This window comes from Homo sapiens, chromosome 14 (genome assembly GCF_000001405.40).
Source record: "Homo sapiens chromosome 14, GRCh38.p14 Primary Assembly".
Classification (NCBI taxonomy): domain Eukaryota; kingdom Metazoa; phylum Chordata; class Mammalia; order Primates; family Hominidae; genus Homo; species Homo sapiens.
In genome coordinates this window covers 55,928,592-56,072,770 of record NC_000014.9, presented here as the reverse complement: position 1 = coordinate 56,072,770, position 144,179 = coordinate 55,928,592, and the positions used below count along the sequence as shown (strand labels likewise).

At 40.4% G+C, this 144,179-nt stretch overlaps 2 long non-coding RNA genes across 10 annotated transcripts, besides 2 other annotated features; both read right to left on the bottom strand.

Moving 5' to 3' along the window:
• Positions 1 to 25,232: 25,232 nt before the first annotated feature.
• Positions 25,233 to 68,083, bottom strand: LOC105370512 (uncharacterized). 4 transcript variants are annotated; one of them, XR_007064183.1, is made up of 4 exons: positions 66,854 to 68,083; positions 50,139 to 50,271; positions 28,481 to 28,598; positions 25,233 to 27,007 (listed from the first exon to the last, which is right to left on the bottom strand). It is a non-coding gene; the product is annotated as an uncharacterized LOC105370512 (long non-coding RNA). The 4 variants fall into 4 exon arrangements; XR_943899.3 differs by lacking the exon at positions 50,139 to 50,271 and having other exon boundaries at positions 26,436 to 27,007; XR_001750776.2 differs by lacking the exons at positions 50,139 to 50,271; positions 66,854 to 68,083 and adding an exon at positions 39,412 to 39,603 and having other exon boundaries at positions 26,436 to 27,007.
• Positions 79,815 to 80,316: an enhancer, noted in NCBI's record as "NANOG hESC enhancer chr14:56459173-56459674 (GRCh37/hg19 assembly coordinates)". NCBI's record gives its function as "activates a minimal SCP1, AML or CMV promoter by ChIP-STARR-seq in naive H9 embryonic stem cells {active_cell/tissue: H9 hESC(naive)}" and the evidence as "EXISTENCE:reporter gene assay evidence [ECO:0000049][PMID:30033119]".
• On the bottom strand, positions 109,801 to 129,325 carry LOC102723670 (uncharacterized). 6 transcript variants are annotated; one of them, XR_007064181.1, is made up of 4 exons: positions 128,959 to 129,325; positions 114,605 to 114,809; positions 110,684 to 110,790; positions 109,801 to 109,946 (listed from the first exon to the last, which is right to left on the bottom strand). It is a non-coding gene; the product is annotated as an uncharacterized LOC102723670 (long non-coding RNA). The 6 variants fall into 6 exon arrangements; XR_001750775.2 differs by lacking the exon at positions 128,959 to 129,325 and adding an exon at positions 115,481 to 117,487; XR_001750772.2 differs by lacking the exon at positions 128,959 to 129,325 and having other exon boundaries at positions 114,605 to 117,529.
• Positions 114,290 to 114,878: an enhancer, noted in NCBI's record as "OCT4-NANOG hESC enhancer chr14:56424611-56425199 (GRCh37/hg19 assembly coordinates)". NCBI's record gives its function as "activates a minimal SCP1, AML or CMV promoter by ChIP-STARR-seq in naive H9 embryonic stem cells {active_cell/tissue: H9 hESC(naive)}" and the evidence as "EXISTENCE:reporter gene assay evidence [ECO:0000049][PMID:30033119]".
• Positions 129,326 to 144,179: the final 14,854 nt, after the last annotated feature.

The following is a 144,179-nucleotide window of genomic DNA, read 5'->3' as shown; positions in this document are numbered from 1 at the left end:
CAGCTGTGTCCATTCACTGGACATGTGAGGCCTCCCTCAGTTCACAGAACATCTCCTTTTCCGGCCCCCTAAGGCCAAGAGGTTGAACTTGACACTTGACGTTCCCACTAACCCTACCTCCTTCTTTAGTTCTGCCATCTTGTAGCTGCTCTTGTGGGGCAACACAACCTAAATTGCTATGTGACTTTCAACTCTTAAAAAAGTGTAAAAGTCTACTTCCTAAGTCAAAGCCCTGTATATTTACTTCTGGAAATCCATCCTACTAAAATCTCACTCCTGCAATGGTTGTTGATTGAAGCATTATTTATGATTTTAAAAATTGAAAACAACACAAAAGTCTATCAAGAGGCAACTGCTTAGTTAGACCTGGTTCATCCATACTTATGAAGTACTTCAAAGTGCTTGAAAAGTATACATCACTACAGACAGATACTCCTGCCACATTGTAAAGTGAAAAAGAAATTGTAGAATAATATGCATAGTAGGACTACTTTTTATTTATTTATTTATTTATTTATTTTACTTTAAGTTTTAGGGTACATGTGCACAACGTGCAGGTTTGTTACATATGTATCTATGTGCCATATTGGTGTGCTGCACCCATTAACTCGTCAAGGACTACTTTTTAAACAAAAGTGTGTGTGAGGTCCTCAACAGGTTTGTAAATGTCTAGATAAGGATCTAAAAGATGATCCCTGCACTTGAAAATGCTTATTTTGGAAGCTGAGAGTGGAATAAATAGGATGGGTAAGGGAGGAGGAGGATGAGAATTTCAAAGAGAAATTGTTGCTCTTTACTGTAATATCTCCATATTGTTTGAAAGTACAAAATTACTTTTGTGATTTAAAATATAATTGGAAGAAAGATCATATTGCTCTCATATATAATGGTAATCATCTGGGAATTGTTTTGTAAATTTTAATTTGTCAAATAAACTCATGCAATATCAGAAAAAGTTCTGTATCAGTTAGAACTGTGAATAACAGAGACCCGAAATAACAGTGTCTTAGACAAACAGGGACTATATTTCTTTGGAGATAGACAATCCAAGGCTACTTTGACAGCTGTTTCCCTGATGGCTCCTTTGAGCTCAGTTTCCAACTCCTCTATCTTGAGTGTGTGGCCTCAGCCTCATGGTACAAGATGGGCCTAGAGCTATCGATGTCTCACTCCTGTTCTCAGAAGCAGAAGAAGGACAGGCCAGGCGCAGTGGCTCATGCCTGTAGTCTCAGCACTTCGGCGAGGCTGAGCTGCGTGGATCACTTGAGGCCAGGAGTTCGAGACCAGCCTGGCCAACATGTTGAAACCCTGTCTCTACTGAAAATACAAAAAAATTAGCCGGGCGTGGTGGCACGTACCTGTACTCCCAGCTACTCAGAGGTTGAGGCGGGAGAATCACTTGACCCTGGGAGGCGGAGGTTGCAGTGAGCCGAGATCACGCCACTGCACTCCAGCCTGGGTGAGAGAGTGAGACCCTGTCTCAAAGAAGAAAAAGAAAGAAAGAAAAACGCACACACACACACACAAAAACAGAAGGACAAAGAAGGGACTCATTTAGGGCCAGAGCCAGCTCCATCGTCTGCATAATTTTTTTCTAAATCGCCAGTTTCATATTCTATGAAAGCACAGCACATAGAGGAAATCTTGAGCTGCTTTTCCTGCTGACTCTAGACCATAGCAGTGGTATCTGAAGCCTTCTTCTCAGGGTCTTTTCTTTTTCTTCCTTCACTCCACCTGCCTTCTTCTCCTTCCACATCCCCTTTCCATATTCTCCCCTCTCCATACACCACATTTCAGTTCGCCAAGCAGGCACCAGTCAGAGCTGAAGAGTTTACTACTTCCTAGGTTGCTTTGGGACTTGCTAGATCCTTACAATAGAATGGCAGGGACCACAATGAAGGCAATTTCCTTCTGGGCAGCATTTGGAGAATTAGCTCTCAGGGTGTGAGACAGAAACATACAAAGTAGAAAAGACACAGCCATTCAGCCAACTATGGGTTCTGCTTCTGGCTGCAGAAACAGCTAATTCTGGGTGTGTGTGTTGGGGGGGTGGTGTGTGTGTATTACAGAGGGTGCATGTGTACTGTTTATGTGAAATTTTAGCTACTTGATCTCTCAACATCTCTCTCCCACCCAAACCCCTAAAATGTTTCACTAATACCCCTCTTATGACATTTATCTTCCTCTTTTGTTATAGTTATTTGTACATCTATTTTCTCTCTCCTACTAGACCATGAACTTTTTGAGGGCAGAGACTTGTATATATTTTGGCCTCTAGAAAGGTGCCTGGCACAAGGCCAGAGATCAGTGTCTATTGTAGGAACGAATGCACCAAAGGCTATTGAAATCTCAAGTGATGTATGGGTCGCGAACCTCCCAGAAAAGGTAGGTTATGGCTGCACAAAGATATTGTGAGGTCTTTTTGAACACAAAAAAAGGGAGAGGATTTAAATAGGTGGAAAATGTGAAGAATGAGTTTGTATTCTGACACATGTCTATCTCTCTTCTGGAGTCTCCCCTCGTTGCCTAGTTGACACTTTTTTCTCCCTCACCGCATCTCCTGTCACATTGACAGTCTGTCCCAGGGCAATGCCGCTCACTTTCAGATTGGATCAGCTGCCCATTGTGACTCACCTCCATATTTTCAACTCCCTAAAAGCATAGACCTTGCCTAACACTTTCTATCCCTCTAACGTAGTGCTGGATACATAGTAGATATCCAACAAATATTTTTTCCTTTAACTGATGACTAAATCATCTCTGAATATGTTACATGTGAAATGGTTAAAAAAGATAAATAGGGACACATAGTGGAACACAGACTCTGAAGTTGTCTTTCTTTTCTTGTTTTATTTTCCCATAGCATTTCTCACCTCTAACATGCTATATAATGTAACTTCTTATATTTAGAGACTGTCCCTCTTCCCAGTGGCAATTGGAATCTCATACATTGCTGGGAGGTATGTAAATTGTTACAACCACTTTGGAAAATTGTTTGGCAGTGTGTACCAAGGTTACCAAAGATTACCATTACTAACAATTCTACTTTGAAATATCTGTCTGTCATCTATCTGTCTATCTATCTATCTATCTATCTGAGAAATGAGTGCATAAGTCCACCAAAGACAGGTATAAAAATGTTCATATCAGGTTGAGCGCAGTGGCTCATGCCTGTGATCCCAGCACTTTGGGAGGCTGAGTCAAGCAGATCACTTGAGGTCAGGAGATCGAGACCAGCCTTGCCAACATGGTGAAACCCCATCTCTACTAAAAATACAATAATTAGCCTGGCCTGGTGGCATGTGCCTGTAGTCCTAGCTACCCGGGAGGTTGAGGCAGGAGAATTGCTTGAACCCAGGAGACAGAGGTTGCAGTGAGCCAAGATGGTGCCATTGCACTCCAGCCTGGGTAACAGAGAGAGACTCTGTCTCAAAAAAAAAAAAAGTTCATATCAGCTTTATTTATAAAATCTTAAAATGGAAACAAACCAATTATCTGTCAGCAGTAGAATGAATAATAATTATATATGCATTCAATAAAATGTTATATGAAAATAAAGAAGAACAAACTAGTGATACTGCAATAACATGGGTGATCCTTACAGAAATTTTTCCTTAATAAAAGAAGCCAAACACAAAAAGAGCAACCCCAAAGAGCGTATACTATGTAATTTCATCTATATGCATTCAAGATGAGCAAAACTAGTCTATGGTCATGGAAGTAAGGACAGTGTTTACCTCTGAGCAGGGGTAGTATTGACTGGGTAGAAACATGAAAAAAACCTCCTGGCATTTTGGAAATATTTCTATTTCCTTATCTGGGCAGTGGTTACATTGGTATATACATATACAAAAACTCATCAAGCTGACACAATATTTGTGCACTTGTCTGTATATATACTGTACCACAGTTTGTTTACGTTAGAGAAAGAAAAAAAACATAAGCTCCCCAGGGCAGGGGTTCGTGAGTTCTACTCATCATAATATCCTCACCACCTGCAGAACCTGAACCTAGAGTAGGTGTTCAATAGCTGTTTCTTGAATGAGTGAAGCCACCAACTCTGGGTTTGCATCCTATTTTATTCATATTTCTTTCTATCCATGTTTTGTTTGCAGCTCTTCGTTAAGCAGGAGTATGTGACAACAGGCCCAGAGAAGTTATGTACCTTCGCCATGAGAACCCAGCTAGTTAGAGCAGGGAGATTCTGTTTGCCTCCAAAGTCTGTGCTTTTTTCTCTTTTTCAAAAAAGCCAGGCAAATTTAGGAGTGGGTGTTGTATACCAGCTTTAGTGAAACAACCACTGATAACCCACTACCATCAGACCAGCCCTGAGCTATTCCACTATTTCAATGCTCCAGCCTCAGCTTCAAGAAGAGACAGATGGGAAATATGAGGACAGAGGTGTGAACAGGGAAGAGTAAAGACTTATTCTTGGCCTAAGAGCCATATGGATAATAGAGGAGGCAGCCAGTGAAAGGAAAGGGTCAGGTTCTAGACTCGGAGGAGCTGCTGTTAGATGTAGGCTGTCCTCTGAGAGTTCTCTGATTCCAGGACCAGCAAGTGGTTATAATCACTGTGGCCACACAGAGAGGGAATCTTTGCCTAGAGCTTAGTAATCCAGGATTCCTTAGAAGTCAAACAAACCAGTTATTCTGATGTAGGCCAGCCTAGCCCACACTTCACTTTTGGCCAAGTGGGACTGTAGTACAGATGATGAAGATGCAGACAGGTTCCCGAGGAAGTGTGAAGCATTCAGACACCTGTTTACTGGGCTCTTCATCCTCTTCTCTTTGCCTAATCACTATTTTTTTCTAACACAACTTAAATAAAATGAAGAGATCCTCTACAGTTTGCAAGACCCAGGAAGGACTGTTGGGATCTTTGGGTCTTGCAACAAATCCAGATGAGAAAAGAAGGGAGTATGTGTGAATGATGGGAGAGGGATTTATTAGAGATTATAGCAGAGCCTCTTCACCATTTCAGTCTCTGACCCTGAACAAAATTCTTAAGGGAAGGCCTGGGTTAAAAGGGCCACAGGCTCTGATTATTTGTGTTTCCTGCTTCAGAATCTAGAAGCTGCAGTTGGGAAAGAATACAAGTTGGAAGGCATTCTCCTTGATGGATCATTTCCCTCATTCCCTGCATTCAATTCTTCATCAATTCCCATCAATCACATGCTTTAAAATATTTCAAATCCCCAGTTCTCTCCATCCCCACTTTCACCACCTGATCTTAACCCCCATCTCACCTAGATTATTGCAACATTTTCCTAACTGATCTCTCTCTCCTGCCACCCTTGCCTTCTCATTCCACCCCAAATCCACACAGCAGACAATATGGCAGCTGCTCTTGTCTTACCTAGAATAAAATCTGACTTTGTTACCTAGATCTGTAGGCCCCAGCTGATGTGAGCCTGCTTGAGAATTTCCAACTTCATCTCATTCTCTCTGCACCACCCTTGCTTCTTAAGTTCCAAATATTCAGGTGTTTAATTTTTTTAATAACTTTATTGAGTTATAATTCACCTATCATACAATTCACCCATTTAAAATATATAATTCAATGGTTTCCAGTATATTCACAGAGTTGGGCAACCATCACCACAATCAATTTTAGAACATCTTATCTCCGCCCAAAAATCCCGTACCCTTTAGCAATCACTCCCTATTCCCCCAGTTTCCCCAGTCCAAGTCAACCACTTATCTACTGTCTTTATAGATTTGTCTGTCTTATTTTTAGCTCTTGAACACACAAAGCTCTTTCCTGCATTAGGTCCCTTGCATATCCTCTCTCTTCTGCATCATAGGCTTGCCAGTCCACTCCTCAGGCTCCCCATTCCCTTCTCTCACACATCACTTGGCTGGTTCTTCACCTTTCATGCCTAGATTGAAAAGTAACCTATGCGAGGTTTATCTGAGTACCCTCAGACCAGATTCCTGATGCTTTCCTTTATCATAGCTCCTTGCTTGTTCTCTTCTTGGTAGCCTCACAGTTGGTAACCATTGGTTTACCAGCTCCTATTGCTTGACTTCCTCCAGTTGACTTTAAGCATAATAAGGGGAGTGGCTGCATCTATCTTGTTCTCCATTGTATCTCTAATGCCTACTGCAGGGCCTGGTGCTTAGAAGACCATCAGTAAATATTTGATGAATAAATATATATTCATTCGTGAATGAATGAATATACCAGATAACTGAACTCGCATTGCTTGGAAGTAAGACCCCTTTGCCTGTTTCAAGCAGCAGATATTGCAGTGCAACAGCATTTTACCACCTAAGTTTTCTATTGATGTGAAACAGTTGACCTGAAGCCTGCCTTTCTTTCTTTCTCGTTCTTTCTTTCTTTTTCTTTTTCTTTCTTTCTCTTTCTTGTTCCCCTTTCTTTCTTTTCTCTTCCTTTCTATTTCAAAACAAGGAGAGTTGACTCAGAAGTCTGATCAGAATGATCAATTGCAAAACATGGTAGCAGAATACTTCTGAGTGAGTGATTGGATGATGTTGGGCAGTTTTGGTTTTCCTTCTCTTAAGATTATCACATTGATTGATGCTTGTTTTAAACATTAACATTGTGACAATCACTGTCACAGCAACTCTGTCCGCTAGGTCTCCCTGTTGTTATAAAGGATCCATTAGTGTTTCCTCAGCTGGTTCCATCACCGTGAACACTGTTCAAGGTCCAGTAGTCAGCTCTGGGCAAAACCAGATTGTAAACCAACTGAAGGAAAGGGTTATATTCCATGTCCACCTGTAATAAATTGCTATTCTACCCCCAACCACACACACATCCGAGAAGCTTGCAAGTAGTAGCTACTTGTAGAATGTCTATTGAATTAGTGGCATTAAGTAGTATCTCCCATTTTTCTTTGCTGCTTTCATCCTGTCCTCCCCCCGCCCTCACCTTGTTACTGCTTTCTCAATCCTGAACTTTCAGGCTGCTCAGATGTCTGAATCACAGAGGAAGTCAATCTGATTGAATCATTCACACTATGCTGCTTTATGAACCTAAGTAGGGTGTGTTGGAGCAGTTTATAATGGTTCATGAGAGCCATTTGTATGTCTCTCGTTCAACTCTGCATTCAGTGACATCAGGTTGCTAGCTTGAAATTAGCCATGGTGGGAGCATTTACACCACAGAAATTGACAAATACTATACATCAGAGCCTTTCGTTTTGAAAGCAGTTGTTAAATATTTACACCACTGACATCATATATTAACATTATTTCCTGTCTGTCCTCCTCACCCCCTTTTCTTTTGTTTTAAATTTATCTTATCCTAAGTTCCAGGATACATGTGCAGGGTGTACAGGTTTGTTGCATAGGTAAACATGTGCCATGGTGATTTGCTGCACCTATCAACCCATCACCTAGGTATTAAGCCTCGCATGCTCTCCTTCCCCCTGCCCCGCTGACAGGCCCCAATGTGCATTGTTCCTCTCTCTGTGTCCACGTGTTCTCATTGTTCGGCTCCCACTCATAAGTGAGAACATGTGGTGTTTGGTTTTCTGTTCCTGTGTTTGCTGAGGATAATGGCTTCCAGCTCCATTCATGTCCCTGCAAAGGACATAATCTCATTCCTTCCTATGACTGCATAGTATTCCATAGTATATATGTACCACGTTTTCTTTATTCAGTCTATCATTGGTGGGTATTTGGGTTGATTTCATGTTTCTGCTATTGTGAATAGTGCTCTAATGAACATATGTGTGCCTGTATCTTTATAATAGAATGATTTCTATTCCTTTGCTCACCCTCTTTTCTAAGAGAATTCTGAACCAGGCTTAATTTAAAGAATGACTCACCTGTGGCACATACCTGTAATCCCAGCTACTCAGGAGGCTGAGGCAGGAGAATCACTTGAACCTGGGAGGCGGAGGTTGCAGTGAGCCGAGATTGCGCCATTGCACTCCAGCCTGGGCAACAAAAGTGAAACTCCGTCTCAAAAGAAAAAAAAAAAAAGACTCAGCAACTCAGCAAGAAAGACTTTGAGGCCGTATATTTATAAAGCAAATACTTTTTTCCCACTCTCTTGTTCAGGCTGTTTCACAGCTTTCACTGTTAAGTGCTTTCAAACCTTAGCTCTGTTCTTAACAATGTACTTCATAGTTTGCCACAAGAGGCTGAAATCAGATTAGAACATCTTAGGGATTTTAGCTAACTTGTTTATGTCAGTTTAGAGAGAAGGAAAAGACTACCTAAGGCACACATCTTCCAATCCACAAATGGTACCAGATAAGTGTTTAAATTGTTCATATATATATATATATATATATATATATATATATATATTCACTCAACCTTCTGCACTTCTGTCTTTTGAGATGAAAATCACCCTAAAATTCCTTGGGAAATTGCCTGTCTCCTAGCTCAGTGACTCCATATTGCAAATTCAGAGAATTTTAGGTTTACCAGAAAAATAAGAGACCATCAGATGCAGTTTCCTCAACCAGGCTGATGTTAGCATCACCTGGGGAGCTTCAAAAAATTATGTGTCTAGGCCCCACTCTAGACAAATTCAATCAGAATCATCTGGATTGGGACAGGGCATTACTATTTTTAGCAGCTCTCCAGGTGATTTTAAGGGAGAATCATTGATCCAATTACCCCTCAATTTTCAGATGAGAATCCCAAGACCCAGTTCTAAAAGCTTTGCTCAAAGTCCCAGGGTGGCTGAATGGAGGCAGCACTAGTCTAAGACTCAGATTTTTTTTTTTTTTTTTTACTCCTAGACCACAATCTTTTAAAATCATGCCCCAAATCTCTGGATGTTCCCATTCCTGTTTGATAAGCCCCCAAACATCAGTCCTAGAAGCAAAAAAAGTTTTCCTATGGCAGAAATTTTATCAGGCCTGATTTCATTCATAAGTCTAATTGATCTTTGATCTTGAGCAAATGATTTTCTTACTTTTTTTAGTATTTCAGAATGTCTAAAATTACAAGGGGGATCTTTGTGATAAGATATGGTAATATAAACTATGCAAAGACATGGACTAGTGTCTAATCTTTACTATGTCAACTGTAAGGCCTGATCGAGGCCACATGCCCATGTATCCATTTATACCTACTTGATGTGTTAAGTGCCTTGACTAGATGTTTGAAAGCATCTGTTCACACTACAAAGTCATATATCTCAATTTCAAACCCTGGCTCCACCATTGACCAGCCTGAGGCCTTGAGTAAGTTATTTAACCATTCTGTGCTTTGATTTTCTCACTTGGAAAAGAGTTCTACGCCATAAGGTTGCTATGTGCATTTATGAGGTAATGAATATATATAGGGCACTTAGCACGTTGCCTGATCCAGAACCACTCAACCACTATTAGTTATTATTATTTTGCTATAGTAACCTATGTCTACCTCTTTGCTTGAATCCTGCTGAGAGAGGAGAAATGTGAATGACGAGGGAGCAGGAAGTGACAACCTTTGAGCATCTTGAACTGAAATCTCTGCCTTGGCTTCAAGGGTCACTGTGAGCTAAGAGGAAACTGCGCTACACCCCTGAGGGCAACACACAGGAGGAGGCCTGGAGCAGGGCACTCTGGCCTGGTCCTATTCTTTTTCCCTCCATGAATGGCATTGATTCTTGAGGGCAGCGGCCCCTATTCTTGCTCATCCCTCTAACTGGGCACTGGACTCTGGGCCTGAGCTACTGAACCCAAGGAGTGCTGATACAATGCCAGCTCTCAGCATCCAATCACCACCTACTGCTCCCCATCTGGTTCGCAGCTCAAGTTTGCTTTTCACCCAGCATGTCAGTTCAGCAAGCATCTCCCTTCCAGCCCAATAGGAGATGTTATCAGAAGTCCATTCATAACACTGACATGGCTTCTGCTCCTCACATCAGTTTTTAATGAAAACCCCTATGAGATTAAAGCAGAGCAGAGAAAGGAACAGAGAATGATGAATGTCCTAAAGTGAAATGAGATACATTTCAGAGATGGTTGGGCTGCAGTTGCACTTTTAGACAAACATTTTATGAAAGACATTGGCAAAGTGTCAAAAACTACTGTGGTTTGAATATGTCCCCCAAAGTTCATGTGTTAAAAACTTAATCCCCAATGCAACAGTGTTGGGAAGTAGAGCCTAATAAGAAGTAATTAGTTTATGAGGGCTCTGCCCTTGTGAATGGATTAATGTCATGATCATGGGAGTGGGTTTGTCGCCCCCTCTTGCTCTTGCAATCCTGCACTCTCTTGCTCTTCTGCCTTCCACCATGGGACGATGCTGCACAAAGACCCCGCCAGATGTGGATCCCTCAACTGTGGACTTCCAGCCTCCAGAAATACAAGAAATAAGTTTCTTTTCTTTATAAATTACAAAGACTGTGGTATTCTGTTATAGCGACACAAATGGACTAAGACAAAGCCTTCTGTCCGAGTTTCAAATATAGGCACAGGATATTTTCTCCTGTCATTATCTGAAGCAGGAATGCATTCCTGCTTAGGGCCTCATGTGGTTCAGTCTCCACCTTCAACTAGAGCATCTTTCTAGAAGCTGGCTTTAAGGTTGTAGAATGCAGAATTTGATACAAAGAAGTGGGCACAGAGATCAAAATGTGCTTGGTTAGACATGGCTTTCCAAATTTCATTAGATGAATACCTGAACGTACAAAATACTTTTGCATACAACTATTCACTTTTCAAAAGGATTCACTAGCCACCCAGGCAAAGCAGAATCCACGTGTATGTGTGTATATATAAATATTTTCTTTTCTTATTTTCCCTATCAGTTGGCCCTGTAATAGCCCTTTCATTTCTCCTTAATAGATGGTCCCCTATTCTCACTTCAATTCACAATAATTTGTCCCAGTTTGAATTTCCTAAGAACTGATAACCTAAGTAATACAGGAGACTGTCAAACATCTCAAAATAAGCATTCCCCATCAGCTCAAAATAATCAGTTTACCTCTCCTAATAAAATGTTTCAACTGGTGAGGAAGTATATTCCCTCATCTATCATTGAGAATTGACTACACCGGGCATGGTAGCTCATGCCTGTAATCCCAGCACTTTGTGAGGCTGAGGTAGTTGGATCACAAGGTCAAGAGATCAAGACCATCCTGGCCAACATAGTGAAACTCCGTCTCTACTAAAAATACAAAAATTAGCTGGGCGTGGTGGCATGCACCTGTAGTCCCAGCTACTCAGGAGGCTGAGGCAGGAGAATCGCTTGAACCTGGGAGGCAGAGGTTGCAGTGAGCCAAGATCACGCCATTGCACTCCAGCCTGGTGACACAGTGAGACTCCGTCTCAAAAAAAAAAAAAAAAAAAAAAAAAGAATTTACTACTGAATTTTTCTTAAAGGCAAATTTTAATATTATTTAATTTACCAAAAAATTATTTGCACATAACATTTCAAGACCATGAAATTCAGAGTGGAAGCCTCTAAGGTATTATCTAGCCCCAAATCTTCAATTTATAGATGAAGAAATCAAGATCGACAAGAAGACAATTCTTCCAAGGTCACACAGCACCATTAGGAACAAGGTTAGAATTTGAACTCAGAAACTCTGACTCACGAGCCATTCATTAAGGAAATAGTTATTAAGCAATTGTTATATGTCAAGCACTGTGTAAGATACTAGAACATATAAACAATTCAAAAAGAAATACTGCTGCCCTTGTATGTAGTGGAAAAGGAGATCTATATGTGCAAACTTGAATGTTATGAAAAGAAGACACCACGGGATTTGACCCGACCTGGAGGTCAGGGATGGCTTCCCTGAGGAAATGGCATCTGAGCTGAGATCTTAGAGGGATGAGTAGGAATTAATGAGATGAAGGATGGCCTGGGGGAGCAGGAAAAAATTCTAGTTAGAAGGGACCCTGTGTGCAAAGATTCTGAGTGTGTTCCAGTATGTATCACTACGTCTTGACTACTGAATCAAATAAAATACAGCTGGGTTTTTTCCAGCCTTCTTGTTTGTGTCTTTCCTTTGATTTAAGAAGGTGTGGGGTATGAATGTAATGTCCAATCTCCAATCCCTGTTTGCGAAAAGAAAAACACTACCTGTGTTTAGGAGAAAGGTAAAACTGGATCTGGAGTGACATGTTTGGTATAATTTTTAAAGCTGCAAAAATAAAAGAATTGATTGGAACTCATTCTGAACTCACTGAAACATTTGTGGTTTTTGTGGTCTTTTAAAATATTATTCCAGAAGTGAAAAAATTACTCTCACCCAAAATCTCTTGATTTTCACCTAACTCCCATTAAATTCAATCCTTCATTTATAATTTCTCACTTTCTTTGTCTGAAATACAAGGAAAAGAATGGAACTTTGGAAGTATAGAGATCACAATGTCCAATGGAAAATAAAAACTTTAGAATTAGGGATACTTTGATATCTTGCTTTCATCTTAAAAGCAAGGAAATGTGAACCACATAGGATGAATTCTGCATATGAGAGGAGGTGGGGAAGATGCATGAAGAAGGGATACCAGGAAAGCAATGATCTAGGATCCATTCTTCTAGATGCAAGCTGCTACCAACTGACTTGAACCCTTCTCTTGTCTGGTCTTTTCATCTTCTCTTAACAACTTAGCCTGCTGCACTTTCTTAACTGAGTATTAGAAGCTGTGGTGAGACATAGGATGCAAATGAGCAAGGTTGCACATCAACTCAGTAGATACATGGCTATGAGGTTCCAGTCCTAATTTCAAATGGGGAGGATGAAGGGTATCTGAGCCATGACAGATAGAGAATACCTCCTCTTCTGGGAAGGGGAAAGCATGGGCAGTGAATAACCACATAGATGTACTATCTAGTGTGTATCTGGGCTTGCGTGTTTGCATTATAAATACACGCTTGTGTCTTTCAACATGCTGAATCTCAGTGGGAATTGAGATTCTTGTGGGTGCTAAAGTTACAGTTTTAAAAGAAATGAAGCATTCTAGATTCTTTTGAGTCCGAGTCTTCCAAATGCATGTTAAAATAACTATTGAAAGGGTTTAGAATGCAGACTACAAGGCTACATAGGAACACTGATTTAGGAAATCCTGAACCCACAAAAATGTGAGAGCACCAGTGACACTATATAGAAGAGCCACTCAAGACAATGATACACAATTAGTTTTTGCAGATGATCCCAAAGATTGGGACCAGCTGAAGGAGTTATCTTCACCATGGCCGCTAATTCCAAAAACAATTAAGCCCTTTGTCCCCATTAATACAGCTTCACAATCTTTCTACAGTTTCCTCTTCTCTCAGTTCTTACATCTGTGGGCAGAAACAGTCTCTCTTCATCAACTTCAGGACAGAAGCCTGGAGTTAGCTCTTTCCATTCCCCATCGCTAATCATGTATATGCAATCCATCACCAAGTCTGCCTCTTCCTTCATTATTCTCTCAGGTTAGTTCTTTCCAGTTTCTTTTTCTTTGTCACCATCCTAGTCCAAGCCCTCACCACCTCAGCTGGAATACTGCAATAATAGTCTAGCTAGTCCATGATTAACCAGCTCCTCTTCCTGTGTTGAGACAGCTCTCCACTGTGTGAATCTTGATAGGAGATAGAGCCCGCTTCCTGCTGCAGAAGCCCAGAAGGGCAGCTCATCCGTCTCCCAGCTTCTTGCAGCTGGAGCTCAGTTGCCTAATCAGAAGCATCCATCCTCGATATGAAGTCTGGGGCTAGTGACGCACAGGGCAGAAACAGTTGAGAAATCTTAGGTGGCAGCAGCATTGGCAGCAACAGCAGTGGATGCCTTTAGTGTCACACAGGAGGTCCTAGCACACCAGGTCAGCCTCAGTGCCCAGTGGTCAGCCACTGTGCTATGGGTGTCCTCACCAGACCAATTCCATGGAAGTGATTTCAACCATGGCTCTGGCTATACAGCCCCCTTCACTCCTGCTCATTTCCTAAACCTGGTTTTCTAATCTTCCAGCATGTCTGTGAGTGATGTGATAATCCATTTGAAAAATTCCTTTTATGCTCAAGACAGCAAGAATTAGTTTCTGTTCTGAGAACCTTCAATGATATTCTCATTTCTATATCCAGCCCCCTCCCCCAAGCTATCACCCATGCCGCTGCAAAACTCATTTAAAAACTTCACTTTTATCATATCATTTCTCTGCCTAAGAAGGTACAATGAATTCTACATGAAGTCAAGCTCCTTATCTTGATATTCAACATCCTGAATAATCCAACCTCTCTCCATCTAACAGAAACTGCCATTTTCTCTGCTGTCTGTCAAGACAGTAGCTTTCAAATTTTTTATGAGATCCACATAAATACCAAATTTAAGAACCAATAAACACACAAAACTGAAGCAAGCTCTTCGTGAAAAACATACTTACTCTTACCATATGCAATCAATTCTGATATTCTCTATTCCATTCTGTCCCACTTTAAAAAAATGTTGATACTCATCAAATTGATCTGTTAAACACAGGTTTAGCCTATATTGCGGTTTGCAGGCCACCCATACTCTGTTCCCAGTTCCATGCAGGAAGTACATAAAGAGAGTAAGTCAAAACCATCAGTTAATCCCACTTTTCCTATTAGGGTTTCTCACACAAACCTTGCAGAAAAAAAAAATTGTCATCCTGACAAAGTAGGCCTATGAAAAATATTCACGACTACTGAATAATATTTGAATATATAGTTAAATCAATTACAAAAACAATTCTTTCCAAACTGTTCTTTGATTTTGCTCTATTACTATGAAAGAAAATTTTTGATTCCACATTTTGAAAAGCAGTTTTTGCCCAGAGTTGGTCTCTTGGAAGGGTTCTGGCTACACTGGTTTGACCTAGGACGTTTCTCTGCAGAAACTCTAACCACACACCTGTGTAACAAATCATCGCTGACACTTACCAGATGAGTGAGGTAGTCTTAGATTATAAAAACGATTAGTAAAAAGGCAAGTCTGCACAGGTGGGACTGGAGATTTTAATAACCTGTTAAAATTGCACACGTCTCTTTATTAAAGTCCAAAGGTTGATTTGAGAGATGGAATTGGGGCAGGGGATGGGGGTTGGGGTCTAGAAACGGTGGTAGGTGGAGACTGACAAAAGACTAAGCAACTCACAACTGCTGGTGGTACATCTGAGTTCCTGCTCTGGGGACTACGGGGACATTGTCTCACCAGCTGCTGCCTGTTCACAGCTAACGACTCCCTTCCCAGAGGTTTCTGATGTCAATGCATTTAGTCCTTTTGTTTGATGGCCTGTAGCCTTTGTGCTCTGCAGCCATTATAACAATCTGTTTACCTTTGTGAATACCTAATGGACAGTAGATGTGCTCCCCTGGGGTTAGAACTGTACACTGAGGTAAGATTTTTCTTTCCGTTGACTCTGCAATGATTTATCTTCCAATATATCATTGTATTCACCAATCTTTGTGGGCTGGAGCTGGAATGCTAGCTATATGGAATCAGATACACAGAGCAGATTCTCTCCCTGGCAACCCGCTTCCCCTCCCCAGCTTAGGAAGAGCATAAATAATGACCCTCTCCCTCTTGCTCCTATTGGATTTCAGCTGAAATCCCTTAGACTTTTGGCTATGTCCAATACCTTTGGAGTTCTCTTCAGCTCTCTGCTTCACAGCTTCCTTTGTCTACATTAAAAGAAGCACAAAGAGTGATCAAGATAAGCCCAAACCAGACATTCCTGGGTAAACAGAAAAATGCATCCTGTAACTTGCATGCTGATTATCTCATTCCTGCCCCTCTCCCTCCCCATCCCATTTTCTCGTTACTTTTCAGAGCTTCAAGCTTTTGCTGCAGTGAAAAGCTGCTGGTACTGGGGAGACAAGTATTTTCTTATTTTTTCTCTGTATAACCTACAGGGACATCTTTGCCTTTGTCTGTACTACTATTTGGGGGTGGCGATAAAGTAAGGGAGGTTGACTAATGGATCATGGAAAAGAATCCTAGAAATTGGAAGCTGTCAATAACAAACATTCCTAATGCTGCCCCTCTCCCCATACAGGGCAGGCAGTGTAGAATGGGGGTTAAGAACCTGTAGTCAGACGACTCGGATTAAATCCTGCTCAGCCTCTAGCTTCCTATCTGACCTTGACGCATTCCCAGTTTCCCCCTTCGAACTCCAGTTATTATTATTTTCCCCTGCGGGGACAGAGGTGTGTGCCCTACCCTCTAGGAGCTTGCACTGAAATGGAAAGCACATTCTGGCCACATGTTCTACATCACTGTTATCCCAGAGTTTCGCCATGGTGGATGCTGGTGGGACCTACAGGAGGGACTTGATTTCCTTCACATGATTGAGCATTGTGGGCTAGGGAGCTCACCTTTCCCATCTCGTCTTTTTAAGATAAATGACATCCTTGGCCTTCCAGGTTGGTTGATCTTCTGGTGATATGACACCAACCTGAGGTTTCAAAGCAGAATCTTTCCCTGCCAACAGCATGTATGGCACACAGCTGGCACCCTATTCGGAAGCAGTGATCCATGTGCTGAAAATGGATGCTTCTGGTGGCCGAAGAATGGATTTCATTTTCCAGCAAAATTTCTAATTTCAATGTGAGAGGAACCTTCCTTCCTTCCTTCCTTCCTTTCCTCCCTCCCTCCTTCCCTCATTCCCTTCTTTCCTTCCTTCCTCCCTCCCTCATTCACTTCCTTCCTTCCTTCTTTCCTCCCTCCCTCATTCACTTCCTCCCTCCCTCCCTTTCTTCCTTCCTCCCTCCCTCATTCACTTCCTCCCTCCCTTCCTCCCTCCCTCCCTCCCTTCCTCTCTTCCATCCTTTCTTCTTTATTTTTCTTCACCTGTTTCCTGCCAGAAACCATTAGATTATTTGGGACATCTTTCTTTATTCTTAAATTAAGCTTGTTGACATTAGCTGGATGTCATAGCTTCTTGCAAAAGCCATATCTGCATAGTGTGTCTAATTAGATCCTAGCATTGTAACAACTCATAGGTTCAATTTTTTAATATACAAATCTGGAGGATACTAGAGTGAACTAAAATAATTTCACTATCTGCAAAAGATTTCACAGACAAACAGTACTTAATCTGAGAAATCCCTTGATAAATTTGCCAGTAGGCCAACCCTCCTCACTGGTACAAGGGCGGCTTATAACAGAAACCCTTTGTGCATTGTGGAAGGCAAACACACATGCATTTTACATGAGCAAATTCTAAACCAACTGGCCATGATTTTTTTCAATTACACTTTCCCCAAAATAACCCTTTCAGAACAAGTTTGCAAAGGGTTTTTCTCCATAATTGTACGCTGCTCTTGGAGCGCTCGAATGGATGGGGAAGGCAAACAGAGTCAAAGCTTTCCATGGAACCACAGTCATTTCTTGCACTGGAGGCTGCTTATTTTTGTCCTCTCTTGAGAGAGAAATGCCGAGAAGATTTTACGTCTGTCTCAAAATTGATTATGTGTTTTTAGTTTTACCAAGTTCAGACTTTAAAAAATCCCAACAAAAGAAACACAACAATAACACTTATCGTCCTCTGCCACCCTGGTAGGCGAGTCCGCTGGGCACTTGTGTCTGGAGTAACATTATCTGTTGTTATTTACTATGAAATGCTACAAACTTACAAGTAGCGACAGGCGAACAGTGTGAGGACGGCTACGTTCTTTGTGTGAATTGATTCAAGGCTCTCATTCATAAATTAGCTAGGCCTTTGGTCAGTTTTTGTGTTTCTTTTTTCTGGTAATAACTCAGCGAAGTCTGGATCCAAGCCACTCTCATGAGTGCTGCCCTTTAAACAAATTGTTTGAAGTCCAGCTTTCACTTTTTGGGGATAAACAAAAATAATGCTTAATATTGTAGAATCATTGTTTGTTTTTATTTTACACAATTAATGGTCTTTTTACTAGAACGACAAATGTATTGCATAAAACAATATTTAAGTAAATAAAGGTAGAAAAGGTATGGAGAAGCAGAAAGTAAGAAGAAAAGAGGCACAGAGGAGAAGGCAGAGAAAGGGGAAAATAGGAAGAGGGAAAGGAAAAGGGAAAAGGAGAGGGAAATAATGAAAAAGAAAGGGAGAGGTTGGGAAGCCGAGGCAGGCAGATCATAAGGTCAGGAGTTCGAGACCAACCTGGCCAATATGATAAAACCCTGTCTCTACTAAAAATACAAAAATTAGCTGGGCGTGGTGGTGTGTGCCTGTAGTCCCAGCTACTGAGGAGGCTGAGGCAGAAGAATCTCCTGAACCACGCCACTGCACTCCAGCCTGGGCGACAGAGAGAGACTCCGTCTCAAAAAAAGAAAGAAAGAAAGAAGAGAGAGAGAGAGAGAGAGAGAGAAAGGGCAAGGAAGGGAGAAGGGGAGAAAAGATTGGTTTTGGAAGCCTTTACAAAGGGCAGGAAAAAAATTGACTGGACTAAAAAAAAAACAAACATGACTGGACTAAACATCATCACTGGATCTCATTGGTGAGTACATAATAAAAATTACTGAGAGTTTGTCCAAATTCTTCAAGCTTCCACACAAAGTTTTCAAACACATATCCAAACCCAGCAAGCCATATCAGAATGGCCCAGTAAAGGTTATTCTTAATATAACCCACATGGCAGCTGGGATCTCCCTGCCCCTTGAGATGGAGGTAAGTTTGCCTTGCATCCTTATTCTATGTCTCGTAGAGGTCCAAATCTCCCCCGCCCTGAGCTTTCTGTAACTTTCTGGGAAAGTGGTGGTGAAAGGACATGGCAGAGTGTGAGTTTATCTTCTCAGTTTTACTGTGGGCTCAAAGAGGCTGACCTTGCTTAAATCATTCAATTTAGGGTTGCTCTCACTAATTCAAATGTGTTATTTTATTCGACACCACATTAATCCTGATGTAAATATTTGAATTTCCAAAAACACTTACAAGGCTTTATATGTGGAAGGTACTTTACTGAATATTTGGGGTAAGAAAAGAAGATTTTAAAAATCAAGTTTATAGAGATATTATTTAAACATAGTAAAATGCATCCCTTCTGAGAGTACAGTTCGCTGAGGTTTTACTCAGGTAGTTATTTTGTAGCCACCACCATAATTAAGATATAGAACACTTCCATCATACTACAAAGTTCTCTTGGCCCCTTGGTCAATTTCTTCCCCACCCCACCCCTAGTCCCAGACGGCCAGTGATCCGCTTTCTGTCTTTATACATTAGTTTTGTCTGTCTTAGAATTTTATATAAATCAAATCATACCATATGTATTTTTTTGTGTCTGGCTTATTTTGCTCTACACAATGTTTTTGAGATTCATCTATGTTGTTGTTAAGTATCAGTACTTAAGTATTTTTCCCCTCTGAGTAGTATCCTATTGTATGACTGTACTGCAAAATGTTTATCCATTCACCTGTTGGTGGACATCTGGTGTTACTGAGTTGTCTGTCTAGTATGGCTAAATCTGCTATGTACATTTATTTAAAAGTCTGTGTGGATGCATGTGTTGTTTTCTTTGGAAAAAATACCCCGGATTGGGAATCGCTGGGCCGTGTGTTAGGTATGATTAATTTCATAAAACTGCCATACTACTTTTCAAAATCATTGTACCATTTTAGAATCCCACCAGCACAACATGAGAATGCTACTTTCTCTACATCCACACCAACACTTACAATTAGCAGTCTTTTTAGTGCTAGATGTTCTAGCAGACACGTAATGGTATCTCACTGTGGTTTTAATTTGCTTTTCCCCTATGATTTCATGTTGAAAATCATTTCATGTGCTTATTTGCCATTCATATATCTTATTTTGGTGAAGTGTTTGTTAAGTCTCTTGCCTGTTTTACTGAGCTGTCTTCTTACTAAGGAATTATAAGAGCTCTTTATACATTCTGGATAAAAGCCCTCTCTCAGGTATATATTCTGCCAACATTTTCTCCTGCTCTGTGGCTTGTCTATTCATCTCATTAATGCTGTTGTTTGATGAGCAAAGGTTTTTAACTTTGATGAGGTCAAATTTATTGAATTTTTTCTTTTATGGTTTATATATTCTAAGTCCTGTCTTCAGAAATTTTTTGTCTATTCCAAAGAGGAGATATTTTAAACATAATATTTCAAGCAATTTTAAGTTGAACATTACACATCCTTGCTGGCCTCTCACCCACCAAGATTTTACACTCACCATGCTGTGCAGAGATGCTTCAGACCGGCCCCACCCCTGGGCTCATCACTCCCTCATACTCCAGATAATCCACATGCCAAACCCAACACTGCCTTTAATATGCAGCCACTCAAATTTCTGAAGCTCCAGGATTACCTTTGCATGATTAAAACCTACAAGATGTCCAGTAAATCAAAAGGGTTTTCCAGAACACAGTTCAGATTAGAAGAGCAATTTTTCTCATTATGTTATTGAATCAACTCTAACTTCTAGCTCAAGTTTCCCAACAATATTTTGGGATTTTAGTTAAACTATGTCTTTTACTGAAATAATAGTCAAAGCCCTGGAGACCTTAGAAACTTGATTTCTTTTTAACTGTGGTATCCATACTTCTGATTCTGATGTGATATGGCTGAATAACAAATGAATAAGCTACTTCTCTCCATGGTAGCACTTTGTCTTCTGGTCTTATGACATTCCACATGATCATCCCACAGTACAGAATGTTATCCTGTGACTGTCCTCTTATTCCGAACTCCTGAGACCACTTCACGCAGGTCTACCTTGGAAAATCTCAGACATTGAAGGGCTACTTTATAATATAGAAACTAAGTCTTAAATTGCTCTTCTCAAGAGTTCAACTCCAACTTTATAATTAATAGATACTTTCTTTAAAAATTTATCTTTTGTTGGATTTCAAACTGCTCCGTTGCTTCAAGTGTAACATGTCCCAAAGATAATTGGTTCTTCCTTCCAAAATGGCTCCTGTTTTCTACAGTCCCATTTATATCCTGCACACTTTAGACTCTTACATCCTCATTATCCTCTGTCTGTTACTGTGGCCTATTATCCTGAAATGCCTCAGATTTGTCCTTTCTTTTCTATTCCCACCCTAGATTGGGCCTTTCTTGCTTGAGTTGCTGCGGTAACTTCCAACCTACTGTCCCCAAGATTTTTCTCTCCTGTCATTCTCTTGGCCCTGTCCTCAGCCCACAGAATTTTTATACTAGGAGATCTTTCTGTCCTTGCTTAATAACATCCTTTGCCTCACCTGCCTAACTTTGGATACCCCTGGAGACAGGCCTCACTCCACTTATCTGAATCTGGACCATCATAAGTTCTGTCCCAGCAGGGCTGTCTGTGCACTCTCTCCCTATGTGTACCAAGCTCATTCTGTCTTTGAATTATTTGCTTGGGCTATTAACCCTCCCTAAACACTCTGAACTTAAAATGTCACTTTTCACAGTTACTTTCTAAATCTTTCTCTTTTAAAATGCGGCTCATTTTACCTTCTCTGACTAATTTCTCTCTTCTGTAAATGACCATTTCACTTATAATTCACTGAGTCCCAACTGGAATATCTAGATACTATCCAGCTCACAGAGTTCATGTTAGAATCAAATGGAAACCAAAGGGAAACAAGGGGTAACCTGCTGACAACAGAGTCTCCATGAGGCACTAACCAGCCCTTGAAGCTTCTGGTAAGTAGGACTGGACTCTGCTCCTCCCCTTGACATTTGCTCTCCCTTCCACTAATTTACAAGGGGACTGAAGCTTCCTGGGGAAGACAAAGGACTTGATCCTGTCCACTGTTGGGAATTGCAGCCATGTCTGATGGGCTGGCTTGATCTCAATGGGAGCCAGAAGGACATTCAAGTCTTCAGAGAAAAGTTATCACAGGGAACAAGGAGTCTGGCCCAGGAAACCAGAATGGAAGGGGATTTCAGAAATGGTCCAACAGGTGATACCAGAGTCATCCCGACCTAGTGCAGGTGACAGCATGTGTTGTTGTAGAAACAAAGCTTAGCTTTGTGAAACTGAATGGCTGTATATTAAGCACTGCAGCACTTTCGGGCTCGATAACCCTTCCTGACAACTCTTCCTTCTCTTTCCCTGCCTCCGTGTTTGGGCAAAATACAGAAGATCATTCTTCTCTTTTTGCCAGAGTGGTGACAAGATCTCTGGCCTCAAGGTACAGTGGCATCATTCCAGTTTCCCCAACAATGACTGCAATGGATTCCCACCTTCACAGGTGCCTAGAGGGACAAGGGCCAAGTTCCATTTCTAGAGGGGCACCTCTGTGAACCTGCCAGGGCCCAGACTGCAGATTCTGGGCTTGACACTGACTGCAGAGGCTGGATAAGTAAGTGGAAGGCTGGATCATAAGCCGAGGCTCCCTCATCACAGCTGAGGGGAGCCCTGCACCCAACTAAGTCTCCCAGTGTGGTTAAGATCCATTCTCTAATTCCGGAAGTGAAGTGTGACCTTTTTCTTCTACACAAAAGCACAGACTCAGAGTAGACATCAAAAACAACCACACTTTAATGGCACTCACTGTCCTCCCATTACCGAGTTGGGGGAAGAGGGAGGATTCATATAAAATTAAAGGGCTAAAGTTTCTCACCAATTCAGGTGGGACTCAATGCAATCTGGCTGTGAGGAAGGAGTTGTTCTGACGGCCTATGTGTTCCTGGGAAGTTGGGTCCTTCTCTATCCATTTGAGGGAAGAAATAACCTGAATTTAAAAGGTCTCAGGAGCTGCAACTATAGTAATACAAACTAGGGACTATCCTCATTCCTTAAACTGCTCTGGAGCTCTTCCTTTCAGGAGGCCAGCTAATGTTGACCTGTCTCTGAAAGAGAGCAGCCAGGCATGAAGGCTGCACTGTCTTGTCAAATCATATGTGACCAGGCTAAAGTATCCCACCCTTTAACATCATATGGCTACAGCTATTCCCACACTTGCATTTGAAGCATAGCATTGCCACCTACATGCAAAATATCACATTATAATCAAATTGCATCAGTCATATACATGTATAGTCCATAAATTTCAACTACACTAGAGCACAAGCTGATGACTAAAGAAAGAAAATATCATTGCAAAGTGGCATTCGCTTAGGGAGCCTGAGGCCACAAAAATGAGAGTGTGCTAGGGTCTCTACCAAGACATTATCTGATGCTACCTTGTATTTTGTGAGGCTTTGGTGAGGCTGTCTTCAAGGTCCAGTAACAACATACCACCTTTGTACTGGGTGTGGAGGTTTCTGGCACTATTAGTATTATAGAAGGTGAACTGTGTAATAGGCTGGATTTGTAATAGGTTGTGATAGAAGTTGAACTGTGTAATAGGTTGGATCTGGCACTATTAATATTATAGAAGTTGTAATGTGTAATAGGTTGGAAAGGGAAATGAATTTCCTTTTGCATTTGTTTTATAAGTTTAAAATATGTCAAAGTTTACCTTATGCTATAAAATTCTGTATACACATCCAACAGAAGGAAAAAAATGTTATTCTTCTAGATTTTACCTTCAGGGTTTTTTAATATAAATAAAACATATAATTAGGGTTAAAGTGCAAATTCTTGTTTCCCGCTTCAGCACTATTTATTCCCTTTTCTTTCCTCTTACAATCAACCTTTCCTGTTTTTTGAGCTCCACGTATATGTTTTTAATCTTTTTTCCTCTTAAATTTGTATCTGTGAACAATGTATAGTACTACTCTGTGTTTTTTACATTTTGACATCAAAGCTATCATACTGTACAAATCTTTCTGAAACTGTTTTTTTCCTTCTACTATTTTAAGATATATCTATGTTGATACATATAAATCTAGTTATATTCATACAGTATTGTCTTGCTACACAAAATGTGGTCTATGGCTTAGCAACAGCATCATGTCTAGGAACCTTCTTAAAAAGGTAGAATCTTCTTCAAAGTTTCTTTGGTCATTCAAGATCTTCTAGAATTCTAGGATCAGCTTGTCAGTTTCTTCAAAAACCAGCTGGAATTTTCATTGGGACTGCATTAAATCTATAGATCAACTTGATAGATGAACAACATTGAGTGTTTTGATCCACGAACACAGTATCTCTCCATTTATTTAGGTCTTCTTTAATTTCTCTTGACAATCCTTTTTAGTTTTAGTATAAAAGTCCTGCATATATTTTGTCAAATGTACCCCCATATATTTTATATCTTTGATGCTATTGTAAATAGTACTGTCTTTAAATTTATGTCTACTGCTAGTATAAAGAAATACAACTGATTTTTAAATTATCTACCTCATATCATGCCGCTTTAGTTTTTGTTTTTGTTGTTGTTGTTATTGGAGATTTGGTAGAATTTTCTCCATACACAATCATGTTGTCTGCAAGTAAAGACAAGTTTTACCTCTTCCTTTCCAGGCTTTATGCTCACTTTCTTCTTCCTCCTCCGCTTTCCTCTTCCTCTTCCTCCACATCCTCCTTCTTCTCCTTCTTCTTCTTTGTTGGCTTAGCAGTTACAACCTTTTCTGTTTTATATTAGTGGTTGCTTTAAGGGTTACAGAATATATCTTTCATTAATCACAGTCTACCTTCAAGTGATATTATTCTACTTCACATGTAGTACAAGAACCTTATACCAGTATACTTTCATTTCTCCCCTCTGGGCCTTTGTCTATTGTTCTCATACATTTTGCTTCTACATATGTTATAAACCTCACAACACATTGTTACTATTTTGGTTTTAGATGGCCACTTATTTTGAATTGACTAAAAATAAGAAAAATATTTGCTATATTTACAGGTGTGCCTCATACTTTTATATGTAGATTCTGATTTCCATCTGATACTTGGTGGACTAATTTCCTCCTCCTGAAGACTTTCTTTAATGTCATAGAAATGCAGGTTTGCTGGTGATGGATTCTTTTAGCTTTTGTATGTTCAAAAGTCTTTGTTTTTGGTAAGTATTTCTGAACTACCCCTAGTTTAGAATTCCAGAATTTTTTGTTAACTTTTAATACTCCAAAGATGTTGTTCCACTGTTTCCTGGCTTGCACTGTTTCTAGTGACTAAATGCAAATTTTAACCTGTGTTTTCCTAAAAATAATGTATCTTTTTTCCCTGGCCACTTTTAAGATTTTCTCCTCATCACCAGTTTTAAGCAATTTGATTATGTCCTCAGTGTCATTTTCCTCATTTGTGTGTGTGTGTGTGTGTGTGTGTGTGTGTGTGGTTTATTGAGCTTCTTGAAATGGTACAATTATAATTTGCAAGAAATAGAAAACATTTTGGTCATTAAGTTTCATATAATATATATTATATATATTAAATATTATATATAATATATATAAAATATTTTATAAATATATATTTATATATATAAATTTTATATATAAATATATATATAAATATATAAATACATATATATAATAATATATATATATTACTCACTTCTCCTTTTCTCACCTTCTTGGACTCTAAAACGTATATATTAGGCCACCTGAAATTATCCCACAGCTCACTGATGCTCTGCTTTTCTTTTCTTTTTTTAGTCTTTTCTCTCTCTGTTTAATTTTGGTTTCAATTGCTGTGTCTTTAAGTTTACTACATTTTCTTTGTTGGTGTCTAACAACAAAGAACAGAGAGACCAATGAACGAAAGCATGGAGAATAAAGTGCAGAAAACTAAGTTAGTTAGTGTTCCTGAATCTTAAAGTCCAGGGGGAAAAATGAAGAGTGTTAAAGCTGACAAGGTGTGGCCAGTGCCAGATAAAATAAGACCTCAAATAACTTAAGCATGTTAGACTTTGACCTATAGGTCACTGATTCTCAAACTTCACTGTAGATAGGAATTACTTGAGGAGCTTGTTAAAATGTTGACTTGTTGACTTGTTAAAATGCTTGCTCAGACAAGCCCTGTTTGAATTTGCAATCCACAAAACTGTGAGATATAATAAAATGATGATTTTTTTTAAGCCACTGAGTTGTTGCACAAAGTTTTGTTGGGTAGCAACAGACAACCAACACAGAATCAGGCCTCATATGCACTAGCTACATATTAAAATCACTTAGGAAGCTTTTTAAAAATATTGATTCCCAAATTCTAACCTTAGGGACTTGATTCAATTGGTCTGAAGTGAGGCTTAGGTATTGATAGTTTTAAGCTCCCAAGATAATGCCTTATAATAGACTCTATATAGATTTTGATGTGCAGCAGAGTTTAAGGCCATTGCAACAGGTGTTGAAGAACCATGGAACAGGTTTGAGCAGGTAGCTGATGTAATCAAGCTTGTGTATAATACCATCATTGTCAACTACACAGAAGACAGAGCTGAGTTGAAGACTGGATCTAGGAAAATCAACTAGGAAGCTGCTGCAGAAATCTAGGTGGGAAACGACAGGGGCTTGAACTAGGACAGTGGTAGCAGGGCTGGAGAGGACAAGATGAATGAGAAAGATTTAGATGACAAAACAGGTAGTTCTTGGATAGCGAATATGAGAGATGAGGCAAAGGAATGAGCTCTACATATAGTTGAGGAATGCAGCCTGGGTGCCTGGGTCGATGATGGTGACATTCATAGTAACTGGAATCGCAATAAGAAGAGAAACAAGTACAGCCTTAGTGATAGGTTGACTTCACATTACCTGGAATATCTAACTGGAGCTGTCTGGCAGAGAGTTGGATATATTAATTTGAAGTTCAGGGGAGAGGTGTTAGCTACAGATATTGAGTTAAATACTAGCTGAGGGCGAGAGAATGGAGGTGATCTCCCAAGTACGAATCTCCAAGTATGAATCATCCGTTAGCCTGTTGGGCAAGAAAAGCCATGGCTGAGGATAGAACCTCGGGGACACCAAGGTTTGTGTGGGTCAGGTGAAAACCTTGAAGGAGGCCAAGAATAAATAACCAGTCAAATCACCTGGCTATATTGGGAGTCAGTGAGGGATACTTAGGCTGTAGATCTCAACCCCATTTCCACCCCTCTTTTATGGTGTCGTACTATTCTGCAGAGGTGAAAAGTCATCAAATGATACTTGCTTGGTTGGAAGGCAGATGGGAGGCAGAGGCTATCCTCTGTCAGCTGTTTCTGCTGGCAAGTAAAATCACGTATTCATGAGTGAAGAGACAATTGCAGGGCCAGATTCAGATGGCCAGATGATGGCTTTTTGGCTTCCATGTCCCTTTATACCCATGCCTATATTTCTTATGGCCTTATGGACTGCAGCTCTGGATTCATACCTTTAAAGTTAAATAAAATTGTATTTGCTTATTGTCAGCATTTCTTAACATGTTAAAATCTCTAAGCTGCTTCAAAAATCTCGATGCAAAGTTCCCATGCTCAGATATCCTGATTTAACACAGCGAAGGAGTGGTCCAGGCATTATTATGTTTTTAAAAACATTCCAGGTAACTGTAATACATGCCTAGAGTTAACTATTGACTTTTCAGTGGGCTGGGAAAGGCAGACCCACCCTTAATCTGGGTGGCCACAATCTAATCAACTGCCAGCATGGCTAGAATATAAGCAGGCAGAAAAATGTGAAAAGAGAGACTGGCCTAGCCTCACAGACTACATCGTTCTCACATGCTGGCTGCTTCCTGACCTTGAACATCATACTCCAAGTTCTTCAGTTTTAGGACTTGGACTGGCTCTCCTTGCTCCTCAGTTTGCAGATGGCCTATTGCAGGACCTTGAGATCATGTAAGTTAATACTTAATAAACTCCCCTTTATATATACCTAGTAGCTCTGACCCTCTAAAGAACCCTAATACAGGTGTAGTCTTGATTATTTTGGTACAAACCTTGCATGCCCATTGTGTCTTCATGGTATGGATCAAGAAGTTGGGTGGTTGTCTGATTTTCAGAGAAGAAACTGAGGGTGTTATTTACCTTGATTTATACTCTAAGAAAAACTTAGGTTGACTTAGGCTTCTTGAATTCAAAAGCTACATTATTAATGTTTACATACCTATAAGCACCTTCCTTGCCCTAAGTAGGTGAGCTGTAAGTAACTGTAGAATAAATATTAGTGACTCAAGTAGTCTGTAGAAGATTGGCTTCTAAATCTATTAAGTTTCCAGAAAGCATTTTTGTAAGTATTCATTTATTTTTTAGATATTCATTAACAAGCTGGATTTGGGTTTGATCTGGAGTTAGGGTGTTAATATAGCATGTGAATGTAGATGAACTAGGAGTAGAACCTGTTTTTCATGCCAACGCATCTAATCAGGCTAACGTCCTTCAAGTCAGTTTTCCGATTAAACATCCCAATTATCAGTTAATTGCTAGAGAATAGATGGAACTGACTCATTTATCTTCAAATTCCAAGCTGGAAGCCTCAAATGAACAAGAATAATTCTAGCTCCACAGTTAGCTAAAAGCCAGGCTAAACCTGGCCAGTGTCACTGTAAAATATGTCCTCAGGCTTCACAACCCTAGCATATAGTACCAAAGAGATTTAACCTCAATATGGTGTTTTGAAGAGCGCTGTCACAGCAGAGAGCTAAAATCCAATAGCACAAACCACATGGATCCACATTATTCAAGATAAATACTTCACATGACTCCTTAATTAGTCATTAACGATAATTAACCTTGTGGGAAAAATGACTCATCTGATTGGTAAAAATACACTTGGTTTCACTTGGGTCTACTGTCTTCTTTCTAAGGTTACAGAGGAATTGTCTTTCCTTCTACTCAGGTTTACTCACCTGGAAAGCAGGAAGGCAGCTTTGGATGACCCTTCTGTCAAGTTTTGAAAGACTTGGAGTACAAATCTGATACTGTATAAAAAAATCTGATCTCTCTTAAATAAGCCTGCTCTTCTCCCTGGGGAGACAGAATGGACACCAGTTCAGCTACCTTAAACATTACATTGGTTGATCAGTGATAAATAATGCAAGATTTCTTACTTTACAGGCTTCCCCAGAAAAATCAATCTAGGGATTCAATTTATTATTCACCTAAATGCATGGATCAATTAATACACATTTTTTACTTCTGGATTTTAATCAGATTTGAAACAAGTGTGCTATATTATGATACCATGAAGAAGCAAGATATGTACAAGTTCCAATACTGAGGCAAAATCCTTCTAATTTCTCATTTTCAGTACAGATATGATATAATCCTTCTAATTTCTCATTTTCAGTACATAGGAAGAAAATCCTATGAGTTTCATTGTCCACATAATTGCCAGATTGATTCCCCTTTCTTGCCCAGGGAGAATCAAGATAAATGCAATAGGCAAGAGGTGAATGAGCTATTCTTTTGACCCTAGGGGAGAAAGTCACAGGGGTTGGGAACCTATTGTATTAAAGTGGTATAAGCCTTGTTAAGAGGTTGTTCATGGATATTCAATTTAAAACAGATCTAGGTGACTCTTTTCTCCCATTATGGCTACTTCTCATATAGTAGTTCCAATTTCCACAGAAGAACCCTAGGCAATTAGTCCACAGGTAACTTGTTCAGCCCTGAAATTAGGATCCACTACAGATGGTGATGGCCCCTGTCTTACAATAGTTCAACTTAAAATTTTTTGATTTTACCATTGTGCAAAAAAGATACGTCTTCAGTAGAAACCATACTTCAAGTACCCATACAACCTTTCTGTTTTTCACTTTCAGTACAGTATTCAATGAGTTACATGAGATATTCAGCACTTTACTATAACATAGGCTTTGTGTGAGAGGATTTGCCCAACCATAGGCTAATGTAAGTGTCCTGAGAATGTTTACGGTAGGCTAGGCTGAGCTATGGTGTTCAGTAGGTTAGGTGTATTAAATGCATTTTCAACTTACAATATTTTCAACTTATGGGTTTATGGGGATGTAACCCCATTGTTAAGTCAACGAGCATCTGCAATAGAACCTATAGCACTTGGTTGAGATATAGCAAACCAAAAGGTTAAAGTCAAGTTGTATGAATTGTTCCTCCTTCATGTGGTGTAGTGGATGCTGTGGTACAGCACCCAAATCCTGCTTTTAGAATCTAGACCCTCATTCCCTCAGCTTCCTGCGGTGTTGGCTGCTGAAGGGTCACAGCAAAGTTACCCTTTAAAAATTGCCAAGAGCTGAAGGGAGTTACCTCACCCGATGTTATGTCCTCTCCCTCCCAGGCTGGTCAGTGCATAGGGTGAAGAGGGAACATGAGTGTGGGTGTGGATGTGGGTAGTGGTGGCTATACAAAGGCTCAGACCCTTTCCTCGATTTGCATAATTCTGAAGGGCCACTCAAGCTCCAGAGGTTCCTACGGCATCAAAAGAGGACTCTGTTGCAACTGCATCACCGTTCATCTCCCTCTGCCCAGTCCTGCTTCCTTCATTTCCTGAAGGGTATTGTTTCTCAGCGTACTCCCAATAAACCGCCTGCAAATAGATCTGCATCTCAAGGTAAGCCACATCTCTACCACCCTTTGCAAAGCAAAATATGGGCACAACTCAGTTCCTAGAAGTATCCTAGGTCATTTGCATTTGGTATATTCAGATAAATAATTACAATGTTGAAAAACTTCATTGATTTGGGCCAAGTTAGCGTTTGTCACCCTTTAGACATCATGTAACTGGGTACTTTTAGAATAATATAGTGACTTTTCTTCCTAAATGGACAACTGCACCTGTATTTATTTGGTTTGTAAAACATTGTGCATATATCTAGTATGCAATGTTTAAAGTAGATTAAGTCTCTAATGTGCTGGAGTGTTTTCAACACTCAGGTACTTTAGAAGCACTCTAAAAATTGATACGCTAACTACAGATTATTTTCTTCTGTTTAAAGCCGATCATCAAAGGGCCTTGTTTTGGAAACATGTCATTATTTTAGTTCTGTCAGTGATTTATTCTAAAAATTCTTCCATTTACTCCAAGTTATTGTCATTTTTTTGCTATTATGATTAGGGATGTCTAAATTAACAGCAAAGTGCCGTTAGTCAAATCAGCATATGTTAATAGTTCAGGTATATTAAATATCTACTTTGCCTCAAGTACTTTCTATGTATAAATTCATATAATTCTTACGTGAGATAAGTGCTATTGTAATCATTTTTTCCAAATGAGGAAACCTGCACAAAGTTGCAAACCTAGGAAGGAGCATAGCCAGATTTTTGATTCAAGCAATTTGGCTCCAGAATCTGTGCTTTCAGCCACTTCACTGTCACCTCTTCAATATCTAGGGCTGAGAAAAAAAGAAAAGGGGCTAAAATATTTTATGGAGGTGGGGGGTTGTAGAAAAGAAATATTACTCATATTCAGAGAAATCAGGGAAAGTTTCAGAGAAGTAATAATGTTTGAACCAAGTTCTATAAAATAAATATTACTTAGAAGTTATAGTGAATCTCTTTCTCCTTGAAAAAAGGCCCTATAAGAAAACCTCCCTTTCTGGAAGTTTCAGTAAAGAGAAAGGGGGCACAATGGGCTGAAATAATGAAAGGAAAAACCTAGCTAACTGATTTTCTCTGTCAATAAAAATAAATCATTGTCTGCCTGGCACTGTAGGGAATTTCAGGACTTTTGATGTATGGTCAACGTCTGCAGAAACTTAGAACTAGTGGGGCAGATGAGACACTGAAGTTGAAAAGGTACCAAGCCATCAAGTTCTAGATAGTGAATACCAAATGAGAGTATAGTTGGGTAAGTGGTAAAAGAAAGCTGGCCAGTGTCAGCAGTCCTGACCCCAGCCCCATCCTCAGGGTATATTTCCAAAGACTGGTTGAAAGACAGTCACTAAGGATTCATCAGAAGAGGATGGTTTACTGGGAAGTATTTGCAGTATTAGAAGTGGAAATGATATGAGACCCAGGGCGCAGAAGAGTCTTTGAGACTAGATTAGAGTTGAGCTTTGCGCATTCCAAGGTTTTCAAGACTTAACCCTTATAGCACTTTATGGAGCTTGCCAACCCAAGAGGAAAATGACAGAGTGGTATTCTTAGGGAAGTCTGTGTCCTTGGTGCTAGAGTCCCCAGGCTTTTGAGATTGCTGACTGCTATAAAAGGACCACATGGGCCCAAGCACTTCAGCGGTACCCAGTGAAGACAAAAGGCCAGACTGTGCTGAATTGACCCGCAGGGCCTTTATGTAATGAGTGGGCTGGAGAGCCCCAAGAAGAGCTGAGATTGGTGTTTTCCATCCTGTCCAGTAGAGCTTCTGAGTCTTCAAATTTGATAGAGAAAAATAAAGTGGCCCGGGCGTGGTGGCTCATGCCTGTAATCCCAGCACTTTGGGAGGCTGAGGTGGGCAGATCATGAGGTCAGCAGTTTGAGACCAGCCTGGCCAACATGGTGAAACCTCATCTCTACTAAAAATACAAAAATAAGCCAGGCGTGGTGGCGGACGCCTGTAATCCCAGCTACTCGGGAGGCTGAGGCAGGAGAATTGCTTGAACCTGGGAGGGGGAGGTTGCAGTGAGCTGAGATCATGCCACTGCACTCTAGCCTGGGTGACAGAGTGAAACTCCATCTCAAAAAAAAAAGAAAAAGAAAAAGGAAAAAAAAGGAATTGGTGACTATTTAGAAAAGCCTTGGTGTTTGATTTTGTCTATGTATGCTTAACCAGAAGAAAATATATGAAGACACATAATTTCCTCCTTTTTCTCTGTGTTTCAAAACTTTACTAGCATTCTCTTATTATCTCCTTCTTCCTCTCTCTCGCTCCTCCCTCCGTCTTTCTGACAGCATGGCTGGGCTCTGGTCCATAGTTTCAGGAGAACATGGAAAGCCAGCTCTCTAACTTCCTAGGGCAGATACTTTGAACACTTTAATAACAATGAATTTGCTTCTTTGCCTTACATTTTTCTCCCATTTCTTCCTCTTGCTCTTTGTATGTCATGACAACTGTGCCAATTATTTTTGGCACAGTTCACTTTTTATATCAAAGAGCTACCAGTTTCTGACTTTGCTGAGGAGAAAAACTCTTTTACCTTGATAAATTACACATAGCAAATATTTAGGAAGATGTAGTTAAGATGAATAAATGATTTCTAACAATGAGCAGGTAAGATATAAAATGACTGTGATATTGTGAAGTATATATTTGGTCTTAGACCTCTGTTTCCTGACATACAACTCCTAGAGTCCTTAGAATCTCCAAAGTGATGTGTTTTGTATGCTAATGAGTTGAATCATGATTGGCAACCCCTAGGCAGCTTCAGCATGGGGACTGGTCACCAGAAAGACCATGGCAGGATTAGAGGGTTGGGACCTTCAGCTCTACCTCCCAACCTCTAGGGAGAGGAGAGGGACTGAAGATTCAGGGCAGGGTTAGAAGAGTTTCCAGACAGCTGAACACATGGAGGCTTACAGGCAGGTGAAAGGGTGGTGCACCGCAACTCCACAGGGATAGAAGCTCCTATGCTCGAGACCCTTCCAGACTTCAGCCAATATATCTCTTGACCTGACTATTTGTGTCTTTTAAAGTATCTTTTGCAAAAAACTGATAATAAGTGAATGTTTGCCTGAGTTTTACGAGCCACTCTAGCAAATTATTCAAACCTGAGGAGGGGGTTGTGGGAACTCTGATACATAGCTTGTTGGTCAGAAACACAGGCAACATTGCCTGGGGCTTGTGACAGGCATCAGAGGTGGGAAGGACAGTCTTGGGGACTGAGCCCTCAACCTGTGGGAATCTAACACTATCTCCAGGAGGATAGTGTTGGAATTGAATTAGAGGACTCCCAACTGGTGTCCACTGCAGAATTGAGTGCTTGAGTGTTGGTGGGGGAAACCCCACACACACATTTGGTCAAAGAAGTGTTCTGTGTTGATTGTTGTTGTGGTTGGAAAGCAGAGAAAAAACAGTTTGATTTGTGTTTCCAGGTACAATGTCCTAAGATGTCCAGCCTTGCTCCTGACAGCTGCTAAGTTTAAAATTGCATTCTTCTGAACAGGAGTAGAATCTCCTTGGGAAAGATGGGGTGTTGCTTTAAAAAAAAAAAAGTCCCTTGGAAATGATCTGGAAGTTTCAGAGAATGATTTTCTATAGGCTTCTTGAAACATCATCAACTATCACAGAAGAAATGTCAATTTGACAAGTTTCCTCATTTGGGGGGAGATGTCAGATATCCATAAATGACAAGAGCAGAAACTTCCAACTTGAATCCAATGATAACCGAATGTTGCAATTACGTTTTTAAAATGCTCCTGTAAAAATTCTAATTGGGGGGATAGTACTCCCACACATAAACAAGAAGGATGAGCACCATAGCCCAATTCAAGTCCCCAGAAGAGTCAGGGACCCACACAATCTAGTATTTAAGTCAAATAAACTCGAAGGGGTTTATTCAGGGTACCAGAGTCCCAGCTAACAGATTATTCTCACAAGGGATTGAGACAACAGATATCAAACTACAAACTTTATCACTGTAGATGCTAGCTAGAAAGCCAGCTAAGCATGAGCCTGCCCTGGGACTTCTTACCACTCTCCCTGAATGGAGCCCAAGTCAAGCACTAGAGGAAAGATGGCTGCCCCTGTGCAGGCAGTGAGCAGCCTGGTGTGGACAGTTTGCCACATGGAAGCAGGAGTGGTGAAGAGGAAGCAGAGTCTGAGGGCTGACAGTTTCAAAGAGAGAAACACCGGGACACACACAGTCAGTTACCCATGATGCACCAGTGTGTCCCATGATTCACTCCTCTTCACATGAAGGTAAAGAAGGACAAGGATTCCTCTAGGCAGCAGCCTCCTGAAGAGTGAAGTAAAAGTTCTCTCTCTTCGGAGACTCAAATTCTCCAAATAGAAGTCTACAAAGAGTGTTATGTATGGAGTCTTTCTATATCAATTTGCTAAGGCTTTTGTAACAGTATATCACAAACTGAGTGGCTTAAACAACAGGAACGTATTGTCTCACAGCGCTGGAGGCTGAATGTCTGAAATGAAGGTCTTGGCAGGGTTGGGTTCTTCTAAGGGCCATAAGGAAGGATCTGTCCAGACCTCTCTCCTTGGCTTGAAGATAGCCGTCTTCTCTCTCGTCGATGGTCATCTTCATCTTTTCACATTGTCCTCCCTCTTTGTCTGTGTCCAAATTTCTTTCTTTTTTTTTTTGTAAGGACACCACTCACATTGGATTAGGATCTGTCCTAAGGACCTCATTTTAACTTGATTACCTCTGTAAAGACCCTGTCTCCAAATAAGGTCATGTTAGGTATGGTTTCTTGAATCAAATGTTCCAGGAAAAGCCAGTTGAATAAATGTAGCAGTTTTATCAACTTATCCAGCACATGCCAGACAGCAAAATGTCTCACTGATGTATGTGCGCCCTTGGGGCAGCATGGCTCATGTAGAGTGCCCAACCATGCTCCTCCAATTGCTGCTAATTCTGAACAAGAATGTTGGGAAAGGAATTCTCAGTTTCACGAATGCTTTTGGGTCCCACATCTCAAAGAGAGTCTCTCTCAGGAACATGAATAACGGGCTCGATTGCACATGTTCCCTGTCAGAATTGTTCAGCGATCCAGAGCTCCCGTCTCTAAATATTTACAAAGTACTACTTATCAGAATGAAAGAGAATGTTTCTGTACCACAATGTCAGGCATATGGTAGCAGCATGAAATAGAAGATAAATCGTGTGGGGTGATTCCAACTGGATTTAATGCCAGCAATAATTATTTTTAATCAGATGCAAGGTTCCCTTGATGATACCAGACCATGTAACATCGGGAAATAATTTTGTCAGTTTTCATTGTCTGATGCTGTTTCTATAAATAATCTTGTAGGACCTTTTGAAGTATAGCTTTTTATCTTTTCTTTAACCCTTTTCATTCTCTCTTTCTATGGGAATGGCCTACTCTCTAAATCCTGGCTTTTGATTACAAGATGACTTTATAAAATTACATAAAGCATTTGAGGCATGGCAAATGCTCTCACAAATATACATAATTTCAACAAATTAAATGATACCCTGTGCACATCTTACCTCTCCCAGTCCCCCCAAAATAACTGATAACCTGAGAGCAGTCCCAATGAGGTGATATTTCATTGGTATTTGAAATGTGTTAGTGCCTAAGTCCAGAAGCAGGTTAGATGTGCCTCTGGGGTAATAAGAGCCCCAGTGGGCACCTCTTGGCAAAGGCTGTGTGTGTGTGTGTGTGTGTGTGTGTGTGTGTGTGTGCCACCACACCCACATGCATCTCATGAAAACCAAAAAAGCATTTCCTAGCCAGCTGTGATCTGGAATTTTAAAAAATAGCTGGTAATTTTTAAAATAACTGGCTATTTGAATTCACTTGTAGGTTTAAAGTGTGTGTGTAGGGATACAGCTAAAAATCCCATTTTCAACCAATACAAAGAGGACGTTCTTGTATAGAAGAATTTGATACCAATATGTGATTAAAGCAAAGCCACATCTGTGGTTCAAACCCAGCATTTGGGTCAGGCTGATGAGTCCTTGGCTGTAGAGAGAATTTTGCCCTCTGGGCTTTATGCAATGCTGGAAGGTGACGCCTGAAACACAAATCAGTTCACAAGCTCAGCTGCTCTCCAGCTCCCAGTTTGCTGACTGCCAGAGATGCTCTGTCCTGTGAGCTAAGGAAAGGCTATTCGTCCCTCCTGGAACTAAGTTATTCCAGCTGCTTCCTTTGGTGCAGACTAAAGTGGATCCCACATAGCTGCTGCCACCCCCAGAGCCAGAATCTCATCGGTAGACCTCCAACAGGGAAGCGCTAGCTGCTGGGGAGTCACAGAAATGTCCAAGGTTCACCATCAACCGTAGTTCTATTGGGGTCAATGTGAAGATTTCAGACTTCCAGATGCACCCTTACCTATAACCGATCTTGTTACCTTGCTTTCAGACAAATAATCCATTTTACAATCTGCCTTTGCCGCTTGATCAAAAAAGGCAAGAAAAGCCTTCTTGCTTTCTCATTTATAACTTTACTGATGATCCAGGGGTGTAAAAACCTCTGAGTCACCAAGCAAAGTTAGGGACATTAGTGTAGGCACTGAGAAAGGAAATGATCCTGATGACTGGGTAGCAATTTCTTTCTCATGTCAGGTGGTTTTCAATTCTTAGCTTTTAAACGAAGACTGAATCTAGTTGTCACCTCATATATTGTTAAAAATAATTTTGGATAATAGATCATTATGTGATTTTTTGTTTTACAAATAACTCAGACGGATGAACACAATTGGGAACTCTATTACAGCAAACCTCTTTCTATTCCATCTACTTATTCAGCACTTTGCTTAAATACTTGGAGAAAGTTATTATATGCCAGGGACAGGTTTAAGCCCTTTACAAGCATTAACCCATTTAATACTCACAAGAACCCCATAAGGTAAGTTTTATTATCATCCCTGTTTTACAGATGAAAAAGAAAGCTCAGAAAGGTTAACTGTTTGTCCAAGGTCAGAGAGGTAGGAAATGACAAGAGCTGGGATTTGAACTCAGGCAGACTGATCCCAAAGCTTTTGCGGACACAGGCTGCACTTGGCTAAATATGGTTTCTCAGTTTATATCAATGAAAACAAAATGGGAATAAAATTGTTGTTGAACTCTACCTTATTTTAGCAGTATCTCCATCTACTAACAAATGATTAAGGTGAAAATTTTACATGCCCTATTCATATTAAGAAATAAATCTTCAATAAAATATTACTTTTGTGTTTAAACATTATCAAACTTTCTAACATATTTTTGCTATTTTCATTAATATTTCTAAAACTTATATTGATGACCAATCCAGAAGAAATTTTATCATTTAAAGACTTAGTCACAAGCAATTGAAACATTAAATTCCATACACACACACACACACACACACACACACACATACACACAATTTTTTGTTGCAAAGTATAATGGAGTAAAAAAAGTAAGATTTGTAAGTAAAATTACTACATTAAGATAAATTTCTTCGGGGGAAACTTGAAGAACAAAAAGGAATAATGTAAAATTTCCCATTTTAAAAGCTGAGCTTATATATTTCCCTCATTTTTTGCATTGATCTTTATATATCTTTTGAGATAACAGAATTCTTTTCTTAGATATAACACATTCATTTTTTAAGTGGATAATGTGTATGAAATTACTATAGTAGTTAGATTCCTTTGGATATGTTTTAAAGGGCAATGTAAAGGTTTTATTTTTAATAGTCAATAGTTACACTATGCTGGAAATTACACCCTTCATAACTATTCAGCTAATGATGATTTTTTGGGGGGTGTCAATCTAAAATGTGCAAGGGCTACATCATTTTTCAAAATTATTTTGGAAAATCAGTGTTATGTGAACAAAAATATTCAAAGGCCACTGCTGTCATTATGGGCATCCCTCATCCACTCCTGGTGTATTTTATTTCTCTTACTCCTAACACATCCTAATTTATTCATTCAATTAATATTTGTTAAGCATGAACTACATGTTAGACATGGTATCAACATGACAATGAATAAGACAGCTGCATTCCTGATTTTATGAAATAGTGCGATGCTAAGTCCTGTGAAGTTTTTTCTTATTATTCCTTCTCTTGGGCTTCTGGATCACTTTCTTTTTTAAGTATTATTTTTAGTTGAGGCCTGGTGCCCCTGAGCAAAAAAAAAAAAAAAAAAAAAAATTATTAAAACTATGGAATATTTCAAACATACAGAGAAGCATAAGGAACAGGAAAATGAACACTTGTGTTCTCAGCACCCAGTTTGGACAAATCTTAACATTTTGCTCAACTGCTTCATATTCAACGAAATAAAACAAGAAAATGTTACGTACACAGTTGAAGTCACCTAACTACCTCTCCCTAATTCCATGTGCTCTCCTTTCTTCTCAGAGGTAAACTCTATCCTGTATTGTGTTTCCAATTCCCAAGCAATTTGTATACTTTTACTGCAGATAAACAACATAGAGTTGTATCGTTTTGTGTGTTTTCAAACTATGCAATTATATTATTTTGCACACATCCTATAACTTGTTTTTTGTCCTCGATGTTTTTAGATTGATGTAGTTTATATATGTTACTCTAGTTAAATCCATTAATTTTTTTGCTATATAATATTTCATTGTATGAATACATTTGTTTAACCATTAACAATTTTTTTAACCATTCTTCTTTTATTGGCATTTGGGTTGCATCTAACGTTTTGCATCACAATGTGGCAATGAACATTCTCATACACATCTCTTGTGCAAGTTTTGAGAGTTTCTCTGGCATCTACATCTAGAAATGGAATTCCTAGGTTTTAGAGTTTGTACAGTTTTAACTTTATTAGGTATTGCCAACTTGCTTTTTAAAGTTATACAAGCTTACACTCCAACTGGATAAGAGCATTACTACTTCTATTCTGTTGGTGAATACCCTTGAATTTTCAAAATGTATACCTGGGTTCTCTTTTTTCCCTGCCATAAGGACCTGAACAGGTTTTAGCTACCCATTAACACTTCCTTCCTTGTGTTATTGTTCCCTAGAGTTTTGGTTCTACCTTATTTTAAAAGCACAAAAATTTAATAATTTTGTAAATAAACATATAATTGTTGATGAAATTTGCCATTATCAATTTTTCTATTCTGTTCCCCTGAATTCACTTTGATGTGTATTGAAGTACATTCTCTAATCGTTCTTTTAGAGGATGTACATCCTCTTATTGTTCTATGAGTGATATAGTGTTAGTCCATTTTCACATTACTATAAAGAAACTTCATAAAGGAAAGAGGTTTAATTGACTCACAGTTCTACATGGTTGGGGAGGCCTCTGGAAATTTATAATCATTGCAGAAAATGAAGGGGAAGCAAAGACTCTCTTTACCTGGCGGCAGGAGAGAAAAGAGTGAGGAGCCAAGCGGAAAGAGTCCCTTATAAAACCATCAGATCTCGTGAGAACTCACTCACTACCAGGAGAACAGCATGGAGGAACCACTCCCGTGATCCAGTATCCTCCCACCAGGTCTCTCCCTAGACGAGTGGGGATTATGAGGATTACAAAAATTTGGGTGGGGAGACAGCCAAACCATATCAGATATGTTAGTCTTTCTTTTAAAAAGTCTTAGTTTTATTCCTGAATGACAGTTTATATCGGTATAAATGTGTATGTTGACAGCGCTTTTCTACCCTCAACACTTTGAAATTATGTCTCCATAGTGCCTATTGTTTCTGAAGAGTCTAAAAGTTCCTTCTAAAAAGAAGCCTCTGCCAATCTAACTTTTATTCCTTTGTTTGGTAGCTTTCTCTTTGTCCTTTATATTCTTCTATTTCACTCTAACATGTCTAGGAATAGATTTATTTTTATTTATTCTGTTGGGTATTTGGAGTGTATGTCATCTGAGGAGTCATAAAATATTCTTAGCTATTGTCTTTGGCTTTTTAATTCAATTTTTATCTAAATAAAAATACATGCACAAAATTTTAATAGTAAAATATTTCTGTAAGACAGAATGAAAAACAGCAAATTCCTGCCTCACCTTTCTCCAGTCCTGATTTTTTTTTTTTTGCTCCTTTGAAGCAGCCACTTTCTACTTTTAAATATTTTAGCTGTTTCTTTTAGAGTTTACTTCTATTATTAAAAATAACATTTGTATACTATTATTTTTTTTTTAGTTTTAGATTTATCTATTGACTTTCTAACATGAGGGATAACAATTTATCCCTTTTAATCCTCACCCTCCTCAAACACACATTTTGCAATCTCCATCCTTCCAATATAGTTATGTTATAATTTTAGTTAAACTGAGGGAACATTTGCACTATTATAACTATTATTATTCATAACTGAGCCATGCTGTGATCACATTTTTCTATTGAAAAATTTTATTTCCCCTATACAAATAATTGCCTTGTTCTTTTATTCAGTTAAATTTTTATATACCTGGCATTAATCCAAATTTAAAACATATTTTTATATGATCAGACACATCAGATAATCTGCCAGTTTTATTTATGTCTTATAGATATCTCTCGTGGAGTCCTTCAACCTCCTCTTACAATCTGAAGGGGTTGCTTCCTAGGTTGGTTGCACAGTTGTAATCCAGGAATCTCCCTTAATCATCTCGATTCCTTTTTCTTCTTTTCTAATTGAATTCACTGTTCCCTAGATCTTATGCTTTTGTCCTTTTTCGGATTATGTTTTGATGTTGATGGAGTATATTCTCAAACAGCTTTCTGAGGACGGGTGCACAGAAAGTAAATTTTTTGAGACCTTGCATGCCTGAAAAACAAGATCTTTATTTCATTCTCTAGAATGAATAGACTACAGTAGCCTAGTATAAAATTCTAGACTACTAGCACTTTGGGAAGCTGAGGCAGGTGGATCACTTAAGCCCAGGAGTTTGAGACCAGTCTGGCAATACAGCAAAATCCCATCTCTACATAAAAGAAAAAATTAGTTGGGCATGGTGGTGCTCATGTCCCAGCTACTCAGGAGGCTGAGGTGGGAGGATCACTTGAGCCCAGGAGGTAGAGGCTGTAGTGAGCCGAGATCACACCACTGCACTCCATTATGGGTGACAGAGTGAGACCTATCTCAAAAAAAAAAAAAAAAAAAAAAAAAGAGAGAGACAGAGAAAGAGAATTCTAGACTAAAAAATTTTCTCAGAATTTGCTGTTGGGCAGCTTACATTTCTTATTCTTGATATTTTGTGCTTGAACTTTTATAAATAATATTTAAAACATACTAGATTCTTTTTTTTTTTTTTTGAGATGGAGTTTTGCTCTTGTCACCCAGACTGGAGTGCAGTGGCACGATTTCAGCTCACTGCGACCTCTGCCTCCTGGGTTCAAGAGATTCTCTTGCCTCAGCCTCCCAGTTAGCTGGAATTACAGGCACTCACCACCATGCCTGGCTAATTTTTGTATTTTTCGTAGAGATGGGGTTTCATTATGTTGGTCAGGCTGGTTTTGAGCTCCTGACCTCAGGATACTCTTCTTAATCTCCAGGGACTTGGAATTTCAAAATAACATACATTGGTGTGGGTCTTTTTCTTTTGCGGGAGAATTTGGTGGGCCCTGGTAATCTAGAAACACATTTTCTTCAGTACTTGTAATTGTACTGAATAGAATTAAGTCATTTCATCTGTTCCTGTTTTCCCTGATTCCAGAGTCCCTCACTATAACTTCTTCAACAAACAAAACTCCAGTCTTTTCCCAGAGAGTGAGGAGGGGTGGTGACTTGACTTGGCTGGACCTGGTGAAAAAGGAGATCTGGGTAGTTCACTGCTTCTTCAATAAAGACTTTCAACCAATTTTCCTGTTAGATATATCCAAGTCTCCAATTTCTGAACCATTCTTGTTTTTTGAAGTATAAATCATGTTGGTTACTGTTGACTTCTCCCTTTGTGGATTTGGCTTAAGCTCTCATTCACCAAATCTGCTATAATTTATTCATTTATTTTCAAGCTTAAGTTTTGGATCTGTTTTCATTTCTCCTAGCTATAACTTAATCGATTTATTTGTGATATTTTTACTGTCATGTTAGTAAAATCTTGGTAGGAAGCAGTAATAAATGCTTTCTTAACTAGAAGTTAAAGTTATTGTCTCTTCACATAATTACTCTTTATTATTCTTTCACATCTCTTTTTCTAGCATTTATATTAGATATATGTTGGAGATTTTTCATTTATCCTGTATCTTTTAACAGTTCAGCCATAATTTTAAACTCTTTGTCTCTCTGTGTTATGTCCTGTACAAATTACCTATTCATTTATTGTCTCTTCATTCATTCCAATCTAAAGTAAGCGGCATCTATTAAATTTTTATTTCAATGACTATTTTTCTAATTTTGAAAATTTCTAATTATTTATTTTCTCATTCTTAGTTTATCTTTAGTTTTGTTTTATGGCTTAATATAAAACTTTTATTAAAAGATTCATTTCCTCTAAAATAAATTCATGTTAAAGATTCAAAGTTGTCATCTTTGTTAGCATTAAATTTCTTTGCATGTTTTGCATTTTGAGTTTGCAGGTCAATTTTCAGTGTTTTTCATTCTCTTTCTCCCCCTATGCGCAATTATCCTTGTGCAGTGGTTTTATGGATGTCATTAGTTAGCTTCCAGATCTGGCAACATAACAGAAGTTCAGTTTTCCTGCCTTGATGTGATATTGGTGACATGCAGATTCATCTAGCCAGCCAGTGGCTTAGTTTGTCTCCAGGTTGCGAGATTATATCTGGTTCTTCCTATTTTCCTAGACCTGTATCATGTGAAGAGCCTTGCCCCAGACAACAGTTTGAAGTAGCTTTTTTCAGACTCCTCTTAGGATCAGGGTGGCTCCACTAATTCAAGCAGTGAGCTTCAGAAATCTCACACAGAGCATGTTGAGTCTTCATTACCCTACAAGAGCCAAACTCCTATATACCACTGTCTGAGTTCAAGATCCCATATATACCAGTGGTTTCAGCCCCTTTCATCACTTAGTGATTCTTTCCCAAATCTTAAGTTATGTTTGTTTTATTTTTGATCCTATGTCATTTTGCTTTTCTTTCTCTCTTTACATTACCAGACTGGACCATATGAAATTGCTAGTTTCTTGGTAAAATGATAAAATATCAGCAGTCTTATACAGTTCACATTAATAAACCCATTTTTGCCATGTGTTTTGCATGAGTACATCAAAGTATAAACATATGTGACATTATGACTGGAGGTCTCTATACACTCTTTAATCCTTCTTTATTTCACCAATCAACTCACCTACTCACCAATCAATCAACCAAACAGACACAGACTAGAATCCATACACAGTTCCATGCAGAGACTCCCCAGCCTGCCCCATAAAGGGCCTTTTAAATTTTGGAAGGCTGCAGAGAGGTAGGGAGGAGGCAGTGGGAGTTGATAAACAATGAACGTTTGAGAAAGAACTTTCAGTCTACCTCCTCCAAACTGCAGTATTCTTCTTTCTGTCATCATCTAAAGGTTTAAACCAAATGAATTTTTATTGAATCTAAGAGCTATGATTGTTTTGCTTTCATTTTTCAGAGGGAAGAACTAGAAGATATGCATAGTAAGAGAGAAAATAACATATTCATATTTCATTTTTATTATTAAAATCTTGACTTACAGCCACTATCAGCAAACATGTGAATAGCCTAGCTGATACAATGAATAAAAAGCCGTGGGTAATGGAAATGTCTACTGTGTGCATTTTTGGAACTTGATTTTTACGAGAGACAAAGCAGAGAAAGCTGGAACACAAAGTTTTTCAAAGAAGTAAGAGACCAAGTATTCACCATGATGAACAATTCGATAGCTTCCTCTCAAACATACGAAGTTTAGGAAGCACTGATATCTGTTAGCCTCAAAAGATTCAGGATCCCTGAATTCTTGCTTCCACCCTGTTACATACCCCTCCCAACACACACAGACTACTAGTTACCCCTAAACATCCATTCTGTCCTTTTTCTACGTAATATGATCCCTGCTCTTTACCTGGGCACATTGCCACCCAATTGAAAGACTACCTTCACCAAGCCATAAAGTAGTTGGCAGTGACCATGTAACTAAGTTTGGCCATAGAGTTCCATGTGACTTCTGGGAAGTTTCCAAAAAGGGAGGGTCATGCTCTTGGTCCCTACATCTGTCTAGCTGCCTAGAGCAAAAATATGAGGCTGGAGTTCAAGAAGACATCTCAGAGCCCCAGGGAGGGCAGAGGGGAGAGCTGGGAGGGACCTGGGTCTCTGATGACTTAGTAGGGCTGCCAGAGCAGCTCTTCTCTGGCTGCTTCCACACTTCTTTCATTTGAGATAGACACAATCTCCTGTCCTGTTCAAGCCACTATTACTCTCATTTTTTTCTGTTCTATGCTGCCAATTGATAGTGCCTGCAAATTACCCTGGTCCTAAAATAAATTATGTATCATGATGCGTTCATGTGATAAGTCTCAGCACTTAGCATTTTCATGACAAAGTGGAAGGGCAGAGAGGTTTGTCATGTGATTCATTGTACTTTAGTTCTAAATGCTTGAAAAACAGTTGGATTTCCCTCAAGTTTGTTTGATCATGCAGCAATTTCCAATGACTTCAGCCAGCAATATTTGAAAACTGTGGTTTCATGTCATAACTATCTGGGCCTCTAGAGTAAAATACATCTTTTGTTTTCAAATGTCAATCTCCCTCTGAAAGAGAAGAAATACTTTTAAAAGCTAAACCCTGTTAACTGCTGTGAGCTTGGCTTGTATATTACTTGCCTTGTATGTACAGGAACACCCACTACTTTCTACCCCCATAATTTCATTGTGTCCCTGACTAAATCCTCATCATTCCTAAAGAGAAGACCCATAGTTGTCAGGAATGTTTTGATTTAAAATGAGAGACATTTAACTCATGCTAATGTAAGGAAAGCACAAAGTGTTCATGCCACTGAATAGTTCATGAGACGGAACTTCAAGCTTGGCTAGGTCAGGTGGCATCATCAGAAATATGTTTTGTTGCATCTTATGACCTTGCTTTCCTCCATGATAGCAGGGTTTCTATGTATGGTGAACAAAATAGCTCCTAACAAACAAAAGTTCCCATAGTCCTTAATGTTAACATTAATACCCCAAAAATAGGCTGCCCCTGATTTGTCTGGCTTAAGTCACATGTTCATCCTTGAACTAATCATGTGGCTGGGGGAATGGAGTGTTCTGATTAGCAAGGCCTGGTCCACATGTCACCCTTGTAGCCAGGGGTACTACATTAGCAGAGCATGAGAAAAAAAGAAGAGTGATTTCATCATCACCAGAAGAGAGCATACTTAGAAAGAAAAGACAACAGGCATCTTCCATGGGCAATTCAAGAACTTTAAAAAACAGAAGGACAAATAATGTGTTACTGTCACATTATTTGTTGTTGCATGTGACAAATGTTGCATGTGACAAGATGTTGCATGTGACAAATGCAACATCTTTGGATGCTTTCTCGGTTGCACCCTTTTCATCTTACTGTATTTTTCAGCTAATTACATTTTACTGCTAATTAATTTGTAGTACAGCTAGTACTTATTATTCAGTATCTGTTATTTATATAAGTTTCTCATTCTTCTAACTTCTAAAGTTCTGGCTTTTCAACCTAGAGGTGCATGTTTGGTAAGACCAAAGCGATGTAGAAATGGAGGGATTTAAAATTCTTTGTTTTAAACAGATGAGATGGTTGGGTTTGGAAGCTTTGAGGAATTCTGACATAGAGAGTGAAATAGCTCTGATTTAGGAAATGCTTTGAGAGATTACAATACTGGGTTCTATCTATATGGGAAAGGAATAATACTGACAACTAGCATAAAATGGATGGTAGAATTCACTTAGCATAAGTTTTTATGTCCTAAGAGTTTCAGCTCCAATTTATGCAGAAACCTCAGTGTGAGTCAGTTAGAGATAGGAAGCCAGGACATGGTAAGACCGAAGGTGGATCATGAGGGACTGTTCACCAGTCATCCAAATGGCAAATGTTATGCTCAGCCCTGACCAAATGGCATCAATAGCCAAGTGTTCCTGATGTGGAAGTGGCATAGGCAGAAGACAGCATGTGAGTCAAGGGGTGGCCCAAGTGTAGTCTAGGACTCCACCCAGTAGTGCTGGTTACAGAGAGATCAGTGTTCATTCCTCAAGAATAGGTACTGGCAAAAGCTAGGCGAACTCTCCAAACCTCATAAAAGTAGTTTAGTATTTAAAGAAAAACTTCATGTCCAGGAGGCACCTTTAGGTACAAATCAAGAAACAAAGGCAATAATAGCACAATGATGACTGGGCAGTTGGTCATGGCTTTGATCAAGGGCATGCAGTTGCCAGACAAATCCCAGATTCCAACAACTGGAGAGTGTATAACTGCTAATACCTTGCTAACTTGGCACACAATGGCTGGAAAACTTAGGGCTGAGATTTCCAGTTTAAGATTTCAGCTTCAAGAGCCTTAGAATGAAGAGGAAAAACAAAATGATGAATTTGAAGCAATCTTCAACTACTTTAAAAACTTACACTTATTTTTATATTTTGAAGCACCTACTCCAGTGCTGGCGATTGTACTCAGTACAGATGTACTGGATTAAAGGAAGAATGACATAAACACTCATTCATCTGTCCCAATGTGACCATACAGAAAATGGGGGGTAATGAATGTATCCACAAATGGGAAGAATGCTGGCTGGGCCATCTGCTGATGCAAACTTAATCCACTTGCTGCAGGGTTCTAATCAACTGAGCCAACCAGCTTCCAGGCCACACTTCCAGGATCCACCAAAACGCTTGTTAATATCAATCTGTTTTCTAGCTCCTAGGAAACAATGTGAGCTCTCGGTCTATGCTTTCTTGAACTTTGAGAAGACAGCTCTTGGAAGTAGAAACATGGGGTTTTTCACACCTAGAATGATGACATCTCCAGGCCCAGTGACTATCCATGAAGGGAATTTTGTGCTTTTATAGTTTTTATACTGGGGGAGTCTGGTGCAATACTTCTGGACATGCTCACCCATTGTATCTTTCTGGCTCCGATGTTAAAAAAAGCCCTCTTGCCCCTTGCTTATTTCCTTCTTAAAGAGCATGTAAACCCTGGTTAGAGAGGAAATCACTCATTGCTTCCATGGGATTGCTAAATAGTTTTTGGAACCTCTTGGAAATCAAACAAAGTAGGTTTCACCAGACTATCTTGGCCATCACTGGGCTGACAGATGTCATATCCAGGTTGTCCTCATGCCCAAGTAGTTAGTGGGAGCCAGGCCAGAACTCCAAGCTGGCAGTCCAAGGGCATACACCGTTGGAGTGGACAGTGGGCATGAGGCATAGTTGAATCGGAGATACACCTGGGTCAGGGAAGGCAGGTAGGCTGATAGGTAATCAAAGTTAAACAAGGCAAGAAATAGACTTTTTATCTCTTATCAGGGAAAATGTAGGCAGGGAGAAAATGTCAACGCATTGAACAGCTCTGTGTGACTGTGAGTGCCCTTGTTTTTAGGGAAATCTTGGTTAAAGGACATCACGAAATCCCATTGCAGTCTGATACCTTCTTGGTCGGTCACTACATCCTTCATTCTTAGAGCTCTATTCCTGAAAGGAATTCTGTTCCTAGTGTGTGGGACTTCATTTACATGGAATCATGTTTTTTTGTTTTTGTTTTTTTGTTTTTTTTTGAGACAGAGTCTCGCTCTGTCACCCAGGCTGGAGTGCAGTGGTGCGATCTTGGCTTACTGCAACCTTCGACTCCCAGGTTCAAGAGATTCTCCCGCCTCAGCTTCCCAAGTAGCTGGGACTATAGGCATGCACCACCACGGCCAGCTAATTTTTGTATTTTTAGTAGAGACAGGGTTTCACCATGTTGGCCAGGCTAGTCTCGATCTCCTGACCTTATGATCTGCCCGCCTTAGCCTCCCAAAGTGCTGGGATTACAGGCATGAGCCACTACACCTGGCCTGGAATCATCTTTAAACACTCTTTCATATACACTCAGGAGCTAAAAGCCTCGGTGTCATGAGAAGTTCAGATCTTCAGATCTTATCTGAATTAGTGTTGAGGATGGAGACAGGAACGTCTTTTTTTTTTTCTTTTGGTTATAGGGTCTTCCTCTGTCACCTAGGCTGGATTGCAGTGGTGAGATCTTGGCTGACTGCAACCTCTGTCTCCTGGCTTCAAGTGATCCTCCCACCTCAGCCTCCTGAGTAGCTGGGATTACAGGCATGCGCCACCACACCTGGCTTTTTTTGTTGTTGTTTTATTTTTAGTAGAAACTGGGTTTCACCATGTTGACCAGGCTGGTCTCGAACTCCCGGGCTCAAGCAATCCTCCCGCCTCGGCCTCCCAGAGTGCTGCAATTACAGGTGTGAGCTACCATGCCTGGCCAGGACAACATCTTTAGGAAAGTATTTAGGAAGAGTTTTTTTAAGGAAGATGTTGTCCTTTAGGAAGGACAATGTCTTTAGGGACTGGGGAGGAGGCCTTCCCTGTCCTCTTGACCATTCTTTCCCCTGTGGCCTCTGACTCCGGGGCAGGGGAGAGGCAGTACTCTGCTACACTTCAGTGGAAGCTGCAGCTGGGAGTCTGGGGCCAGGGTGCAGCATGAACATTGCTGAGCCCACCATTGCAGTGGCTCCAGTCAGCCTTGGCGTTTGTATGCAAGGTCCCTGAGCCTCTGCATCATGCACAAGCACTTGGGAGGAGATGGTAGCATTGAACAGACATTCTCTCCTCACCCACATAAATCCTCAGAGGGTTTCCCTCTGTGGGTTTATAAAAGCCCTTTATCTAATTCATGGCTCAGAGAATTGAGCTCACTGGCAAGAGGCTTTTTAAGTCAAATTTTGAATAATTTCTCAGCAATTCATTACGTAGGAAAACAGGTCCTTTTTGTTCTAATACTTAGCCTAGGAATGCAACTACTCTCTGCCAAATTCATTAACAAAACCTGTGTATAAGGCCTGGAAGGCTCAGGCCAATTTCTTAAATGTGCTAAAACTTGCTGGTCATTGAAATGTAAATTTTTACCTTCAGCTAGAAATTATTCACAAGTGTTAGATTGTAGGAAATAGCAATGTCACTTTCAAATGCCCAGGATAGTTCCAGACCAAGTACCCATTGTGAGCTGAGGCTTAACGTGTGGCAACCAAGAGAGACAGCCACATGTCATCTTTCTGATTGGCACAGAAGGGAGGCCCGTGAATGAACATGAGCACAGCTTGAAGGTGAAAGAGTCCCCTCATTGGCAACATAAAGTGACCAGAGCTCAGCAGACCCCACAAGCAGGACCAGGCTGTTCAGGCCTCCTGCTCACACACCCATTATTGTCACTATTAGAACAGTCCAGCCTTGCCACCCCAGCCTGGCCTATGTGGAGCAAGGGCAGGGTTCTCTAGACAGTGGAAGAGAGGGTAGTGGCTAAAGGACCCCAGAATGATGAAGCTAGTGAAACAGGGAAAGGCATAAAGAGTCATCTCCAGGGATGCGGCTGCTTGATACAAAATTGGGTATACTTATTCCTAGTTATATACATTATTTATATTATGTCGTAGTAAAAGATACCATATTGTTTATATTTAAAATATTTAATATATAACTTATATGTAATATAAATAATACATTTAAAGTAAAATATTAAAATATTTAGAAATCATATGAACTTTTAATATATCCTATGTATATTTTTAAAATATGTGTTAGTATAGATGCTTGGAAAAAACCTGGAAAAAATTATACTAATACAAGGCTATTGATTTGCCTGGCACAATTAAAGGTAAATTTTTGGTTTCTTCATTATGCTTTTCTATATGTCCTAAGTTTCTTTTAGTAAGCAAAGTTTTCTCTTGTAATTATAGTTGTAATTATCACCATTATCAACTAACATTTATTGAGTAATCGTTTTGCTCCTGGTACCATGCTAAGCACTTTACATGTATTATTTCATAAACCTAATAACCACCACAGGTAACCAGCATCACAACCATTTGTAGAGGTATTATTTGGTGACAATTAAGTACTGTTGAAGATGCTCAGGCTTCACAAGGTAACTCACCACCCAGTGTGTTAGAAACTCCTTTTTGGTCACGTCCATAGAATATTCTGTCCCAGAGGTCAAAGTTAAGACAAGTTGCTTGGTAGGTAAGACAAGCTTCTTTGTGCTAGTGTTCTCAGCATCACCTGGGAGTCTGTAGAGGTGGATAATTGTACTTTCAATTTGCTTAAATACCAGAATTATCTTAAATAATTACAGAGAATCTACTATGCATCAGGCCTTCAGACACTGGGCTGTGGATGAGAATGCTAAGAGAGAAGATGGCCCCACCTTCAGGGTCTGGTGGAGTTGCAGACAGGAGAGCAAGCTAACCTAGCATGTGATCAATGCTACAAAGGGAAGCCATGGCCGTGGTACAAAGAAGGGAGGACTCTGCCCCAGAGATGTCTACGTGTGGCTGAACAGCCTAATTATCTGGAGTGCTTTATGAAATTACAGACTCTGGATCTGAATCGCTGGGGCAGAGCCCTGGGAATCTGTATTTCACAACAGTTCTTCTGGTGATTCTGATTTGCAGTCAGGATCAGAAATCACCAATAGATTCTTCTCTTTGACTTGCATGGTGCATGGTAGGTACCATGTTTGGCTGGCAGAGTAATCTTCTCTTTTTACATAAAAAAGAAAGTTTTAAGAATGCATGACACTTAAGATGGGTGTGGAAGGATAAGCAAGAAACTTCAGTTTTATTCCCTCATTCAAGCAGTGTCTCACAGAATAATATGTCTTGAAGAAGTGTTAAGACGACACATCTCCCTGGTAACCTTTTTCTCAGTCTAAAACAGTTGAGAATATCAGTAATTGTTTCATATAGTAAGTATTTATATAAACATTTCTATTGCCAAGCATCCAATTCAGTTCCCATGCATCAAACAATTCAATGCGTCTTTTTTAGGACCTACTATGGGCAAAGTACATTGCTAATCAGTGAGCAAATAAGGCCCCTGACCTTGAGGAGAACAAAAGGGCTTTTTAGATAAATAATCTAAGGAGAGAGAAGAGGAGTAAGTCATGAGTGCATAAAGACATAGAAAAGTTTGATCAAATTGCACACAAGTTCAGTTTACATGTCCCTCACAGCTATATTCATATTTTCCCACACTACTAAATCGTTGGTTGTATATTGAGAAATAAACTGCTAGTTTCCAACCCAATATCCACCTTCCCCTTCTCTCTACATTACTGGAGTCAAAAACATGCCTCGCAGGGAAAAACCTTAAATTTTCCGACCTCCTTTACATTTAAGGGTGGCAGATGTGATGGAAGCAAAAGTCATTGATTGAGGCTTCCAATAAGGCCCTTTTTTTATCCCTGCTGCCCTTTCTGTTGCCTGAAGTTCAGATTGCAATTGTTGGAGCTCCAGCAGCCATCTTGAAACAATGAGGGAATGTCCAAATAAATCACAGACACCTCAGTTGTGATATCTTTGTGCTGTTGAGCCATGGCCAGTCTCTATTTACCTCCAGACTTCACAATATGTGAAAGAAATAAATCCTGTGTGTTTAAGCCACTTTGGTCAGGTCTCTGTTCCTAGCAGCTATAAACACCGCTTAATTGCACCCATTCTGGTCAGGTACATCTATCTCCCAGAGCCTAGGTCATACATACAGAAATCTACCAGTGTGCTTCAATGTACTTGTTCATATGGCTTGCAAACTGGACTCCTGTACACCATCAAATAACTAATGAACATTTGATGAGGGATCTTCTATTTCATTCCCCTCAATCTGTTACATAAAGAATAGTTAGTTGCTTGGCAAAGATTATATAGGTAAATGGTCAAGTTTGAGACCAAACCCAAAGCTTTGGGTACCCCTATGCTGTGTATTTCTACTGTTCTGTTGCCATTGAGCCATCCCAGGAGGCTCTTGGACCCTCCAATTCGTCAAGGATGAAAAAGGCAGTCTTGACATTTATAAATTTTACTTAATCATTGCTTTGTTGCCAAATCTGTGAGATTTGGGGAAAGGTTCTGTTGTCATGAAAGACTAGATAAAAGGACAGGCTCCTCTTTCACTATTAAAGAAAATCTGCTCCTGCCCTGAAGCTCGCGATTCCATTTCCTTTGCTTCGATAAACTACAAGTGGTTTTAAATTGAGTCATAAATTTCTCCAGGCCTTTTAAAGACCAGCCCCTGCCTTTGATTCCCCCACCTCCTGTGGCAGTGAAATCTGGCTGGAGACATACACATACCACTCTGTGCACATTTAGACTCGGAGTTGGAAATTTACAGTCCATGCCTTGCAGAATGACCTCGATTTTCCAATAGCCTGAGATGGAACCAAAGAGATTGCCAGTGTAGATGTGCCCAGGTTGGCAGGTCTCTGGGACTTACCCAAACCACATCTAGAGAAGACCCTAACACCATATATCAAGAAGTGAACAATTTATTGGTGGCTCCAATGAACTCCTTGAGTTAACGATATTGACTCCTTGCTTTGGAGTCATGGACAAAGATATATTTTTCTTTGTTAAATCATTTTTAAGTTACTTACTTTGGCCTGATTACCTATGTCTGAGCTATAGGGACTGAATAATTTTGAAGAGTAAAACCACTATGTTTAGTAAGACATGATTAGTAAAATCCATCTCGGGAGGAGCCAAGATGGCCGAATAGGAACAGCTCTGGTCTACAGCTCCCAGCGTGAGTGACACAGAAGACAGGTGATTTCTGCATTTCCATCTGAGGTACCGGGTTCATCTCACTAGGGAGTGCCAGACAGTGGGCGCAGGTCAGTGGGTGCGCGCACCGTGCGCGAGCCGAAGCAGGGCGAGGCATTGCCTCACTCGGGAAGTGCGAGGGGTCAGTGAGTTCCCTTTCCTAGTCAAAGAAAGGGGTGACAGAAGGCACCTGGAAAATCGGGTCACTCCCAACCAAATACTGCGCTTTTCCGACGGGCTTAAAAAACAGCACACCAGGAGATTATATCCCACACCTGGCTCGGAGGGTCCTATGCCCACGGAGTCTCGCTGATTGCTAGCACAGTAGTCTGAGATCAAACTGCAAGGCGGCAGCGAGGCTGGGGGAGGGGTGCCCGCCATTGCCCAGGCTTGCTTAGGTAAACAAAGCAGCCAGGAAGCTGGAACTGGGTGGAGCCCACCACAGCTCAAGGAGGCCTGCCTGCCTCTGTAGGCTCCACCTCTGGGGGCAGGGCACAGACAAACAAAAAGACAGCAGTAACCTCTGCACACTTAAATGTCCCTGTCTGACAGCTTTGAAGAGAGCAGTGGTTCTCCCAGCACGCAGCTGGAGATCTGAGAACAGGCAGACTGCCTCCTCAAGTGGGTCCCTGACCCCTGACCCCGGAGCAGCCTAACTGGGAGGCACCTCCCAGCAGGGGCAGACTGACACCTCACACGGCCGGGTACTCCAACAGACCTGCAGCTGAGGGTCCTCTCTGTTAGAAGGAAAACTAACAAACAGAAAGGACATCCACACCAAAAACCCATCTGTACATCACCATCATCAAAGACCAAAAGTAGATAAAACCACAAAGATGGGGAAAAAACAGAGCAGAAAATCTGGAAACTCTAAAAAGCAGAGCGCCTCTCCTCCTCCAAAGGAAGGCAGTTCCTCACCAGCAACGGAACAAAGCTGGATGGAGAATGACTTTGATGAGTTGAGAGAAGAAGGCTTCAGATGATCAAATTACTCTGAGCTATGGGAGGACATTCAAACCAAAGGCAAAGAAGTTGAAAACTTTGAAAAAAATTTAGACGGATGTATAACTAGAATAACCAATACAGAGAAGTGCTTAAAGGAGCTGGTGGAGCTGAAAACCAAGGCTCAAGAACTACATGAAGAATGCAGAAGCCTCAGGAGCTGATGCGATCAACTGGAAGAAAGGGTATCAGCGATGGAAGATGAAATGAATGAAATGAACCGAGAAGGGAAGTTTAGAGAAAAAAGAATAAAAAGAAATGAGCAAAGCCTCCAAGAAATATGGGACTATGTGAAAAGACCAAATCTACGACTGATTGGTGTACCTGAAAATGATGGGGAGAATGGAACCAAGTTGGAAAACACTCTGCAGGATATTATCCAGGAGAACTTCCCCAATCTAGCAAGGCAGGCCAACATTCAAATTCAGGAAATACAAGGAACACCACAAAGATACTCCTCGAGAAGAGCAACCCCAAGACACATAATTGTCAGATTCACCAAAGTTGAAATGAAGGAAAAAATGTTAAGGGCAGCCAGAGAGAAAGGTCGGGTTACCCTCAAAGGGAAGCCCATCAGACTAACAGCTGATCTCTCGGCAGAAACTCTACAAGCCAGAAGAGAGTGGGGGCCAATATTCAACATTCTTAAAGAAAAGAATTTTCAACCCAGAATTTCATATCCAGCCAAACTAAGCTTCATAAGTGAAGGAGAAATAAAATACTTCACAGACAAGCAAATGCTGAGAGATTTTGTCACCACCAGGCCTGCCCTAAAAAGAGCTCCTGAAGGAAGCACTAAACATGGAAAGGAACAACTGGTACCAGCCGCTGCAAAATCATGCCAAAATGTAAAGACCATCGAGACTAGGAAGAAACTGCATCAACTGACGAGCAAAATAACCAGCTAACAACATAATGACAGGATGAAATTCACACATAACAATATTAACTTTAAATGTAAATGGACTAAATGCTCCAATTAAAAGACACAGACTGGCAAATTGGATAAAGAGTCAAGACCCATCAGTGTGCTGTATTCAGGAAACCCATCTCACGTGCAGAGACACACATAGGCTCAAAATAAAGGGATGGAGGAAGATCTACCAAGCAAATGGAAAACAAAAAAAGGCAGGGGTTGCAATCCTAGTCTCTGATAAAACAGACTTTAAACCAACAAAGATCAAAAGAGACAAAGAAGGCCATTACATAATGGTAAAGGGATCAATTCAACAAGAAGAGCTAACTATCCTAAATATATATGCACCCAATACAGGAGCATCCAGATTCATAAAGCAAGTCCTGAGTGACCTACAAAGAGACTTAGACTCCCACACATTAATAATGGGAGACTTTAACACCCCACTGTCAACATTAGACAGATCAACGAGACAGAAAGTCAACAAGGATACCCAGGAATTGAACTCAGCTCTGCACCAAGCGGACCTAATAGACATCTATAGAACTCTCCACCCCAAATCAACAGAATATACATTTTTTTCAGCACCACACCACACCTATTCCAAAATTGACCACATAGTTGGAAGTAAAGCTCTCCTCAGCAAATGTAAAAGAACAGAAATTATAACAAACTATCTCTCAGACCACAGTGCAATCAGACTAGAACTCAGGATTAAGAATCTCACTCAAAACCGCTCAACTACATGGAAACTGAACAACCTGCTCCTGAATGACTACTGGGTACATAACGAAATGAAGGCAGAAATAAAGATGTTCTTTGAAACCAACGAGAACAAAGACACAACATACCAGAATCTCTGGGACGCATTCAAAGCAGTGTGTGGAGGGAAATTTATAGCACTAAATGCCCACAAGAGAAAGCAGGAAAGATCCAAAATTGACACCCTAACATCACAATTAAAAGAACTAGAAAAGCAAGAGCAAACACATTCAAAAGCTAGCAGAAGGCAAGAAATAACTAAAATCAGAGCAGAACTGAAGGAAATAGAGACACAAAAAACCCTTCAAAAAATTAGTGAATCCAGGAGCTGGTTTTTTGAAAGGATCTACAAAATTGATAAACTGCTAGCAAGACTAATAAAGAAAAAAAGAGAGAAGAATCAAATAGATGCAATAAAAAATGATAAAGGGGATATCACCACTGATCCCACAGAAATACAATCTACCATCAGAGAATACTACAAACACCTCTACGCAAATAAACTAGAAAATCTAGAAGAAATGGATAAATTCCTCCACACATACACTCTCCCAAGACTAAACCAGGAAGAAGTTGAATCTCTGAATAGACCAATAACAGGAGCTGAAATTGTGGCAATAATCAATAGCTTACCAACCAAAAAGAGTCGAGGACCAGATGGATTCACAACCAAATTCTACCAGAGGTACAAGGAGGAACTGGTACCATTCCTTCTGAAACTATTCCAATCAATAGAAAAAGAGGGAATCCTCTCTAACCCATTTTATGAGGCCACCATCATCCTGATACCAAAGCCGGGCAGAGACCCAACCAAAAAAGAGAATTTTAGACCAATATCCTTGATGAACTTTGATGCAAAAATCCTCAATAAAATACTGGCAAACCGAATCCAGCAGCACATCAAAAAGCTTATCCACCATGATCAAGTGGGCTTCATCCCTGGGATGCAAGGCTGGTTCAACATATGCAAATCAATAAATGTAATCCAGCATATAAACAGAACCAAAGACAAAAACCACATGATTATCTCAATAGATGCAGAAAAGACCTTTGAAAAAATTCAACAACCCTTCATGCTAAAAACTCTCAATAAATTAGGTATTGATGGGATGTATTTCAAAATAATAAGAGCTATCTATGACAAACCCACAGCCAATATCATACTGAATGGGCAAAAACTGGAAGCACTCCCTTTGAAAACTGGCACAAGACAGGGATGCCCTCTCTCACCACTCCTATTCAACATAGTGTTGGAAGTTCTGGCCAGGGCAATCAGGCAGGAGAAGGAAATAAAGGGTATTCGATTAGGAAAAGAGGAAGTCAAATTGTCCCTGTTTGCAGATGACATGATTGTATATCTAGAAAACCCCATCGTCTCAGCCCAAAATCTCCTTAAGCTGATAAGCAACTTCAGCAAAGTCTCAGGATACAAAATCAATGTACAAAAATCACAAGCATTCTTATACACCAACAACAGACAAACAGAGAGCCAAATCATGAGTGAACTCCCATTCACAATTGCTTCAAAGAGAATAAAATACCTAGGAATCCAACTTACAAGGGATGTGAAGGACCTCTACAAGGAGAATTACAAACCACTGCTCAAGGAAGTAATAGAGGATACAAACAAATGGAAGAACATTCCATGCTCATGGGTAGGAAGAATCAATATCGTGAAAATGGCTATACTGCCCAAGGTAACTTACAGATTCAATGCCATCCCCATCAAGCTACCAATGACTTTCTTCACAGAATTGGAAAAAACTACTTTAAAGTTCGTATGGAACCAGAAAAGAGCCCGCATCGCAAAGTCAATCTTAAGCCAAAAGAACAAAGCTGGAGGCATCACACTACCTGACTTCAAACTATACTACAAGGCTACAGTAACCAAAACAGCATGGTACTGGTACCAAAACAGAGATATAGATCAATGGAACAGAACAGAGCCCTCAGAAATAACGCCGCATATCTACAACTATCTGATCTTTGACAAACCTGAGAAAAACAAGAAATGGGGAAAAGATTCCCTATTTAATAAATGGTGCTGGGAAAACTGGCTAGCCATATGTAGAAAGCTGAAACTGGATCCCTTCCTTACACCTTATACAAAAATCAATTCAAGATGGATTAAAGACTTAAACATTGGACCTAAAACCATAAAAACCCTAGAAGAAAACCTAGGCTTTACCATTCAGGACATAGGCATGGGCAAGGACTTCATGTCTAAAACACCAAAAGCAATGGCAACAAAAGCCAAAATTGACAAATGGGATCTCATTAAACTAAAGAGCTTCTGCACAGCAAAAGAAACTACTATCAGAGTGAACAGGCAACCTACAAAATAGGAGAAAATTTTTGCAACCTACTCATCTGACAAAGGGCTAATATCCAGAATCTATAATGAGCTCAAACAAATTTACAAGAAAAAAACAAACAATCCCATCAAAAAGTGGGCGAAGGACATGAACAGACACTTCTCAAAAGAAGACATTTATGCAGCCAAAAAACACATGAAAAAATGCTCATCATCACTGGCCATCAGAGAAATGCAAATCAAAACCACAATGAGATACCATCTCACACCAGTTAGAATGGCAATCATTAAAAAGTCAGGAAACAACAGGTGCTGGAGAGGATGTGGAGAAATAGGAACACTTTTACACTGTTGGTGGAACTGTAAACTAGTTCAATCATTGTGGAAGTCAGTGTGGTGATTCCTCAGGGATCTAGAACTAGAAATGCCATTTGACCCAGCCATACCATTACAGGGTATATACCCAAAGGACTATAAATCATGCTGCTATAAAGACACATGCACACGTATGTTTATTGTGGCATTATTCACAATAGCAAAGACTTGGAACCAACCCAAATGTCCAACAATGATAGACTGGATTAAGAAAATGTGGCACATATACACCATGGAATACTATGCAGCCATAAAAAATGATGAGTTCATGTCCTTTGTAGGGACATGGATGAAATTGGAAATCATCATTCTCAGTAAACTATCGCAAGAACAAAAAACCAAACACCACATATTCTCACTCATAGGTGGGAATTGAACAATGAGAACACATGGACACAGGAAGGGGAACATCACACTCTGGGGACTGTTGTGGGGTGGGGGGAGGGGGGAGGGATAGCATTGGGAGATATACCTAATGCTAGATGACGAGTTAGTGGGTGCAGCGCACCAGCATGGCACATGTATACATATGTAACTAACCTGCACAATATGCACATGTACCCTAAAACTTAAAGTATAATAATAAAAAAAAAAAAAGCAAGCAAATGAAAAAAAAAAATCCATCTCACCGGTAAGTTCCCATACTTGGTGGGTGTGTTAGTTGGTTTTGTGTTGCTATAACAGAATATTTGAGACTGGGTACTTTATAAAGAATAGAGATTTATTTCTTACAGTTATGGAGGCTGGGAAGTCCAAGGTCAAGAGTCTGTATCTGATGAGAACCTTCTTGCTGTGTCATCTCATGGTAGAAGGCAGAAGGGCAGGAGATCATATGTGCCAGAGAGAGCAAGAGATCAAACTCACAGGAACAAGCACTTTTATAATTGGCATCAATCCATTCTTGAGAGTGGAGCCCTCATAACCTAAACCCCTCCCATTAGGTTCCATCTTCCAACACTGTTGCATTGAAGATTAAGTTTTTATCATATGAACTTTGGGGGCCACATTCAAACCACACAACAGTGGGTCACAGCAGAAGACTCTAGACAAGTATGTGAGTCTCCCATCTATCCCTGCTTCTTCTCTAGGGTCAGTTTGTCAGATGAGAGAGACAAAGTCAGGGTAGAATGCTTCTACCTAAGCAAATGGAATGTGTGTGGCCTGGAAATGGGAGCAGCAATCCCTTCTTCTGCACCCTGTACTCTTTACGGGCAAGGCTTGTAATCTCCAAGTCATGGCCAATTCTATTCTACTCTTTGAGCAGGCCTGACTATAGCAAAAGAAAACTTCTACAACTTTGAAGTTTTTTCTAAAGTCAAACCTGTCCCCAGGTCTCCCTGCTGGCAAAACATTCACTGTCTATGTTACCCAGTCTTGGTCTTTCTTAACGTCACACTCACAACCCCAGATTCTTCTCTGCTCTTCTCCATTGCTATTCCCATTCTCTCCCTCAGTACAACTAACCTCAGGAAATGGCAGAGAGATAACAGTCTTATTAAATTGATTCTCATTAAGGTGTGAATAATGTATAGGCTCCTCACCACCCACTGTCATCCTCTTAAATCATCTTCAATTTTACGAGTTTGACTTTTAGCCCCAACTTTTCTTCCAAAAAGCAGTGCAGTGTTGAGTAAATCACTGTATTGTAGAGCTTTCTTTAATTCACTTACATTTTCATTCATGCATTCAAATATTAAGCAGCAGTACAACATAGTATTTAAAAGGTGTAGACGGCCTGGGTTACAATCCTGTCTCTAAAACTAACAAGCTTTGCAAACTTGGGCAAGTTGCTTAACCTCTCTGTGCCAGTTTTGGCATCTTTAAAATGGAGATAAGAGTAGCGCCTTTCTCAAAGAGTTGCTTATTTAAAAAACATTTTCATCACATTGAGGACGTGCAGGACCTCTTCTAAACTTTTTATAAATATTATATACATTCATACATACATATTATATGTATAGACTATGTATATAACGTTATGTATACGAAGGTATGTACCGTAGTCTCCCCTTATCTGTGGAGATACTTTCCAAGACCCCCAGGGGATGCCTGAAACCACAGACAGTGCAGGATCCTGTATATACATTATATTTTTCCTATATTATACATATAGGCAAAATGTATACCTTGAAATACCTATGATACCTGTTATATGATCTATGAAAAAGTTTAATTTATAAATTAGACACACTAAGAGGTTAACAACAACTAATAAAAGAGAACAATTATAACAATATACTGTAATAAAAGTTATATGAATGAGGTCTCTCTCTCTCTCTGTCTCTCTCTGTCTCCATATGTGTTGTACTGCAGGTCACTGAAATCATGGAAAGTGAAGCTGCAGACCAGAGTACTACTGTATGTATATGGATGTATGTGTATCTGTACATGTGTATGTGAATATGTATGTATATATAAAATAACTAGTTAACCCACCCTCATATTATGAGTAGCTATGAGGTAGGTACTAGTATCTTCATATTATGGTTAAGGAAACTGAGACACAAAATGTTAAAATAACTTCCTAAACTCGCATAGCTAGAGAGTGTTGTAAGGATTAAATGAGTTATTAGGGAAAGTGCTTGGAACAGAGCCTGGCACACAGTAAGCACGATATAAATGTTAATTATGATTATGACAATGATTAGTATTATAACATTCTGGGCATTATACTAGAACAAGGGATACAATGATTAACAAGACACAGCCCCTGCCCTTTAAGAACTCACCATGTGGTGGGGAAAGTAGACATGCAAGTTGGTAATTATGCTGGAAGGTAAGTGTTAGAGTAGAAAAAAAGGACAGCAGGAGCACATGGAAGAAGCACTTGGCTCAGCCCAGAGCAGACCTGGCCAATAAAAATACAAAGGAACTTCAAAAGGTTTGTAGAAAGTGGAATGAAAAGATAAAAATAAAAAATATAAACTTTGTTTCTCAACGTAAACTCCATCAAGTTCAAGACACTTTTGTAAGTGGTCATACCAGCCATTTAGTCCATCCCTAAAGACCTGAGGCTCCTGGGCATTTAACCATGTCAATGCAGTTTTTATACATTATACAGAATGGGTGCCCTTTGCAGATATTTTAAGATTAGGAAACAACAAAGAAGTCACAAGGAGACAAATCAGGACTATAAGGTGGATGGCCAGTGATTTCCCATGGAAACTCTCACAAAATTGTCCTTCTGCAAGTGAGGAATGAGCAGGAGTATTGTTGTAGTGAAGGACTCTCCAGTCCTTCACTCCGGGACTTTCCTGAGTGTTTCTCTGCTAAAGCTTTGCTAACTTTCTCAAAACACTCTCATAATGAACAGGTGTTATCATTCTTTGGCACTCCAGAAGGTCAGCAAGCAAAATGCTTTGTTCATCCTAAAAAACTTTTGCCCTGAGCTTTGCTCTTGACTGGTCCTCTTTTGCTTTGACTGGACCACTTCCACCTCTTGGTAGCCATTGCTTTGGTTGTGCTTTGTCTTCAGGATCACACTGGTGAAGCCATGTTTCATCTCCTATTACAATTCTTTGAAAAAACGCTTTAGAATTTTGATGACACTTGTTTGAAATTTCCATTGAAAGTTCTGCTTTTGTCTGCAACTGATCTGGGTGCAAAGGCTTTGGCATCCATCAAGTGGAAAATCTGCTCAACTTTTAAAATTTTAGTCAGCATTTCATAAGCTGCACCAATTGAGATGTCTGTGGTGTCAGCTATTTTTTCTGTTAATTGTCCTCTTCAAAAACAAGATGACTTTTTCCTCGAAAATTAATGTGAATGGTCTGCTGTTGCAGGCTTCATCTTCAACATTGTCTAGTCCCCTCTTAAAATGAGTTCTACATTTGTAAACTGCTTACTTATTTGGGGCATTGTCTTCATAAGCTTTTCATAAAGCATCAATGATCTCATCATTCTTCCACCCAAGCTTTATCATAAATTTGATGTTGGTTTTTGCTTCAGTTTTAGCAGAATTCATGTTGCTTTGATGGAAGCTCTTTTCAAACTGATGGCTTAACCTTCTTAGCGCCTCAAACTAGATCCTATTCAGACATGTTGTAACAAGTTATTAAAAGTTTATTTTGGTGCAAAACAAACTGAAATCCACGCATAGTTTCATAATATGCATTTTCCACGAAATTTTGAAGACCCCTTATGTAGAACAAGCCAAATATGCAACTTGAAAGTTTCTAGTAGCCACATTAAAAAAGCAAAAAACAAAACAAAGTAAGCGAAATTAAGTTGGTAATTTCACAATTTTATTTAACCCAATATATCAAAATGTTAAAATTTCAGCATATATTCAATATTTTAAAAATCATTAGTAAGTCTGGGCATGGTGGCTTATATCTGTAATCCCAACACATTGCAGGGCTGAGGTGGGTGGATTGCTTGAGCCCAGGAGTTCAAGACCAGCCTGAGCAACAGGGTGAGACCTCACCTCTACAAAAAAATATAAAAATTAGCCAGGTGTGGTGGCATGTGCCTATAGTCCCAGCATCTCAGGAGGCTGAGGTGGGAGGATTGCCTGAGCCTGAGAGGTCAAGGCTGCAATGAGCCATGATCACACCATTGCACTCCAGCCTAGCGACAGGATGAGACCCTGTCTTTGAAAAAACAAAACAAACAAAACCATTAGTAAGGTATTTTATTCTTTTTTGTGCTAAGTATTTGAAATCTAATGTGTATTTTACACTTAGACTAGTTACATTTCAAGTACTCAATAGCCACATATGTCTATTGTCTTCTGTATTGGCCAGGCCAGACAATACAGAAGGCTTCCCGGAGGGAATGACACATGAACTGAATGAAGAAGTCATTCAGTTTTCATTTACCCCTGAGGAGGATGAGATTGCAATTCACTGGTGACTTTGACTCCAGGCTCCACTTCTCCAAGACAATGCTTCATATAGTTGGCAGAAAAATGGTCCTCAAAGATGTCTATGTCCTATTTCCCAGAACCTGTGAATATGTTAACTCACCTGGCAAGGAGGAGTTAAGATTATAGATGGAATGAAGCTCTAATCAGCTGACCTCGAGATGGGGAGATTCTCCTGTTTTACGCACATGCGTATAACTTAATTACTTAATTACAAAAGTCCTTACATGTGGTAGGGGGAGGCAGAAGAATGGTCAATGTCAGAGAGATGTGATATGAGAAAGACTGAACTTGCCATTGCTGGCTTTGAAGGTGGAGGAAAGGGCTATTAGCCAAGGAATGAAAACAGCCTCTAGAAGTTGGAAAAGGCAAGGAAACAGATCCTTCAAAAAGCAATCCCAATAAAAAGTGGACAAAGGAAGTGAACAGACACTTCTCAAAAGAAGATAGTCATGTGGCCAATAAACATATGAAAAAAGCTCAACATCACTGATCATTAGAGAAATGCAAATCAAAACCACAATGAGATACCATCTCACTCCAACCAGAATGGCAACTATTAAAAAGTCAAGAAACAACAGTTGCTGGCAAGGCTGTGGCAAAATAGGAACACTTTTACATTGTTGGTGGGAATGTAAATTAGTTCAACCATTGTGGAATACAGTGTAGCAATTCCTCAAAGACCTAGAACCAGAAATACCATTTGACCAAGCAACCCATTACTGGGTATATATCCAAAGGAAGATAAATCATTCTATTATAAAGATACATGCATGCATATGTTCATTGCAGCACTATTCACAATAGCAAAGACATGGAATCAACCCAAATGCCCATCAATGATAGACTAGATAAAGAAAATGTGGTACATATATGCCATGGAATACTATGCAGCCATGAAAAGGAACAAGATCATGTCCTTTGAAGGGACATGGATGGAGCTGGAAGCCATTCTCCTCAGCAAACTAATGCAGTAACGGAAAACCAAACACTGCATATTCTCACTTATAAGTGGGAGCGGAACAACGAGAACACATGGACACAGGGAGGGAAACATCACACACTGGGGCCTGTTGGAAGGGTGGGAGAAGAGAGAGCATTAGGATAAATAGCTAAATGCATTTAGCTATTTAGCTAATGCATTTAGCTATTTATTTATTTAGCATCAGAATAAATAGCTAATGCATTAATGTAATTTGTTATAGCAACAATAGGAAATAGTCCCATTTTTCCCTTCTGGGCACTGGGGAACCCACCTGAAGCCCTACTTCTTTTATGAATCCATCTTCACCATGGTTAGGTCCCTGAGAACTGGAGTGGGGTGAGACTCTGTGGGCTTCCTAGCTGTCCCCACCCCATCTGTAACTATGATGATGTTTACCATCATGTAACACTCTTGTTTCCTGTGCAGTCTGCTATTAAATGAAATAATGGAAGTGAAAGTCCTTTGTCATCACAAAAGTTCTCGCCTGACCCTGCTGTTCATAATGTTAATAAAAAGCAAAAGGTGTTAATAATAAGGGAAACTGAGGGCAGTAAGGAGCCATATGGGAGCACTGCAGTTTCTGCTCACTTTTCTGTCAACCTAAGACTGCTCCAAAAAATATAATCTATTAATTTTTAAAAAGTAATGCAAATACAAAGAAAAGTAAAGAAAAAAAGACTCACAATTCAACACCTGCAAATATACAGAAGGCCTTGTTAGCAAGATGTAAAAAAGAGATCAGATGAGAATGGTAATGAAGATACTTTTCAAAGCACAAAAGGAAGCCCACACTATGTAATGAAATGAAGAATCAGGGAACTATGGCTCAATTCCATGCTTCCACAGAAAAGAAGGCATGGCCACACTTGATCATCAGGAATGAGGGACCTCTGGTGTCCCAGACCCTTTCCCTTGGCATATCACAAAAGGAAAATGGACCAGTGTTCCTGCCAAGCGATTTAAATAATGATCCCAAGCCCTCTCTGCCACACCCAGCCTCATCCCCCTGGAAACCCCTTGAATGCGTTCTTAACCATTGTTCACAGGAGAACAGGCAGATCGTCTTACAGGTCCCTTTGATGACTGAATGACGTCAATGCTGAAGGGGGGGCCTGTGAAAGGAGAGGGAAGGCATTTTTCATGTGTTTTTTGGCTGCATAAATGTCTTCTTTTGAGAAGTGTCTGTTCATGTCCTTCGCCCACTTTTTGATGGGGTTGTTTGTTTTTTTCTTGTAAATTTGTTTGAGTTCATTGTAGATTCTGGATATTAGCCCTTTGTCAGATGAGTAGGTTGCGAAAATTTTCTTCCATTTTGTAGGTTGCCTGTTCACTCTGATGGTAGTTTCTTTTGCTGTGCAGAAGCTCTTTAGTTTAATTAGATCCCATTTGTCAACTTTGGCTTTTGTTGCCATTGCTTTTGGTGTTTTAGACATGAAGTCCTTGCCCATGCCTATGTCCTGAATGGTAATGCCTAGGTTTTCTTCTAGGGTTTTTAATAGGAACACTTTTACACTGTTGGTGGGACTGTAAACTAGTTCAACCATTGTGGAAGTCAGTGTGGCGATTCCTCAGGGATCTAGAACTAGAAATACCATTTGACCCAGCCATCCCATTACTGGGTATATACCCAAAGGACTATAAATCGTGCTGCTATAAAGACACATGCACACGTATGTTTATTGCGGCATTATTCACAATAGTAAAGACTTGGAACCAAGCCAAATGTCTAACAATGATAGACTGGATTAAGAAAATGTGGCACATATACACCATGGAATACTATGCAGCCATAAAAAATGATGAGTTCATGTCCTTTGTAGGGACATGGATGAAATTGGAAATCATCATTCTCAGTAAACTATCGCAAGAACAAAAAACCAAACACCACATATTCTCACTCATAGGTGGGAATTGAACAATGAGAACACATGGACACAGGAAGGGGAACATCACACTCTGGGGACTGTTGTGGGGTGGGGGGAGGGGGAGGGATAGCATTGGGAGATATACCTAATGCTAGATGACGAGTTAGTGGGTGCAGCACACCAGCATGGCACATGTATACATATGTAACTAACCTGCACAATATGCACATGTACCCTAAAACTTAAAGTATAATAATAATAAAAAATAAAAAAATAAAGATAGTAGAGGAAAAATCACACCCGTGACCTTGCAAAAAAAAAAAGAAAGGAGAGGGAAGGCTCTCTCCACCCTCAGGCCTTCTTTCTCACCATGACTCTTTGGGAAGTAAGAGAGGGAATGGCCTCTCTTTTCCTGTGAATCCCCTTCTTTCTGGCTCCTGTGGAAGAGGCTTGAAGGAGACACTGAGGAGTGAGGAGAGGAACACATGCCTTGGTTAATATTCCTAAAGTGTATCCAAGAGCTTGGGAGGAAAGACAAGAATCCTATCAGCAGGCTTCACCTTCTGTTCCCAGACAGCTAGGCAAAAACAACTTTGTTCGTTTCCTGTTTTCAAAAACAGTGCGTTATCAGAGGGTTTTTGTTGCTGTTGTTGTTGTTGTTGTTGTTTGGTTTTTCTTTTTAGGGATAGGGTCTGGCTCTGTCACCCAGGCTGGAGTGCAGTGGTACAATCACAGCTCATGGCAGCCTCTAACTCCTAGCCTCAAGCGATCCTCTCACTGTGGCCTCGCAAGGTGCTGGGATTACAGGCCTGAACTGCGATGCTGGCCTACAAGAGGGTTTAAGATGTATGAGAGCAGTGGTTACAAGACCCTGTAGGGAAGAGAGCAGAGAGAAAAGGGTGCCCTGATAATAGCAGTGCTCTCTCCACCCTGAGGCCCGTGATGCAAATGAAGAGGGAAACTTATTACTCACCTCAGGTTAGAAAGCGGAGAGTTTCATCAGTTGATATTCCAGGGACTTGGCAGTCTGAGATTTATGGACTTAATATAGTTTATTCTTTTGTGGCGTCATTGGTTGGGAAAGTGCAAGATTCCATGTTAATGAAACTCAAAGCAGGAATGATAAACCACATCCCACGAGGAACGGGGGATTGCCCGTTGAGACTCCCCCTGCATGGGCCCCAACAAACCCCCTGCTTGGGGCAGAACAACAGTCCTTGGGGTGTTATAAACAGCTCCACAGCTCCAGCTGGCTTTCTACCCCTAGACCCCTCCACAGTGAAGCAGCAAGTGTCTCCCAGAAGGAAAACTCAGAGGCCAAAATTAGGTAAAGATACATGACTTTATGTTAGACCAGATGGGACTCCTGGGGTTCCTTGGAAATGCAAAAGGGAAAAATGCAGCTCCCTCGTGGGTGTCTACGCTGATGTGTCATCTTGCTGCCCATGGAAACAGCAGTAAAGAGAAACAAACATTTGTTTTATCTTGCGGACCTTGCCTCACACAGATATGGGAAAGAATTTTGTAAATAATTGGTTATTTGAAATCAGTGTTTTCCTTTTCTTGATGACATCCTGAAGTACTTGTTACCTGGCAAGCAAATGACGCAGCTCAGCTGGAAGTTTCAGGTACCCAGAAATTGATTTACTTGAATATTATCATCGAAGCACTACCTTTAAGCACCTAGTTATTAGAGAAGGAAGAGGAATATGTCTGTGAGCCGGCGGCTAGGAGGAATCCTAAGAAAACACAAGTTTTTATGACGCTGTGGTGTGTCAGGACAGAGTCCGGCAGACCTGGGAGACGGGAGATAAGAGTCCTGGTTCCCAGCCCGTCGCCAGCAGCCTTAAGACTCCTTAAGTACAGTGCATACTCATGGGCGAAACAAAGCGAGAAGCAGCACCGAGGAGCAGCCTGCGACTCTGCTATTTTTAAACTGCCAATTAGAACGCCTAAAATTACGTGGCTAGAACCACCACATCCGCTCAGAGTTAATCATACACTTCTGAGCTGAAGTTTTAAATTTTCTGTTTTCCAAGTCCCTGATCAGAATATTTAAAAAGATTATTTCTTGGCTGCCTCAGGCCCACAGTTGAGTTGTGGTTCGGGATGATTTCTACTGGGAATGGCTTTTCTTGGCCAGAGTTAAAATCTGTCATATATACACACACACACACACACACACATACACATACACACACACACGTATATATATATATTTGGGGTTTTTTTTTTGGGGGGGGGATGAATTTTAAAACATAGAGATTTTAAAACAAAAGAGACAGGCAGAAATGCAAAACAATCCAAAGAGTGATCTAATGGTTCCAAGATTCTGTTTGACCAATCAAATTACAATAGTTAACGTGGGCCTGCCCACCACTTACCCTATTTCTCCTGCTAGTCCTCTTTTCCTCCAGGTCTTGCTCTCTGTGCAGTGAAAGAATATGACATTTTGCTAGGGGCACATGTCTCCAGTTTCCTCCACTGACATTGGACCCCAGAGCTCAATTCAAATGAAATGGGAGAGACAGGACATAATTAAAATCCTCGTCAGGCCCACTTAGAAGACCTATTACAGGGTCCAGACTTCACGAAGGCTGCATGAACCTTATACATGGGTTGAATCCCCAGTAATTCCTGCACTGCCCACACTGCACACTACCGACTTTGACTATCTGTGCAGCATTTGGCTAGCAGTAGCCTCCCAAAGCCATATGAGAGAGAACTGCTCTGAGGGACAATGAGAACTGAAAGAGAAAAATTCCAAAACAGAAAACACACACACACACACACCCCTCAAAACAAAAGGGGCTTTCTGGGTAGCATTTAAGCAAAATTAATTTTACTGAATGGAGGTATTAGAGTTTAGCCCATGCTGTTGTGTGTTTTGAGAAAAGCATATTTCTATGTAGTTATTTAGAAGTTGCATCCTAGGCCGGGTGTTGTGGATCATGCCTGGAATCCCAGTGCTTTGGGAGGCAAAGGATGCAGGAGAATCACTTGAAGCCAGGATTTTAAGACCAGCCTGAGAAACACAGTGAAACCCCCATCTCCACAAAAAGTGTTTTAAAAATTAACCAGGTATGAGGGTGCATGGCTGTAGTCAGCTACTTAGGAGGCTGAGCCCAGGAGTTGGAGGCTGCAGAGAGCTATGATCCTGCCACTGCACTCCAGCCTGGGCAACAGAGTGAGACCCCCAACTTTAAAAAAAGAAAATAAAAAAGAAGTTGCATCCTATCATATTTCTCATGACTGTACATTTATTTATTTAAACTTCATCAAGAGGAGAGCATTAATTTGTTTTTCTGAGAAAAGACGCATGATATCCTTGAGGACAAACAGAGCAAGTATTTTTCAAATAATATTCTACAAATTAACAACACCTCAGGAGAGACAGAAAGGGGGCGTGCAGAGCCCTGCGTGCTGCTCTGAGTGATGGCTGGTTGGTGAGGAAGTCTCCTGTCCCTCGGAGCCTCCTGCTCCCCTGCACGCTTAGCCCTGCGAGGCTCTTTTCTGAAACCAGACGTGATACAGAGGAAGGACTCTTGCCATCTGCGGCATCTCCGTCTGAATCAGTCTTCAATGTGGTTTTCAATTATTACATTTCCCAGACAATGCCCCATCCCCTACAATCTTATATTTAACAAAAGGCTGCCTATACCATTTTTTTTTTAAAAAAAGGCAAAAGATGGTGAACACAAAATTAAATGAAAAATTAAATGTGTGCTTATGATTTCTAAACATTTAAAAATGTGTCTGTGTGCATGGCGGAACTGCCACCAAATTCTACCTCTTGCGGCTGAAACCACTGTTTAATGTGGTCTTTTTGGTACTTCAGTAACTATAACCACTTGAATGAGTGCAAGATGATGAAGGCAGCAGCATGGCAGGTTTCATAGCAGTATCATAAGACAGCTTCCAAGATACAAAATAACAGTGATTCTATTTTATGGTGAGGAAATGAAGTTACACCATAATTAAATAATTTTCCCAAAATTTTAACTGAAAACAAGGAAGAAGAAAGAACTAGAACTCAGCAAGGGAGTTCAGACGGAACCCTCGTTTCCACACTCTTATCATCTAGTCCTTTTCTCATTTACATACTACAGTATATCTTAGTCCTGCCACAATAAATAATATAAGCTCTCTTCTCTCCTGAAAAGAGTTCATTCTGGGGGCCAGACAGGGTGCCTATTTCTTTTTAATACTGCCCCTCAGTCCTGTGAGCTCTGATTAAATGGTTTCACATGCTGAGTTAAATAATTGGAGTTGCCTAGTTCCCGACCGTTTGTTTGCCAGCTATAATGAGTGTGGCTGTTTTAAGGGAATGACTGATACACGAAAGCAGCAAGAAAAGCAAACAAGGCATCCTATTCAAAGAATGTGAAGAACGAAAGGTTACCACGGCCCAGCCTCCTGGGCACAACCCCACGCCCCCCGCCCACCCCACACCTCCATGCTCATAAATTGCAAATCTACATTCACAGCACAATGCTTTCACTGGCAAGCTGCCTCAAAAATCAGAATGCTAGTAATGCCAAGGCCTAGCTCCCAGCCCCTGTTTTGTTTTTGTCATTTACCAGCTGAGTATCCTTGAGAAAGCTGCTTCACTGTTCTGGGGCTGCAGTTTCCTCATCTGTCAAAGGAAAAGACCAACAGGACCTCAGTGACATTCTGTGCTTCCTCATAGGGAAGGTGGTTAAAGTTATTTTAATGAAGGCCACCGTGATCACCCAGAGGCCCCACTGGTGAGTCCATGAGCTGTAGAGTGTTATTTTATGTATTCCAAAGGAAGGGGAAGGTCTATACTGAAAAATGGACTCTATGTCTACACTTAAAAGCTTAAATTTTAATAGTGGCAGTAACATATCAAACTAGGAAGAGAAAAATAATAAAGGAGTGTATGTACAATACTTGTTTTTTATATATTATATAAAAATAGGTCTTGATGTTTGAGAATTCATGAAAATATCTACAGAGCATCTTCTATATGGTCCACACTGAACTGGGGACTCAGGAAAGGACAAGACACAACCTTCAAGGTGCTACAAGTTTAGTAGGCGTCATGGAGTACTGGGAACCCAGAGGAGGCATGTCTAATTCTGCCTGGGGTGAGAGGTCAAGGAAAACTACCTAAAGGTGAAAAGTGAGCTGAGCCTTCAAAGCAAGTAGGAGTTCACCACATAGAAAGGTTAAGGATCCAAGGCAGAGAAAACACAATGGGCCCAGGAACACAGGCTGGAGAGAGCTGCTGCAAAAGGCTTAGAACAGCTGGGGTAACGGGGTGTTGGGATGGGAAGGGGCAAGAAAGAAGCTGGAGAGGAGAACAGAGAGGAGCCATGAGGAACAGACACAGAAGGGCCTGGGGGGCTGGGATTCACCCACAGCACAGCTCTGGGGGCACCTGGAGGGTGGGTGTTGAATAATGGATCATGTTTATGTTGAAGGAAGATTATTCTGATAGCACAGATTTTGGATTCGAGTGGGAGGGATTGGGGGTGGGAGGGTGAAACAAAGAGGCAAGCATGAGAGAGTTTCCTGGTAGTGGTGACCATATTGAGGTTAAAATAAAGAGATTTCTGTCCATACATTATGAGAAGAGCACCTAAGGCAGGGGGTAAGCACACTGAGGCCCATGGGCCAAATTCTGCCCTGCCCCTACCTGGTTTTGAACAACCCCTGATCATTTTTAAATGGTTTTAAAAAAAACCCCAAAAGAAGATTAAGATTCATGGTACATGAGAATAACATGAAATTCAAGTTTCTGTGCCCATAAAGTTTAACTGGAGCCCAGCCAGGCCTCTGAGTTTATGATTGTCTGTGGCTGCCTTAGCACTACCAAGGCCGAGTTAGTTGCAATGGATCACGTGACCTGCAAAGCCAAAAATACTACCTGGCCCTTGATAGAAAAAGTTCACAGGCCCTGGCTTAAGACTTACAGATGAGAGGAAAGAATACAAATTTCTTGAGAGGAGAGATAATGTTTTCTCATCTCCATATGCCCAGCTTACGCCTGGCTTCTAATAAATATTCAAAGACTGCTGAATGAAGGAATGAGTGAGGACCAGGTGGAAAAGGTCCCAAAACTATGACGATGACAAGACAGCCCCAGAGACCGGCAAGGTACTTTACCTTGGCGGGATGATCTTTAGACCTGAGAAGGGCCCAGTGCCTCCCGCTCTGCACCCAATATGTTCTACTACCTTTTGTGGGGTGGAGAGTGGGGGTAGACACAGAAAAACCCAAATGAGTAACACAAAAAGATTCATTCACCTTTTTTCACTCTTTAATTTAAAAATAATTACGAGGTACCTACAAGAAGTCAGAACTGGGCTAAGTCCTGGGGATACATCTGGAATACAACAAGACACTTCTAATTTTCTATTCCCTTGTTCCTCCCCTCCAATTAATTTTCCTCCCAGATACTGGGGTAATTTTTCAGAAACACAGAAGAGTTTCTGAAACACACATTGCAGCCTTCCCAAGGAGAAAGTTCAAACCCTGGACCATGGCAGACAGGCCCTCTGTAGGCTGGTTCTCCTTTCTGACCCATGCTCCAGGGACATTTAGTTACTTTTGGTTTCCCAAAGGGGTCAGGCTATTTTATGACTATGAGCCTTTGTTCTTGCTTGTCCGTCTGTCAGGAAGGTGACCTCCTACACTTCCAGCACCTACTCATCCAATATAATTCAGCTCCAAGGGACTAGTAATGGAGTTGGCAGGTGTGAGGACAGCACATGGAGATGGTCTTTACAGAATTAGTGGGCAAGAGTGGCAGAGAGAAGGCAAGCCTGGATGCTCAAAAAGATTGAGTCCCCAAGGCCCTGTTTATTAGGGGTGAGCCTCGGGGTAAAATAGCAGGGGCAGCCTCAGAGCTGAGGTTGGGACTTGGGGATGGGGTTGCTTTCAGGCTATCAGAAGCTATTTATTATTATTATTACTTTTCTTTTTTGAGACAGAGTCTCGCTCTGTCACCCAGGCTGGAGTGCAGTGGCACGATCTCAGCTCACTGCAAGCTCCGCCTCCCGGTTTCACACCATTCTCCTGCCTCAGCCTCCTGAGTAGCTGGGATTACACCACAGCTTAGCAAAGCTGCTGTAGCCAGACTGCCTCTCTAGATTCATCCTCTCTAGGCAGGGCGTCTCTTAAAGAAAGGCAGCAGCCCCACTCAGGGGCCTATAGATAAAACTCCCATCTCCCTGGGACAGAGCACCTAGGGGAAAAGGATGCTGTGGGTGCAGCTTCAGCAGACTTAAACGTTCTGCCTGCTGGCTCTGAAGAGAGCAGCGGATCTCCCAGCACAGCACTCAAGCTCTGCTAAGGGACAGACTGCCTCCTCAAGTGGGTCCCTGACCCCCATGCCTCCTGACTGGGAGACACCTCCCAGGAGGGGTCGACAGACACCTCATACAGGAGAGCTCCGGCTGGCATCTGGCAGGTGTCCCTTTGGGATGAAGCTTCCAGAGGAATGAAAAGGCAGCAATCTTTGCTGTTCTGCAGCCTCCACTGGTGATACCCAGGCAAAAAGGGCCTGGAGTGGACCTCCAGCAAACTTCAGCAGACCTGTGGCAGAGGGGCCTGTTAGAAGGAAAACTAACAAACAGAAAGGAATAGCATCAACATCAGCAAAAAGGATGTCCACACAGAAACCCCATCCAAAGGTCACCAACATCAAAGACCAAAGGTAGATAAATCCACGAAGATGAGGAAAAACCAGCACAAAAAGTTTGGAAATTCCAAAAACCAGAACATCTCTTCTCCTCCAAAGGATCACAACTCCTCACCAGCAAGGGAACAAAACTGGATGGAGAATGAGTTTGACGAATTGACAGAAGTAGGCTTCAGAAGGTGGGTAATAACAAACTCCTCAGAGCTAAAGGAGTATGTTCTAATGCAATGCAAGGAAGCTAAGAACCTTGAAAAAAGGTTAGAGGAATTGCTAACTAGAATAACCAGTTTAGAGTAAAACACAAAGATGTGATGGAGCTGAAAAACAGCACGAGAGCTTCGTGAAGCATACACAAGTATTAATAGCCAAATCGATCAAGCAGAAGAAAAGATATCAGAGATTGAAGAGGAACTTAATGAAATAAGGCATGAAGACAAGATTAGAGAAAAAAGAATGAAAAGGAATGAACAAAGCCTCCAAGAAATATGGGACTATCTGAAAAGACCAAACCTACATTTGATTGGTGTACCTGAAAGTGATGGGGAGAATGGAACCAAGTTGGAAAACACTCTTCAGGATATTATCCAGGAGAACTTCCCCAACCTAGCAAGAAGGCCAACATTCAAATTCAGGAAATACAAGGAACACCACAAAGATACTCCTCGAGAAGAGCAACCCCAAGACACATAATCATCAGATTCACCAAGGTTGAAATGGAAAAAATGTTAAGGGCAGCTAGAGAGAAAGGTCAGATTACCCACAAAGGGAAGCCCGTCAGACTAACAGCAGGTCTCTCTGCAGAAACCCAACAAGCCAGAAGAGAGTGGGGGCGAATATTCAACATTCTTAAAGAAAAGAATTTTCAACCCAAAATTTCATATCCAGCCAAACTAAGCTTCATAAGCAAAGGAGAAATAAAATCCTTTACAGACAAGCAAATGCTGAGAGATTTTGTCACCACCAGGCCTGCCCTAAAAAGAGCTCCTGAAGGAAGCACTAAACATGGAAAGGAACAACTGGTACCAGCCACTGCAAAAACATACCAAATTGTAAAGACCATCGACACTACGAAGAAACTACATCAACTAACGGGCAAAATAATCAGCTAGCATCATAGTGATAGGATCAAATTCATACATAACAATATTAACCTTAAATGTAAATGGACTAAATGCCCCATTTAAAAGACACACACTGGCAAATTGGATAAAGAGTCAAGACCCATTGGTGTGCTATATTCGGGAGACCCATCTCACGTGCAAAGACACATGATAGGCTCAAAATAAAGGGATGGAGGAATTTTTACCAAGCAAATGGAAAGCAAAAAATAATAATAATAATAAGCAGGGGTTGCAATCCTAGTCTTCGATAAAACAGACTTTAAACCAACAAAGATCAAAAGAGACAAAGAAGGCCATTATATAATGGTAAAGGGATTGATGCAACAAGAAGAGCTAACTACCCTAACTATCCTAAAGTACCCAGATTCATAAAGCAAGTTCTTAGAGACCTACTTAGAGACCTACAAAGAGACTTAGACTTCCACACAATAATAGTGGGAGACATTAACACCTGACTGTCAATATCAGACGGATCAACGAGACAGAAAATTAACAAGGATATTCAAGACTTGAACTCAGCTCTGGACCAAGCGGACCTAATAGACATCTAAAGAACTCTCAACCCCAAATCATCAGAATATACATTCTTCTCAGCACCACATCACGCTTATTCTAAAATTGACCACATAATTGGAAGTAAAACACTCCTCAGCAAATACAAAAGAATGGAAATAATAACAAACAGTCCCTCAGACCACAGTGCAATCATATTAGAACTGACGACTAAGAAATTCACTCAAAACCACGCAAATATATGGAAACTGAGCAACCTGCTCCTGAATGGCCACTGGGTAAATAACAAAATTAAGGCAGAAAGAAATAAGTTCTTTGAAACCAATAAGAACAAAGACACAATGTACTAGAATCTCTGGGACACAGCTAAAGCAGTGTTTAGAAGGAAATTTATAGCACTAAATGCCCACAGGAGAAAGTGGGAAAGATCTAAAATCGACACCCTAACATCACAATTAAAAAAACTAGAGAAACAAGAGCAAACAAATTCAAAAGGTAGCAGAAGACAAGAAATAACTAAGATCACAGCAGAAATGAACGAGATAGAGACATGAAAAACCCTTCAAAAAAATCAATAAATCCAGGACCCGGTTTTTTGAAAAGATTAACAAAATAGATAGACCACTGGCCAGATTAATAAAGAAGAAAAGAGAGAAGAATCAAATGGACACAATAAAAAATGATAAAGGGGATATCACCACTGATCCCACAGAAATATAAACTACCATCAGAGAATACTGTAAACACCTCTATGCAAATAAACTAGAAAATCTAGAAGAAATTGATAAATTCCTGGACACAGACACCCTCCCAAGACTAAACCAGGAAGAAGTTGAATCCCTGAATAGACTAATAACAAGTTCTGAAATTGAGGCAGTAATTAATAGCCTACCTGCCAAAAAAAGCCCAGGACCAGATGGATTCACAGCCAAATTCTACCAGAGGTATGAAGAGGAGATGGTACCATTCCTTCTGAAAATGTTCTAAACAATAGAAAAAGAGGGACTCCTCCCTAACTCATTTTATAAGACCAGCATCATCCTGATACCAAAACCTGGCAGACACACAACAAAAAAAGAAAATTTCAGGCAAATATCCCTGACGAACATCGATGTGAAAATCCTCAATAAAATACTGGCAAAAAGACTCCAGCAGCATATCAAAAAGCTTATCCACCATGATCAAGTGGGCTTCATCCCTGGGATACAAGGCTGGTTCAACATATGCAAATCAACAAACGTAATCCATCACATAAACAGAAGCAATGTCAAAAACCACATGATTATCTCAATAGATGTAGAAAAGGCCTTTGACAAAATTCAACACCACTTCATGCTAAAAACTCTCAATAAACTAGATATTGATGGACTGTATCTCAAAATAATAAGAGCTATTTATGACAAACCCACAGCCAATATAATACTAAATGGGCAAAAGCTGGAAGCATTCCCTTTGAAAACTGGCACAAGACAAGGATGCCCTCTCTCACCACTCCTATTCAATACAGTATTGGAACTTCTGGCCAGGGAAATCAGGCAAGAGAAAGAACTAAAGCGTATTTAAATAGGAAGACAGGAAGTCAAATTGTCTCTGTTTGCAGATGACATGATTGTATATTTAGAAAACCCCATTGTCTCAGCCCAAAATCTCCTTAAGCTGATAAGCAACTTCAGCAAAGTCTCAGGATACAAAATCAATGTGCAAAAATCACAAGCATTCCTATACACCAATAATAGACAAACAGAGAGCCAAATCATGAGTGAACTCCCATTCACAATTGCTACTAAGAGAATAAAATACCTAGAAATCCAACTTACAAGGGATGTGAAGGACCTCTTCAAGGAGAACTACAAACCACTGCTCAAGGAAATAAGAGAGGACACAAATAAATGGAAGAACATTCCATGCTCATGGATAGGAAGAATCAATATAGTGAAAATGGCTACACTGCCCAAAGTAATTTATAGATTCAATGCTAGCCCCATCAAGCTACCATTGACTTTCTCCACAGAATTAGAAAAAACTACCTTAAATTTCATATGGAATCAAAAAAGAGCCCGTATAGCCAAGACAATCCTAAGCAAAAGGAACAAAACTGGAGGCATCATGCTACCTGACTTCAAACTATACTACAAGGCTACAGTGACCAAAACAGCATGGTACTAGTACCAAAACAGAGATATAGACCAATGGAACAGAACAGAGGCCTCAGAAATAACACCATACATCTACAACCATCTGATCTTTGACAAATCTGACAAAAAAAAGCAATGGGGAAAGGATTCCCTTTTTAAAAAATGGTGCTGGGAAAACTAGCTAGCCATATGCAGAAAACTGAAACTGGACCCCTTCCTTACACCTTATACAAAAATTAACTCAAGATGGATTAAAGACTTAAATGTAAGACCTAAAACCATAAAAAACCTAGAAGATAAACCTAGGCAATACCATTCAGGACATAGGCATGGGCAAAAACTTCATGACTAAAACACCAAAAGCAATGGCAACAAAAGCCAAAATTGACAAATAGGATCTAATTAAACTAAAGAGCTTCTGCATAGCAAAATAAACTATCATTAGAATGAACAGGCAACCTACAGAATGAGAGAAAATTTTTGCAATCGATCCATCTGACAAAGAGCTAATATCCAGAATCTACAAGGAACTTAAACAAATTTACAAGGAAAAAAACAAACAAACAACCCCATCAAAAAGTGGGTGAAGGAGATAAACAGACACTTCTCAAAAGAAGACATTTATGTGGCCAACAAACATGAAAAAAAGCTCATCATCACCGGTCATTAGAGAAATGCAAATGAAAACCACAATGAGATACCATCTCAAGCCAGTTAGAATGGCCATCATTAAAAAGTTAGGAAACAACAGATGCTGGAGAGGATGTGGAGAAATAGAACGCTTTTAAACTGTTGGTGGGAGTGTAAATTAGTTAAACCATTGTGGAAGGCAGTGTGGTGATTCCTCAAGGATCTAGAACTTGAAATACCATTTGACCCAGCAATCCAATTACCAGGTATATACCCAAAGGATTATAAATCATTCTACTATAAAGACACATGGACCTGTATGTTTATTGCAGCACTATTCACAATAGGGAAGACTTGGAACCAACCCAAATGCCCATCAATAATAGACTGGATAAAGAAAATGTGGCACATATACACCATGGAATACCATGCAGCCTTAAAAAAGGATGAGTTCATGTCCTTTGGAGGGACATGAATGAAGCTGGAAACCATCATTTTCAGCAAACTAACACAGGAACAGAAAACCAAACACCACATGTTCTCACTCATATGTGGGAGTTGAACAATGAGAACACATGGACACAGGGAGGGGAACATCACACACTGAGGCCAGTCAGGGGCTGGTGGGCTAGGGGAGGGATAGCATTAGGAGAAATAGCTAACGTAGATGACGGGTTGATGGGTGCAGCAAACCACCATGGCACATGTATACCTATGTAACAAACCTGCACGTTCTGCACATGTTTCCCAGAACTTAAAGTATAGTAATCATATATATGTATCCAACTAGAATGACTAAAATTAAAAAGACTGATGATACCAAGTGTTGGTGAGGATATGGAGTAACAAATTTTTGAACAATGCTGATTAGAATCCAAAATTAATTCAATCATTTTGGAAAACAATCTGGCAGTTTCTCATAACGGAAAACATACACTTATGACCCAGCAATTCCACAGAGACCTTTTACATGGTTGCTCATAGCAAAAATCTGGAACAACCCAAATGTCCATCAAAAAGTGAACAGATAAACAAACTGCAATATAGCCCAACAATGGACTACTACTTACCAATTAAAAGGAATGAATCAATCAGAAATGTAAAAAAAAGAATGAATCTCAAAACATCATGCTGAGAGAAATAAGCTAGACATACAAAAAATATGGCATACAACACCATATTTATAAAATTCTAGAAAAGGCACCAATTATAGGGACAGATAGCAGATCATTGGATGGCTGGATCCAGGGGTATGGAGGGATTGAGTGCAAAAAACAGGAAACTTTCTTGGGTGATGGAAATGTTCTGTATCTTGATTGTGGTGATGGTTAAAGGGGCATATACTACCATCGAAACTGATCAAACTTTGTACTTAAAATGAGTCCATATGGATATGGCCCTAACAAAAGGTTATGCAAATTATATCTCAATAAAGTTGACAAAAAATAAATGATCCAGGCCCCACAAAAAAGTTGAATCAAGAGGGGAGGAGCCAAGATGGCCGAATAGGAACAGCTCCGGTCTACAGCTCCCAGCGTGAGCGACGCAGAAGACGGGTGATTTCTGCATTTCCATCTGAGGAACGCAGTTCCTCACCAGCAACGGAACAAAGCTGGATGGAGAATGACTTTGACGAGCTGAGAGAAGAAGGCTTCAGACGATCAAATTACTCTGAGCTACGGGAGGACATTCAAACCAAAGGCAAAGAAGTTGAAAACTTTGAAAAAAATTTAGAAGAATGTATAACTAGAATAACCAATACAGAGAAGTGCTTAAAGGAGCTGATGGAGCTGAAAACCAAGGCTCAAGAACTACGTGAAGAATGCAGAAGCCTCAGGAGCCGATGCGATCAACTGGAAGAAAGGGTATCAGCAATGGAAGATGAAATGAATGAAATGAAGTGAGAAGGGAAGGTTAGAGAAAAAAGAATAAAAAGAAATGAGCAAAGCCTCCAAGAAATATGGGACTATGTGAAAAGACCAAATCTACGTCTGATTGGTGTACCTGAAAGTGATAGGGAGAATGGAACCAAGTTGGAAAACACTCTGCAGGATATTATCCAGGAGAACTTCCCCAATCTAGCAAGGCAGGCCAACGTTCAGATTCAGGAAATACAGAGAACGCCACAAAGATACTCCTCGAGAAGAGCAACTCCAAGACACGTAATTGTCAGATTCACCAAAGTTGAAATGAAGGAAAAAATGTTAAGGGCAGCCAGAGAGAAAGGTCGGGTTACCCTCAAAGGGAAGCCCATCAGACTAACAGCGGATCTCTCGGCAGAAACCCTACAAGCCAGAAGAGAGTGGGGGCCAATATTCAACATTCTTAAAGAAAAGAATTTTCAACCCAGAATTTCATATCCAGCCAAACTAAGCTTCATAAGTGAAGGAGAAATAAAATACTTCACAGACAAGCAAATGCTGAGAGATTTTGTCACCACTAGGCCTGCCCTAAAAGAGCTCCTGAAGGAAGCGCTAAACATGGAAAGGAACAACCGGTACCAGCTGCTGCAAAATCATGCCAAAATGTAAAGACCATCGAGACTAGGAAGAAACTGCATCAACTGACGAGCAAAATCACCAGCTAACATCATAATGACAGGATCAAATTCACACATAACAATATTAACTTTAAATGTAAATGGACTAAATGCTCCAATTAAAAGACACAGACTGGCAAATTAGATAAAGAGTCAAGACCCATCAGTGTGCTGTATTCAGGAAACCCATCTCACGTGCAGAGACACACATAGGCTCAAAATAAAGGGATGGAGGAAGATCTACCAAGCAAATGGAAAACAAAAAAAGGCAGGGGTTGCAATCCTAGTCTCTGATAAAACAGACTTTAAACCAACAAAGATCAAAAGAGACAAAGAAGGCCATTACATAATGGTAAAGGGATCAATTCAACAAGAAGAGCTAACTATCCTAAATATATATGCACCCAATACAGGAGCACCCAGATTCATAAAGCAAGTCCTGAGTGACCTACAAAGAGACTTAGACTCCCACACATTAATAATGGGAGACTTTAACACCCCACTGTCAACATTAGACAGATCGACGAGACAGAAAGTCAACAAGGATACCCAGGAATTCAACTCAGCTCTGCACCAAGTGGACCTAATAGACATCTACAGAACTCTCCACCCCAAATCAACAGAATATACATTTTTTTCAGCACCACACCACACCTATTCCAAAATTGACCACATAGTTGGAAGTAAAGCTCTCCTCAGCAAATGTAAAAGAACAGAAATTGTAACAAACTATCTCTCAGACCACAGTGCAATCAAACTAGAACTCAGGATTAAGAATCTCACTCAAAGCCGCTCAACTACATGGAAACTGAACAACCTGCTCCTGAATGACTACTGGGTACATAATGAAATGAAGGCAGAAATAAAGATGTTCTTTGAAACCAACGAGAACAAAGACACAACATACCAGAATCTCTGGGACGCATTCAAAGCAGTGTGTGGAGGGAAATTTATAGCACTAAATGCCCACAAGAGAAAGCAGGAAAGATCCAAAATTGACACCCTAACATCACAATTAAAAGAACTAGAAAAGCAAGAGCAAACACATTCAAAAGCTAGCAGAAGGCAAGAAATAACTAAAATCAGAGCAGAACTGAAGGAAATAGAGACACAAAAAACCCTTCAAAAAATCAATGAATCCAGGAGCTGGTTTTTTGAAAGGATCAACAAAATTGATAGACCACTAGCAAGACTAATAAAGAAAAAAAGAGAGAAGAATCAAATAGACACAATAAAAAATGATAAAGGGGATATCACCACTGATCCCACAGAAATACAAACTACCATCAGAGAATACTACAAACACCTCTACGCAAATAAACTAGAAAATCTAGAAGAAATGGATAAATTCCTCAACACATACACTCTCCCAAGACTAAACCAGGAAGAAGTTGAATCTCTGAATAGACCAATAACAGGAGCTGAAATTGTGGAAATAATCGACAGTTTACCAACCAAAAAGAGTCCAGGACCAGATGGATTCACAGCGGAATTCTACCAGAGGTACAAGGAGGAACTGGTACCATTCCTTCTGAAACTATTCCAATCAATAGAAAAAGAGGGAATCCTCCCTAACTCATTTTATCAGGCCAGCATCTTTCTGATACCAAAGCCGGGCAGAGACACAACCAAAAAAGAGAATTTTAGACCAATATCCTTGATGAACATTGATGCAAAAATCCTCAATAAAATACTGGCAAAACGAATCCAGCAGCACATCAAAAAGCTTATCCACCATGATCAAGTGGGCTTCATCCCTGGGATGCAAGGCTGGTTCAATATACGCAAATCAATAAATGTAATCCAGCATATAAACAGAACCAAAGACAAAAACCACATGATTATCTCAATAGATGAAGAAAAAGCCTTTGACAAAATTCAACAACCCTTCATGCTAAAAACTCTCAATAAATTAGGTATTGATGGGACGTATTTCAAAATAATAAGAGCTATCTATGACAAACCCACAGCCAATATCATACTGAATGGGCAAAAACTGGAAGCACTCCCTTTGAAAACTGGCACAAGACAGGGATGCCCTCTCTCACCACTCCTATTCAACATAGTGTTGGAAGTTCTGGCCAGGGCAATTAGGCAGGAGAAGGAAATAAAGGGTATTCAATTAGGAAAAGAGGAAGTCAAATTGTCCCTGTTTGCAGACAACATGATTGTATATCTAGAAAACCCCATTGTCTCAGCCCAAAATCTCCTTAAGCTGATAAGCAACTTCAGCAAAGTCTCAGGATACAAAATCAATGTACAAAAATCACAAGCATTCTTATACACCAACAACAGACAAACAGAGAGCCAAATCGTGAGTGAACTCCCATTCACAATTGCTTCAAAGAGAATAAAATACCTAGGACTCCAACTTACAAGGGATGTGAAGGACCTCTTCAAGGAGAACTACAAACCACTGCTCAAGGAAATAAAAGAGGATACAAACAAATGGAAGAACATTCCATGCTCATGGGTAGGAAGAATCAATTGCGTGAAAATGGCCATACTGCCCAAGGTAATTTACAGATTCAATGCCATCCCCATCAAGCTACCAATGACTTTCCTCACAGAATTGGAAAAAACTACTTTAAAGTTCATATGGAAGCAAAAAAGAGCCCGCATCGCCAAGTCAATCCTAAGCCAAAAGAACAAAGCTGGAGGCATCACACTACCTGACTTCAAACTATACTACAAGGCTACAGTAACCAAAACAGCATGGTACTGGTACCAAAACAGAGATATAGATCAATGGAACAGAACAGAGCCCTCAGAAATAACGCCGCATATCTACAACTATCTGATCTTTGACAAACCTGAGAAAAACAAGCAATGGGGAAAGGATTCCCTATTTAATAAATGGTGCTGGGAAAACTGGCTAGCCATATGTAGAAAGCTGAAACTGGATCCCTTCCTTACACCTTATACAAAAATCAATTCAAGATGGATTAAAGATTTAAACGTTAGACCTAAAACCATAAAAACCCTAGAAGAAAACCTAGGCATTACCATTCAGGACATAGGCATGGGCAAGGACTTCATGTCCAAAACACCAAAAGCAATGGCAACAAAAGCCAAAATTGACAAATGGGATCTCATTAAACTAAAGAGCTTCTGCACAGCAAAAGAAACTACTATCAGAGTGAACAGGCAACCTACAAAATGGGAGAAAATTTTCGCAACCTACTCATCTGACAAAGGGCTAATATCCAGAATCTACAATGAACTCAAACAAATTTACAAGAAAAAAACAAACAACCCCATCAAAAAGTGGGCGAAGGACATGAACAGACACTTCTCAAAAGAAGACATTTATGCAGCCAAGAAACACATGAAAAAATGCTCATCATCACTGGCCATCAAAGAAATGCAAATCAAAACCACAATGAGATACCATCTCACACCAGTTAGAATGGCAATCATTAAAAAGTCAGGAAACAACAGGTGCTGGAGAGGATGTGGAGAAATAGGAACACTTTTACACTGTTGGTGGAACTGTAAACTAGTTCAACCATTGTGGAAGTCAGTGTGGCGATTCCTCAGGGATCTAGAACTAGAAATACCATTTGACCCAGCCATCCCATTACTGGGTATATACCCAAAGGACTATAAATCATGCTGCTATAAAGACACATGCACACGTATGTTTATTGCGGCATTATTCACAATAGCAAAGACTTGGAACCAACCCAAATGTCCAACAATGATAGACTGGATTAAGAAAATGTGGCACATATACACCATGGAATACTATGCAGCCATAAAAAATGATGAGTTCGTGTCCTTTGTAGGGACATGGATGAAATTGGAAATCATCATTCTCAGTAAACTATCACAAGAACAAAAAACCAAACACGGCATATTCTCACTCATAGGTGGGAATTGAACAATGAGATCACATGAACACAGGAAGGGGAATATCACACTCTGGGGACTCTGGTGGGGTGGGGGGAAGGGAGAGGGATAGCATTGGGAGATATACCTAATGCTAGATGACGAGTTAGTGGGTGCAGCGCACCAGCATGGCACAGGTATACATATGTAACTAACCTGCACAATGTGCACATGTACCCTAAAACTTAAAGTATAATAAAAAAAACAAAAAACAAAAAACAACAACAACAAAAAGTTGAATCAAAAGCTCTGTAGACTAGTCCCTGACCTGCGTGTTCAACAGGCCCTACAGGTCATTCAGTTGGTCCTGTTCGGGAATCACCTCATTACCATTTTGCTGAGCTGCTTAAAATACCATAGCCATGCTTCTTCCTTCAGATCTGTCTTCATCAACCCTGGCTTTTAAAGAAGAGTGGCAGCGTCACAGTCTCTCAGAAGAGATTTCATTAAACTAGAAGAAACCTTGTAAAGTCACACCAGCCAATCCTCTGCCTCTGGGCAACCCCAGACATAAACCTGCTCCTTGGGTTCTGCTTAGTCTCACTGCACACAGAAGAGGACTCCAGGGTGTCCCTGAAATGAGCTCCAAGTGGGCTTTATGCTCAGAGTCCTGAGTGGGGGACACCTTCCAAGGGAAGCCCAAACCCAGACCTCCTGGAAGTGAGCGTAGGAGCCCCTGCCCTTCCCAACGCTCTCAAGTGAGCCAATGGATACTGCAGTCTAGTGTGTATTCCACAAGCAGTGCAGAGCTTCTGCAGTTAGATTACTTATAGTTCTGCACATTCTTACAGACAACTGTGCTTGATTTTTTAAAAAATGTGTCAACTAATAGTTAGGTTGCAGGAAGTTACAATTTTTAACTAAAATAAATATGCCATTTTGGAAAAGCACAAGTAATTCTGTGTCTGTGATGGTTCTCAGGATGGGTTCAGGAGTTTAGAGTGCATGGCACTGCCTATGATAAACTGCTTATAACCCATAAGCCATGCATTATGGGTTAAGTTAAATTACCATCCAAACACTACTAATAAATCACGGCCAAAGGTAGAAATGAGTATTTATATTCTCTCTGGCAGTAGAGATTTCACCTTCCTGGAGGCTGACTACCTGTCTTGATCAGGGCTGCTGCTCTGTAGGCGCTGGCATCAGTAGAACAGATCTATAAAATGGAGCTAATGTGACAAAGTAACTGCCGAATAAAGAACAGTTTGAATTACAAAATCTCCCAACAATGCCAAAGAAAATTCAATACCCAAATCCAAAAGATATTTTACAGGATTATTGGGAAGATTATTTTTATTATTGCTTTTACTTTAATCTTTTAAAATTTTGTTCAGTTATAAGGAAGCCTGATTGTGTAGAACAATTCCTCATTTGGACCCTTCATTAAGTAAACGTGGAGTAGAACAGATCAATATCCTTAAATAATATAAGACAAAACTACTTGTACTACACAGCTCTTGGAGGAATGATGGAACAAAATATCCTTTCCATCAGTACATCTTGGATATATCTAGCACTGGGACAAAAAGGGAAAGGCTTTGATGCCTCAAGAAAACAGATGAGAATATTTGTCATACCCTAGCAGCAGTATCTGGAGTTAGGAATGAAAGAGTTTTTCTGGAGTAACAGGGGTGGACATTTGTAGTGAGCATGATAGTAACTACTCCTTAAAGAGTGCTGCCTTTTGTGATGGTACAAGCATCAAAGAGTGATTGTGAAGATGAGTGAAAGAATGTACATGAAGCACATAGTATAGTTTAGGGGGCATTTAGGGGGCTTCTTAAAGAGTAATTACCATTATCATCTTTTTTTTCGTCATCAACCCTATTTTAGAAATAGGAAAACTGAGGAGCAGAGACTCAGTAGCCTGCCTAGAGTCATAAATGGTAAATGACAGAACAGGATTCAAACTAATATCTGAGTGAGTCTAAATCCATGGTTGTAACCAATCTCTAGTACCTGTGTAAACCTGCTGAGAAAATGTAGCTGAGTAAGCCTGCTGAGAAAATGATTCCCTTCAATACAGAACTACTGCCCTTGGTCCAGGTCAGTAACTGAGGTTTTTTTTTTTTTCTTATTGAGGCAACTCTCGGGGGTTTATATTTATCAGGGCACATGAGCTAGATGAGACGGGCTCACAGGCTGAAGTGTATGTGGAGGAGGGGAGAGACAGTGACAGGCTAAGGAAATTGCATTGTGTAAATCCTCCTTGGAAGTACCCTGGCTCCTGCACCTTCTCCACACACCCTGTTCCAAATTGACTTAGCTTTCAAAGGTATACAGACCACATGGACATCTGATCTGCATTGCTGAGATTTGTCCTACATCTATGGTGAATTTAGGCAACATATTCCATTTTTTTTAACTACTTGTTTCCTGGCTTCTTTCAAGAAAGCACAAAAGTGTCTAAAGTTAAGTATATATAATGAGTTCTTTTTTTCATGAGGAACATTTCAGCCCTGAATGATGAAAATCATTTAGTTTGCCTCTAGTTGAGGACACAGATCAATCCATACTCAGAAAGTATTGCAGAAACCAGAAACCAAAAATGTTTGTAGACAGCACTGAGATGGGTTCTGTTGCTAGGGTGCCCACTGATACATACATTGATAAGAACTCCATAACATCATATTAATAAAGTTGGTGTGTCTTTGGTTGACTGGCCAACTATGGTTGCCTTCAAAGTTATTAAACTTCAGACCAGGCTCAAGATTTATTAAGAGATCTTGCTGCCCGATAGTCTGCATAGTGATTTTCTTACAGCAGTTGCTGCTATCATGTTCAGCCACTGGGTAAATTTCCAGCAACCAAGGTTTTGAGAGAAACTGAAATCAAATTTAATATAATTCAACTACAACAAGAATGCAAACCAAAAAATAGAAAATGCCAGATACAAATGATTTCCTCAGATAATTATACATAATTGACATTAAAGAAGAATTGCTTCAGGAACCCAGGAATCTAGGGAACAAAATTTTTGCTTTACATAAAAACACTGTTGGTTCATTATCATCATCTTTGTCATCATCATCACCATCAAGGCTAACATTTACTGACCACTTACCCACATGAGACATTGTGCTAGGCACTTTATTATCTCATTTATTCCTGCCCCAAACTCTACGAAATCGATACAATTATTATTGTTCCTTTTACAGTGAGATTCCCAAGGTTTAAAGCAAGTGACTTACCTGCATTTACATGGTTTCAAGTGGCAAAGCTAAAGTCAACTCAAGTCATCTGGTTCAGAGTCCACATGGTCACTCTGACACCAGGTATTGCGCTCTATACTTTTCATGGATTCAATTTTGACTAGAGTTCTACGTGGTAGGTACCAGCATGTATTGGGCATAAACTTTGTGTGGTTTCTCAATTCTCTTGGTCACCTGCTTCATTCCAAAGGCGTCTCTCAGGCTGCACCACTGTGAGCACCTTTATTGTGCCCCTGCCCAGCACCCCTGGCTGATCAGCATCCACGTGAACCCCTGAGTCTGCCCAGCTTTCACACCACACCTGCTGAGCCTCATCATCTCTGAATCCCCTTCTGCTTCCACACTGGGATCAAATGCCACACTGCAGACCATTGGGGTGGGATTCCTGAGCAGTCACCAAAGGGCTAGAAGATGCAACCTTGAAGCTGGGGAGAAGGTAGTTGCCAATGAGGTCAATCTGTACCAGTGGGAGACAAGAGATAGTAAGGGATTGAACCAGTAAGTCCCTCTCCTTTCTCCCCTGCATGAATAGCTCTGAGATACGGTTTCTATAAGCTTTCTGATGAATACCCTGCTGAACAACTTCCTGTGAAGTGGTGGCCAGCCCAGCGGCACATGGCATCACATTTTTCCTCATCTTTCCTTGCCTTGCTTCCCTACTTCCCTTTCCATGCATGGCTCTGGGTTTGCACTTGTCAAAAGAAAGCTTCAGTGCTTTAATCCTTGCCTTGGCTCTTCTTCCTAGAGGTCTAGGCTGAGTATCATCTCAACCTTACATCTTAAAAAACTGGGTTTCTGGGAAATAAAGAGACTTGCCATAGGTAACATATCCACCAAGGCAGAACAAGTATTCAAACTGAATACTAACAAACTCAAAAGCCTAGTGTTGACCAAATTTCAGATTTCTAATTTCAGAAACTCGGTAATTGCATTGTTTTAAGCCTGTAGGAGTCTAGTAAATTGACATGAAATTCACATATTCGCTCAGTCCTGAATCATGAACATGCATGTAGACTACCACACACTCATGCACATGACCTAAGGAAGCAAACTCAAGTTGGAGGTACAGTGCTGCCTGTGCTATTTTACTCATAATATTTGAATTGATCTTAATATTAATTACAAACATTTTTCTGATATAGTATCTTTCTTTTCTGGTTTAAGTAAAATTAAGTAAATATCTGTTGGAAATCATCTACATGCAATGTACTGGGCAAACCACTCGACTGTTTCTGAATCTGATGCTGCTTATATATAACCTGGCCGGGAAAGCATCCACAGTTTGATTAGCCTTGAGCATACCCCTGCCCTGGAATTCCAAATGAGCTAGATAGGGGTCTTTCTCTGAATTCTGGAGCATCCATCCTCAATCCTAATTGAAACACACAGAGAGATGTATAAAATTATCTCAAGAGACATAGAACATTTTCTTCGAAAATGTCTGAGCAAATTAATCTCAATGCTTTTATTTATTTATTGTTTTTTGAGAAACAAATGTATGCTATCCTTCACTTTCAGTTAGAAAAGGCATTAGATAAAATCAAGCTAAATAAGATGTGGGTGTCCCAAAAATGGTGGGGATTATGCTTTTAAAGCATGTAGGAAATCACCAAAATCTTGTGTCTGACCTGTGAGGATAAAAATAGATTAAACCAGTTCCTTGGAGAAAAGTATTAGAACCAATGCCTAGCAATTAGGCTTCAAAAAGTCAGCTCCTTCAGAATACAAAGAGGTGCTTATGTTACTTTCCATTGTCAAAGCTTTCTGAAATATTGTGAAACAAGAAACATCAGCTTATCTCTGTCTGAGGTGAATGCACAGAATGAGGGAAGGATGGACTCACAGCCCACGACAAAGACAGAATTCTCCTGCATTTTCCCAGGCTGTCTCTCCATCACCCAGAGGCTTGGGGGATGCCATCTATCACCAACCCTCTGGAAACAGGCCTAGTTTCTGCAAGGTGCTGCTCTCAAGATACTGCAAGTGGCATTTTAAAGACTCCTTTTATAACTTCATTTGCAGCCCTTACCATTGGTAAAACAATTCATCTTCCTCAACATCCTTTTTCAAATTTTTGTCCTCTCCCTTCTGGTAAAAGTCAAGATAGAATCCTCATAGGGCTCTCTTCTAAATGGAATGCTCATGAGCGTAGATGATTTAAATACATCCCCTCTAAACTGTCTTAGTTTTGGAACCTCCCAAAAGAGGTCCCCAGATGAAGACTTGAGTGACAGTAGTTTATTTGAGTGGTGATTCCTGGACATAGAATTGAGGGAGTGGGAACATGAGATAGGCAGGGGAGAAAGCCAACAATGAGTGTGTTAATGGGAGGGTTACTACTATGGGTAGCTGAGGCTCAAGTCCCCTGGAGAGCACACCTCAGAATCACCACACTGGAGGACACAGAGTTGGGTCTTATCCACCTTTGCCATCTCTCATTGGTGGAGGGTTGCCTCAGGGGCATGAGCTCCCCTGCACTTCCAACTTATCCCCAAGAATTCATGGAGGCATGGGGAGAGTGCAGGAGGAACCACTCAGGCAGAGAAGTGAGTGGCAGGTGCTTGAGGAGGGAAGCTGTCGGTGTGTTGAAAACTGTTTTCCCCTGCAGCTGCAGGTGGTCTCAGGTGGGCCAGGGAATATGAGGCAGGCAACTACCTTCCTCTTACTCCCACCTCTCTCCTCTCAAATATGCTTTGAAAGTCCTTGACAAAGTTGCCTTACAAAAGAATTATACCTCTGGCCCTTACCAGATATGTTATCATATGCTGACTTTAACCTCTCTGGATCTCAAATCCTTCAAGATGAAGGTGGTAACAGTATCCACTTTATATGGTTTTTGAGGAGACTAAAATATGGCAATCCATGTAAAGCCCTTAGCACAGCGTCAGCACAGCACTGAATTAAATACTGGCAATTGTTATGAGTTTTGTTTTGTATTTATAAGAAGTTTTTGGTTTCCTAGTGCACATAAAAGTGATGTTTATACTATATTGTCGTCTATTAAGTGAGCAAAAACGTATGTCTAAAAAGCAACATATACAACTTAATTTTAAATTACTTTGTTGCTAAAAGATGCTAACAGTTATCTGAGCCTTCAGTGAATCATAATCTTTTTACTGACAGAGGGTTTTGCTTCAGTGTTGATAGCTGCTGACTGATCAGGGTAATGGTTGCTGAAGCCTGGGATAGCTGTGGAAATTTCTTAAAATAAAGACAGAAATGAACTTTGCCATATTGATAGACTCTTCCTTTCATGAAAGTTTTCTCTATAGCATGAAATACTTTTTGAGAGCATTTAACCCACAGTAGAACTTTTTTCGAAATGGAGGTCAGTCCTCTCAAACCCTGCCACTGCTTTATCAACTAAGTTTATGGGACATTCTAAGTCCTTTGTTGTCATTTCAACAATGTTCACAGCATCTTCACCAGACGTAGATTCCATCTCAAGAAACCACTGTCTGCTCATCCATAATAAGCAACTCTTCATTCTTTAAAGTTTTATTAGAGATTGTAGCAGTTCAGTTACATCTTCAGGCTCTACTTTTAACTCTAGTTTTCTTGCTATTTCTACCACATCTGCAGTTAATTTCTCCATATGAAGCCTTGAAGCCCCCAAAGACATCCATTGATTTTTTTACCTCCTCCCATTAATTATGAATGTACTTCATGGCATCTAGAATGGTGAATCCTTTCCAGAAGGCTCTCAGTTGACTTTGCCCAGATCCATCAGAAGAATCACTATCTATGGCAGCTAAAGACTTAAAAAATATATTTCTTAAATAGTAAGACTTGAAAGTTGAAATTACTTCTTGATGCATAGGCTGCAGGATGGATGTTATATAAGTAGGCATGAAAATAATACTAATTACCTTGTACCTCCCCACCAGTGCTCTTGAGTGACTAAATGCATTGTCAGTGATGAGTAATATTTTGAAATGAATATTAAATGAGTAGTAGGTCTCAACACTAGGATTAAAGTATTCAGTAAGCTGTGCTATAAATAGATATGCTGTCATCAGACTTGGTTCTATTTATAGAGTATAGGTAAAGTAGCTTGAGCAAAATCCTTAAGGGCCCTAGGAGTTTCAGAATGGAAAATGAGCATTGGCTACAACATCTAGTCACCAGCTCCACTAGCTTCTAACCAGAGAGTCAGCCTGTCCTTTGAAGCTTTGAAGTCAGGCATTGACTTCTCCTCTCTAGCTAGGAAGGTCCTAGATGGCATCTTCTTCCAATGGAAGGCTGTTTCCTCTACATCGAGAACCTATTGCTCAGCGTAGCCACCTTTATCAATTACCTTAGCTGGAGCTGGATAACTTGCTGCAGCTTCTAAATTAGCACTTGTTACTTTACCTTGAACTTTTATGTTATGGAGACAGCTTATTTCCTTAAACCTCATGAACCAACCTCTGCTAGCTTCCAGCTTTTCTTCTGCAGCTTCCTCACCTCTCTCAGCCTTCATCAACAATGAAGCTGTTTCATTTTCTTATTATTCATGTGTTCACTGGAGTAGCACTTTACATTTCCTTCAAGAACTTTTCCTTTGTTTTCACAACTTGGCTGATTGATGCAAGAGGCCTAGCTTTTGGCCTGTCTTGGGTTTTGACATGTCTTCCTCACTAAGCTTAATCTTTTCTAGCTTTTGATTTAAAGTGACAGACAGGGACTCTTCCTTTCATTTGAACACTTAGAGGCCATTGCAGGCTTCTTAATTGGCCTTATTTTAGTATTGTTGTGTCTCAGGGAATGGGGAGGCCCGAGGAGAGAGGCAGAGAGACAGACAACTGTTGGAGCAGTCAGAACACACACAACATTGATCAATGAAGTTCACCGTCTTATATGGCACAGTTTGTGGTGCCCCAAAACAACTGCAGTAGTAACACTGAAAATCACACTGATCATAGATCACCATAACAGATAAAATAATAATTTTTAAAAGTTTGAAATATTCCAAGAATTACCAAAATGTGATACAAAGACACAAAGTGGGCACCTGATGTTTGGAAAACTGATGCTGATAGACTTACTTGACACAGGGTTGCCACAAATGTAAAAAAAAACACATAATATCTGCAAAGCACAATAAAGCAAACCGCAATAAAATGAGGTATGCCTATACTTTGGTTCAGTGCACTGAGGAGCCATTGAAGGCTTTTAACCAGGGAAGTGATATGGTCAAAGCAGTACTTTAGGAAGAATTATTCAGCAATATATATGGGTGAGTCATGACAGGGAAAGAAGAGAAGGTGGAGGTCAGTTTAGTAAGCTTTGTCTCCTCATTGCTTTTTTGGCATTAAAAACCATAAAAGCCACATTGATTGTAAGTATAGAGTTTGCACAGTGGGCTCTCTTACACATCCAATAACAAGATTCAGTTCTCTCATCAATCATCTGGGTTCCATCACTACTTGGAAACGATTTTGTGTCATTAACTACCTGGCCCCACATGTTTCTCAGACTCTCCATAGGGTAGGGCCAAGCCTCTCCTACTGATGCCTATTTTTATTTCAGCCAGACCACAGTAAATATGACTTGTGCCTAACGTGCTTCACACATCATCTTAACATTGCTTTATAATTTTTAACCCTCACATATTCCGCATTGCCTTAACCCCTGCCTCAGGTTAGACACATGGGACTTTCTCCTCCTACCTAGCCAAATTTCTACAGAATTTATCTTTTGAACCAAGTTTGAGTTCTCTAGATATTTTATTCTTCAGTTCTATCTCAGAATCCTCCAAATGCATGTCCTATCCATTGTTTCTGCCCATGAGCAGCACAATGAATGCCCATTGTTCACTTTATCATTAAGACAGAGCATCTATTTGCAGTCCTTTCTGTCATTAGAATTCAAAACTGAGAGATAAGTTATTTGGACAGAAACATTTCCCCCTGCTGCATAGCAATGGGCTGGTATCCAAGCAGGGCCCAAGGGCACATCTCCAAATGGCAGATGGCGAATAACTGGCTTTGTATAAGTAACTCAACCTGATGATTACTTCTAATAATTTCAGGCCCGATCCTGGGGACTCTGCCAGTACAGAGAGCAATCCTACCACCATTTCCAGTGTGAAGAATTCTTGACAGCAAGCATAATTTCATTTTAAAAACTCTCTGTGTATGTATATGCATATATATAGATGTTAAGAGGTACAGTCCCACACAAGCTGGCAGTCACTTTTGCTGGTTCTTTACCTATTGCTTTTAATAAATCATTATTACTTTCTGTGTACAGCCTCTCAGCCAAACTATAAATCTTTGGAAGATAATTGGCATCTACTTATGTAAAGCAATAATCATAGTGTATTTACTATTTGCTGAGTATTTGTTACATGGGAGACACTGAAATGGCTCTCTTAATTTTCACAGTAAGCCCAGGAAATATGTATTATTAACCTCACACTACAGATGAGGAAAGTTAAATAATATGTTCAACACTATTTTGTTAGCAAGGGTGGGCTGGGAATTGGAATTTGAGTTTTTTTTCTGGGTAGGGTCTCTTTAGGAATCTGTAAACATTTGCTAAATGAGTGAATGAGTAAGGGACTCTAAAACCTATATTTTTAATCTCTATGTTATACAGGACTAATTTATAGCCATGATAATAAGCCTTGGACATTGCATATGTTCCCTAACTGTAGGTGATTAAAATTACATAAAATTAACAGTTGTCTTCAAAATGTAACACTAAGGGAAAAAAATCCAGGAAGCTGCACAAGTAAGGGGACCTATGAGTGGAGGTTCCCTACCCTATACACTGGTCATCTTTATAGCCATCACTGACCACCACCGTTCCCTAGGTCTGAACGTGGACTCCAACAGGCCGCACCTATCAAGGACTGGCCAAAAGAAATAGATCGGTTTCGCCTTGGGCCATTAAATTCACACATCAAGATTATGTCTTCAGGGAACCGGAAGACATTGGCAGAGGACTTCCTGTGAGCAAGTCATGGTGCTAGAGCCTAGGGTTGAGTTCCAACCTTCTCACCCACAGTCTGGGTTCTGGAGTCCATTTCCACTATGTGGGATGCATCATTGCTATTAATATTTATCTTTCTTGGGATCTTATTAATGAGCCAATAGACTGATAAACACACTCAATCCATGCACCATATTCTTTGATATGATAAAGCTAAAGAAGCAACATACTGTTACTTGGCTAGAGGCTGCTGTGCTCTGCCACCTAAATGTGCGCCAACATTTCTCCATGGCTAAATTAAATGACTAGTGGGAATGAGAGTCCATTCACGTTTGGCTCCCCCCATCTCTTTTTCTTAGTAGTTACATCTTTTTAACTCATTTCTCCCTCAAACAAGTGAATTTTCCTTTCTATTGCAGGTAATCTCTTGAGTTCACTGTTATGTCCATTTTAATTCTTGCATTCCCTTATGAGATATTCATTCTAAATGAATTGCTATCCTGTCAGTTACATAGCTTGGCTCCTGGCATGGGAATTGTATTTCTTTAATGGCTTTATTCATCTAAACATATTCTTTTTAGAGATCTCCATTATACCCCAGTCCTTGGAGGGAGACCTGGCAATTGTAGAATAGGGCCTTTGGCTGCCAAGAGGCCTGAGAAACAAATCTGAAATATTTTAAAACTAAAAGAGCTCATGAACTGATGCGTGTCCTGGATTGACTGTTACTGGGCTCTCAGCACCAAACACAACACAAAACAGCAATTCTTCTTCTTGGCTGTCAGGGTGCCAAATGAGTTTTTTCTGTGCTTAAAAATGGACAGAGGTTTGCAGTAATTGAATGAAATAACGTACAATAATTTTAAATATTGTTCATTCGGAGAGAGATTAGGCTTTAATTAAATGGTGTCATTTAATATACCATCCAGCAGATACTGTAATTGGTTTCTTTAGCAGAGAACACAGTAATATCTGAGCTTTACTGAAGTGATAACGGTACTAATTTAGCTCAGTGGATACATAAACAGCATGGCTGCCTCTGACATCCCCAGTGAACAAGAAGTAAGCTATGATCATGACACCTGCACAACTCTTAATCAGTCATTTCTTTCTGAAATAAAATCAACAATCACTCAGACTAAACAAAATCTGTTTACATTAAACAGGTTTGATATCTGGGATTTTTAGGGCATTAAGCTGTTCATTTCTTTGAATACAAAAAGGTAGGGCTGTCTTCAAAGTAGTTATGAAATTACATGTCATTTTAGCAGGAAGAATTGCATTTATTATTTTTAAAACCTGATATAAATGCAAAATAGCACTCACCGGTCCGTTCAAAGAGGGCAGGCAATTTTCTGGCACCATAACAGTTGCATATTTTAACTCCTATCTTCTCTTGGTCATTTACAAGGACATGTTCATTTCCAGGCTTGGCTCCTGTTTCCTCATTGCTCATTCCTGAAACGTGATACAATAAGGTCCTATTGTCTTTAAGCCATTCTGCTTGACAATTCTGTACAAAGCCAGAAAGGAGGTTGGGGGTTGGGGTGGGGTGGGGTGGGGGAATTTACCTGAATCTAAATGAAAGAAACAAATTACCTTCCAAGATATAATGCCCCAGACATATTTCAAAGTCACCAGAGATTAGATTACATTCCTTTTCTAAATTCTTTGTTTGCGAAAATATATGCACTGCACCTAGGGATGGAAAACTTTCATTTCCCTGTTTGCAAATGACCGTCCACATGTTTATTTTGGAAAAGAATGGAAACATTGATTATAGCAAAGAGTTGGCTGGATTGCAGTGTCATAAAAACAGTCTGGCTCTATCACTGGGTGGAGAAACAGAACTGGCAACCACTGGATAGGGTCCCTGGGGTGTGACTCCACCTTTATAGACTTTCCAATGGGTTATCAGCGATTTGTCACAGCGCTCAGAGCTCCTCCCTGCCCCATCCAAACTCAAGGAGGAGGCCGGGTGTGGTGGCTCACACCTGTAATCCCAGAACTTCAGGAGGCCAAGGGGGATGAATCACCTGAGGTCAGGAGTTCAAGACCAGCCTGGCTAACATGGTGAAACCCCATCTCTACTAAAAACACAAAAATTAATGGGCCTGGTGGTGGGCCCAGCTGCTTGTGGGGCTGAGGCAGGAGAATCGCTTGAACCTGGGAGGTGGATGTTGCAGTGAGCTGAGATCACACCACTGCACTCCAGCCTGGGCAGCAAGAGCAAAACTCTGTCTCAAAAAATTAATAAATAAATAAACAAATAATTAAAAAAAAACTCAGGGTGTTCCCAGGCTCATCTTCAGAAGATGACAAATGTAACTGGGGACATAGGAATGACGATAACGCTTCCTATTTTTAAATTGCATCCTGAAAACTCAAAAATCAGGATAATCTCAACAAACTCAGGAAAGCTGGCAGCCCAAGTTGGAGAAAAAGACCCTGAGCTAAATAAAGGCTGCCCCAGAGGCCGCTTGTGTCCTCATGGTTAAAGGACAAACCATGCGGCAACACAACCCACATCACAGTCCAGCTGTCATGGGCCATTATATTAACTGATGGTATGAGTGAGCCACCAGGACTCCTGCACTCCTTGGGTTTTCTTCCTTACAAAGCAAACCACATTCACTGGACTGGAGAACAACCACAAGAAAGCTACTATATTCTGAACAATTAGGGCCTCTGCTTTGCTTCCCTGAAAATGACTCTTTAAGCCAGGGTCATCCAGTTGCCACCAGAGCACCATTCTGGACAAGGCCCCATTGACCTCTTTGCCAAATCCAGTGGCCTATTTTCAGTCATTGCCCTTCTTGACCTTTCTGGGACAATTCCAATGGTTAACTGCTGCCTTTCTGAACGCTCCCCTCCACCGGCTCCAGTAACTTGTGATACACTCTTTCTCCTTTTTGAGTGCCAGAGTAATTGTTTTAGAATGTGGATGTGCTCAAGTTATCCCCCTGTTTGAACCTTACATTGGCTTCCAGCTCCTACAAGATAAAAACCAAAACTCAGTGGCATAGCACTACAAAGAAAGCTACAAAGATGGCCTCAAACATCCTTCTATTCCTGCATTGTTGCCTGAAACTTCCTTACTGCCATCTGTCTACCTAATCTCTCTCTACTTATCTCTTTCTCCCTCTCTCTCTCAGAATTTCCTGTGATTATCTCAGCATTCTACATTTTCCCAAGTCTCTGGGTCTTCCTCCATAATGGGACTCAAGTTATGTCTCTAATCTAAACATGTAAACTTCCTCCAAGCCCTTTCTGGCCCATGCAGGTAAGGTCTGCTCTTGCTTTGCCTGTCATTGGCACCTTGCACAGAGCTTAACATGTTACAGGTATGTGACATATGTTTGCTGCAATGAGTTAAGTTGATGTCCCCAATATTTAGTCACACTGTTCCTCATGTCTCCACTGAATGTTCTGTGTATCTTAAGACTTACAAATTTTAACGTGGCCTTAATTAACTGGATAGGAATTATATCTACCAAAACTAAGATTTTGCAGGCCAAGGACCTTAGCCTGGTGCTTGGCACATAGTAGGCACCCAGGAAATATGTGCTGGGTGAGGGCAGAGACTCTGGAAAGTGGTCCTGGTGAGCATCCAGAGTGGATTTCCTTCTGAACTCCTGTTTTCTCCCTTTCTCAGGGTGGCATTTCTATAACTTTATCAGTGTCTCACAGCAGTCTGTTGAATTCTGTTTCCTGGATTCCTGCAATGACCCAGCAGTCTCAAAGCCAGCAAGGACCAGTGTGGCATTTCACCCACAGCCTCACTCACAGTCTCCTTCAGGGCACACCAGAGCCTAACACACACAGGATAAAGAAGCCTGTTCGAATCTAATCAAAGGACTGCTTCATAAGTCTTCATTTCCCCACATTCTCTGCATTCTCCTGCCTCCTCCCTTAGACACCCACCAGGAAATAACAGCAGCCCCACAAGCCTGCAAGATAAACCCACTGGGATGACAGCCATTCCCCACAATTGAGCACACTGCCTCGCAAGATGCCCATACATTTTGCATTAAACACAGTGCATTAAATTAAAAATGAAACTTAAGTTGTTTGGTTAATGGCTTTCCCAGGCCTGAGGTTGAGACCAGACCACTGATCCATCTCTTCAAGAATGTCAGCTGGTTTTGCTGCTTGCCAGACAGTGTTTAGCTATTATGTGGCACATGAAGCACTTTCATTCATTCTTAAACCTAATGTCCAATTAAGTGAGAAAGGGGATTCATTAAATAATTTAAACTAGATCCAAATTAAAGGGCAGTTCTCTCAGTTGTACTTGCAAAAGAGTCCAATTCAACTGAAAGAATCATTTTAAACCAACGTTTGTTTGGGATGTTCTCAGATATAGGTAATTTTAAATCAGCTCCATTTATATCATCTTTTCATAGGTAACTTAAGAAAATCTAGCCTGTGGCACCCACATACAACATTTTCTCCCTGCTAATGAATTAAACTTAATTCTTTGAAAAATTACACGAGTTTTGGTCAAAATTATATGTTCAGCTTTTACTTATGAGGACCTGTTACACTGGATGAGTCATATTCATTGCCAAGATGTGAGAAAAAAAAAACCGTTGAGTGCCATAGGGAAAACTGGTCAGTTGTAGACATCATTTATATCAGTTTATTCTTAGAAGAGCTGAGAAAAGAACTCAGAACGTTTGACCTCTACTTCCGTACATTTCTACCTCACCTGCTTAATAATTTCCCAGGAAGACCTGTAGCCCAGAGCTGAGCCATAGGAAATGCAGTTTAGAGGGTTCCAGTCAATTAACCCACCAGGTATTTGCAGAATGCATTATTGTGCTAGGGAAGGCAAGAAGAGAAAATTAATCTCCTGTTCCTGAAAGTTGGTTTCTCTAAGTTTGTATGCAGTTCTTAATGCCAATTGGAAATGTAACCTGTTAAAGGTGGCAGAAAACCTGCAAGCATTCCTCTCAAGTCCAGGCCTTGACCCAGGCCACTGGGGCTTCTACAATAACTCCTATCTTGCACATTCCACTAAGGGAGGAGACCACCCCTCCTATTGTCTTATGCCCAATTTCTGCCTCCAAAGAAAGAAGAAGTAAAATCTAAAAGGCAGAAATGAAATCCACAGGCAGACAGCCCGGCACCGCACCCTGGGCCTGGTAGTTAAAGATCGACCCCTGACCTAATCGGTTATGTTATCTATAGATTACAGACATTGCATGGAAAAGCACTGTGAAAATCCCTGTCCTGTTCTGTTCCGTTCTGATTACCGGTGCATGCAGCCCCCAGTCACATACCCGCTGCTTGCTCAATCGATCACAACCCTCTCACGCGGACCCCCTTAGAGTTGTAAGCCCTTAAGAGGGACAGGAATTGCTCACTCGGGGAGCTCGGTTGTTGGAGACGTGAGTCTTGCCGAAGCTCCCGGCTGAATAAAGCCCTTCCTTCAACTCAGTGTCTGAGGGGTTTTGTCTGCAGCTTGTCCTGCTACACCACTACGCCCTTTTCCAAACAGTGATTCCAAAGAAAAGTACATAAAAATCATCCTTTCAGCAGGCCTTCCTTGGATAACCTAAGTCCCAAGTTCACTTTCATGACCACCTGCAAAACTCTCTGGGCTGAGGGAGCTGTTCTTACAGGCTAATTTGTGCCTTAACTGGATGGGAATTATATCTACCACCTTTTTCAGGTGCAATTTCACAGACAGACTTGGTGGGCTTTGGATTTGTCTTTTCCTCTCTTCAGTCAATGGAATAATAATGAAAATAGTTATCATTATTATTTACAACAAAATATTTATTTCCAGGTGCCGTCTTGATATTGAGCAGATAATTAGCACAGCCCTCCCCTCCCCCCAGGGAAAATCAGGCTGGGGCCAGCCCAAGCCAGAGCCCCCTCTTCATGCTGTTCCATGCTGCTCCCAATGCTGGTTTCCAGCTGCTCCCCTTCACAGGGGCTGCCAGCAGTGTCTTCTGGCAACTGTTCCTCCTGGGGCATCTCTCATTACAGCTGTACCTTCCACCTTGCCTGTCCCTTGCCCCAGTCTATCACTTGGGAAATTTTCAGCTGCTCCAGTCTGTGGCTTCTCTTGCCTCCAAGAACAAGTCTATAACTTCCCAGGAGCCGGAAAGCTTCATTTACATTCTCAGCACCACCTCCAGAGAGTGACTTCCCAAAGGGTCCACTCAGTGTCTTCTAGAAGCAGCTACAAATGTCTGCGTCCCCTTTAACAAACATTAAGAGAAAGAAAACCACAGTGACATGTATTAAGAGGAAGATGGCTACACAGCATTTTTACCTGCATATTTATTTTCATTTTCACAAAAGTCATACAAGGTAAGTGGTGTTATTTTATAAGTGAAGGTCATGGCAAAAAGCCCCAAATTCTTCTTCTGTTCCTCTGCCCTCTCTTTCACTTTTGGAAGGCATAAGGAAACCTAATTACTCTGCTCTTGTCACTTCTTGCCCCAAATCATCCATGATTCCCCAGAGTCTGTGGAATAAAGTCCTAATTCCTTACCCTAGGGCACAAGGCCATATACAATATGATTAGGCCTGCAATATGATTTCCCATTTTGTTTCCTAGTCCTCTCTTATATGCATGCTGTGATCTAGGCAAAGTGAATTCCTGAGTGCCTCCCACTTACCCATGTATGACAGACACCATGATGCTATGAGAAAAGCATTAGATTTGGATACAGACAGATTTGTTCAGATCCCCAACTCTGCCCTTAACTAACTGTTTTACCTCAGAAAAGTAACTAAAGCCCTCTGAGCCCCAGTTTTTAAAATCAATGCATTCATTTAAAAAATACTTATTGGTGAACAAAGAGACTTAGTTCTTGTAGCTCTGCAGCTCACCCTCTGGGTTGGAGTGGAGGGATAGGGGAGTTGCTCAATCTGGGTGCTGGTCCAGTGAGTGGTGGGCAGTCAGAGGGAGGTACAGAGGAGAGAACTGAAAGACTTTGAGTAACTGGAGGCTGGAGGTGCAATGGAGAATGGTCCCAAATGAGGCTGGAGAAGGAAGCAGAGGTTGGATTATGAAGGCTTTTTAAGCTTTGTTCAAGAATTTGGACTTTATTTGAAGGGAAATGAAGAGCAATCACAGGGTCTTAATCAGAAGAATGTGACCCAGTTTGCATCCTACAAGGATCTCTCTGGCTGCTGTGTGGGGAATGGATTGGATGAGAATGGGTGGGAGGGTAAGACCAGGAGCAGCAATGCCAGCTAGCAGAAGGTGGTTGCAATAGTGCATGAAAGATCATGTGGCCTGGACCAGGGACAAGGCAGCCAGGCACCAGGAAAGTGGGTGGACTCCAGGGATGTTTAGAGGTTGGGATCAACAGGGCTGGATGATGCTGATGGGCGGAGTGGGGAGAGGCAAGAATCATGAGCAGGACTCAAGTTTGGGCAACAGAATGGACAGTGATGCTATTAACTGAGACAGACACACAGGACACAAGGGAGCTGGAGCCAGAGGAGGCAGAAAGAAGTGATGAGTTCAGCTTGGACATTTTGAGTTCAAGGTGGTTATGGGACAAACAACAATACCACTCCATGGGGCTCTTATAAGAATTAAGTGACATAACATATGCAAAATTCTGGCACCCGGTGGATATCCACCAAAGTGTAGTTTTCTTTTCTGTTTCTCAAACCATTTCCCTTGCCTGGAATGCCCTCTTTCTCATTTCCATAAGTGTGAATATAACCCATATTGCAGAGCCCATCTCAAAAATCACCTTCTAGCACTTCCCCAACCTTCCTAGTCAGAAGCTTTCCATACTCTGACCTCCCAGAGCATATGCTTGACCTTGCATTGTAGTTATTTGTAGCTCTGTCATGTTGCTCCTATAGCTATGGACATTTCATTAATGATAGAACCCATGCCTGATTGACCTCTGACCCTCACAATGGCATTTGGTAATAAACAATAATATTTATATAATAATAAAAGAATTGTTATGTATGTAATAATATATATTGCAATATACCATTTACAATGTATAGTATATTATAATAAAATATAATCATATTAGTGTAATAATTCAGGGAGCCAATACAGTTATTACTGAATGAATCTGTATATTTTGCCAGACCATTTTTCTCCTGAAAGTAGTAAAGAGTGGTGGGGAAAAGAGCGTCGGTTTCTGAATAAAACTGACTTCAGTAAATAGTTCTTTCATTTCCTAATAGTGTGACTTCAAATAAGTTAACCTAATATCTCTGACCCTCAATTTCTTTATCTGGAAAATGGTAATAGAATTACCTGACTCTGGAGGTAACCATGGAAATAGATGAACTACAGTAAGTAAAGTGTCCAGGACAGTATCTGGCCCTTCGACACTAAATTCTGGCTTCTTCACACTCCCACTGTTAGCATTCACTGAAGATCAAGAAGGAATGGTGAACCAAACACTGGCAATAAGAAGACAATATTTATATATTTCAAATGTCTTCAGATATATTTATTTAGTATGCTCACTTATAGTACAAATTTCCGGTATGTCTGCTGCTGTTATTAACGCCGCAATACTTCATTCCATGGTCTGTTTTCATTTCCCATTATGTTATATGCCTTGCTTCCTCTTACTTTGTCATTTCTGCAAATTTGTATAATATTCAGAAATGATAAACAAGGGTCATTGCTTTGATCAGAGTCTAACAGAAATCACTGATAGAAAGCCGGCCTGCCTATTGTTTAAAGAATCTTCCGAGGATGGGAGACGACGAAGTAGAAAACAGAACCAAATATTGACCGAAGGCAGCCACAGAAGTCAGAATGCCACCCTATCTAATCAGGACTTAAAAGAAACAGCAAAATGGGTAAAATTGAACTTGAGAGATGCAAAGGCTCAGAGATGAGGAGTAATTTGAAAATGTGTGCATTGAGGGATAAAAGGGACCAGTGTCTTCTCATTAATATCCAAATTGGCTTTATATTTTTCAGGATCAATCACATAATTAAATATATATCTGGCAAATGATAGCATAAAATCATTTGTTTATAGTACACCATATTAAGAAGTGTTTTTTAAAAGTTCAAAATAAAAACAGGAATTATGGCCATGAAAGAAGAGCAGACACATCATTTATGAGTTTTCCCTGTGTTTGCACTAAAAAGGCAAGATGATTCATTTTCCATGCAAAACATGCTTGAGATTGAGAAGAAAGTTACTGCCAGCAATTTCTGAATCTTCTCTGGGTAATCAATCAAGGTATAGAATTTAGAACCAGGCGGCTCCCTCCCCAGTGGACCAACCTTCATCTGTATCTGCCCTTGTCAAAACAGATGCAATACCAAACCGGAAGGCAAGATCCTGGGCACCATTCCAGGTGAGTGGAGTGGAATTCTATGCACTGAGTTTTGACCCTCAGCTTCACCCTCATGTGTAAAACGGAGATAATATAGTCTCTTGTCTATGTGTGCATGTTAACCAAGTGAAGGCATGGCTCAGAGTTTCTCTCACACTAATAATAGCTTTCAGAGATGGAGAGAGTATAATTCTAATTCTGCTGAAACAACCAGACAATCCTGTCTGAGAAGAAAAGCCCTAAAATCTGTCCTTAGCCCAAGGTCACACCAATTTTGGGCTCTCTCCTTGCCCTATCAGCTCCCCTTTGAGATCCCAACATGCCTTACAGTTGAGGCCATATGGGTCATGTCTTTTTGCAGCATTTTTCCTGAAGAAGGTCCAGAATTTCAATGCTGTTACTTTCTTCTAAGGCAACATTACAATCATATTTTAATGAACTCATTCTCATCAGCTTTCTGTCTTAGTTGATGTTTTCCTTTGGGATCTGTATGGTCTTAGAGAATAAGACCTATGTCCATTTTACCTACTGTGCAATTATCAATGGCATTTTAATAAAGATAATTTAAAATCTCACATCTGCTTCTAGAGTTCTTGGAGATTAGTTTTCAGGAATCTGGAAGGGAGGGCTTCTGAGCTTCCACTGGCAACCACTCAACTTTTATGACCTCGGTGGGTGGCAAAGGGGGTGTAGGGGGCTGTTGCGGTCAGAGACAACCCTTCTTGTCACTATATCTGTCTTTCTTTTAGGGTTCTGGGGAAAAAAAAAGCCAGGGATCAGCTAACCTTCAGCCCTACCCAGGCCACAACTCCCAGTAGCAGAAGACTGCCAGAGCTCAGACATACAAGCACTCGGTGGACAGAAGATGCCTGAGCTGAGTAGTGGGGCAACCCCACCACGGATATTGTCATTTGGGGAGGGCAAGCTGGACTCATAGCTTGGGGACAGCCAATCCTATTGCCAACTTAGTTTAAAATCCAACAACAGACTGTCAGCTTACAAATGTCTTTAAACCTGGCTGGGAAATAAGAGCTCAAGTTTTCTCAACAAGAAGGAATCATGGGTTTAGAAAGGGCCATGGGAATACACAGCCAGTTGTCTGCCTTCTGCATCTCCTAGAGAGTTACACTTCTACCCTGTGTTTAGAGATTCAGAGAGCAGAATATTTTGCAGGCACCCAGCACCATCCAAGTTCTTTATTCAAGAATGGTTTATTGAGCACCTACTATGAGCTCAGGAAGTAACAAATAAATGTTACTTTTACCATCTGGCTAAAATTTTTTACAAGACACTTCAGCCCCTTGCTCCCTGTTCTGGATTAGAATACAAGAATTTCTGAACTAGAAATATCCTGGAAATTGAATTCAAACCCTTCTTTTTAGGGGTGAGGAAATAAAGCCCAGGAGGCCAGGTGAATTTTTCAGTGTTCCGAAAGCAGATATGACAGAGGTAAGATGTGAGCGCAGGCTTCCTAGCTCGCTGTGCAGTGTCATTTGCCTGCTGCTTGACATTTCTTGCAGTGTACCCTGGCATGAGCTTCACCGAGTCCCCACAGAAATACACTGAAGCACCCAAACATTATTTTCCCAGCAATCCATAAGCCTTTAGGTCTGCATTGTGTTATTTGTGGGGCCCCTAGGCACTTCTGTCTTTGTGGGCCTCTTCCTCCATTAAAAAAAAAAAAAATTTAAAATTCAATTTAACAACTGAGCTGGGATGAAGCTGGATATACTCATATTATATATAAAAACATTTTCTTTAACCTAAAAGTTAATTTTTTTCTTCTGATTTTAAAAGAAATTAAAACATCTTCGTGGACCCCTAAAAGTCTTGTGGGCCCTGGGCAGTATGCCTCCTACGTTAATGGATAAGTCAGTCTTGCACTCACTAAATGCAAGTCACAGAATCCCTTCCTGGAAAGGAGACTGAGAAATGTAAAGATCTTTCCCATCAGCCAGCACATAAGAAAGCTGGAGAGAAAGGATGCACTTTTTTTCAGGAGTAGTGGATCTGCTTCCTTCAGAAATGGTAAAGACTGGCATTTACTAAAATAAAAACTGTGCTAGTCACAGATCATTTCCTCCATCAGTGTCTCCCCACTAAGGAAACCCAGATGCAAACATTTTGGTTGAGTCACGCCTGTAAATTCTCCTGCCCTCTTTTGCCCAATCATTTCTAACAACAGCCAACCATTCCAGGGGCTGAAATAATAAGCCCATCTTCAGCGAGGTAATATCTTATTTCACTCCATCATCAGTTATATGATTGGTGTCATCTTTCTTAATAAAAAGCCATTGCTAGAAGCTATCTCCACTAAATACTCTTGACATCACTTCCTTTAATAGAGCTTAAAAGTTATAGAATATTTAAGCGGCAAAGCGTGACAGTGCATTTATTACTCTGGGCCAGTCATTCAGCTCTCACTCCTGGTGTGAGACAAGATGCTGAAGGCCAGTCTGTTGCCTGCCTCCCCTGGAGCTTGAGGGCAGATGCTGAAGGCTACCTCATCGGGAAAACTAATTTACTACCAACATTGGTCTTAAAAATAATTACTAGATGGAAAAGCATCAACACAGATGATTACCATAAAAATAAACTGACCCCCTGACAGTGCCACGTGTCTCGCTGTCTGTCCTCTGATTATTCTATAATATTGTAGTCTCTCTGTGCCAGTGAATGCTAACTTGAGTGAGGCCCCCTTAAGCAAGGCAAAAGACTGTGTGAGCCACTAACATCACCTATTCCCAATTTTCAGTGGAGAAGGAACTCGATGATCACAAGAACTGAAGAGAAACTAAATAGAAACCCAAAAACTACCGTGCAGCATTGCACACACACAAAACAAGCTTTGAACAGAAGTAAGAGCTACAAATAGAAGTTGATTAATGGTAGAACAGCAATGAAAAGCCACAATCATCCAAAGCAAAACTCATATTCTGTGCTGATAAGGATGCATTCTTTCTCACAAGTTTCAAGAATTCCAGTAATCTATAAAAAGGTTCTATGCCCAATAGGAACTTTTCCAAATAAGTAAGTCATTTTAACAGCATAGCTATTATGCCTTAGTTGGCTGTCCTAATGTGTTAATTTATGAATATCAAATTTCAGTAAGCTTTAATACTTCAGTTTGTAAGTTACTAGACATTAGTTGTAAGTAAAAACAAAAATCTGTAAAATTATGCAATCATTTGCATATATGATCCAAAGAAAAGACTTGTTCTTTTGAACTGGTTTTCACCTCACCCTTGAAAGCTATCAGCGGGCTACACTTAGAGAAACATTGTTCTGTTGAGACGTGCCTCACACATAGTAGGTGCTCAACAAAGCAAAAAAGTTTGATCCTCCATCCTGGCTAACACGGTGAAACCCCATCTTTACTAAAAATACAAAAAATTAGCTGGGCGTGGCAGCATGTGCCTGTGGTCCCAGCTATTCGGGAGGCTGAGACAGGAGAATGGCGTGAACCCGGGAGGCAGAGCTTGCAGTGAGCCGAGATTGTGCCACTGCACTCCAGCCTGGGTGACACAGTGAGACTCCGTCTCAAAAACAACAACAACAACAAAAATTTGATCCTAATAGTTCCCACCATTCTCTCCTAGCCTCTCTCTCTTTAGTAGGATGATAAATCATCACCTTTCTAAGAAAACACGTTTGCTTGGTATAATGCAGAGTCTGAGAGCCAAGATATGAAGTCCATATTCCTTGCTCTTTAAAAGCATCTCCCAAAAACATCCACAACTCTTTTGCAGGTGAGATAAAATTAATCTTTTTAATGTCTTTAAAGTGAGTGGTTGAAGGCTTTGAGAAATCAGATCAAAAATGGAAAATGTGGAGTGGAATGTGAGTATAATGAGGCGGTAGCTCATGTCCTGACAGACGATTCCAGAGGAAAAAAAACAAACAAAGCCTGCCATATGTTCAGCTTTCTGTTAAACCACTGTAGACAGAGATCTTTACAGAATATTCTATAGCATATGTCTAGTCAGTATGTTTGTTCCACCCTACTTGTTGCCAAGTTCTAAATGCTTAAAATAATTAACCTTTGCCTCCTCTTTGGAAAGCTTTGCAATACATTCCCAAAAAAAAGGCTTTATTCTGTCAACCTTAGAGGTCGTATCCCACCAAAATTCACCAATGAAATAGATTTATTCTCCCCTGAAATTCAGTCCCAGCATTTATGGTAGGAAATCTGTTTTCCAGAATGCAGTTCAGCTGGTTGTACAAACATGTGCCAAACACTAGCTTTTCAACCATTACAAAGTGTATATAAGAAATGATATTAATGAAACATGCACGATACTCAGTGTTAAGTTGCTATTTGTATGAACATGGGTTTTTAAAATCCGTTGTTTCACTGAATATTGAGTAAGTACCTACTACATGGTAAGTGCTTCAGATGCAAATATAAGTGAGACCAGTTCTCTGATCAAAAGAACTTACACCCAAATAGTGGAAACATGCCTGCAAAGAACTATTTCTCTTACAAAAGGAAGATATGGGGGATCGTACTGGGTCGATCAGCTAAGCTGGATCTGTGTTTCTCAGAATCCCCTTCCCTTCACAGTTCTAGGTTGCCACAGGTCACAAGAGCTGTTTTACAGGCAACTTGAAAGCAGAAGTGAAATCGCCACATTTCTTTTACACTGGAGGGTTGGAGTAGGGGCAGGGGTGCTCTGGGAATCCCACATACGCAGCTGCTTACCAGTTGTCTTGCCTGGAGGCGGACGGTGGTGCAACAACAAGGCCCACACAGACTCCAGCTCCTGCTGGATCGTTTTTCAGCTTCTCTGACTCCTGGGCCAGGTGCATATCAAGCATGAAAAAGTGCACCAGCTTCTCTTGCAGAACATCCGCATCATTAAAGTTGAAAGCTTGGATTTCCAACCAAGGTTCCAGACCAACACGGGTTCCAGTTCATCCTCATAGGCACCATTCAGGTCCCAATTTGTTCTTCTTTTCCATTTTCCCTTTTCAACTTCCTGCCTTCAAGATAAACACAACAACCTCCCAAAGGCTGTTTACCAACTAACTAGCGCCCACAGTTGTGAAATGTCAAATTCCTATAATAAGTCATACACATCCTAGTGGTTCTGTCAGGGGACATCAAGAAATATGTCTTAACCAATTGGTATTTGAGTTGAGGGTTTTCAAAGGTGAAGAGGAGTTCTCCTGTACAGAAAGTAAGAGCAAGACCTTGCATGCATGGGGAATAGCAGATGCAAAGGCTTGGAGACACGCAAGACTATCACATGTTCAGGGTACAGTGAACCCCAATGTTTGTAGGAGAGGGTCCTAAGAGTTGAAACTGAAAAGGTGGGGCAGAGGTAGCTCCATGTGGGCCATGCTAAAAAGTTGAGTGAAATCCAGTCAGCAATCAGGAACCACAGAAACACTTTAAGCAGATGCTGCATGGAGATGTGTGTCTGTTTTGTGTGTAAAATAATAAGATCTGTCTTTTAAAGATAATGCTGGCAGCTGTGTGAAGATTAGAAGACACAGCACAGGCCCAGAGCCAGAGAGTTTGGTTAGGTGCCTGTTGCAATACTAATCAGCAAAAGATAAAGGAGGGTAGAAGTTGGGGAAAGTCTCCTGTCCTGTAGAGTCCAAACTTTCATTTTGTATATACAATTATAGGAGACATAAATTCAATCACCATGCAGATGTGCAGGATCATCCCTCTAAACTGTTCTTCTTCACTTAGAGTTAAATCACACTGACTCCCCGTAGCAGTTAGGAACCCTCAAGGTGAAAACAAACATCAAGAGACCTAATCCTAACCAATCTAAACTATAAAGGACTTTAATGCGAGGTTCAGAGGCTGGACTCAAAGATTGGTTTGACCCAGAGCTTCAACCATGTCACCAAAATTTGGTGATTTTTGTCTCTCTGCTCTACCTTCCAAGAAAATTAAAACACAAACACATACCAAAAGCAATAAACAGATATCTTAATTTGTTTGAGCTGCTATAACAAAACACCTTAGACTGGGTAATTTGTAAATAATAGAAATTTATTTCTCAGAGTTCTGGAGGTTGAGAAGTTCAAGATCAAGATGCCGGCAGATTTAATGCCCAGTGAGAGCTTGTTCTCTGCTTCTTGCTTCCAAAATGGCACCTGTTGCTGCTGTGTTTTCATCTGGTAGAAAGAGAGGAAGGGCAAAAGGACAAAAAGGGAGAACTAGCTCCTCAAGCTCTTTTATGAGGGCACTAATCCCATCAATGAGGGCAGAGCGCTTATGGCTCAGTCACCTTCCAAAGGCTCCATCTCTTAATACCATCACCTTGGGGTTTAAGTTCCAACAAATGAATTTTGGAGGGGCACATACATTCAAACCATAGCAATAAAGAACACATGTTAAGCATTTACTTTGCACCAGGAACTGTTTAAAGTGCTTTACATGTATGTACCAGGTTTCATCCTAAAGTAAAGTGCTACTAGCAGCAATTAAAACACCATAATTCCTTGAACACAGATCACAGGAAATGAAATAATCTCCCTCTGCTGTCACCCAACAGTATTCACCCCAAACCAATTGCTATGGAAGTAGCAATGAGATTATACTCACACTACTCTAATCAAATCTCCTTCTGAATCTGGGGTTAGTGTCAATGACCAACAAAATAATTTGTAATTCCATTACAAGTGAGAAGAGGAGCCTGGAAAATCAACTAACAGTACTCACTATTTGTATTATTATTGGTTAAGTGTCCCAGTCCTGGATCTGCACTCTTCCTTCTTGTGCTCTGCTTGTTATAGCTCTGCTTGTTCTTGTGCTCTGCCTGTTATAGCTGTTATTGTCATGAAAAGTGGCTATTTAGTCCCACCTATCAATACTAAGGGAATGAAAGGAAGACAAAATCTTCTTTTCTCACCTTTAAAATTTTCTTATTCTTTCATCATATTATAAGCACAGTCTCATGTCCCAGTAGGATTGTAGCTCATTGAAGACATGGATCTTGTCATATTATTTTTGCATCACCTAAAGCCAACATATAGAAATCATTAAGAAATGCTTTCTAACCTAAATTGGAATCATGGGGCCTAAACCCATAATTACATGGTGCCATAATAGTGACATGTATCCAGTTGATTCTGTCCATTTTTACCTCATGTATCTGGAAGCTCTGTTATTCAGCATGTACACATTTATGTTTATTATGTATTCCTGATGAACAAACTTTTATCATTTAGAAATGTTCTTTTATATCTATTTTTTCTGATATTAATATAGCTACTCCAGTCTCTTATATTTTCAATTTGTGTGGTATATCCACTTTCTAGCCATTTACCTTCAACCTACATTGTTTTTATTTTTAAAGTGCAACTCTTATAGACAGCATATAGTTGGGTAGTGCTTTGTAAAATCCATGTTGACAACCTCTGCCTCTGAAGTGAAGTGTTTAACTCACTAATATTGAACACATTTATTCATATGTTTAGATTTAGATTTACGATTTTATTATCTATTTCCTGTTTGCCTGATTGTTTTTTGTTCTTCTGTTCTCTCTTTCCTGACTTCTTTGGATTTTAACATGTTTTAGATTTTTTCTTTTAATTACTTTATTGGCACTTTAGCTATACCTCCTTGCATTACTTTTATACTCTTTGCATTACAGTATTAATTACTGTTAATATTTGCTGCAGTGATTACAAGATATATCCTTAACTTTGTGGACTACTTAAAGTTATTATTGTACCATTTTACATAAAATAGGCTCCAATCCCTTTTCTTTTATCCTATATTTTATTTCTTTATTCTCATGTTGTCATATGAATTTCTTCCTCATATATTATAGCCCTACATGAAACATTATTTTTTCTTAAATAATTCTCTTTATTTTAAAGAAACAAAGAGGGAAAAATCGTCTTTTATATTTACCTATTGTTCCATTATCTTAAGTAATCTTTATTCCTTCCTTAAGATTCAAGTTTCTCTCCAGTATCATTTTCATTTATCTTGGAGAGATTTATTTAACATTTTTTGTAGTGCAGAACTCCTGATAAGTTCTCTTACTTTTCCTTATCCAAAAATATATTTAGTTTATATTCATTTTGAATATTTTTGCTGAATGTAAACTTCAGAATTGATAGGTTTTATTTTTCTAAGTATGCAAAACACGTTGTTTTGCTGTCTTTTGACCTCTGGACTTTCTAAGGAGACACCTTCCTGTCATTTAAATCATTCTTCCCCTTTAGGTAATGTATCAGTTTTCCCTGGCTGCTTTCAATATTTTCTGTTTATATTTGGATTTATTTCAACCGTTTGACTAAGAGGTGTTTAAGCATGATTTTCTTCATCTATGTCCTGTTTGGGGATCATTGAGTTTCTTGAATTTGTAAATTTACATCTTTCACCAATTTTGAGAAATTTTTGGCAACTGAAGAAATGTTTGAATTTCTTCAAACATTCCTACTGTCCCATTTTTCTCTCTCTTTTTCTCCTGGAACTCCAATTACATATCTGTTGGATTTTTTTGCCATTATCCCCACATCCTTGAAGCTCTGTTTATGTTTTCAATCTTTTCTCTCTCTTTTTCTGTCATCAAGTTTATTGACACGTTTCTATCATCTCTATTCTGCTATCCAGGCTATCTAATAATTTTCGCTTGTTTTAGATATTGTAATCTTCCATTCTAGAATTTTCATTTGACTTTTAAAAAATATTTTCTATTTCTTTGCTATGATTTTTAAATCCCATTTATTACAAGTACGTATTCCATTATCTCATTGGGGATAGCTATGATATTTCCTTGTTTGAGAATTCCAATCTAGGTTATCTTGGGATAGGTTTCCATTGATTGTCTTTTTTGTGAGGCTGGGTCACACTTTGTATGTCAAATGATTTTAGCTTGGATTCTGCACATTGTAAATGTAATGTTGTGGAGGCTTTGGATTCTTTTGTTAAATTTATTATTACTATTTTTATGCTATTTTGAATGGAATTTTTCCTTTAATTTTATAACCTTTTCCAGAAAAAAAAAAAAAAAAAAACCAGTTCAGGCATCAGGAAGGGACCAGAATAAAACATAAATCAAAGTAGGGTCTATAAGGAATCTACAGCATCATCTCTGATAGGAGTTGGCAGAGATACTGGCCAATGACTCTGCTTGGTAAAATGAGGTGGTTTTAAGTTATTGCTTCCTTCTCTCCTTCTATACCTGAGTAGGAGAGAGCCACCACAAAGCTCTTACCCTGCGATCCCCTTTCTGGGCCAGTCTCTAGTGCTGCTAGTGCTGGTGGGATTTCCTGATGACTCCGTGAAGTGGATGAATGGGACATACAGAGGGGGCAGTCAGCAGAGAAGAGGACTGGCTTATCGAGGGAGTAGGTCTTCAGTACTAGAAATAGCTTTTGGAGATAGTGGCTCACACCTGTAATCCCAGTGCTTTGGGAGTCTGAGGTGGGTGATTGCTTGAGCCCAGGAGTTCAAGACCAGCCTGAGCAACATGGCAAAACCTGTCTCTATAAAAAAAATTTTAAAATTAGCCAGACGTCGTGGTACACACCTGTAGTCCCAGCTACTCAAGAGGCTGAGATGGAAGAATTACCTGGGCCTAGGGAGGTCAAGGCTGCAGTGAGCTGTGATAGTGCCATTGCACTCCAACCTGGGTGACAGGAGTGAGATCTTGTCAAAAAAAAAAAAAAAAAGAAAGAAAGAAGGAAAGAAAGGAAGGGAAAGAAAAAAAGAAGAATAGTAGCTTTAGTCACCACAGTCTACCAATATAGTTAGTGATGGCTTTAAATCCTTTTTTTAAATCTATGCTTCAACAAGAGGCAAGACTAAAGAGTTTAATTCAGTACATGTTCCAAAGCGTATTCAAAGTTACTTTAAATGTGTTGCCTAAAATATTTTAGGAACAAAGCAGGGCATAAATAAATAATAAATAAATACCTATTTCTGTAAGTGGGTCAAGAAAAGTAGAGACGTAACCACTATTCCATAGATATCTGTTGGGACTCAAAAAAATAGGTGCGCCTTAAATAAAAACTCTCCCAAGGGATCTGTGGCACAAAATACTTCTACCACTAATCTACTGGGTCATAGGACCCAAGAGCTAAGGGGGGTCTTGAGGTCATTTAGTTCAATCTCCTACCCAAACCCAATGTACTAGACCCCATAGTCTAGTACATAGTCTAGTACATTGCTTACGGATAAGTAACAATGATGATAATAATAAAAAACACTTATGTGTATTTTACTATGTACTTTTTAACATTAATTTCTTTAAACCTCCGAATAACCTTGGCAGGTAGGTAGTAGAATATGCCCATTTTACAGAAGAGTACAGCTGAAGACACAGGCTTAAATGTCTATCCAACTTTTGCTTAAATGTTACTGCCTTGTAGTTTCATTATGAAAAGGATATGCCTGATACAAAGCTCCCCTTATAAAAATTAGTCCCAAAAGTTTTTCCTCCCTAACAACTCTAATTCCTTTTAATTCAATCTGAGCTGTTTCTTCTTCCTCCCAGATAATAGGAATTCCCAACCCAAACTCAGCATGCACTTCAGTCTATTGCCCTCCCTGCATGAAGGCAATGTTTTCTGGACAGCATCCCTTGGCATCACTCTAAAGGTTATTGCCTAAATTACAAATTTACCTTTGCCCTTTGCTTCAAGGAAGGCCCCAATTACCACATTGCTTCTTTCAAGGGTCTGGGAGCTCTGGGCAGGCAATAATTCAGGTCTCTTTAACAAGCAGGCAGTGGCTCTGTTGTCCAGGGGACAGCATTCGATAAACATGCTGCGCTTCGAACTTCCCCCCATCTCCACTTACCTCTAAAACTAATTACCTTGCTAACTCCGGAGGCTGTACAGTCATGCTAATGAGCTGCTGGACAATGGCAGTTTTTGTTCTCCAGAGAAAAGCTACAATGCAGTGGGAGCCTCGGCAAGTTCAGGTCAGCTCTTCTCTGAGACTAAGCTTCGGAATTCTCAAAATACCACTTAGCAGGGAGACGGACTTGGATGCAAATTCCTCCTGGTGCTGAACATGTCCTTTAATTAGCATTCAGGGAAATAAAGAAAAATGAAGATTTAAAGGTCACCGCATTAACATTTTACCCCCACTCCTGAATAGCCTTGTGCGTATACTAATCTTCCACTCATTCCTTCTATTAATCACTGTCTCTAAGGAGAATTTGGCCAAAGCAGATTAGCCAACATGTTTCCTGATGGCAAAATTCTCCTCTATAAATAATAATAAAAGAAATCCCTGCCTATTTGTTTAACATTAACGTTTTCATATAAGTGAGTGCAATCGGGGTGGTTAAAATTTTAGCTCCCACTGAAAAGAAGTCAGACAGAATTTCTTGTTTCTCTGCAAACCGAGATCAGTGTCAAGACCTTTTTTTTTAACCTTCAAATCTGACCAGTTATCCTTCTCCCTAGAAGGATTTCATTTTACAAAATGCCCATTAGTGACAGACTCTTTTCCTGGATGAACTAAGAAGCCATTACAATATTTCCTTTGCAAACAACACAATATGTTCTTTAGATTTGAAAACTGTCGAGTCCAGAAGAAAGGCTTTAGGAAACAGTTTGGAATTCAGCATCTTCTGGTCACTGTACCTGTAGCCCACTCCACCCCAGTCCCCCACCATTTGCAATAACCTCAAAGCCTTTCCCTTGAAGTAGCACCTTTCCATACTGCCCTGCTCTCCTAGTACCTGAATGAATGAGAAGAGGACAAATTACACAGCCGAGCCCCAAATTCCCACAATGCTTGTTCAGTGAAAAAAGAGCCGCTGGGGGTTTCCTTCCAGAGGTCTTCAAATGGACTTGCACTGCTTCTTCAGCTCTGCCCTTTCATGGGAAACATTTTACACTGTATCATGAAAAGACAGTCTCAGAGAAAACCCATCCCTGGTGCTACCCTGGTACACAGACATCTCAGAATCTGAGGGGCTGGGGGTCTGGACACCAACCATTCTGACCAGTGAGCATAGCCTTGAGATTTGGTAGCCAACAAACCACACTTGTTTCTACAGCACTTTCCATAGCGTTTCTTCTGCACACACACACTGCCTCCAGTACAAAATGTTTATAAAGCTGATGGGAAGGGGAGCGGATGTCCTGACAATTCATCTCTGCAATAATTTTTTTTTCCAGCAAGCAGCCAAAAATCATTCCAAACCAGCAACTATAAAGGTCAGGAGGGAAATCTGTTGCTGTCTTTGAATAATTTCTTATACACATTAGGAGAATGTGGTAGAACAGGGAAAGGAATGGAAGCCTCTTTCTTAGTGTCAACCTGAAAGGCATGAGACCTTTCCTTCCCTGCCTCTCCGCCCACCTGCTGGCATCACTCACACCATGCCAAGGTATATTATTATCCAGACCACAAGAGCATTATTGATTCACTGACTTTCACAGACCGGAGTGCTACCCAATGGACTCTGTTATTACAAATATAATAAGCAAGAAACTGGCCCTTTCTTGTTAGACAATTCCAAGTTTTATTGATCCCATCACTTCTGTCTAATGGTACACAACCAGGAACAATAAATCTCAAAAAATGATTGAAAGCAGAAATCAAATGCATGTTTTCTAGTATTCATAGGCTGATCCAGTCCTCTTCTCAGAGGAAGGAGTGAACAAAACATTACATTTTGGCTGTGCATCAGGAGAAGTCCCCCAAGAGGCACACAGTCGCATTCACTGTTAAAAATAAAGAAGTTTAGGGTCCACCAGAGAGAGGGAAAAACTTGCTGTGCACATAGGGTTTCAAGAACTTCTAATAAAGGGGCTGTACAATTTGGTCAATGGCTGTTAAGAGCAGACAGAGCCATACACCATCCTTAACTGTAACTCAGCCCAGTTCCCTGATGCCCATAGGTCAGTAGGCAATGAGACCTTCATTAAATGTCCCTTGGAGGGACATTTCAGGTCTCCAGAATATAGTCAGCCCAGCAACAGAAGAAAGTGAAAGTGACTATAGCTCAATTTTCTTGATCAAAAACACAAGCGTACACCAAGAATTATATACAAGGCAGGCTGGCACTTAATTGAACTACACCTACAAACAAATAGGATAACAGAATTAACAAATTGTTTGAGCAAAATAATTGTAATGAACAATGTAATACTTCTGACCCTTCATGGTACTCTAGGCTTTATTTGGCAGAAGAATTCATCACCAGATGGAAGCAGCAAGTCCTCTGAGTCCTCCTGTGACCCTACCTTCTTTAGATCCACCTATGGGTAGAGCTGGGGTCACAGTAACAGCAGTGTCTCATGTGTGAGGTCCTCAGCACTTCTCGGAGTCCCAGGGCATGTCTACTGTATGCTGATGAACAAGCTCCCTCCTGCGGGGCACAGTACATGCTTCGCCCAGAGCTGGGACCCTGCCGTATCACCACCAGCACCCTGGCTTTCCACGATGCTATAGCTGCTTGGTTTATGGCAAATGGAAGTTGAATTCTCCCCTCCCATTTCAGTAATTCTTGCTAAAGCCATACTTTCTGATATTTATAGTTTTCAGCAGGACAGCTCTTGCAGGTCCTACCACTAATTCTCTCTCTGCTTAGGTTCCACAGAATATCCAAATCCAGCAATGGACCATACACTGTCCTTAGTGTCACTGCACTCCTCTGATGATTAAAGCTGTGACTCAGCCAGTTCAACATATCCAGCTCCTTCTCTGTTTGTTTGTTTTTGTTTTTTTGAGACAGAGTCTCACTCTGTCGTCCAGACTGGAGTGCAATGGCATGATCTCGGCTCACTGCAACCTCCGCCTCCCAAGGCTCAAGTGATCCTCCTGCTTCAGCCTCCTAAGTAGCTGGGATTACAGGCACGCACCATCACACTCAGCTAATTTTCTTATTTTTTGTAGAGACAAGGTTTCACCAGGTTGCCCAGGCTGGTCTCAAACTACTGGGCTCAAGCAGTCTGCCCACCTTGCTGTCCCAAAGTGCTGGGATTACAGGCATGAGCCACTGGGCCCAGCCTCCTTCTTCCTTTAGGATACTTTCTCTCCAACGGGTTTCCTTAGCTTGTTCACAGAAACTTGTGCCATGTCATCCTGTGGTCCAGACAAATCATAGCACCAGCAGTGGGCAGGTATCAGACAGAAGCAGGGCTTCTGCTTATCTTTGTGTAGGAAAATTCTCCCACATCCTTACAGAGACGGCCCCGTGGTGGTATGAGACCCTGGGGCAGGGAGTCAACACACAGTGTGGGATCTTCTCTCATATGTATTTGCTTCATCTGATCTGACACACCTATAAACTATCAGAGGGGCTCTCTGATGGAGGCAATACTTCACTGTTTCTACAGAGATGGTGCAGACTTTTGAGTCTGAAATTTAAAACCTTCTTGAACTTTCCTAATGAAATGAATTAAGTCAAGGTTTGGTTGATGGAATAGCAAGGAACAATTTCCACCTTTTCTGTGTGGTATTTGAGGTCCTTCTATTGCCTATCAGGCTCACCTGCTCACAAGAGCCACTCTGGAAACATTTGCTAAGCAAAACTGAGTTCTACTCCACTTCTCTCCTCCACCTCCAGGGAAGAGCAAAAGGCATGAGAGAGAAAAGTGGAAAGGATTCCTGTTCAACTCAAGTCCTGAACCAAGTCCACCATTCTTATATCTACTAAGCAAGAGGCCAACATTTCCACCAGAGCATGTCCTCACATCTTGCTTAATGTTGGAAAGCTGAGTGCACAGAACAGCTCTAGGCAACACCAACTGAAAATGTTTCTCATAGTTTCATATTTTAAGTTGATGCTTAAAATAGTAAACACATATTTTATATTTACCAATAACTTTAGGTTTCAGAAGTACTCTTTAGCATTTATCTCACCCACAAAAGACTTGTAGATAACAGTTTTTTCTTCCTATTTTAGAGAGAATTTATTCCTATTTAGTGTATGGAACCATCTACTCACACACTTACTCACTCTTTCACTTCCCCATCCATCCATTCATCTATCTTCTATTCTTTCCATCTCAAACCTGAATTACATCCATCTTTTCACCTGTTTTTTTTTAAGTGCCACAATTACGATATGAGCAGGAGAGGGTAGAAGCTTACAGACTTTCTCCCTATCCCATCCCTTCTCCATCAGTCAGGATTCAATCAGAGAAACAGAAACACTAGGAGATAATATTGGAAAGGACTAGGAGATTTATTGGAAAGGACTGCTTATGTGACAGTGGGGCTGGCTAGGCAGGTCCAAAATCTATACAGCAGGCCATCAGGAAGGGCAGGCTGGAATTCTCAGGCACTGACTGAAGCTTCAGTCCACAGGTAGAAACGTCTTCCTCTTCCAGGAAACCTCAGCTCTGCTTCCCAGGCCTTTCAACTGATTGAACCAGGCCCATTAGATTATCGAGGACACTCTCCCTTACTTCATGTCAAATGATTATGGACTTTAATCACAGCTACAAAATACCTTCATGACAACACCTATATTAGTGGTTAACTGGGGCTATAGCCAAGCGAAGCTGACACATAAAACTGACCTTCATACCATCCACAAGACAACACTTCAAGATCACTTTCTTTCTTTCTTTCCTCAAGCTACCATACTCTTCAGACATTCAGAATTATAATTGCACTTTGAAACACAGCATTATGGGCAAGGTCCAAATTTTAAGAGCTGTTAATGTGAAGTGTCTCTGACTGTTTTTAACATTTTTTAACTCCCTCATTCCTACTGAGAGTATTCTCAACATCCATCATGTCCCAACCCTGGACCCTATCACATGCACCTAGTCCACCGGCACACTTTCAGCCCAAGTCACACTCCACCTGGTTTGGTCAATGATGCTCTAGTAACATGAGCGTCCCCTCTGTGACACTCTGACATTTCTCCAGACTTAACCTGTCTTTTCAATCCCTACTGCTGGGAAACACCAATTCACTCATTTCCACCATTGTTTCTGTCTGTCTGTCTCTCTGTCTGCCTGCCTATTGTAATATCCTAGGAATTCAGGAACTGATGCCATAATAAATGTACATTCTCCACCCTAAATGAGCCTCTCACTGATACTTGGATTTTTACCCACCTCCATCTGATTCCCCTATCGCTCCTCCAGTATAGGAAATCTTCCCACTCTCTTCAAGCCTCCAGCTGCCCCTTCTCTGCAGGTGACCTAGATCCCTAATCAACTGATGCTGCAGAACATGAATTTTCCCTCCTCTTCCCTCCATTTCTAAATGTCTCTGTATCTTCCCTCACCCTTTCCTCCCTCCTTCCAATTACAGAGATGGTTCTTTCATTTCCCTCTCTGGTCCTAACTCCTTTACTTACATTAACCATCCTAAGCTTCTCAGTTCTTCTTGGATTTTGTTTCTTATCAGCCCCTCTCTGTATCCAAGTTCTCTGCTCTTTATTGCTTTTCTCTCCATTATTAAAAACACGTGCAGCATTATTCTCTTATGAAACAAAACAGAAAAAAACCTTCTCTATGTCCCCGCTTCTTCCTGAAGTTATTTCCTCTTATCAGTTGCTCTCCTTACATCCTCAAAAAACCTTCTCTGTCCACATTTATTCTGCCCATGGCTCTTGCCTCCTCACCAAAGAAATCATTCCTTTGAACATTAAGTGGCTTACCAGGCACCCAACCCAATGGTCTTTTTGCAACACTTGACTGTTAAATCTCCCTCAGTTTCCAAGACCTGGTAATTTCTTGGACTCCTCTGCCTTTCTTGACTATTCCTTGTTTGTCTCCTCTTACCAGTGATTATCCTTTGTTCCACATTTATAGATTACAGGTACTTACATCTTTCAAATGGAGTATTAATATCCATGAGGCTTCCCTATGATGCTGCAGGAGGATGTGAAGACACAAGATAACCAGAATGTGTATAAAGTGGAGAAGATGCGTTTAAAAATAATGACAGGGACCCTTTACAGAGAATTCAAAACTAGCTATGACGTTTAACACAAGCCTTCTAAGAAATAGCATATGTTTAGCAGGACACTTTAAGCCACACCCTCCAGGCTACCCACGAATGCTATTCACCGTCTTCTGACACCAGACTTTGGCGGAAAAGGCTCCGAAACTTTGACCACATTATCTTATTTGACCATCATGACAAATCTATTTTCAGGACACTATAATTATTACTCAGTTTTGCAGGTGAGGAATATGAGGGTAGAGTAGTTTCCTTAATTAATCTGGGGCTTCAGTTATCAAGTGCTACATTTAAAAACATACCAAAGTTAGTGGTTTGCAACAACAACCAATTTATTATTTCAAATGATTGTGTGGGTGGACTGGGGATCAGCTGGACAGTTCTTTTGCTGACCTCACTTGGGATTTCTCATGATGCTGCATCAGATGGTGGCTGGGGCTGGAATGTCTTAGATGGCTCACTCCCATGTCTGGCACCTGGCTGGGGACAGCTAAAAGGCCGGGCTCAGCTGGGATGGCTGGGTCTCTCTCTCCATGGGGTCTCAGGGCCTCTTCCTTTCTATGGGCTCTCCGGCAGGGTAATTGGATTTCTCGCATGGTGGCTCAGAGTTACTCAAAGAGCAAAAGCCTTCTTAGAACTTAAGTCCAGAATGAACACAATGTCACTCCCACTGCATTCTTTTGCTTAAAGCCAACCACTGGCCTATGCCAGGTGCAAGCAGAGGGGAAGCATGGTCCATTAGAAACTGCCAATATGACCCACTACTGGACTTGTCTGAGTGATGAAGCTGGGGCTTGGGCCCAGTTTTTCTTTAATTTTACCTTTTTAAAATTATTTCTTGCTGTTAAGTTACTTGGTGATGAACAACCTCATTTATGTAGCTTTTTAATGTTTGAGGTTACTTCCTAAATGTCCAAAATTGGTGTTACTAGATTTAATAATATGAATGCTTTTGTAGCTCTTGATGCATACTGCTAACTATTGTCCAAGACATTTAAACTGTTTTATAAAGAGATTTGTATATATCATATGAATACACAATTTTCCTATCCCTTCAATTAGAACTGAATATTATCATCAAAGTTTTTCCAATTTAATTAGCAAGAAGTGATATTAACACTTCAGTTTGTATTTCTTTGAGTAGTGAGGCTGGCCATTTGCATACATTTATTTACCTATTATAATTCTTCTTTTAGGAATTGTGTGTCCATGTCTTTTACCCATTTGCCCTTTGATATTTTGCCTTATTTCTTGTCAATTTTATGGTGCTTTATGTAATAATACAATTTTCAATTGCCTATACATCTTTTAATAGTTTTTTTTTTAGACGGAGTCTCACTGTCACCTGGCTGCAGTGCAGTGGCACGATCTCGGCTCACTGCAACCTCCACCTCCTGGGTTCAAGCAATTCTCTTGCCTCAGTCTCCCGAGTAGCTGGGATTACAGGCGCACACCACCACGCCCAGCTAATTTGTGTATTTTTGGTAGAGACGGTGTTTCACCATGTTGGCCAGAATGGTCTTGATCTCCTGACCTTGTGATCCACCCGCCCTGGCCACAAAGTGCTGGGATTACAAGCGTGAGCCACCTCGCCGAGCCTTAATAGTTATTTTTAAGTCACAGCCCTGAATGTAACAATCTTCTCCTAAAAATGAAACAGAACAGCCAATCAATGAAAAGAAGGGTCAGCAGTTCCCTACTGTGTAACATAGCTGTTCCCACCACCTTCTCACTCAGGCATCTGTGACAGATGGCAGTCACGTGCCTGACACACCACCATGACACATCCCGGGTTATGCACATTTTGCACATTTGTTGTAACTTTACCCCTTTCTTTCGCTTTTAAGAAAGTATATCAAAATTTTCTATTTCTCTGCTGTGATTGCTTATTTTTTCATCCATTAAAAGTATATCTTAGTTTGATATACTCCCACTTGTTTATTTTTGCTTTTGCTGCCGGTACTTTTGGTGCAATATCCAAAAGAATTCTTGCCAACATCAATAAAGGAGATTTTCCCTGTGTTTTGTTTTAGGAGTTTTACGGTTTCAGATCTTATGTTTAAGTCTTTAACTCATTTTGAGTTGATTTTTGTATGTGGCGTAAGATAAGGATTCAATTTCATTCTTTATCATATGAAACTTCATACCCTTTGACCTTTGTACCCTTTGACCCTTTATCATGTGAATATCCAATTTTTCCAGGATGTTTTGTAGAAAAAAAATATTCTTTTCCCATTGTATCTTTTTGGTGACCTTATTGAAGATCTGTTGGCCATATATGAGTGGCTTTGTTTCCGGGCTCTCTACTCTGTTTCATTGGTCTGTACTTTTTTTTTTAATGCCAGTAGCATACTGTTTTGATTACTATTGTTTGTAATATAATTTGAAATTAGGAAGTGTGATACTTCCAACTTTGTTTTTCTTTCTCAGGATTGTTTCAGCTACTTGGAGTTTTTTGTAATTCTATATGAATTTTAGGATTTTTTTCCATTTCTGCTAAGTGAACTAAACCAGAACAGAAAGAAAAATGCTGGATAATCTCACTTATGTGTGGAATCTAAACTAAACAACAACAACAACAAAAATCCCTTGAATTCATAGAAACAGATAATAGAAGGGTGGTTACCAGGGGCAGGGTGGTGGGGAAGGTTGTAAGAGAGGGAATGGGAAGACAGAGGTCAAAGGGTACAAAGTTTCAGTTATGTGGGATAAATAAGTCTAGAAATCTAATGTACAGCATGAGAACTATGGTTAATAATATTGTACTATTTAGTGAAAAATTACTAAGAGAATAGATTTTAGGCACTTTTACCAAAAAAACAAAATTGTGAGATAAAGCATATTTTCTTTTACCTGATTAAGCATGGTTATACCAGCTGCTTTTCTAACAATCCCAATGTCTACATTGCTCTTTTCTAACAATTCTAATGTCTACATTATTTTGAAGTTAACATCTGTTGATTGTCCTATCCCTCAGGAATGGATCACATCTTCCTGGTTCTTAAGTACTTTTGGACTATGTCTTTAACATATCAATACTATGTTGTGGAGACTCTCAATTCTTTTATACTTTTTCAAAGGGTGTTTTTTTTTCTTTAGAAAGCAATTAACTTGGTTAGACTCAAAATGCACACTGCCTGCCCAGGGTGTGGGAAGATTTAGGGGAAAGAATCTAGGGCAACTGGAATCACCGGAGAATAATGGGAAACCCCAGTGTACTAGTCCCTTTTCATACTGCTATAAAAAACTGCCCAAGACTGGGTAATTCATAAAGGCTTAGTTGACTCACAGTTCAGCATGGCTGGGGAGGCCTGAGGAAACTTACAATCATGGTGGAAGGTGAAGGGGAAGTAACGCACTTTCTTCACAAGGTAGCAGGAAGGAAGAGTGCCAAGTGAAGGGGAAAGAGTCCCTTATAAAACCATCAGATCTCATGAGAACTCTCTCACTATCATGAGAACAGCATGGGGGAAACTTCCCTCATGATCTAATTAACTCCACCTGATCTCTTCCTTGACACGTGAGGATTATGGAGATTACAATTCAAGACGAGATTTAGGTGGGGACACAAAGCCTAACCATACCACCCAGAAAGGAGAAAACCAGAGAAGGGAATGCCAGATTCTGAGTATAAACTATGCCCAAGACATTAGCTGACTGCTGAGCCACACAGGCTCACCTTCCCTTAAATCCTCTCACCAGAGAGGCACAGACTTTCTATTGAAGTTTTAACTTCATGCCAACATTATGATTGCCCTGAGGGTAAAACTCAGCAGTCTGAATTTGACTCCCTTTTTTTTCTGCTCTTCTACACTCTCCAGAGCCCTCAAAGAATAGTTGTTTTTTGAGGGGGATTTTTGGTCTGGACTTTATAGTTGTTACCTGTCAGAGAGTCAGGCTATTAGATAAAAAACTTACTTCACTATACTGGAAACAGAACTCTTTCAGAATATGTGCTTGTTACATGCAATAGAAAGTTCATAAAAATACACATGGTATTTGTCCAAAGTGAGGAAAGGAATATTTTAGTTTAGGGAATCACTACTTACTCACAACTTTTTGTTAATGATGGCTGTGGAAGTATAAAACATTGCAAGTATAATAGCATTTTTTTCTATATTAATGGCTTACACACATTTCTAATAACATACACAGTTTTTGTAACTCTTTTTTTTCTGTTTGTTCTGGTTTAACCCACTGAAATGCTATGTCTATCTGTTAAATATGTATAACATATTAATATCTAAATACATATATGTGTATATTTTAAATATATTTTTGCTATGAAAATATTGACATATAACCAGCCTCTTGTAGTTCATCATCATCAGGTCTATTTGATAAGTATTCTCATGTGGATTTCCAGTAATATTTTTTTTTTCTCCACACAAGCAGACTCTGATTAAATTGGTTTATGTTGACTCCCATAAATATTTGCACCTACATTATAACTACCATGTAACATTGTTGGTATAGTACCTAGATTTTGTTGTAATTGCTCTTTGTTGTTTGTTTTGTTTTGTTTAGAATTCCTGTACTGGGCTGGGCACGGTGGTTCAAGTGCAGTGGCACAATCTCAGCTCACTGCAACCTCTGCCTCCCAGGTTCAAGCTCACACCTGTGATCCCAGCACTTTGGGAGGCCGAGCTGGGCAGATCACCTGAGGTCAGGAGTTCGAGACCAGCCTGGCCAACATGGTAAAACTCCATATCTACTAAAAATACAAAAATTAGCCAGGTGTGGTGGTACACACCTGTAATCCCAGCTACTTGTGGGGGCTGAGGCAGGAGAATCACTTGAACCTGGGAGGTGGAGGTTGCAGTGAGCCAAGATCGCACCACTGCACTCCAGCCTGGGCAACAAAGCAAGACTCTGTCTCAAAAAAAAAAAAAAAGTATTCCTATAGTAAGTGGTGTTAGTAAGTTCCACGAGAATCTGTAGATTCCAGTGGGAAGTCTGGAACCAGTGCTCACTAATAGACTTCTCCATACATTCCCAAAAGAAGGAGGAACTTTGTCGTGTGGGGAAGATCAATAGAATTTTGGTGCCTGGTAAAGGTGGAAGATTCCAGTTTCTTCTTGATCAAACCCCATACGAACATTGGTGATATCAGTGGTATCCTATGTTATGATATGAATATGAGAACTTTGGCCATATCCCTAGTTTCCTCACTCTGACATACTGGCCACCACTTGGTGGATCTGATACAAATGAGTCTTGCAGCACCTCCCGGGGGGGCAGTGATGCCTAACTTCAGACCTAAAGTCCATTTTTGCCAGTGAGTTTTTCATAAAGAGAAAAAAGAGTAAATATACCTTTTTCAGGCAAGCAATACCTACCCCATTAGGACTCCAACATAATGACTGCTTTAGTCAACCATCTGCAACTAAAGGAATCATAGATACTAATACGTAATTCTTATATTTATGACCAAATATTTACGTGGATGCCCCTCCAAGGAGTAAATGTATATGCAGATGTTCAGTGCCATAGTTTCAACTCAGCTGCTATGCTACAAATCCAATCAGCTTGCTGTGCTGTGTCCACACTGTGGTTGCTCTCACAGCTGACCCTGAACTTGGTCATCCTCACAGCCTCTTTCTTCTTCTTTTACCATGATGTCAAGCATACATGTCAACTCACAGCTGAAAATTGCTCCCCTTCCAGAAGCCTCTCCAGCAACTTCCTCTTATTGCTACAGAACATAGATCAGCAGGTCAGTGCTGCATTATTCTGCACTTGTTTTTATATCACTTCTCGGTTAAACAAGATTATTGAGCACGTGACTGCCTTCACTCCCACAATCACTTAGGTGGACCTGAAATTTATGTGATATCCCAGACAGATAGCCTGAAAAAAAATTTTTTTGAAAAATCTTTTTTATTATATAGCTAATTCAATTGTGTTGTGGAAAATTTATAAAATATATAAAACAATAAAAATTACCCATAATTCTACCTGCAAGCAACAGTAGCTGTTAGCATGTTGGTATATTCCCTTCTAGAGAACATTGCATATAACTGTAGACAGATGTAGAGATAAATATGGATACAGACCCAGATGTCGATGTAGATATAGATGTATTGGAAAAATGTTCAGCTTGTTTTCTAGTCAACTTTGAAAAAACTGACTAGATTATGAATGGTTATGAAGATAACAATTCCATGGGGAAATACAACTTAGATACTGTGATGGTTAATTTTAGGTATAATTTCACCGGATTAAAGGATATCCAGACAGCTGGTAAAGCACTATTTCTAGATGTGTTTGTGAGGGCATTTCTGAAGGAGATTGGCATTAGAATTGATGGACTAAGCAAGAAAGAGCCACCCACAATGTGGATGGGCTCCACCCAATCTGCTGGGGGCCTGGATAGAACAAAAAGGCAGAGAGAATAATTCTCTCCTCTCTTGGAGCTGAGACATCTTTCTTCTCCTGCTCTTGGATGTTAGAATCCCAGGTTATCTGGCCTCTGGACTCTGGGACTTGCACCAGCACCCACCCCCCAGGTTCTCAGGCCCTCAGCCTTGGACTGAGAGTGACACCATTGACTTCCCTGGTTCTAAGGCCTTCAGACATGGACTGAGCCACACTCCTGACTTTTCCTCCTTTCCTTACAGCTTATAGATGGTCTACTGTGGGACTTTTTAGCCTCTATAATCACAAGAACCAATTCCCCTAATAAACCCCCTCTATGTATGTATGTATGTATGTATGTATGTATGTATGTATGTATGCATCTATCTATCTATCTTTCAGTTCTGCTTCCCTAGAGAACCCTAATTAATGCAGGTATTTTACATTAACAGATACTCTACCAGTTCTTAGGTTAAATTCCAAAAGACTGCTTTTCTTACCTGGAAAAGAGGAAAGGAATTTTGCCAATTCACTGGCTCTAAGGCCTTTCCTGGATACAAGGACAGTTAAATGTAAACACGAGTTGCTGGGGGAATGTCACGTAATCTCCTCTAGCTGTCTTAATAGAACCAGTAACAAAACCATATAAATTCTAGTACATAAGGACAATGTAAATGTGGCCTTCTGAAGGCAAGGGTACAATGGCAAAACAATCCTCTAGGTTGCCACATGAAATTCTGCTTCCATCGAGGGGGTCTTGTGGCAAGATGGGCCAAGTCATGAGCCATGAAACCCTGTTCTAATTAAGTACTTCTGTGGCCACAGGAAAGTCAGTTTACCCCTCTGAGCAGCAACATCCTGAGTTTTAAAATAAGGACGTTATAGGGGAAATCATCCATGAGAGGATGTGGCACATCAGCTATGGTCATGATTCCTTACTTCTAGACAAGAAGAGGCTTGCTTCCTATTGGTTTCTAAATCTTTTTTTTCTTCTTCATGAGACATTATAAATAGAAACTTCTCTTAAAAAAAAAAAAACCTTTTTGGAGTCTGTATCACTTGAGACTTACCAGTTTCTTAAGGATTGGCAAAGACTTTCTGACAAAATAAAGACACACACCCCCATCCCACATCTTTATACTCATGAAAAGATTTTATATGATCATATGACATTTCCTGGATTTGGTTTGGACTAGAAAATACAACACAGGATGAGACCAAAAATTTCAGAGGTTTTAAAACTCAGACAGTAGAAAAATCAATGCAAACTATTGGAAAAACTGGGGAGAAATGAACCTGAGCAGTGCCTGCCCTGCACTGTCTCTATGTGGTATAATGCTATCCCTGGGGGGAAGGTCTTCATAGAACAGAGTAGCCATCCCAATATTCAGAGAACTTATCACTTCCACATATAAAGGCAAACACACTCTTTTGTAACCCTGGTATTCTTTGGATAGGATTTTGTTAAACAGTATTGTAACATATTTATTAATATAGGGTTTCTATTTTTATACCCATTTGGGTATGGCAGAGAAACTAGAGGAGAGAATGAGTTGGTGAGGTGGAGAGTCAAGTGTACTCCACCAAGTTCTCTAAAACTTGAGGGCCTGAGCCTCAGTTTCTCCACTGTAAAATGTAAATAGTAATTCTCAGTGAGGTGTCATGGTGCTCAAATTACATAATAGATCTGAAAGGGCTACACAAACTGGAAAGCACTATATCATTATAGGGTAATGTTACTACAAAAGATGAAAATCTCATTTTTGTACACTGAGCATGTGTGACATCTAAGATTTCTTTCCATAGCACCTAACTGTACCTATTTCATTATACTTACTATACCACCAATCCAGATCCCTTCTCTGAGCTCCAGAATGTGAATCCAATTGCTTACCTGACATGCCCACTGGGATATCTTACAATTACCTCAAACTCTACAGGTCCAAAAGCAAATGCATGATCCTTCCTCCTCAAGCCTGGTCTTCTTTCAGCATTCTTTAACTCAGGGAATGGGGTCACCTTTCATCAAACAATGCAAGCCAGAAAATGTGGAATTATTGACATCTCTCTTTCCATCACCATAAGCTGAACTCAACGGCCTAAGGGAAAAAAATAACAGTTTTTGGCTTTGCACATTTAACAAATTAAATAGTCTTTTCCACAAAGCAGTCTCCAATGTTAAAAGCAAACAAACAAAAACCACTTCATATTGAATTTAAGGACTCGGGATTCCTAATGCAACTAATGGTGACACACCATAGCACCCCAGATTTCTTGACATGTGTATACTATTAGGCTCTCCCTGAATCTGTGCTTCTTATATTCAAGTCAAGATTTAGGTGGGGAAAAGAATCTAGAGACTGGCTATAAATATAATTTAATCAATGCCAGCCAAATCTTTGGCTGGATTAAAGTCAGGATCTGAAATGTGTACTTTGGAAATTCATTCATTTCTCTACGTCTGTGGTTCCCTCCCTCTCTTAGTAAAAATGACAACCTTGTCATATATGAACAAAGTGGGATGGGAGTCTTCAAGCATCAATCAGGTTAGAGGGGTGAGGTAGGGGTAGAGGCAGCAGACCCACAAAACTGAGGGAGACAAACATTAGGACCAGAAGGCGGAAGAATTAGTGCTACCATCAACTGCCAATAGGGGATTTAACTATGCCATCCAATGACATGCTGGGAGCAAAGGGTAAGACTGGACAAAGGAGTGGAGTGCTGAGCAGGGAAGGAGGGCCCCTAGACACCCCAAACCAGGCCAACTGGGCCCCCTAGGAGAGTATCTGAGAGCAGGGCTGGAAGGCTGGAGGGCAGGTTGATGGCTATTACTATGGTAATAGCCCTAGAGCTGAATCAATCAGGGAGCAAAGCTGGAGACAGGCTTCTTTTCTGTTTTCCACCAATCATTTGAAAAAAAAAAAAAAAAAGTGTAAAGCATTGGAACATTTGCAGACAAATTAAATCTTAAATATAAACCCAATACGTAACAGATCAAGGCAAGAAATGCTGCTCTAGTTACAAAGATGTGGGGAGATTGGGCTCCACTTTGTCTACTGGAGATGGGAGGGGTCCCTTTCCACTCCTCTTAATCACTGTGGATGGAGTTGGGGGGTGCAGAAGTGGGGGAGTGGAGACATTGAGCCTTTTCTTCAATCCTTACCCCATCCCTGACTGATGAGAGAAAGATCTGTTAGAAACTCTTGCCTCTGGTTATTTGCCTTCAATCCTGGCCAAGAAAAAAAGCAAATAGGAATGCTAAATCTTATAGAAGATCCTGGCAATGTTGGCCACACCTGGAGCCAAACCAAAAATAAAAAAAAAAAATTCCCCGATAGCTAGCAGGCTTTAAAGTAGATAAGGAGGAAAAATATATTGCCCACATTTTCCCTGGCATAAATTTATGGTGTAGAATTGTGCAATGACAGCTGTCATGTGAACAAGGGTGGCCTTGGGCTTTGACTGCACATAATGGTTACCACTGAGGCAGAAAGTTCTGGGCTGTGGATCCAAAGCTGTGCTACAGTGAGCTGGTGTTACAGGAAGTTTCTGTAACAACAGTAAAGAGAACACACTCAGTGCTCATGTCCAACAAGCACACTAAGTGCGGGGCTGAGTATCCGCCACATACTGTAAATAATGGCAATAAAAACACAGCGGAAGGTGCAGGGAAAAGCCACTCATTCTTTATTGGTGGGAATACAAATTGGTCCAACTTTCCTTGAGAAATCTGGCAATATAGTCATCATTTTAAGCGTGCATACTCGTCAGCACTGCAATTCCATTTCTCGGAACATATCTTGCAGAAATACTCAACAAGTATACACATATATAGATACATGAGATTTTTTGCAGCATGGTTTTTAATAGCAAAAAGAAAAAGTGGAAGTATTAAAACGACCATTAGTAGAGAGCTTGTCAAATACATTATGAGCAATACTCAGGATGGAATCCAACACAGCTTTTAAAATGGGACATATCCATATATATGGATGTGGAATTAATTATCACTATAGTAAGCAAAAGAGAGTTTCAGGCAGTATGTATTGTATAATTCCACTTGTGTATAAAAAGCTCAAGACTATATGCATTTATATAATCCATATTGATGGCTGGAGTCATGGTTAGGCAATGCCATAGAAAAAGATAGATAAACACCCAATAATTTTAACACTGTTTTCCCCCTTGGGAACAAGAGTGCAGGAATAACTCAAGGAATCTTCATTTTAACTTTATACTGTTCAGTGTTATTTGAAGTTTTTCAACAAGAAAACAATAATACAGGTATGGAAAACACAAGGAAATGACAGTGTTCAAGATTTGCGGCCAGGTTGGACTGACTCCACCGTCCATATTCTCTGCTCTGTGCCACAAGCAAAAACATACCACCACCTATAATATGAATTGCCTACCACTCTATCTAGGGTTCTTTTCAGCAGGTTCCACTCCTGCTGCCACAGTCTGCGGCCAAAACTTTGTTCACCGCTTTATCCCTCTCAGAACGGTGACTTGCCATTTAAGAGTCCCTGAGATAGAGAACAGGACAAGCTATTTGAGGCCCTGGCCACTCATGACCAGGAATTCGTCTTCGTTTTATTAATCAAAAACAAAGTCCCCTATTAGCAAGCTCAGCATAAGCACATGTGAAGCAAACATCAGAGCAGAGTAGGTGTTCAGAAGAAACCTCTTGATCAGACAAGCTCCAAGGCCTGGTTGACTATGCTACCCTTCCTAGCATTTAAATCCCTTGTCTCATGGCTGTAGTTAGGTTAAGGAGGGGGTCTGGCTTCTTTTCAGGAGGATGTGGACACCCTCCAAGGGTGACACTGGGTCTGGTTCAGGTTAGAAGCCTAGAAACCATCTCAGCTTCTCCTGAGCACCTGGGACATGGATTTCTGAGACTCTTGCCCTCCAACTGTTTCCTGCCAAACTTCCCTTTCAAAGGGAGCACAGCCATGGCAGAAAAGGCCCCTGGGTTTCCTGATCTGCTTTTTCACCCTCTCAAAGCAGACTCTTTTACTAGTGCTGGTCAGGTGTCCACACATGAGCCCCACTGCTCCAGGCCAGAACATCCTCTTGCGCCTGTCGCTGGTCAATACAAGGAGACTTTCCTACCTTAGAGTGCTGCTTTACTCTTTCTGTTTGAAAAATATCTGTTCTTGACCTCCCTCTTTTCACACTTCACACTTCTGATCACCAATGTTTTCCTCAGATACCATCAGTGACAACTTTTATTTATCTGATTCTTAACTGTACCCGCTATTGTGGGACTTGTACCCTCCTATTTCTCCATCCCTAATTATCTCCATCACTTTTCTTCCGGGAGAGCCTGATCTTGCTCACAATCCACAAGGCAGTGGTAGCATGCCACCTGCATCCACCTGCATTCAGCAATGCAGGAGGCAGAATCACCTCAGGGCACTCAGCATGTGGGGACAGGCTGGGCTGGGGCCCTCAGAACACTGGCCTCCTGTTCAGTAAAAACCTGCCCAACACCTCCCCTCACCATCCTACTCTCGTAAAACCCATAACCATTTATTTAAAATCTTTGTCTTCTAACCTTCAGTAAGATTCTGTGGGAAGTCCCGAGAGAACACGTCTAAAATTTGGAGTGTATATTTTCTCTTAGAATTTAGGGCCCCTTTTGGAATTTGGAGTTTATGTCTACCTCTTCAAACAAATGTTTGCAATACTAGCTGTTGTAGTCAGCTTGGGCTACTATAACAAAATACCACAGACTGAGTGGCTTAAACAACAGACATTTGTTTCTTGTGATTCTGGAGGCTGGGAAGTTCAAGATCAAGACCAACAGTTTTGGCTTCTGGTGAAGGCCTTCTTCTGGCTTGCAGGGACCACCTTCTTGCTGTGTCCTCACGTGGAGGAGAGAGTGAGCTCCACTCTCTTCCTCTTCTTACAAGAACACCAATCCCATCGTGGGGCCTCACCATCACAACCTCATTTAAACCTAATCACCTCTCAAAGGCCTCACCTCCAAACACTATCACATTGGGGGTTAAGACTTCAATGTAAGAATGTTGGTGGCAAACAAACATTCAGTACTTAATTCCAGCCTCAGCAATTGTCCATTGAAAAAACCTTCATCTCTCTTATGTGAAGAGAATCAAATAGATGGCCCCATGTTTGGGTCCTTGCAGTCCACAAGATAGACAACTCTTTGCAGATGGTTACTCTAACTCAGAAAATCTAGGAAAGTGAAATTTGAAAGTATGTCTCCAAAACAGCCCTGATTGACATGGTAATTGTGCTTACCTGCCCTCCTCCCCCGACACAGACAGACAGACACACTTCATCTGTCCCAGGTTCTGGGAGGTGAGTATGGTACAGTGGATAAGGGCCACACTTTGGAGGCAGTGGTGGACCAAGCCTGAGAAAAGGGTTTTTGCAAGATTTCTGGAGATAACCCTCTTCTGTGGTCTGGTCCATTGATATTTCTCATTTCCCTGCATAACTGTCCATTATACCCAATCCCATCCCAAATTCCTTCTCTTACCTAAATGCTCAAACTTCTAAAATGGTTCTATTTGAGGGTATCCACTGGTTGCAGGAGAAAATTAAATAAAGTAAATAAAAGTAATTAAAGGCTAGTACTGCAACCTACTGCCTTCTCCCCACTCTGGTGCCCTCTTACCTAGTTCTTTCTTGGTTTCCAAAGCACTTGTCTTCTGATATACGGTAAAATGCCTTGATTCATTATGTTTATTTCTTATCATTTATCCTTCCTATAGACTGTAAACTTCAAAAGGGCAAGAATCTTGGTCTGTTTTCTTTACTGATGTACCCCATGTGCCTGTAAGAGGTCTGACATGTAGCAGGGGCTCAAAAATTATTTGTCAAATGAATGGAAGTTGCAACTGGGACAGAATTCAAGATTCTCTTCCCTAATCCCTGAATCCTCAGATTTTCAAAGCTTTTCTTGCTGATGGGTCAGGCCCACTTGTGCCAGCTTGTTGGCACTCATCTTGGACACAGGCCACATTTTCTCCAGCCAACCGTCGTGACACTGATTCATTGTTTGTATACAGCTCCTCTTAGGCACGAAGACAGTCTTCTGCCCACGGGCTTACGGCCGAGCTTAGGAAACCCAGCTCAGATGTGAAACCCTAGGCTTGGCAGCTCGCAGCTGGCAGCTGGCAGCCAGACATGGTAAGCAGTCCCTAGCTCTTTCAGCCATTCCCAAGCACTCCTGGGTATGCCATGAAACTACTCTGAACTTTTCTGCACACATGCTTTTTCACTGAACATGACTTGGAAGGGAATGAGCGAGCCGTGGTATATTACTCACCATCAGCTGCTTTGCATGACAGTAAATATTCAGCCATGCCCATGTGTTCAGCACAGGCCTGCCTGGGGAAGTAGGCACAAAGGCTGGGCCAGTCGCCAGCAGGTCTAGAAGTGGGCCCCAGATATGTGCTCTCTGCCAGACAGAAGGGAAGAGGGCTGGAGATTATCACTGGGAATGAAAAACTGAAAATCAGATGGGTGAGGGGACGTATCCAATGTTGCATGTCAAGATGGTGGCAAACCAGGATACAGCTCCTTTCCCTTCACTGTCTTGTCTCTTGGCTGTTCAGCGTCTTCTCTTACCCTTTTCCCGAGTGGCAGGGCCTGCCTGCATAAGTATGGCTCAGTCACAAAAGGCCTCTGAGAGCTTTCTTGCCTAATCTTCACACAGCTCCACTGGTTCTTCACTTAAGACAACTGACTTCCATAACAGTTTCTCCTCTCCCCCAGGCCACCATTCTCACTCACTCAGCTTTTGCACATCTCTATGCTCCTGAGCATCTAACAAAGTTCTTTGCATTAAGTACTCAATAGGCAGTCATTAAATAATAAAAACCAATCAATAAGCAAGTGAATATGCTTCATCCTCTTAGTGCTGTAGACTTGGGACAAAGTGTCTTTCCATGATTATCACAGTTTAAACACCAACCTAGCCAGATAGTCATACAGCTGACCAGTCCTCACTTCTTAGGACAAATCTCCATTGTGGATATTTTAGGCAATTTGGTGCCGTTATGCAAAAGTAGGGAGCAGAGAGCACAGAGCAGGCCTGCTGTTGAGCACTGGGCTCCCTGAAATTGACATTCCAAATCAGACCTCCCAGGTCAGCCAATGTGGGAACATTACTAAAGGAGCAGGTGCAAGATGGAAGAGAGGATATGTTTCCGTCCTGATGTGATTCAACATCAAAGCTGGGCAGTGCTAGGAGATTGCCCACTAGCTGTGCTAATGGGTCAGCAAGGACACAGATAAGTGAAAGCATTTGACTTATGACAGTAGGTTTTTGGGTTAATTTCTGGAGACAATGTGACAGAATGGAAATATCTCAGGCTTTGCAGTCAAATCAACAAGTATTCCTATCTCTGCTCCACCATGTTCTAGCTGTGCGACTTACAACAAGTTACTTGACCTTGTTTACTCATTTGTAAAAAGAAGGAACGTAAATCGCTTGCAGGAATAATGTGAACAGGAAAGGAAAAAAAAAATGTGTGTGTGTGTGTACGTGTGTTTTTAATCTTCTCACAGTACGCAAAACACTGCAAGTACTACATTGCTAGTATAAAACTAAATTCTTTTATGTATTCACTTGATAATAGTGTTTAGACAGTTGTTATATGCTAAGCAGAGGAAATTCTGTTTATCTTAAAATGTTCTAAAATGAGAAACATTCACTTTGAAAAAGTTTCTGGAAGTAGCAGAGGCGTTTTATACAAGTTGCAGGTAAGGTATTATGATATTGTGAAATACACATTTAGTGTTCCTCCGGTTTCCTGGCACATGGCTCCTAAAACCCTTGGAATCTCTGGAGTGATAAGAATGTATTTTGCATGATAATGAAATCACTGCTGGCTGGGGGCCCCTAGCTAACTGGGGACTGGTCACTGGAAAGACCAAGGCAGGATTAGAAGGCTGGAACTTTTGGCCGCACCCTCCAACCTCTGGGGAGGGAAGAAGGGTTGATGGTTGAGTTGATTACCAATGGCCAATGATGTAATCAGTCATACCTACATAAAAAAGTTCCATAAGAAAATTAAAGAACTTGGCTGGGCGCAGTGGCTCACGCCTGCAATCCCAGCACTTTGGGAGGCCGAGGCGGGCAGATCACGAGGTCAGGAGATCGAGACCATCCTGGCTAACACGGTGAAACCCTATCCCTACTAAAAATAAAAAAAAAAAAATTAGCCAGGCATGGTGGCACGTGCCTGTAATCCCAGCTACTCAGGAGGCTGAGGCAGGAGAATGGCGTGAACCTGAGAGGGAGAGCTTGCAATGAGCTGAGATCGCACCACTGCACTCCAGGCTGGGTGAGAGAGTGAGACTCCATCTCAAAAAAAAAAAAAAAAAAGAAAGAAAGAAAATTAAAGGACTGGGTCCAGAAAGCCTCCAGATAGCAGAACAAATGGAGATGGCTAGAGGATGGCTCATCTTGAGAGCACAGAAGTGCCATGCCCCTTCCCACATGCCTCACCTAGGCGTCTCTTCCATCTGGCTGTTCATCTGTCTCCTTTGTAATATCCTTTACAATAAATGCGTAAATGTAAGTAAAGTGTTTCCCTGAGTTCTTTGAGCCACTCTGGCAAGTTAATCCAACCTGAGAAAGGGATGAAGGGAACCCTGGGTAGTATGTCAGAAGGATAAATCACAACCTGGGACTTTATATTGGCATCTGAAATGGGAGCAGTCATGTGGGATTCAGCCCTTAACCTGTGGGATCTGACTTGATCTCCAGGTAGATAGTTTCAAAATTGAATTGATTTATAAGATAGTCAGCTGGTATCTGCTGGAGAATTGCTTAGTGCATAGGAAAAGAAGAAGAAGAGGAAGAAGAAAAACCCCACACATCTGGTGGCAGAGGTGTTGTGTCAGGTGACTAATGTGTGTGAATAGGAAAAACACTTTTTTCCCCCATCTTTATTAGCTATAATCATTGATAAGAAGTCACCAGAAGAAGTCAGCATGCAAAAATCTCTCAGCTTGATCACTATTAATGAGCAAGAATTCACTCTAACTGACTAAAGTAACTGGGGAACCACTGCCTTCTGAGTCAAGAGGACATGATCTTGAAAAATTTATCTTCTTAACAAAGGGATACTTGTATAATTTCTCTTTCATTTTGCACATGTTGCAAGAAAGGAAAGTTGTAAAAATGTTAGAGAGAGTGCCCATATCTTTAGGTCAGGTGCACCAACCTTTTTAAAATTAATGTGCATCATGCTTAGAAATCCATTTTCATGACTTTTTTTTTTACTGATAATGGTGAGTCAAGAGGTTCTTCACTTGGTATGAGTATTGAATGTAGTTCAAATATTAATTAAGCCCATGGTGAGTCTTTATTTCAAATTACCTTATTTTTTGTCTATCATTCTTTATGATGCCCCAATGTAGCTGAATTAAAATCAAATGGTTCAGAAGTACATAATTAATTACATTCTTCTTAAATTACCGTTCCTAATTAATCCAAATCTGTTAACATGATATCTGGTGGTAATCAGTTATAAATGGTGGCAGTCAAGTGAAGTCCCCACTGGTTCTTTTGTATTAGCTAAAGAAGTTTAAGAAATTCTGGCTAATGAATCATGGCCTGTGAGCCACGTATTGGACTCCCAGATTACTGAGGATCTGGACAGCTCAAAGGGAAACTAAGACAATCCTGTAAACACCTCTGATAGGTTAGGCCTGGGTTGACAAGTAATGGGCACTGGTGTCGCCTGCTTGATTCTTTACCCCAGCATGCATGACCAGTTGATCATCAACTCTCTACTGCTGAGCCTAAACTCAACTTCATAACATTTTTTTTTTTTTGAGACAGAGTCTCGTTCTGTCACCCACTGCACCCCAGAGTGCAGTGGCACAATTTTGGCTCACTGCAGTCTCTGCCTCCTGGGTTCACACGATTCTCCTGCCTCAGCCTACAGGTGAACACCACCATGCCTGCCTAATTTTTTGTGTATTTTTAGTAGAGATGGGGTTTCACTATGTTGGCCAGACTGGTCTCAAACTCCTGACCTAGTGATCCGCCCACCTTAGCCTCCCAAAGTGCTGGGATTACAGGCATGAGCTACCTCGCCTGGCCCATAACATTTTTCAAAATGGCCATCATCAATTGTATCAACTAATTAATATCCAATTAGTTATCTATTGACACCATAGACTTGGTGGCTTAAAACAACACACATGTACTGTCTCACAGTGTGTTAGTCCCTTTACATACTGCTATAAAGAACTGCCTGAGACTGGATAATTTATAAAGGTTTAATTGACACAGTTCCACATGGCTTGGGAGGCCTCAGGAAGCTTATAATCATGGCGGAAGGCAAAGGGGAAGCAAGGTACCTTCTTCACAGAGTGGCAGGAAGGAGAATGAACACAGGAGGAACTACTGGACACCTATAAAACCATCAGATCTCATGAGAACTCACTCACTATCATGAGAACAGCATGGGGAAACCACCCTCATAATTCAATTACCTCCACCTGGTCTCACCCTTGACATGTGGGGATTATGGGGATTACAAGTAGAGATTTTGGATGGGGACACAGCCAAACCATATCACACAATTTCTGTGGGTCAGCAGTCTGTGCTCTAAGATCTCTCACAAAGCTGCAATCCAGACATCTTATAGGGCTGAGGTCTCATTTGAGGCCCAACTGGGGAAGGACTCACTTCCCAGCTGAGGTGGTTGTTGGCAGAATCCATTTCCTCACAGGCTGCCACACTGAGGGTCTCGGTTTCTAGCTGGTTGTGGGCTGGAAGCTCCCTTCAGCTCCTCAAGTGGCCCTCCCCATACGCAGCTTACAAAAGGCAGCTTATTTTTTCAAAGCCAGCAAGGAAAACAGTATTCTAGCAAGACAGACATTACAATGTTGTGTAATCAGGAGCATCCCATTACCTTTGCTGTACTCTGTTGGTTAGAAGCAAGTCACATATCCTGCCCACACTCAAAGGAAGGAGATTACACAAGGGTGTGAATCCCAGGAAGCGGGGATGATGAACGTTACCTTAGACTCGGTTAGCCACACCAGTAATTCAGAGTTACCAGGGAAAATGACACATTTTTGCCTTTCTTGGCTTAGATAGGCAGAGTGCCTGTGATAGAAAGCTTTCAACAGCTGAATGAGACAGCTTAAAAGCATTTGAAGGCCATGTTAAGTCAGTCATGGAAGAATATGATGCTAAGGATTTTTGTTTTGTTACAAAGAATCATTCTAATCAAATTCTAAGGATGTACACTAAAAAATATTAGGAAAGACTCCCATATTCAGAAATATGGCCGACAAGTTGTCTAGTATGGAACATCTAAAAGTATAGGATGAAAATACAAGAAAACACCTTGTAAGGGCATGGTTAAGTCTGTAAAAAAAAAAAAAAAAAGTAAGAGAAATCCTCAGAAATCTAAATCAATGAGAATACACAAATCTAAGAGGCAAGAGAGCACTGAAGCACTTGTCTGGGGCAACTGTTAATCTCCAATGTCCTGAAACTTAGGTTTAAAGGACTGAAGATGTGGTGGGGTGGGGCACGGTAGGAGAAAAGCCTGGGTCTCCAGCATTATGTGAGGTTGGAATGAAGCCCACTGCCCTCCACCCAAAAAAAAAAGCCAGAACATCCAAAAGGACAGACCCTCAGAGGTAAACTAGGGGAAAAATCTTCATCTTTCATTGGAAAATGATATAAATTGTTTTTGCCTTGACTATTAGTAGAGAAGAAAATAAAGACAAAAAATCTCCTCTAAGAATCCCTAACAACCGTAAGTATCTGTCATGAAGATTTTGGGATAAGGATTTGCACTAGCACTTCCATAAAAATCTCACATTGAAAATTTAGATTAAAATTTTCTTGGAGTATAGCTTCCTAAGGCCTTTGGTAGAAACAGATCAAATCCTCTTAGAAGAGATGCATTTTAAATCCAGGCTTCAATTAATTCCCACAGAATTAATGAACTTACAACAACCACAATCACAGCAACAAAATCACAAAACACATAAGGAAACGAGCCATTGTGAGCTATCGTCTGAAGAAACAAACTGAAAAACAAATCTAATCACTAAAAAAGTAGACATGCAAAGGTGAAAGATACAGAAATTATAAGATATGAAATATGAAACAAATATATTTAAGATGTTTAACAATGAAAAAGAAGAATTAAAGATACTAAGGAACAAAAGATTATTATATTTGAATGGGCAAAATTTTTGAAACTACAACTGCTAGAAACACAAAGACCATAACTGATATTAGAAATTTGGTGAGTAATTTAAATAGTAGATTGGACATAGCTAAAGTGAGAATTCAAGAATTGAAAAATAGATCTGAAAAAAATTACACAGAAATTAGCCCAGTGAAACAAAAAAATGAAAAACCTGGAAGAGAGATTAAGAGAAATGAAGGACACAGAAGGTTTAACCAGAGTTCCAGGAGATAACAGAGAGAATGGGGAAGAGGCGATATTCAGAGATTAAAGGGGCATTGTGTCTGGGGTTGGTCGTCTTGCACCAAGAAGATTAAGGACACTGACACACTCGAGGAGTGAGTTTAGGAGCAAAGGTGTAATAGGCAAAAGGAAGAGAAAGGAGAGCAGCTCTCTCCCTCTCGCGAGAGACGGGCATCCAAAAGGGAAAAGGCAGCCTGCAGCAGACCACAGCAGATTTTACAGGCAGGCTCGAGGAGGCAGTGTCTGATTTATTTATGGCCCACAGATTGGTTTTGACCAGGTCTGATGTTTACATAGTGCGGGGAAGGCTGGTTGACCCATCTTAATCTTATTATGCAAATGGACTTTCCACTTGGCCAATGCCATCTTGTCTGCACCTTACTGTACACACGGCTGGCAAAGAGAAGGGAAGATGGAGCTGCCCTTTTGATCATGCCCAGTCCCAGGTAGCCTATTCCTATTGGCACAGCTGCCGTCATTCACCTGTGCAAGCTTCCAGCTTGCTTGTCTATGTCTGCAGCTTGATTTTACAGGTTGCTCTTTGTAAGAAAAGAAAATTATCTGGGGGCTTCTTTTCATTAAAAGGAGAACTTTTTTTACTTTCTTATAATAATTTTTTTCTTCATTTCTTCTTTAAAAAAAAAGGGGGATACATATGCAGAATGTGCAGGTTTGTTACATAGGTATACGTGTGCCATGGTGGTTTGCCGCACCTATTGACCTGTCCTCTAAATTCCCTCCCCTCACTCCCCACCCCCAACAGGCCCTGGTGTGTGTTGTTCCCCTCTCTATGTCCATCTGTTCTCAATGTTCAACTCCCACTCATGAGTGAGGACATGCAGTGTTTGGTTTTCTGTTCCTGTGTTAGTTTGCTAAGGATAATTAATGGCTTCCAGTTTCATTAAAAGGAAAACTTTATCAAGGACTTCTTTACCCTCACTATCAGCCTAAATACCTTCTTTTTAACTCCTATATCAAGATGACAGATGAGAATTTTCCAGAACTGATAAAAGATACAAGTCTTCATATTCAAGAAGCCCAAGAAGTGAATCCCAAGCAGGGTAAATTAAAAGAGGACAAACAAAAAAAACCCTAGAATTATTGTTAAATTTTAGAACACCAAAGTCAAACAGAAGATCTTATACTGTGAAATATTTTAATCTGCTAAAGAGAAAAGGAAAATTACTTATAAAAGAACATTAGACTGACTTAACACCTGACTTCTCGGCAGAACCAATAATAACAGAAGAGGATAGAATAACATATTGAAAGGGTTGAGAACAAATAACTGTCAGATTTCTATTATTTAAAACAATAATAATGTCTAACTTTGGGAACTTATGGAAAACATACTGGAAAATAGTACATGTCTCAGAGTGTGATAGGAGTTAAATTTCCCACATTTTTCTGGGGGAAGAGAAAAATATTGATTAACTTTAGATTTCACTGAATTAATATGAATATTAAAATTTGTGACTGGATGCAGTAGCTCACAACTGTAATCCCAGCACTTTGGGAGGCGGAGGCAGGTGGATTGCTTGAGCCCAGGAGTTCAAGACCAGCCAAGGCAACATGGCGAGAACCCATCTCTACAAAAAATATGAGAGTTAGCCAGGCATGGTGGTGTGTGCCTGTAGTCCCAGCTACTGGGAGGCTGAGGTGGGAGGATGGCTTGAGCCTGGGAGGCAGAGAGTGCAGTGAGCTGAGATTGCGTCATTGCATTCCAGCCTGGGTAACAGAGCGAGACTCTGTTTCAAATAATAATAATAAGTCTAGGGTGAACATTGAAAAACATAGAAATAGAGACTATAACTAAGATGAAAAAGTTTTAATATGGATGATAGCCTTAAATAATCTAAAATACAGTAGTTCCCCCCCTTATTCATGATTTCTCTTTCCATAGTTTCAGTTGTCCATGGTCAACCATGGTTCACCATTGTTCATAGATATTAAATAAAAAATTCCAGAAATAAACAACTCATAAGTTTTAAATTGTGTACTCTTCTGAGTAGCATGATGAAATCTTGAGCTGTCCTGCTCCATCTCATCAAGGATGTGAATCATCCCTTGGTCCAGTGTATCCATGCTGTATACACTACCTGTCCCTTATTCACTTAGTAGCCATCTTGGTTATCAAATCAAAAAAACATAGTATATATGGGGTTTGGTACTATCCGTGGTTTCAGGCATCCACTGGAGATGTTGGAACATATTCCCCATGGATAAGGGGGGACTACTGTAAGGCAATAAGGGAAGAAAAGAAAAAAATGCATAAAATAAGATGGTAGAAATGAATTCAAATACATCAGTAAATCAATCAACCTAAATGGACCAACTTCCCTAAGTTTAAATTAAAAAGACGGTCAGACGGGGGGGCAGGGGGTGGGGGGCATAAAATTGAGCTACGTAAAAACACACAAAATTAAAACACAATAAAGTTTAAAACTTAAAAATTATATACTTAAGCAAGTAGTAACAACATGTAGTATAGCTATTTTATAGCAGGCAAAAATAGACTTTAAGGCAAAAATCATTATTAGAGACAGAGAGTCAATATATATAAATAAATGTTTAATTTATCAGGAAAAGATAACAGTTCTAAACTTGTGTATTCCTAATCAGATAACCTCAAAATATGTAAATCAAAAATTCATAGAACTATAAAGAGAAATATGCAATTTACTATCATAGTGAAAAATGTTATCAGCTCTTTCTCAATGATGTATAGACCAAGACCTTGAAGATTTAAACTAAATCATTAAAACCTTGATCTAATGGACAAAACAGAACATGGTAAGCAATAATTACATTTTGTCCACACATTTTTTTTTTCTAGCAGGTATGAAACCCTGTGGTAGAAACAGGCAGTTGACTCTCAATCCCTCTTCTGAGTTTTCACCTGGGTACGAACTACATTTCCCAGCCTCCTTTGAAGCTAAGTGTGGCCACCCAACTACATTTTCGCCAATTGGATACATGTGAAGTGATCTCTGCATGGAAGGGAAGGGGCACGCTCTTCCCCTTCCCTTTTCTCCTTCCTCCTGGCTGGAATACAGTCGGGATGGTACATGTGTGCAAAGAGATAAAAACAAGAATGTTCATAGCAGGACAATTTGTGATACAGCAAAACTGGTAACACCCCAAATGTCCATCAACAGGGGAAGGAATAAATAGATTTGGAAAATCTATACAATGGAAAACTATTCCATTGTAAAAATGAATGAACAACAGCTATACTTGTCAACATAGTGTAGAATAAAGCAAACAGGCCACAAAGCAATAGATAAATATGATTCTAGCTATATAAAAGAAAACCTAAATACTATATTTTAAAGGATGCATACAAGTGTGATAAGAAAAAACTATAAAGAAAAGCAAGGAATGATAAATTCAGTATTCGACAGAGTGGATACATCTTCACGGGAGACAGGAGAGATTCAATTGGGGAGGGATGCATAGAGGGCTTCAGATGCACTGGCAATGTTGTATTCTCAGTGATTACACTGGTTGTCAGTCTTTATTATCGGCTCTTAAATTGCATATATATTATATATTCTCTATTGTATATATAACATATTTCATAATAAAAAGGGTACTTCAAAAAATGGTTAGAAAGAAAACCACCAGATTTTTCGTAGACATTTATATCTTTAAAAGCCTATAACCATTATGGCTTATCTATTGTTTAATGTT